At 46.7% G+C, this 126,339-nt stretch overlaps 22 protein-coding genes and 1 long non-coding RNA gene across 23 annotated transcripts; 19 read left to right on the forward strand and 4 right to left on the reverse strand.

Annotated features, from left to right (window-relative positions):
* Positions 1-5,535: 5,535 nt before the first annotated feature.
* On the reverse strand, positions 5,536-8,694 carry LOC125523339 (thioredoxin O, mitochondrial). Its single transcript, XM_048688388.2, has 7 exons — positions 8,496-8,694; positions 8,348-8,413; positions 8,169-8,219; positions 8,008-8,087; positions 6,448-6,492; positions 6,042-6,136; positions 5,536-5,768 (listed from the first exon to the last, which is right to left on the reverse strand). Exons 1-7 carry the CDS (start codon positions 8,674-8,676, stop codon positions 5,759-5,761), a joined length of 528 nt encoding a protein of 175 aa, XP_048544345.1. The 5' UTR covers positions 8,677-8,694; the 3' UTR covers positions 5,536-5,758.
* A 4,262-nt stretch (positions 8,695-12,956) lies between these two features.
* LOC125523420 (tyrosine--tRNA ligase 1, cytoplasmic-like) lies at positions 12,957-13,855 on the forward strand. Its single transcript, XM_048688454.1, has 2 exons — positions 12,957-13,141; positions 13,315-13,855. The coding sequence occupies exons 1-2, from the start codon at positions 12,957-12,959 to the stop codon at positions 13,853-13,855; spliced, it is 726 nt and encodes a 241-aa protein (XP_048544411.1).
* A 1,323-nt stretch (positions 13,856-15,178) lies between these two features.
* On the forward strand, positions 15,179-18,884 carry LOC125525470 (protein FAR1-RELATED SEQUENCE 5-like). Its single transcript, XM_048690471.2, has 7 exons — positions 15,179-15,327; positions 15,445-15,633; positions 16,056-16,320; positions 16,417-17,107; positions 17,211-17,668; positions 17,813-18,100; positions 18,195-18,884. Exons 1-7 carry the CDS (start codon positions 15,287-15,289, stop codon positions 18,849-18,851), a joined length of 2,589 nt encoding a protein of 862 aa, XP_048546428.2. The 5' UTR covers positions 15,179-15,286; the 3' UTR covers positions 18,852-18,884.
* A 6,824-nt stretch (positions 18,885-25,708) lies between these two features.
* LOC147961313 (uncharacterized) lies at positions 25,709-29,147 on the reverse strand. Its single transcript, XM_087533757.1, has 10 exons — positions 28,673-29,147; positions 28,359-28,564; positions 28,108-28,263; positions 27,819-28,010; positions 27,423-27,729; positions 26,877-27,318; positions 26,600-26,795; positions 26,410-26,508; positions 25,904-25,975; positions 25,709-25,828 (listed from the first exon to the last, which is right to left on the reverse strand). The coding sequence occupies exons 1-10, from the start codon at positions 29,145-29,147 to the stop codon at positions 25,709-25,711; spliced, it is 2,265 nt and encodes a 754-aa protein (XP_087389883.1).
* A 1,623-nt stretch (positions 29,148-30,770) lies between these two features.
* Positions 30,771-31,669, forward strand: LOC147961314 (tyrosine--tRNA ligase 1, cytoplasmic-like). Its single transcript, XM_087534960.1, has 2 exons — positions 30,771-30,955; positions 31,129-31,669. The coding sequence occupies exons 1-2, from the start codon at positions 30,771-30,773 to the stop codon at positions 31,667-31,669; spliced, it is 726 nt and encodes a 241-aa protein (XP_087391086.1).
* Positions 31,670-32,992: 1,323 nt separating this feature from the next.
* Positions 32,993-36,728, forward strand: LOC125519301 (protein FAR1-RELATED SEQUENCE 5-like). Its single transcript, XM_048684153.2, has 7 exons — positions 32,993-33,141; positions 33,259-33,447; positions 33,870-34,134; positions 34,231-34,921; positions 35,025-35,482; positions 35,627-35,914; positions 36,009-36,728. Exons 1-7 carry the CDS (start codon positions 33,101-33,103, stop codon positions 36,663-36,665), a joined length of 2,589 nt encoding a protein of 862 aa, XP_048540110.2. The 5' UTR covers positions 32,993-33,100; the 3' UTR covers positions 36,666-36,728.
* A 1,415-nt stretch (positions 36,729-38,143) lies between these two features.
* Positions 38,144-38,725, forward strand: LOC125525471 (uncharacterized). Its single transcript, XR_015610366.1, has 3 exons — positions 38,144-38,282; positions 38,364-38,429; positions 38,520-38,725. It is a non-coding gene; the product is annotated as an uncharacterized LOC125525471 (long non-coding RNA).
* A 4,797-nt stretch (positions 38,726-43,522) lies between these two features.
* LOC147961315 (uncharacterized) lies at positions 43,523-46,961 on the reverse strand. The gene is made up of 10 exons (XM_087533758.1): positions 46,487-46,961; positions 46,173-46,378; positions 45,922-46,077; positions 45,633-45,824; positions 45,237-45,543; positions 44,691-45,132; positions 44,414-44,609; positions 44,224-44,322; positions 43,718-43,789; positions 43,523-43,642 (listed from the first exon to the last, which is right to left on the reverse strand). The coding sequence occupies exons 1-10, from the start codon at positions 46,959-46,961 to the stop codon at positions 43,523-43,525; spliced, it is 2,265 nt and encodes a 754-aa protein (XP_087389884.1).
* A 1,599-nt stretch (positions 46,962-48,560) lies between these two features.
* On the forward strand, positions 48,561-49,483 carry LOC147961316 (tyrosine--tRNA ligase 1, cytoplasmic-like). The gene is made up of 2 exons (XM_087538116.1): positions 48,561-48,745; positions 48,946-49,483. The coding sequence occupies exons 1-2, from the start codon at positions 48,561-48,563 to the stop codon at positions 49,481-49,483; spliced, it is 723 nt and encodes a 240-aa protein (XP_087394242.1).
* Positions 49,484-50,790: 1,307 nt separating this feature from the next.
* LOC125546580 (protein FAR1-RELATED SEQUENCE 5) lies at positions 50,791-54,605 on the forward strand. The gene is made up of 7 exons (XM_048710790.2): positions 50,791-50,981; positions 51,101-51,289; positions 51,747-52,011; positions 52,108-52,798; positions 52,902-53,359; positions 53,504-53,791; positions 53,886-54,605. The coding sequence occupies exons 1-7, from the start codon at positions 50,806-50,808 to the stop codon at positions 54,540-54,542; spliced, it is 2,724 nt and encodes a 907-aa protein (XP_048566747.2). The 5' UTR covers positions 50,791-50,805; the 3' UTR covers positions 54,543-54,605.
* A 6,236-nt stretch (positions 54,606-60,841) lies between these two features.
* On the forward strand, positions 60,842-61,512 carry LOC147961317 (uncharacterized). Its single transcript, XM_087533759.1, has 2 exons — positions 60,842-61,057; positions 61,162-61,512. Exons 1-2 carry the CDS (start codon positions 60,842-60,844, stop codon positions 61,510-61,512), a joined length of 567 nt encoding a protein of 188 aa, XP_087389885.1.
* Positions 61,513-62,015: 503 nt separating this feature from the next.
* Positions 62,016-65,454, reverse strand: LOC147961318 (uncharacterized). The gene is made up of 10 exons (XM_087533761.1): positions 64,980-65,454; positions 64,666-64,871; positions 64,415-64,570; positions 64,126-64,317; positions 63,730-64,036; positions 63,184-63,625; positions 62,907-63,102; positions 62,717-62,815; positions 62,211-62,282; positions 62,016-62,135 (listed from the first exon to the last, which is right to left on the reverse strand). The coding sequence occupies exons 1-10, from the start codon at positions 65,452-65,454 to the stop codon at positions 62,016-62,018; spliced, it is 2,265 nt and encodes a 754-aa protein (XP_087389887.1).
* A 1,599-nt stretch (positions 65,455-67,053) lies between these two features.
* LOC147961319 (tyrosine--tRNA ligase 1, cytoplasmic-like) lies at positions 67,054-67,976 on the forward strand. Its single transcript, XM_087538115.1, has 2 exons — positions 67,054-67,239; positions 67,437-67,976. Exons 1-2 carry the CDS (start codon positions 67,054-67,056, stop codon positions 67,974-67,976), a joined length of 726 nt encoding a protein of 241 aa, XP_087394241.1.
* A 1,463-nt stretch (positions 67,977-69,439) lies between these two features.
* On the forward strand, positions 69,440-73,095 carry LOC125554586 (protein FAR1-RELATED SEQUENCE 5-like). Its single transcript, XM_087534782.1, has 7 exons — positions 69,440-69,471; positions 69,591-69,779; positions 70,237-70,501; positions 70,598-71,288; positions 71,392-71,849; positions 71,994-72,281; positions 72,376-73,095. Exons 1-7 carry the CDS (start codon positions 69,443-69,445, stop codon positions 73,030-73,032), a joined length of 2,577 nt encoding a protein of 858 aa, XP_087390908.1. The 5' UTR covers positions 69,440-69,442; the 3' UTR covers positions 73,033-73,095.
* A 6,696-nt stretch (positions 73,096-79,791) lies between these two features.
* On the forward strand, positions 79,792-80,462 carry LOC147961320 (uncharacterized). The gene is made up of 2 exons (XM_087533762.1): positions 79,792-80,007; positions 80,112-80,462. Exons 1-2 carry the CDS (start codon positions 79,792-79,794, stop codon positions 80,460-80,462), a joined length of 567 nt encoding a protein of 188 aa, XP_087389888.1.
* Positions 80,463-86,003: 5,541 nt separating this feature from the next.
* Positions 86,004-86,926, forward strand: LOC147961321 (tyrosine--tRNA ligase 1, cytoplasmic-like). Its single transcript, XM_087537989.1, has 2 exons — positions 86,004-86,188; positions 86,389-86,926. Exons 1-2 carry the CDS (start codon positions 86,004-86,006, stop codon positions 86,924-86,926), a joined length of 723 nt encoding a protein of 240 aa, XP_087394115.1.
* Positions 86,927-88,245: 1,319 nt separating this feature from the next.
* Positions 88,246-92,045, forward strand: LOC125527422 (protein FAR1-RELATED SEQUENCE 5-like). Its single transcript, XM_087533763.1, has 7 exons — positions 88,246-88,421; positions 88,541-88,729; positions 89,187-89,451; positions 89,548-90,238; positions 90,342-90,799; positions 90,944-91,231; positions 91,326-92,045. The coding sequence occupies exons 1-7, from the start codon at positions 88,246-88,248 to the stop codon at positions 91,980-91,982; spliced, it is 2,724 nt and encodes a 907-aa protein (XP_087389889.1). The 3' UTR covers positions 91,983-92,045.
* Positions 92,046-94,586: 2,541 nt separating this feature from the next.
* On the forward strand, positions 94,587-96,448 carry LOC147961322 (uncharacterized). Its single transcript, XM_087533765.1, has 5 exons — positions 94,587-95,352; positions 95,443-95,588; positions 95,673-95,828; positions 95,977-96,169; positions 96,252-96,448. The coding sequence occupies exons 1-5, from the start codon at positions 94,587-94,589 to the stop codon at positions 96,446-96,448; spliced, it is 1,458 nt and encodes a 485-aa protein (XP_087389891.1).
* Positions 96,449-96,553: 105 nt separating this feature from the next.
* On the forward strand, positions 96,554-98,409 carry LOC147961323 (uncharacterized). Its single transcript, XM_087533766.1, has 9 exons — positions 96,554-96,596; positions 96,682-96,813; positions 96,888-97,037; positions 97,120-97,273; positions 97,356-97,551; positions 97,633-97,731; positions 97,807-98,027; positions 98,139-98,214; positions 98,302-98,409. Exons 1-9 carry the CDS (start codon positions 96,554-96,556, stop codon positions 98,407-98,409), a joined length of 1,179 nt encoding a protein of 392 aa, XP_087389892.1.
* A 334-nt stretch (positions 98,410-98,743) lies between these two features.
* On the forward strand, positions 98,744-99,413 carry LOC147961324 (uncharacterized). Its single transcript, XM_087533767.1, has 2 exons — positions 98,744-98,959; positions 99,063-99,413. The coding sequence occupies exons 1-2, from the start codon at positions 98,744-98,746 to the stop codon at positions 99,411-99,413; spliced, it is 567 nt and encodes a 188-aa protein (XP_087389893.1).
* A 5,540-nt stretch (positions 99,414-104,953) lies between these two features.
* LOC147961325 (tyrosine--tRNA ligase 1, cytoplasmic-like) lies at positions 104,954-105,876 on the forward strand. The gene is made up of 2 exons (XM_087537988.1): positions 104,954-105,138; positions 105,339-105,876. Exons 1-2 carry the CDS (start codon positions 104,954-104,956, stop codon positions 105,874-105,876), a joined length of 723 nt encoding a protein of 240 aa, XP_087394114.1.
* A 1,035-nt stretch (positions 105,877-106,911) lies between these two features.
* Positions 106,912-110,995, forward strand: LOC147961326 (protein FAR1-RELATED SEQUENCE 5-like). The gene is made up of 7 exons (XM_087536677.1): positions 106,912-107,371; positions 107,491-107,679; positions 108,137-108,401; positions 108,498-109,188; positions 109,292-109,749; positions 109,894-110,181; positions 110,276-110,995. The coding sequence occupies exons 1-7, from the start codon at positions 107,196-107,198 to the stop codon at positions 110,930-110,932; spliced, it is 2,724 nt and encodes a 907-aa protein (XP_087392803.1). The 5' UTR covers positions 106,912-107,195; the 3' UTR covers positions 110,933-110,995.
* A 4,211-nt stretch (positions 110,996-115,206) lies between these two features.
* On the forward strand, positions 115,207-115,877 carry LOC147961327 (uncharacterized). Its single transcript, XM_087533768.1, has 2 exons — positions 115,207-115,422; positions 115,527-115,877. The coding sequence occupies exons 1-2, from the start codon at positions 115,207-115,209 to the stop codon at positions 115,875-115,877; spliced, it is 567 nt and encodes a 188-aa protein (XP_087389894.1).
* Positions 115,878-126,339: the final 10,462 nt, after the last annotated feature.

The raw sequence follows: 126,339 nt of genomic DNA on the forward strand, positions 1-126,339 counted from the left end.
TCCGAGAAATAAATATAACTTAACGCCGGAAACGGCAAGAGTTGGAGTACAAATTGGGAAAGTTACATCCGGGGTGTTACAGATGACTCCGGCCACATCCGGAGTACGGCTTTTGCCGGCCGTCTCACCTACACCGGTCAAGCCCAGGATCCGATCAGCCTACACATCAAGCCACTACCCCTGCCTCCACGGAAAACCGCACATCCCCGGCAAGCTTGACATGCTTCTAACTTTGCATCCGTGTCCCCCACTGGAGGAAGGATGCAACCCTGCAGCGGCGCCATTCTTCTCCCATCGAAAGGATGCAATCAAGCAGGACGCCATTCGTCTACTCGAGGATGCAACGCCTACGAGCCATTCATCTTCCGACGAAGGATGCAACGACCGTCACGACGCCATTCCTCTCCCCTCAACCACCACCATCTCGTCCTCCCACCTGCAGTAGCGGCAAGCTTTCCGAACCACTATCATGAGGATGCAACACCTATTTGAAGCCCAAAATTGGCATGTTCGTCTGTTGAAACTGTCACAGACCTAGCCCACGATAAAACACGTTTTGTTAGAATTGTGTCCAATATAGTGTACGAGATAGGTTACAGTTGGACTTGTAGTTGTATTGTGTTTAGATAGGATATGTAGCCATGTCCAAGTAGGACACTTATATCCTAGGCCTCTCATATATAGCGGGGGTAGACACACGATGTAATCTATGCCAACATAATAGCACCGGAACGCAGGGGAAGCCGACGGCATGTGCCGGTGTCCAGGGCGACCGGGTGCGGTATTGTAGCGGTGTCATGGGGAGGAGCGCTCATAGTCAGGCCCCGGGGATGTAGCCATATCGGTGAACCTCGTTAACGAATCTCGGTGTCATGCTCGTGTGATTGCTTGGTCCTCGGATGATCAACAGTATGCCTCGAATTTATTCTAACAAGTGGTATCAGAGCTAGGCTGTTCGGAGGCTGTGGATTGTTGATCTAGAAAAAGTATGAAGTTCAAGATGCAGCCGGTTGCGGTGTGGTTCTCGGCAGGATTGAAGGAGCAATCGGCAGAGTTCTTAGCCGGACTTACAGCAGCACGTACGGTAGCTGGCAAGACGTGCGGCGATCGATCAGGTGGGTCGATCGGGCGAGCGTCAAGCAGGGCACGCGAATTGCAGCAGCAGCGACGTGATCCAGCAGGCGGTGTTCTCGGTGATGGTGCAACGTATCACGTAATCAGCAGGTCAAATCGGATGGGCAATCAAAGCAACGTGGTCGGCCATGGCACTGGCAGATCCTTGGCGTGATGGCCTGGTGCGGCCTAGTCAAGCTATTTGTGTGCTGGAGGCCTATTGCGCAGTGCGCTGGGGTTGGCGAGGCCCACGTTGGGCTGCTTGTGCTAAATCCTATGGAGAAGTGCTGCTGATCGGGAGGCGTCCGTATATGTGGTGGAGCACCTCAGATTTGTTTGTGACAAAAAAAAGATTGGCACAAGGACTCGGAGTTCGATCATGATGCTTATCAAGAAAGGAATAGAGAAGTTCGTTCAAAAGCTACATACGTGTGGTGAATTAGGAGCCTTGGGTTGCTTTGTTAATCTCCTTTGGTGTTCACACGGGAAGGCTATGAAGGATTGTGCTTTGGTTTTCTTTGTTGGTACACATTTGTGTTTGGATGGCGATGGCCACGGTGACGGCTTGAGGAGTCTGGAATGTGTCTGCAGTTGGATAAGTTCGAAGACAGTGCGGGATCGGCGACAACGACATAGGAGCGTGATGTTGATGGTGACCGACTTCTGAAGCGTGGAAACACGTGGCACAGGCCCGAGGGCTTGTGTGGCTTCAACAAGACTATGGCGCGGAGTTGATTCAAGACGATGCACATGTGAGCTTGAAGTCGACGGGGCGTGTGGGTGGACTGATCATCTACCATGAAGTCATGTTGAAGGTGAAGCTGGATTGAGGGGCTACGATGTAAGGATCCGGGGAATCGAAGCCTATTCAGCAAGGGGGAAAAGCGAGTGACATGCAGTTCGGACTGGAGCCCAGTGGTCTGATGGAAGCGTGAAACTCGCCACCGGTCGGTGACGATCGGTGATACTCTGCAGTGGGGGTTGAGTGGTGTGGGTTCGCGACCCTTGAGGCTCGACCGGGACAGCAGAGGCTCGACGCGGTAATAGCGGCGAGGCATGCGGTATGCATGAGGCATGGAGACGGGCCAGGGCTCTGGTGGTCATACATGTGGTGAGACAACTGTGAATTTGACTCGGGGTGACTACAAGCAACGGTGAAATTCCTTTAAGTTTCAGACAGACGGTCAAGAAAGGAGCGGTGATGTTGAGTTCAGGTAATTCTTATGTGTGACACCCAATATGTGAGTTGTTCACTTTCACGCAGGTCAGTGATCGGTGTGTGATGGCGTTGGACTGATACTCTGGAAGTTGGGAGCGCAAACTAGAGTAATGTGGAACTTAATTTCGCTCGAATGTTGACTGTGGTCAAGAAAAGAAGGGACTACAAGTTGCAGGTGGAGTCACGTGGAGTCTTTGGAGTAGCAGTGGTACTCATGGAATAAGCTCAAGTCCAATGTACATGGAAGTTTGACGTATTGACGAATTCAAGGTGGTGGAGAATATTCGTCAAGGTGGAGTTTGTTAGAATTGTGTCGAATATAGTGTACGAGGTAGGTTACAGTTGGACTTGTAGTTGTATTGTGTTTAGATAGGATATGTAGCCATGTCCAAATAGGACACTTGTATCCTAGGCCTCTCATATATAGCGGGGGTAGACACACGATATAACCTATGCCAACATAATAGCACCGGAACGCAGGGGAAGCCGGCGGCATGTGCCGGTGTCCAGGACGACCGGGTGCGGTATTGTAGCGGTGTCATGGGGAGGAGCGCCCATAGTCAAGCTCCGGAGATGTAGCCATATCGATGAATCTCGTTAACAAATCTCGATGTCGTGCTCGTGTGATTGCTTGGTCTTTGAATGATCAACGGTATGCCTTGAATTTATTCTAACACGTTTAGGGCCGTGGGTGGGCAGGGGCGCTTAGGCACTCAGGGGCCGAGGCATGGCTGACACCTTTTTTTTTTCTAGTTAAAGAAAAGGAGAAGGCATGACGGCGACTCGCCATTAGCGAGAGACCGGACCGGAGAATGTGATTGCAGGGGCGGTCGATCGACGCCAGTCGAGGGCAGCAGCTAGCTAGCCTAGAGATGGCGAGCAGATAAGGCAAGCAACAGTGCAGCCACCCCGCGTGGCGACAGCCGCCGAGCAGCGCGGCGCTTCCTTCCACCGCCGTCCCGCTCGCTCCCTCGCTCCCTCCTTATCGTCCGTAGGACGGCGGGCCCGGCCGCCTGGCCGCCGGTCGCCGGAAGAGTGCAAGAGTCGTCGTCGTGGGTGCGGCGGGTGGTCCTGCCCGCCAAGGCAACAGCGGCAGCGGCAGCGCACGTAAATGCAGCACAGATGTAGGAGTACGTGCGTGCATCATTGGTTCCGAGCCGAGGCCGTGCGGCCGCAGGTTGCAACGGGGCCAGCCGGCCGGCCGGCCGGCGATCCCGTTGCGTCACCGTCTTCATCGCACAGTAACGAACCGGACGTACTGCGTACATGTACATCCACTGGCTGGCTCCCTCACGTGCCGCGCCTGGCGCCGACGCCCCCCACCACGGCCTCGATCGATGCCGATGCCGATGCCGATGCCGCTGTGTGCTACTGTCACTTGGACGGGAGACACGCAGGCGGGCCGTTGCCAGCCCTCTCCTCGGGGAGCAGCCTCCAGCGGGCGGGAGCGTGCCCGGCGCAGCGGCGTCACAGGCTCACAGTGGGGAGCATGTGTGGTGGCAGTGCCAGACCCGGCCGGGCCGGACCCCTCTCCTGGCCTGGTCTCGTGCGCGTCGGCAGACACGACAGGCCGGTAACGAACGGGGGCAGAGCGAGACCGGGTTTATTTGGCAATGCTATAGGTTTCGTCGTCCGTGAGCGCGCTGTCACCGCTTCGCCGCTAAAAGAAGCCAATAGTATGGTTAGATTTCTCGTTGCGAAACCAACCCGCTCAGGTTCAGGCCCCTGAACTTGCCACGGACGGATGCTCGCGTGTTTCCTAAACTATGTAACGCCCCGCGTGTTACTGCCGAATTTTTTAGCAGGTGAACTTGTTAAAAAAAATTAGAATGCATGATGATAATACCGCACCATGTTCAACCTAGAGGTAAATGGAGGGTGGATGCATGTTATATTGTCTTATGCATTTAATTATTTATATTGTTGAAAAAATTAAATTTCAAACTAAATGATGTGGATGGTTTGGATCTTCTTTGGTGATGGGGTGGGCATGCATGTGGTGGAAAGTGAATTGATTGCAATGCGTTTGATGATGTGGATGGCTTGCATGCGCATTTAAATAGGAGGGGGAGGGGATTGATTGGATTGCTTACCACATGTGTCACGTGGTGCCTCCCGGGTCTCTAAAGGTGCTTTGACCGTCCAACGCTTCTATTCTGATTTAAACAAAAATTTGTCCCTACATGACATTCCTTTCATCTTTGTGGAACCAGTCCAACGGATGTACTCAAATACCATACAGGCAGTGACGAATCTACATGTAATCAACGGGTCAGTTTACCCCACAGCTTTTAGAAAAAATAGCCTACAAATACCGTGATGTTACTGTAGATTACGAAGAAAATTATCTAAAAAATGACCAACGATCCCACAGATTGTTCCGGTTTGCTTCGCCACTGATACAGTGGTGCGTTTTTGGCCAAGCTTCGAGGGAGCTACGTGGACCCCACCTCAGAGGCAGGCAATGCTGCCTCCGAACACCATTTGTGTATGTATTCATCTGCGTTTGTATCGTGTTTCTAAAAAGGAAAACGCTTAACGATAGGCCAGCAAGCGCCGTTCGAACAATTATTCATACAGTCAAGACCGAAACCCAGGCTGTCATGCGAATCCAGCCGAACCATCGGACAGAGGCAGTGGCGCCTGGCGCTGCCAGTTAGAAAGATTTGCAAAAGCTGCGTCGATATTTCTTTCGTAGCCACCAATCATGGTTGTTTCGTCTTATGTATGTTTGTCGGGTTGACAGTGTGGTCATGAAGTTTCTTTCTTAGCGAGTAGTCCGCATATGGTCTATTGTATCAGTTTTTATCTGGTTTTTCGTTAGTTAACTGGGCAATTCTCTTCTTCTTACTTAATCGATGAGGCAAATCTTTTGTCTTCGTTTCAAAAAAAAATAACAAGAAAAACTTGACCTTCCACGTCAATGCAGATTCTGATCACAAGTATTACGACGTCTTGACTTGAATCTTCCACTGTTGTGTTATCGTAAGAGCTGTTTCGTTGCAGGGCTCAACTCATCGTCGCTAATCATGTTTTATTTTCATTTATATTCTAGTAAATGATATCAGCATAAACTACTTGTAAGGAAGACGAAGGAGAGAAGAACATGACAGTTCAAGATCATAGTTTGTGCCGAAGGCCGAGACCACACGCAATTCAGGCCCCAACCATCAGAGACGGAGAGCAGCGCCACAATATAGACAGATTCATAATCACAGATGCTCCTAAATAGACGTGCAGAAATTGCACAAAAGCTGTGCTCAAGCGTGGCATAAATCCAGATATCGATGTTTTGCGGCCAGTGTGTATCCAGATATCGAAACAAGATCGTAAGGCGGAAGTTTCCATGTCAAACACGCAAATCACAAGCATTACAGCCTCTCCAACTCTTCATGCAAAAGAACTGTCCCCCACTCCAAGTCAACTTCACTGTTGCCTGTGCAAGTACACTGTATAATGTCAAGAGAACTGCGATATAAAGTATTAATGTCACAAGCATCGCAATACAAAGTAAATGGCCAAGTGCTGGAGACATGTTTAATATAGGCCCGTAGCATAATTACGTTTGTAGTTGAGTACAAGATTCAAACTATCATGGCCAGGCTTGTTTATTTTCGTTTGCTCCACCGCAGATGAGATCATTCAAACAGCACTGTACTGTTTGTGTGAGAAGAAAAAGAAAAAAAAAGGACGAGAAGAAAGATCTTACTTGTGAAGACTTTCCATGGCAGCTTCAAGCTTCTTCACGTCAGCACCAACCACTTCGCTGCTCTTCTCGCCTTTGTGATAGAAGTGGAAAGTTGGCTGTGCCAGGTTCAGCAAGAGTCAAATATTTGGATTGCGAGTTAGGATGAAGGTTGGTATGAACACAAAGACACAAACATGCTGGTAGAAGGATATTTCTATAATCTGGCTCTCAGTTCAAGTGAACTCAACGAACATGCACGTATGCATTTAACAAAGTAAGGTTGAATCAATGCATATTCTCAGACTCCTCCAGTCACAAAAACATATGTAACGCATCATTACCATGAAACAGAATAGTACTATAATTTATATCATATTAAAATAAGAACAAAAATCTCATGAAGTACAATTTCAGGTATGCAACTTACGACAGAGAATATTTTCAGGTTACTAAGTCTGGTCCCAAGTCCCTCCTGCAGCACAAGAGGAAAAGAAATCGTGTATCAATAACGGGAGCAGGCATACTGTTGAGAACATTAAATATAGCCACAACAGCAATGACTTTTAATGTATTTGAAATACATTCCACCTTGCATGGTCAAATGCATTCCGCCTGGCATGTGCTGACAACTGTCGTGGTGTTTATTCCCAATAAGACATCCAGTTAACAAACTGAAGTAACCACTGCAACATTTGTCCCTTTTACACGCAATCACAGATTCACAATAGAGTAAAACCACTGAACTGAACAGCACCTCAACAAACAGTACTTGATTTTGAATCTTTTCTATGGAGAGCACTATGAAGGTATGCACTAACTCTCAACTCAATCTGCTTACTATAAACAAATGAGTATGCCCATACAAGGAAACCATGAACAGTAATTTTTAAATAGGATTACTAAATTGCATTGGTCTATACTGGGTACATGCCTGGTACCGCATCATCACTCTCAGGCAAGTGATACTGCATAGATCATGCGTGTCTGGAATATGTTGCCGAAGGTAACTCGTCTAGACGAATTTGCTTAACTAAGAGCAGACCAGTTACAAAGCAATTTCATGTATTCTCAAAGTTCTAAAAGAAGGCTAACTGAGAGAGAAAAAATACTGTGGCTCTGAGTTATCCCAAGCTTCAACCTTCGTAATGCTAGAAAGCTGGCAAATATAGCTATGCTGAACCAACCTACTACCAACCTAACAGAGTACAACTTGAGGCTTCCCTTTAGCATGTATGGTCTAGGAGCAATTTTTTTTAATGGTCGTAGTGCAATTCCACCAACCTAACAGAGTAATTCTGCATAAATCCTCCCAATGGGTGTTATACTGGCCTTATGACCACATCACAACTTTCGCCCAAGTGACACCACATAGATAAAAAAAATTAAACGAAGGCAAAAGCTTTGCCTCATCATATTAATTAAGGAGTTTTACAGAAAGAACAAGGGCACACATACCAAACAATCAGGACTTAGCACCAGCAAAAGCCTGCTGCTAGATTTTTGAAAAGATCAAGCATACAGAATATCCAACTAATGGTGGGACTAGTTATGAAGCAACTTTTACAATGATCCTGGACAAGTGACGGTGCTAACTTCATTCTCAAACTCCCAAGAAGAGAACCAAGTGAATAAGAAAATGTGGCTCTGAGTGAGCCCAAACTTGATTCACCAAGAAAGCTGACAGATATATTTATTTAGATCCAACTCTACGAGATCAAAACTTAAGGCTTCATTTTAACAGGCATGGTCTATCAACAATTACTTGTCATAACGGAATTTCAAACGTCGTGGTTTACGTGACACAACTTGACGGATGAACACCAGGAGTGTGATGCAATGATCTTTGATAAAATAAGGTTACAACTTAGAACAGACTCATACAGTCGTACTTGTGCAAATTTACCATTCATATCCAAACAGAGAACACATTAACATGGAATTCGCTAGCAGATGAACATTACAGCAAGAGTGAAATCTGTTGGCTTACCATGTCGATGTCGACCTTGTAGACTGGTATCTTGGGGTACTGCCTGCTCATCTTCTCGATCACAGGTGCCATCGCCCGACCTGCAACACCAAACAACAGAATTGTAGCCCCCTCTAGTCACACACCCAAATCCCAATTCATGGCGCGGAAGCGGCACTTACACGGCCCGCACCAGACCGCCGTGTAGTAGAAGACGGCGGGGAGCTTCTCCACTGCAAAAGGCAAGGGCGACCACACCAACAATGTGAGAACGAAACTCGCGCACGCATCGTACTGCCAACAACAGTGTGAAGAAACGGTGGAAAAGCTGGAGCGAGAAGGGAGGGGATCGGCGCCGCACCTTGCACCTTGGCGTGGATGTCCTCGAAGGAGTCCGCCGAGCCGACGACCACCATGCTGGAATCGCCTGCGGGAGCCGGGAAAGAAACTGTCAGCGCCGGCACAGGGACACAGGGAAGCGAAGGATCGGCGGGGAGGAGGAGGCGTACCTGCGGATGACGAGGAGAAGAGGCGGGGGAAGGCGGGGAAGGAGGGCGTCGGCGTCGGGGAGGATGAGGGACGGAGGAGAGCGGCGGGGCTAGGGTTTAGGGCGGGGAGGCGGGGCTGGGGCCTGGGGGCGGCGGCGAGGGGGAGGAGGAGGCGAGGGAGACGGCAGAGTCGGCGAGCCATGCCACGGATCGATCCCGCTGGGTAAAAGACGACTTTGTCCTTGTATAGCTTTGGGTAATGGGTACGGCAGGCCCATTAAGAATGGGAGCTATACGGGCCGAACGCGGCAGGTGGACTCTTGGGCCTCTTGTTCCAGCACAGGACGGTTAGTTTTTTTTCTCCCTCGATTTTTGTCTCAGATTTCCGCAGAGAAAAGCCCGAGGATTTCACGAGCTCAGCGTTACCCTAACCCTAGCTCGTCCTCGGCGGCGGCGGACGGCGGTGAGAGCCGATCAGATCGTCAGGTAGCGATGCTAGCGCCGGTAGGAGGTGAAGGTACCACCAGATGCCCTCTGCTATTCATTTTCTATTTTGATTGATAAAAAAAAAGTGTTTGTCTGTTCGCTCACGGCATGTCTTGTCCATAATTTGGTGCCTAGTAGAGGCATAGTAGTTCGCAATGGGATTGTTGCTAGGCCGATACATTTCAGCATCGTATATGCGTCATGCTCTTTTTTCTACGGTATTTCACTATGACAAATACCATCTTCATCTTGCTCTTGAACTGTTTCTTGAAAGTTCCAGAGAATGACCAAGATAAAAGTGACCTTATCGGATTTGTACCTTTTTGCATTAATTCTTGCTATTCTGATGTGTATTGAACCAACAGTACTAATGTTTCCAAGGTGGTAAAGCCCAAAAACTAAAGCAGATGCATAATGGTGAGTAAATCTCTATTTGCTTAGCAGTTGGGATCTCATAAATCTGCAGAAACACTAAAAGTCTGATGTCAAATTTTTAGGCATGACAAACTGATCTTTTTCATAACATTTGACTGAAGATGTTAGTTAACGCGTTATTGCTGAGCCGAAGAAGCTTAAGACGACCAAATGTTTGAGCAGTTACTCCATCAAACAAGAATAAATGTTTATGCTCACAAACTGTGATTTTTTTTTGGTAGTTTGTTGAAACAAATACAACGATGCTATTCAGATGATTCCCGTTGTGTGCTGACATTGACAAACTTGGCGATTATGATCATCTGGCATCTTGTACCGCAAACATTTGCGTGATAAACTCCGACTTCTGAACGTAAATAGTAGAAATTCGAAGAATTTGAAAGTAAACAAATCAAACAAGTGTCGTGCAACCTGGCTTCCTATGTGTTGCCATCAAAACAAATGTGGCCTGTACCGACAATTTTCAGCATTATTAATGGGTCACGAAAAATATTCAGGAAAGAGCCGCCATGATTAGACTTTTTTTTCGTCCTTAGAGAGAAAAGAGTAGAGGCTACAGGTTAGCCCACAGTGAATGAGACCACGGGCTGCAGATGATGAATGGACTCTGGGCCTATCGATCCTACACTGCATGGTTCTTTTTCCATTTTAGAAAGAAAGAAGTATAGCCCCCCATCCATATCCTCTGAACTTTAAAACTGGATTAATTGCACCTTAGCTTTGTATAAAACCATTATAAATCCAATCCTGGGTAATATTGGGGGTATACCTGGCCATCGGCAACCCGGCCCGGACGGCCCGACCCGGCCCGGTCTTACCCGCGGGCTGGGCTTGGGCCTAAAAATTGAGACCGAAGGTCAGGTTAGGCGGGCCTAGGCCTGTCATATTTGCGCTTTACTGAAGAGGTCCGAGGCTCGAGGCCCGGCGGGATTTTACATTGACCGGTCGGGCTTGGTCTGGATTTTAGGCCCGATGGTTGGGCCGGGCTTGGGCCTAGGTTTTCTTCATCGGGCTTTGTTCGGCCCAGCCCGAGGGATGGCTAGGTATAATTGGGGGGAATTCAAGGTGGGTTTCAAGTTTCCTTATGTCATAGTGGGGAGTAACTTAAAGTAGTAACATGCGTATGTTACTAGTCTAAGGTACTACCTTTAGAGCAACTCCAACACGCCGACCCAAACAAATGCACACTTTGTTTGCTTTTTGTCCGTTTGGGTCGGCTGCCCACTCGTCGTCCGCCTGTGTCAGACCGGTGCACCCAACTGGCCGACCCAATTCTCGTCCATCACGAGCTTCCATGCATCTCCGCCTCCATCTCGATCTTCTTCCTTTGCATCTCCATGTAGGGCATCATTTGCTCTTATTTGTCTTGCCGACGCTTCTCCTCCCTTGTATCATTTTGGGTGATCATGCCTTCCAAAGTTGCTTGCAAGGCAAATGACGCCGCACCACGCTTGTCCTCTTTTTGGGAGTGGTCTTTCCTCGTGGCCATGGCTTACGTCCCTCATCATGCTCCTCGGCGGCTTGCTCCCCTCCATTCTTCGTGAGGGCCGCATATTGCTCATTGAATTTCTCGTCGCCTTTTATGATCATCCAACAATTGGTGAGGGTGAACGGCTTGTTTCCATGTTGGGCCTTGAAAGCTTCCAAAGCTTGGTATGCCTACAAATGAAAACACGAATGCATATTCAAATGGGCAGTGGACATGCATGCAAGCCTGAAAACAAACGTAAACGAAGACGAAGGAATGTATACCATGTCTTTGATGCCGAGGCCACTCAAGGGATGGTCGTTGATGCTTTGAAGGGTGGCACAAAACTTGTTGCACTTTTGTTGTATGACCCTCCAATGCTTCGAGAGGGACACCCACCCACACTTGCTCTCCATCTTGTATGGCGCGAACTTCTTGCGTTCATGAAATTGGCGATAAACTCTTAGCCAAAAGGTTGATGCCTTTTGCTTAGCGCCGATCTTGGGGTCTCGTCTAATATCGCTCCGACATTCACAAAGGAGTTAATCCCCATCCTTTGTGTATGCCTTCGTCTGAATATATTGGCGCTTCTTGTTTGCATTGGCTTGGAATGTGAGCTCGTCGGCAAACAAAGCCCCCCCCTCCCCCCCTCCCCCCCCCCCCCCCCCCCCGATGTCCACTTCATCTTCTACTTCCAGGCCATAGTCGTCCAGGAACTCGTGGGCTTGCGGGGAAGTGCTACCCATGCCATCTTGGCCTTGCGTGAAGGGGTCGGCCGTGCCATCCACACCGCCCATGAAGGGGCCTCGGCCGTCTTGGCTTTGGGTCTCGTTGGGATCGTAGGCCGTGTCACCCACACCGCCCTCGAAGATGATGTTCTCCATGATGAAACGGTTGGTCATGTCATCGTTTGTGGTCGCTGGCATTGTGTCGAACAGGTTGCGGGCGTCAGGATGCATACCGGCGAGGATCTCGCGCGGGCGTTTCCTTTGGCCCCCGGTGAACGACCCGCCCGCCACAGGTGTTGCGTTGAGGTCAGTGGCCATGGGTGAGGGCTCGGTCGTGGTCGGCGCGACCACGCTCACCTCCGGCGAACAATCCCCGGGAGAGGTGGAGAAACGGGAGGTTTGTGGGTGGGGATGAAAGTCGGGCGTCTGCGGCGTGGTGGACGTGCGCGGCGACTCTGGCCATGGCGGACGAACAGCCGACGAGCCCGTGCTGGCCGGGTTGTCAAATCCTAGTTCATATTGTACGATTTCTTTCTAAAGCCTAAAATAATGGACAGTTTCCATTGGCTGTGCCAATTGGATTTCACGGTATACTTTGCTTGTTACTAAAAAACTGGCTAGCTATTGTGTTTATACCATGGCAAGCTAAAATTTGATGACGTGTATATAGAAAAAAAAACAATTGATAATATCGAAGCTTGTCAAATTGACAACTTTTTTAGAGGCCGGTCAATTTGGTATTCAACCGATAAATGGCATTTTTTTACTTGCCAGACATTGACATACGTACCAAATTTTGGTATTAAACCATGCGTGCCATCAATTTGCACGGATAAAGGCCCTTGCTACGAAACCTCACTAAACACTACAACCTATATCCCGTCCTCGCCAGGCGGCGTGTGCCGATCGTCTTTTCAGGTAGCAATGTTGGCGCGGGCGTTTGCGCTGGTGAGGGGCAAAGGTACCCAATGCCCACCGCTAAATCGCTTCGTCCAGAGCTCCGGCGCTCTTCGCCGCCGCTTCCACACGCCGCCGCAGCAGTTTTACCGTCGGTCATCACTATCTGACTGTGCCTCCCAAGAGCAGCAGCCGCCACAAAATTACAGCACGGGAACTCCCCCTGCCTGTAGTACCATGCAGAACAATTCCTCCGCTAAGGAGAATGCAGCCGATTCTTGTCTTGAACCTACTGCAAACGATGATACTGCAGAGGTGAATTTTGATCAGAGGTTTGCGATACTGAGCAGCATAGGGGAGTGCACCAACGAGGACGACCTCAGGACGCTGCTGAAGAAGAAAACTACTCCTGTCTGCTACGTCTGGTGCGATCCCTCCCCATCGATGCACATAACCCAGGGCATCACGATGGCGATCAACGTGAACAAGCTGCTCGAAGCCGGCTGCAAGGTCAAGATATTCATGGCGAACTGGTTCGCTCTCACAAGCTACAACGTCAGTCTGAGAAAAGTCATTGACGTCTGCTCGTACAACACCGAGATGTGGAGGACAGCCCGCATGCGCCTCGACGAGGGCCCTATTTGGATCATGGGGTTAGAGTTAGTTTGGGTTAGTTGGAGACTCAAATAACCCAAAAGTATCCAAACAGGGAGGATTAGAGTGGGTTAGTTTCATCTAACCCAACTATCCCGATGGAAAGGTGCTTATTTGGGTTAGTGGGTTAGAAAATAACTCTAACTCTAACTGTGTTAGAGTATCCAAACAGGGCCGAGGTGGAGCTCGTTCGCTCGTCAGACGAGATCAGCCGTGACCTGCGTCGATACTGGCCGCTCGCCTTGAAAGTCGCAAGGAGCACCAATCTAAGCGAGGTGACGAAGTGCATCCTTTCGTCCAAGGACACGAGGCCGTACTACGACGAGCCGAAGTCGCTCTTCTCCCACGAGGTCTTCACCACGTGCATGCACTCCGCCGCCATACTGTCCCGCGACGAGGCGGACGTGTGGCTGCTGGACATCGGCCAGCGCGTGAGCAACAAGGTGGCCGAGCTGTACCGCGAGCGGGAAGCAGCTATGCGCGAGGATCCGCATCGGCCGGTCATCGCCCTGTTCCACGGCGTGCTGCCCAGCCTGCTCGAGTACCCGGAGAATGAGATGTTCAGGGACCCGAGGTGGGCGATCTACATGGAGGACACGGAGTGGGAGGTCGGCCGGGCGATGCGGAAGGCGTTCCCGCCGGGGACCATGGAAGGCAACCCGTGCTTGGAGTACATCAGGCAGATAATCTTTCCTCTGTTTGGGAGGTTTTAGGTGGAGAGGAAGGAGGAGGACGGTGGTGACAGGGCGTTCTTGAGCATGGAGGAGCTTGCCGCTGACTATGAGAGCGGTGCTCTGCAGTCCGCCGACGTGAAGCGGGCGCTTAAGAAGGCCATTAACGCGGGAAGTGGATATTTCCTAACCAGTTACCCGCACAACATGTATTCTGGCCCTCCATCTAGGGTCATGTCCAATCAACCTGCCCCACTGCTTTGTCAGCCATGCAGTGTACTTCCCCGTCATATTCACATGCATGCTGCGGCTCATTTAACAAAATTACTGAATAACCAAATATGCCACCATTACTTTTAAATAAATTACGTAAATTTAAATTCATTTATGTGTTCGAGTTTGTCACACCAGCTCTACAAAACAAGTCTAATATCAATATATTTCAAATTAAATTGTGAGCCCAAGATAAAATTAAATTGTATGTGGCTCAAAAAAGTTTCATAAACATTTCATCAAAGTTCGGCCAAGCTGTTGATAAAGTTCTTTGTTTCCAGATACATTTTCTAGCAAAGTTCTTTCATATTCCTAACAAAGTGCAGACCCATTATTTAGAAAATTCTTCAGCCCTGATTCTGTTTTTTGGCACTTTAGAATAAAAATGAAAAGTTCTTCACTGTTTAAAGCAAACGTTTTTTTAAAAAGTGTTTCAAATGTATCCAAGACTGTACTTGTTTTAAAGGGCTTGGTGTCACGAGTTCAAATATGTAAAAAGTTTTGAAAATGACTTTTTGGTTCTAAAAGATATGTACCATCTAATTGTCAAAAGAAAATGAAAAAGATGGGAGTTAGAGGAGAGAGGGAAGCTAATGTAGGCCATGCATGTGTCAGGAAGAGAGAGAGAGAGAATCCACGCACATGCAAGGACGCGCATCTGCAATTCCGCATGGACTAGCAACGGCACCGATTTGTGTTGTGCGTCTAACTGGTTAGGATTCGCCATATTCGATTAACGCGGCGTTGCAGCCCGTCCGTGATCACTTCGGCTTCGCCAGCACTAGCAGCAGGCCCTTGAAACGGCGATAGGTTGCGAAGCGACTTTTCGGTGGACGGCGGCTCGTGTGGACTTAATCATGGCCGTCCAACCGTTCCTGGGGATTGGCAAACATCACTTCACTGTCTCCCCCCTGTCCGTTCCCTAGTAATAGGTATTAGGTTCATAGGCGTATCGGTGTGGAACAAATGTTTCGTTGCTGTGGAGCTGGACTCGCGAAGTGCGTGGGCTGGTACACGGTGCAGCTGGGTTTGGTACAGTTGCAAAGATCACGTGACTAGTCTCGAGTCGAGGCGCAGGGCATGTTGGCCCACATCGCGTGACCAGGGCACTGGCCGTCAGGGCACAGGCCCATACGCCTCCTGCTGCTCCTTTCTCCAGTTCGTCTTCCTCCTCTGGATCGAGACCTTGGAGCCTGCTCCATGGACCTGTCCATGGAAACGGAGGGCGATTCCGAACAGAGGTAATTCAGATGCCACTTAGCAGAGCTACTAGTTTTTGTCTCACGCAAAAGATGAAGTTAGGATTAGATCTGGTTGCCGTTTGTCCCTGAAATTCCTTGATTTGATTTTTCGCTCAGGATTAGCCGCGGGCATGCGGGCAATACTGGTGCTGCCCGGCCTATAGAGTCCCAGGCTTCTATCAGCGTCGCCGAGGCTGACATTCGCCGTGCAGGGGACCTCCGTAGCGGTGGCGGAGATGCTGGATTTCTTGGCGAGGACCCGCTCTTGCAAGTTTGTTCGGAGGCTACGAGCGGATGGACACGCAGGTAATCGCGCGTAGAACTGATTTCTTTTGTGTGCTGGTCATATATGCAAAAACGATTTCATTAGCATCTAGCTATATGTTATGTAGTTATTTAGTACAGGTCTGTACTAAATCCGCACTGTGTGTCTGACTGATTACATTAGGTTTCTGAAATTACTGGGATTATCTGCGTGCGGGCTGTTGCACAGTCTTCTTGTTCTTTGAAATTGCATATCCTGTCCTGTTTGTAGCTAGTTTAACTAAAAAGTCGAGAGGTGTCGGAGTGTGATACTAGGAAAAGATTTTGTTTGCATATCTTGTTTTTTATCTGCAGTCCTGCTTTGTCGGGTTTGCCTTTGTATAAAATTGGAAAGGTGCATTGAGGAAGAGGAATTGATTTTCTTTTCTATGCGAATTATTTAATTTGTCTCTCAAAAATAACAGGGTAAGGATCAGAAAGGCCCCCGCTGAGCGCGAGCTCAACCCGAACCGGAAAAGTGCCCTTGAATTGTCCATGAGGGCTTTCATATTGAATAGAGATGGCAATGTTGTCAACCCAGCTGTCAGGACCTCTTTTGATTCATTGGATGAAGCCTATCAATTCTACAATTTATATTCGTGGGAGCTTGGATTTGGTATAAGGTATTCGAAAAGTAGGCTAAATGTGGAGCGGGTGAAGTGCATGCAGGAGATAGTCTGTGGATGTGCGGTGCGTTTGTTTTTCTTTTTGTGCATCACTGTTTGGGGAGAAAAAGTCTGCAAGAATATGTTATAGGCTGACAAATCATGTTATGTGCATCGGCAGGGTAAACCGGAGAGGGAGAATACAAGATCAACACGGTGCGGTTGTGCTGCCCGGATCAGGCTGCTTCGGTCGGACGACAATGGATGGTATATTTCAGAGCACCGGGCGGCACACAACCACTCTTTGTCAAGCACTTGTGGTGAGAAGATGCATTGGCCGTCGCACAGGCTCATTGACCGGTATACTAAGGATCTTGTTAGGCAGCTTAGAGAGAACAATGTCAGTCTTGGAAAGGTTTATAGTATAGTTGGCAGTTTTTTTGGAACAGTTGATAATGTGCCATTTACAAAACGGTCACTGAAGACGCTGTGTTGCAGGTTGAACAAGGAGCAGTCTGATTCATATGCCTGGAAAACAATGGACATACTTGCGGAGATGAAGGCAAACGATCCAGAATTCAACTATACTGTCCAGGTTGATGACGAGAGCAGGATTAAGACACTTATGTGGGTTAACGGGCGTAGTGTGGACCAGTATAGGTGTTTCGGAGATGTTGTAACATTTGATACCACATATAGGACCAACCTATATGACATGCCATTCGGTCTGTTTGTAGGAGTGAACAATCACTTCCAGAGCATAATTTTCGGAGGTGTCATGCTGAGGGATGAGAAGGAGGACACATTCAAGTGGGTTTTCCGTGAATTCATCAGGATGGTCGGGGGTAAACACCCGCAAACAATATTAACAGGTACGACTAGATTAGGGGTAGATGTGAATCTCTCATTTTTCTTGAACCAATACTTTCCATGATGTAAGCTCCTAATGGATCTAATTTACTTTACTGGTTGCAGACCAGGCGCGGTCAATGGAATTGGCTATAGAAACAGAGATGCCCAATACAACGCATAGGTGGTGTAAATGGCATGTGCTGAAGAAAGCAAAGGAATCAATGGGGGTTTTGTGGAGCAAGAAAACTGATTTCAAAAGTGAATTTCATAAGCTGGTTCATCACATGGTCACGGAGCAAGAGTTCGAGGATGGATGGTCTGCAATGCTTGATAAATATTCACTGAGAAAGCACCCGTACCTTACTCAAATTTATGAGGTGCGGCATAAGTGGGCAAAGCCGTATTTCAGAGGTGTTTTTTGCGCAAAGATGACTAGTACTCAACGGAGTGAAAGTGCCAATCACATGCTTAAAAGTTATGTCCCCCCGGGCTGTCCAATGCATCTGTTCCTCAAACAGTACGAGAAGCTCCAGTTTGACAGAGAGTCTGAAGAGAGCTTCCAGGAGAAACGAACCGCACTGGTATGTTCTGAGAAAAGAGTCGGCCGGTCGCTTTACTAGTTAGTAAACCAGTCTCCATAGACATGTTCTTGATTGGTAGATGTATTAGACGAAGTGTACACCGATGCCTGATCTGTTCATTTTTTGTGTTTTGATATGTTTTAGAGTGGGGTTTTGTTGCGAGTAAATCTTCCAATTGAGAGGCATGCTAGCAAGATATACACAAGGGCAATGTTTGAGCAATTTGGAGGTGCTTTGTACAAGGCAGGGGCCTATGAACTGGATGTTGTTGTCCCGAAAAAGATATACATTCTTACTCACGTTGATGCTCTGGCAAGAGAGAAATGGAGCAAAGTACAGTTCAAGGTTGAAGTCGATGATGATCAGAGTTTCTTTAATTGCGAATGTGGGATTTTCGAGCACTCTGGAATGGTTTGCTGTCATTCGTTGAAGGTAAGTAAAAACATCTTCGTATGATGCTACACAACGTCATCTGCCATGCAAACAAAGTTGTGCTAGTCTGAGGTCTCATTTGCTGTGGTGGCAGGTTATGATTGAGCTCAAATTGAGCAAGATCCCAGATAAGCACATACTAAAACGCTGGACTAGGGATGCCCGCGATATATTGCCGGAGCACCTTGTTCGATACCAGAAGGACAGAGGGCCGCATGGTTTTGATACTTACAGGCACAACGCCATGTACATGAAGGCGCTTGAATGTGTTAGGCTGGGCGATAGTAATGTGAAGTGCTATGATGTTTTCATGGCCATGATGAAGGAGGTTTACACAACTCTTCTCCCCCTAAGCCATGACAAGGATGGTATGGGACTCGAAGAGCATGAGGCTTTGGAGCAGAGAGCCAAAGATGGTACCCATGGTGACAAAAATGCTGATGCATGTATTAATATTGTTGACGGGGATGCATTGTCAAACTGTTCTTGGATTGCTCCTGCAAAAGAGATGGGCCAGCCGGGGAGGCCAACCACTAGCAGAGACAAGGCTCCGTATGAAGATAAAATGAAGAGGTCAAGGTTTTGTGCGATATGCCGGGTGAAGGGGCACAAGAGCACGACATGTCCGGAAAGGGGAGATATTCCGAAAGCTCCAAGGAAGACGCCTAAGTGTGGGAAATGTGGAGTGCTCGGACATCGTCGAAACTCTTGCGGAAAGCGGGCAGAACCCTTTGTGCCTAATTTCCTGTAGTTTATGTCGTCAGCAAATTTGGTTTGTGTTTGTATTTGTAGCTTGGGTAGAAATGTATTGTTGATATCCAGTCTTACAATGAGTTCAAGCGTGCGACTGGGTTATGCTTAAATCTTTGTATATGACTTTGGTAATTTTCACTCATGTTACTGCCATATTTGTGGACTGATTTCGGGTGGGAAACTCGGAAATAATTTGCGAAGCATTCCAAATGCCCAGTTGCCGGGCAATTGGGCCGCGGTCTGATCGGAAAAATGGGCCTTGGGGGAGGCAGAGATCTCTGGGTAGGATCGTTTCCCATTGTTGGGAATGAAACCTTTTTTTTCATTGCTATGCGACACATGCGATGTGTCGATGGCACCCCGCGCGTGCTCGACTAGTCAGAGGCGTGGGAGAACTGATGTGATCGTGTGCTGATGCATGCCCAGCATTTTGATTAGACAACTCGCAGACTGGGCACGTCTCGTGAATTTTCATGAGGCATGGCCGGTGAGGTCTTTGGAACAGACTGACGAGCAGGCGCAGATGTGCTTGCACCTACCCACCGTAAGGCCAACCCTTGGGCACAGCGGCGGAGTTATGTGTGTTGTCCACTCCCGGGTAAAAAGGATTGCATTTATGATAAAGTAGATTTGGTTTGTCTGCAAATATGGCTGGGGTGTTTGTTTCATCTACATGCGCTGGGGAGTTTGTTTCATCTTCATGCTAATTGTATGGTCTTGCAAAAAAACTGTTTTAGAAAACCTTTGTCAAGCTGTATCGTGTGTGCGATCAGTGCCCGGATGTCAGAACAGCTAGTTTTTCATGGTTGATATTTGTTGGTCAACCTGTTTGTCAAGAAAACGTGGTTAGGCATGTGTAAAAAATCCTGTTGTGCTGATGGTTGACACAACGAAAAGGAACACTGGACAAAGACGTGCAGCGAGCGGCGCGGTTGTCTCCTGCTACGGCAAAGCACTGTGCTAGCGAGGTCGCCCATGTGTTCTAGGACATGGACATGTCACAGTGTAGGTTCGCTGCCCAAAAACTTTATAATCGCGATGATGGCGTGCTTGGCGTGGGATGGGGGTGTACTGGGCATGACAAGATGTGTTTCACAGACAAAGATGGAGAACACATGGGCAAGTAAATGCGTATGTACTGTTATTGTCAACTTTACCAAGCTTCACCCGTGATTTCCCCCTCCTGTATGAGCCTATGGAGTCGCTCAATCGGCCTGGCTTGCTAAGATTCAAAATTTCACCAGCCCGTAGCTTTGGAGCGCTTGGGATTCAAAATTTGAATGGATGGAGTTGGAGGGAACATGAAAATTTGGATACGCTACATATAGAGGTGGCGGGATTCCACGGAGTTCATGCTTGCAAGGATTTGATGGCGCCCACCAATAGTGCACCCATCCACTCCGCGGTAACTACCTTGGATGGCACAACTCTGGCGCCCAGCTCGCTGATTGTTAGTACTATTCCCACTAATACTTGCTTATGTTGGAAAGTTGGGCTATTTGCTTGACCTAGTTTTTTGTGATTTTCCAACGTGCAGCAGGGTGGCGCCGTGCATGGTGTGGGCAACGACATCGTGTCTCATGCATCGGCCTCTCTTTGCACCGCAGCAGACGAGGTTAGATTATGGATTGAAAAATTAGAAACTCAACTTCATTTTGTTTTCTCTTCTTGCTAGTGATGATTTGCGTGTCTACAGGCCAGCGTGTTTGGGCAAGGGCCAGTTGATCGTGCTGTGATTGAGATGGTGGAAGTGGCTGAAAATGTAACGAACTACTTTTAATTTCCTGCATTATTACACCTTTGAATTTCCTCGATGATTTGTTGTGCTTACTTGATTTGCTTGTTTTGTTAGGCTGTCGTGCTTCCTCAGATACATAACGCGGTTGAGGAGACAGGGGAGTTTGATCCATTGGACTACAATGCTCCTGCTGGTGCTAATTAGCTCGCGGATGGTGATAATGAATCGGGTACAGGCAATGTTGATCGAGCTGCTACTGATGATGACGTCGACAGCCCACCAAGCAAGCGCCTAAAGATTTAGTTTACCTCGTCCATGGGAGTTATGGTGTGGCGTGTGTTTGAAAATTAGTATGCTATGTAGAGAGTGCACGTGAGTTGAATTATCTTAGTTCGTCAGTGTAAGCTTATGGATTAGAATGACAATGATTTGCTGACGTTGCAAAAAAATGATTAAAGACTGGCCTGACTTGTGTGGCCCAATGCATGCGTTGTGTGGCTGATGTGCCTAAGTGCTGCCATGCAGAAGGGCACGCTGGTAGTCCTGTGCTAACCGGGTTCACCTAACGCTGCTCCGTTAGGACGCATGCCGAATGGATGGAGCATTTGTATATATACCCCGTCCTGGACCAACTGAGTATCCATTCCACCCCACCCCGCCACCTCTCTCCCTTGGGAGCACTGCCACATGCACCACCATTGAAGGCTGCTGAAGAAGAAGGTAATCTCTTTGCATCTCTTTGCTCTCTGTCCAACTCCATTCCTACTAGTAAGTTTCCTTTTGTTCAGTTTGCCATGCTGAATACCTCGTCCCCTCCTTTGCTTTGGATGAATCAGATCTAGCAGGCCGGCTGGTGGGGGGCATGGCGCGGGGGAGACCACCAAAGGGCGCGTCTCCGGCAGTTGCGGCAATGCCGGCAACTGGTTCTTCCTCGGCGGCGGCGAGCAGGCGTCCTCCGACAGTACATACCAGCTTCACCTCCATGGCCTTGCAATCCCTTGCTGGTGAATGGAACCCCGAGGTCAGAAGTGTTTTCAAAGATGTAGGCATGGAGCAGTTGTGCAAGATCAGGGTGTTAGGCAACACGAATAGGATCTTTTCCATGTCTTTGATCTCTAGAATAAACCCAGATAACATGATGATGGACCTGGGTGATGGGGTTTTCATAGAGATCAACATTAGGGAGGTTGCTAGATGTATCGGTCTTGAGCCGGGTGGTAGGAAGATAGACATCGCCGGTGGGCGTTGCCTTGCAGATCGTGAGGGCTTGCTTGGCCATGTGCATGGGCTACTTGGCACTGGAATGCCAAGGTCGAACAACATCCCTGTTTACAAAGTCAAGAAAATAGTTTAGGGTGCTAGTAGGGGTGCCATAGAGGGTGAGGAGCGAAAAGCCATGAAGGTGGCTGTGACACTGTTAGCCAGCTCGACTTTCCTTGTGCCTACTGGTGCCACAGCAAAGATTGCAAATGAGCTACTCCCTGTTGTGGCCGATCCAGAGAGTATAGCGGAGTTTGATTTCTGCAATTACGTTGTTGAGGGGCTGAGGGAAGCAGCACGGAAGCTAAGGCATGATCTCAGCTTTGATCCTACTTTGGTTAACCTAAGTGGGTGCCTCATCATCCCACAGGATAGTTCGATCCCACTAATCTAGCTCAAATGCAGTCGTGCCTACTATATTATGCGTTTTGTTTTTTTTCACGTGGCAAAAAATGCTAGATAATCTGGCTGGATTACCACGAGCATGGTCGCCAAGGCAGGCTACTGTTATCCATCCCGAGGCTTGCTGATTACTCTGATGTAAAGCTAAAGGAGCAAATCCGGAAGCATGCAGCTGCTCATGGCATAGAGTGCGGCCTAGAGGTAAAAATGTGTACTTGTTTATATTTCTCGAGACTGTCTGCATGCATTGCCAATTAACTCCATGTGTCTCTCTGTCGGATTCAGTTAGGAGATGTTCCCCGTTCTCCGTCGGCAAATATCATTGGTTGGTCTGGCAGTGCTACAAAGATCGGTGGTGAGAGCAGTGCGGCTGGTGGATCAGCTGGTGCTGCACCGCATGCCCCAAGCACTCCCGCTGCGACAAGTGGCTTGTCTGATGAGGTACATGGATGGAAAGCTACTTGCACAGTTTTTAAAAATCGTTTGTTGTCCTCTGTCTTGGTCAGTTGCTATTGCTAACTCCATTTTTTTGATCTGTTGTTATGAACATCAAGATCCTTGCTTCTTTCAAAGCTGCAATGGATTACAGTACCAGATACGCGAGGCTGAATTTGTGAAGGTGGTTGACACTATCAGGGACAGTGTCCTGGAGGATATCAAGAAGAAGGCCGCAGAAAACAGGCAGAAAGATCTAGAGCAGACTTTGGATTTCTTCCTGGCGCACGTGAAAAGGCATTCTTCAGTGGCGGCTATGTTTCCTCGTAACATGCCTGACGCGCCAAGTAACCCAAAATCTACAAGTATTGATGTTTTTCTTCTCCTGCGTCTATGTTTATGTGCTATCTTGTTTGACACTGATTGCAGTTTTGTCATTTATGTTGCTCCTTCCTCTGCACACAATCTGTCCGGGCCTGAGACCCCAAGTGGGCTAGTTGACACGTCTATGTACTATGTGATGACTGAAGGTATACACCTGAATGAACTACAAACGATTCAAAAACATTTGTGGTATCTAACTTGTCGTTTCGTTTGAATGCAGATTATGTGATGCAAGCGGCTATTGCACAAGCTGGTGCTGCTGATGATGGGACGCATGCCACATCAATTGCCAAGTACACGCCGATACGCAACAAAAGGCTAATTCTGCCTGGAGTTGAGGAAAGCCCTTCTGATATTCCTAATCCGCTAGGTATGATTCATTTGGTGATCACACATGAGCTTTCCTGGGCCGCGTTAGACATATTGACATGGTAATTTCTTCTTATGTGCAGCTATAGTTCATCCAGATGCATACCTCGCCCCAGAACTAGACTATGGTTACTCGCCTTTCGAGCTTGAGCTGAAGCAGGTCCACTATCCCGATCATGTTTGCCTTGGATTTTACGACGGAGTCGAGTACCTCACCTGCAGGGATACTCTTGCAAGGTGAGACTAAATGCATAAAGTTGCTGGAAATGTTTTAGTGTTTGCTTCCAATTAACTAACGATTTGTTGTTTGTCTTGTTAGTGTTTGGTATGACAGCTCGCGACCAACACCTTTGAAACTGGATGGCAACAAGATCAAGTACCAATACAGTCTGACAGGGGAGATGCACTACAATGGGATGGAGGCTTGGGTACGTGGCTTCAATGAGAGAGAGATCAAGATGGTGGACATGGTTGGATTACCAGTATGGAGGGGGTTTGCATCTCCTGACGTGCCTGTAAGTGAATATGAAACACTAAACTTCGTATAAGCAGTTCTGATGTATCCGATGCTGACAAAACTTGTTTCTTTGGTGTAGTTGCACTTTGAGAACATCATGGACCCGGAGGGGGCTGCCGTGTTGTGGAGCTTGCTTTCTACGGGAAGCATTGGCTTTCAGTTGAAATTCTGTCGCCTGGTACGTTTCCTAAATGTGTTGTCAAAGCGCTATGACTGTTGTTGCCCAAAACTGAACTTTCCCATGCTCATGCAGATAATGATGCCTGTGTCAATGATGAGAGACTGGTGCTTGTACGTGTTTGACATGCTTATGAAGAGACTGAACGTGCTGGACCCAGTTCTCACACAGATGAGTTCAAATGCATATAGAGCTAAGCACGGGAAGACAATCTTGCTTATGCTTAATGGCATGAAGCGCGGGGGTGCCTTGTTGGATGATGGATGGCAGATGAACATGTCTGAGTGGACAGTGAGGTACAACAGAAACATGCATGTTGCATGTGGCAGGTGCGTTGATTGTTCATTGTGCGATAGTATGTTTGCAGACCAATAATCTTTATCTGATGTATATGCTTGTGATTGCAGTGGTGAGTCTCCTGGCTACATAGCTTACTATGCGGATAACTTCAATGGGACTCGTCTGGAGCACGACGTGCCAGAGGTAAGAGAGCTGCTATTAATTCTCAGAAAGTCAAAAAATTCTCTGTATCCAGCAGAAAATGACTAGCTGTTGTTGTATTTGCAATAGGTTGGTCTGGCGACTAGGAGGAAGAGGATGTTGTACGAGACGATGGCGGCAAAGGGGAACACTGCACCACACCCAGGGATCATGGAGCAGCTCACTGATGAAGATTAGATTGGGCGCAGTAGAGGTGTGTGGTCGGTTTAGGACGTTGTTATCGTAGGGGCGAATCATTTTGCGATGCCGTGGACAAGCAAAGTGGCTGTCTTTTGGTCAAAACATTGTGACTGATGGTGCTTGTTTAGTTTCAACATAGCTGCTACTTGTGAGCTGACGTATGCTATTAATGTACTGCCATCCATCGTGTGTTTGATGTGATGGCTCCTTTTGCACAAGCTATGGAGCCGGCCATGGATAGCGGTGAAAAGATCATGGTGGCTGGTGTGGCTGGTGTTGCCCGCCAGCATGATGGTACTGCTCGCGTTGCCGGCAAACACCACCTGATCAAGTCTGTGTGTGTGGTTGTTGTAGCTCTGGCATTCTACATGTTGTTCATGGCTGTGTAATTCGAGTCAGTATTGCTATGATTATGAGTATCTTGTAGTAGTTTGGAGTTGTGTGATGCATCCTAATTTATTAGTTCGCCGTTGGTCGTGTACCAGAACCACTTATCAGTGTCAAATCTGTTGTAAAAAGGTGTTGTTTGCAAAAAACCAGTATGATAAAAAATGGGTATGGTGAAAAAACTTGGCTAATGGAAGGATTTCACTCCTAACAAAACAAATATATTATTTTTCCGATCATACAAACAGAAGCTTTCCCATTTAAACAGAGGGAGTCATCCCTTAGGAAAAAATGGACTGACACAATTTGAATTGAGAGCGACCAAATTTAGAAACAATGTTCCTCCCAAATTTTGTTTGATAACAACACTGCATCTAGCAAAAAACATAACTTGCTAGTGCTTAAGGGAACGCTTAAAACGTCTCGGGGATATCTAGTATTCTTATAGATAAATTGGTGGCGGCGGGTGAGTCGATCTACATGACATGAGCATCGACAAGCTGGTCACAGAGCTACGAATGATCCCTTGATAGCTTCAAGTGCATCGGAAGGCACTGGCGATTCATTTCCCTGAAGGCGCATAACCTCGTACAGCATCAGGTTCCTGTGTATCTCCAGGTTTGCCTGTGTGCATTTGTGATGCTAGTTAGTACACGTAAGGAAAGCTACGGTGGTTTTTGTAGCTAAAAAGCTGCTTACCTTGGTTAGTGGGATATGGAGTTTGTCGCCATCATAATTCCTAGCGAAGAACGAAGAGCACACACCGTAGTCCTCCCTGTTCGAAAATATATTTTGGACAACTTAGAGAGCATTCGTACCAACCAAAGTATGCAGCATATGATCTATGTTTTTTCGAAACTTACTTATCAATGTTCTCTAGCATGATAACAGGAAATGCCCGGGTCCATTCTCCAGAACTGCAATGCCAGGAATCATATAGGGATTGGATGCATCTGAAGAGGGCGGGTGAAGCAAGTCAGATACATATGTGTGCATGTTGATCCTTCGGTTGCTAAACCCAAATGGTCCAACTGCCAGGTCAAGTACTGCAATCCTTCTTCTGAGCATGTCAAATGAGTAGACGGACCAGCCGTCGGGCAGCAGTGCAGGGATATGCCACTGGCGGAAAAAATATAGTTCATGAATCATCCATGAAAAAAATGATAAAACGGGAATTGGTTTTGTGTTTTATGGTTAGAGTTTACCATCCGGCTAGAGGCTGGGTTGAAAATCTCGTTTTCTTCGGTAAATGTTGCACGGATGGACTGGGTCGTCAATGGATCCGCATTTGACAAAACCGCAGTCTGAAAAAAAGATGACATCCTTAGCAAACATAGTGATTAAAAAGGTGAGAATGAAACTAAATATTTTGCTTGGATTAGTTGTAGGACTCACAGCAAAGTCGGGCTCTAGAAACTTCCTCCAGAACATGGTCAATGTGTCCTTTGTGAAGCTCTTGTCCATCTGTGACAGTCTCCTAAATATAGCAGCACACATCTCATGGCTAAGCTGTTCTTTGCCTGATAGTTGTTGCTGGATTTCAATGCCGTCAAGTAATATGAGTCTCGGCTTCAGATGCATAATCCATTTCCTGGACGCAAAATGTAGAGTGAGAACATTGGTCTAATAGATTTGCCAAAAGAAAAATGTTCGGTGAATGGTTTGCGACTACCTTTCAAGAAGAAAAGTGGCCGACCCAGCCAACCAATCTTTTATGGCCCTGAGAACTGGAGCTGCCGGCGGCAAAGGGACTGACCCAATTGCCCATGGGTCACGAGCGATGTTGCATTTAGTAATCCGAATTCTGTCTGGCACGTTGTCGTTCGTAGTTCCCAATGTCACATATCCAGAGCTCGGGCGTTGCTCAGCATAGTATGTAACAATGCTAGCAGTCAGGTCGTCAAAGAATGCATATATACTATCGGCAACCTCACGGCGACTGTCTTGCTTTGCTGACAAGGATGAATTGTTGATAGTATCAACAGCTGAAGGGCTAATAGTTTGGAGTGGGTTATCCAATCGCACACAGACCTTCTTTGATGATTCCCCCTGGATGGACGGGCTGAACACAACTCCCCTCTTCCGCGCAATGGAGCTATTGGCAGATGAGCTACCTGTGACATCACATCAATTTTATATTAGACATTGTTAAAATTCCATAGCTAGTATATTGAGCTGGTTATCCTACGCAAAATGGTAGCATTATTCTGGAACAAACCTTCATTTTCAAGTTGTCCGGGCAGCCTGGACGCAACCTCATTGGCAAGGGGGGTGACGAACGTGTGGTCTAGTTTGTCTTGCATAAGGATGGTCGCCAAGTTGGGGCAATCGCTTTGGTTTTCACTCTTCATGATGCAATGTTTACGCCCATTGTCCTTGCAACAAGTGCAGTTCTCAGCTATGCAATTGATGAGTTTGTCCGCAAATGTGAACATTGATGACTGAAAAGCCTGCCTCATCTCCGAAATGTTGGCCAACCCACGCGCATTTTGCTCTCGGAGGAGTATCCCAAGCTTCTCGCTGGACTATTGGGAAAAAGGATTTTCATAAATTAGTATGAACTACGTTGGGATTCAGATTGGTTGACCAAAAAAAGATCGATACATGTACTTACTATTGATGGGTGGTTTGTTCGTAGATGGTTTGAGAAATCTTGGGGTCCAATTTTGGCGTAGGTAGCTCTTAAAATAGGGGCGGAGGGCATCTGGGCTCGTTTCGTCGTGGTGGATGTCCTTGGAATGTTTTCGTCTGCAGGATCAGTGGATGCGCAGACGAGGCCCTTGCTGATGTTTTGTTCAGACCGAACCTGACCAGAGAAAAAAATGGCGTTAGGTACAAGTCATTTTGTGCCTAATTGGTTTTATTCGCTGTTTTTGTTTTGGCATGGATTTTCGTAAACTGACCGATGCGCTGTGGTATGATATTTCACCTCCTCCCATGCTGACCGCTATGATCTCAATCATCTTTTTCATGGACTCATACTCGAAAAGTGCTATCCTTGGATACATTCCGCGTGGCTTGTTCATTTGACCAAGGTCTAGGCTGTCCAGGACGAACACCTGAAACAAATGAAGTTGTCATTGTCAGATTAAGGTAACAAAGATGTGAGCGAACACAAAAAGTATGGTAGTGGTCGATGTTCTCGGATTAATACCTGTAGGAACAAATGGCATCCGACAATGTGAATGGTCGGGTTTCTCTTAGAGACATCTGACTTGAATTTCCTGACAGCATGGAACAGGTGCTTCAGAAGGTAGCTGCACCAGTTCCATTTTCTGATTTTGCTAACATCATTCAGGGCAGCCCAGAAATCTATTGTTATGTAGTCATGCTTGGCTGATGGGGCAAGAACATGGCCAACTACAAAGATGACGAATGCAATTTTGAAACACTGGATATCAATCTGTCTGGACTAGGCTGTGATGTCCCGTAACAGGTATGCCTCTGCCGCCTTCAAGCTGTGTGTACCTTTGTCACTGATGCTAGCTGCAAAACGTGTATACTCAATGCAAGCTTCTGATGGTTCGACACATTCAGGTCCAATTGCTAGCTCACCGCGTGGTATTGCAAAAATAGAGTGAACTGACTTGTCTGTAAGCTCAAGCATGCCCTGGCCTTCCAGGTTGATCACGCTGCTGTCAACATCGACTCTATCCATGAGGTAAGCACTGTACTTAAGATTGATCTTTTGCCACGACTTAATCCGAAGCAAACCATCAAAACCTATTTCTCTGACTAGTTGTTTCTTGAAGTCCGAAAACTTGGAAATAACAGAGCCTAACTTCAACAACGAGAGCCTAGACGTAATTGATGGTGTCCCTGGCACACCGCTGGATCCGCCAGAACAATCGCCATCGCTATCTAACTCATCCGGGGAAAACTCGCTCATTGTATCTTGATTAATAACTCTTGCTGATCCCTCCGCAGCAAAATGATTATCCATTCCGACAAACACCATGAACTACAGAACCTAATGGCAGGCAAACTAGTGAGATTTAGGAAGAACTGCTAAATCGTTACTGAAAAGCGTGAGGCTGTTCATACCTTTTCCGGCGGCGGCTTCGTGTTGAACAGGTCGCTGATAGGCAAAAACCTAAATGCTGACCGCTAACTGGCGGGTGTATGAGCTGCTATGCGTGGCCATGGCGTTCTCCCTGCTAGATCGCCTCCTTGTTCTTCCTGGGACTCTGGTTGGTGGGTGGGTGGGGAGAACAGATTGTTGAAGAAGATGAGCTGCGCGTGTAGATGCGGTAAATGCGTGAAGTGACTAGAGCACTGGGATTGCTTTGATGGGGTGGGCCTGGAAAGGCTGCTTTTTGCACGTCGGGACGTGACAAAAACAGTGCCGCACGCTGTTGTTCCATCTTGCCCATTACGAGGGCTGTAGATGTTCACCCTAACCAACTACTTCGGTTGCTAGCTGTGTAAAAACGAATTACCAATATATTTATTATGGCAGAACCGTATGGATAATGCTTAAAAGTGGCCGGTAAAAGTAGTTAAAAAGTGTATAAAAAATTGTTGAGTGGCTAATTGTGTTTTTTTGGCTGTGAAACACGGGCGATTATATTACGTGGTAGGAATTGATATCATTTTCGCGTCAAGAAAAAAATTAATATTGTGTCTGGTGGGCGAGGTTAAAACGTACGGCTAAAAATGATCGCTAATGTTTATAGCGTGAGGATGTACCGGGGCTAGCTACAACTGTGCCGTGAGTGGCGGGATATTATTGTAATGAGTCACGTGAGAGGAAGAGACATGTGCCCAGGCTGCCCTGTATACTTTTGGCACAGCAACAGACCTCGAGTGTGCCGCGGTACATGGAACAACGCCTAGATTCTGTCACCACATCACTATCTCTGGCAGCCCAGATACATGGGGGGCAAGCCTCTACGGGGGGACAGGCCCCGTGAATACAGGGGCGAATCTGGTCAGTGTGGAAAACGAACGGCCTGGATATAGTCCACATAGTGCACCGTTGACATACGTACCAAATTTTGGTATTAAACCATGCATGCCATCAATTTGCACGGATAAAGGCCCTTGCTACAAAACCTCACTAAACACTACAACCTATATCCCGTCCTCGCCAGGCGGCGTGTGCCGATCGTCTTTTCAGGTAGCAATGTTGGCGCGGGCGTTTGCGCTGGTGAGGGGCAAAGGTACCCAATGCCCACCGCTAAATCGCTTCGTCCAGAGCTCCGGCGCTCTTCGCCGCCGCTTCCACACGCCACCGCAGCAGTTTTACCGTCGGTCATCACTATCTGACTGTGCCTCCCAAGAGCAGCAGCCGCCACAAAATTACAGCACGGGAACTCCCCCTGCCTGTAGTACCATGCAGAACAATTCCTCCGCTAAGGAGAATGCAGCCAATTCTTGTCTTGAACCTACTGCAAACGATGATACTGCAGAGGTGAATTTTGATCAGAGGTTTGCGATACTGAGCAGCATAGGGGAGTGCACCAACGAGGACGACCTCAGGACGCTGCTGAAGAAGAAAACTACTCCTGTCTGCTACGTCTGGTGCGATCCCTCCCCATCGATGCACATAACCCAGGGCATCACGATGGCGATCAACGTGAACAAGCTGCTCGAAGCCGGCTGCAAGGTCAAGATATTCATGGCGAACTGGTTCGCTCTCACAAGCTACAACGTCAGTCTGAGAAAAGTCATTGACGTCTGCTCGTACAACACCGAGATGTGGAGGACAGCCCGCATGCGCCTCGACGAGGGCCCTATTTGGATCATGGGGTTAGAGTTAGTTTGGGTTAGTTGGAGACTCAAATAACCCAAAAGTATCCAAACAGGGAGGATTAGAGTGGGTTAGTTTCATCTAACCCAACTATCCCGATGGAAAGGTGCTTATTTGGGTTAGTGGGTTAGAAAATAACTCTAACTCTAACTGTGTTAGAGTATCCAAACAGGGCCGAGGTGGAGCTCGTTCGCTCGTCAGACGAGATCAGCCGTGACCTGCGTCGATACTGGCCGCTCGCCTTGAAAGTCGCAAGGAGCACCAATCTAAGCGAGGTGACGAAGTGCATCCTTTCGTCCAAGGACACGAGGCCGTACTACGACGAGCCGAAGTCGCTCTTCTCCCACGAGGTCTTCACCACGTGCATGCACTCCGCCGCCATACTGTCCCGCGACGAGGCGGACGTGTGGCTGCTGGACATCGGCCAGCGCGTGAGCAACAAGGTGGCCGAGCTGTACCGCGAGCGGGAAGCAGCTATGCGCGAGGATCCGCATCGGCCGGTCATCGCCCTGTTCCACGGCGTGCTGCCCAGCCTGCTCGAGTACCCGGAGAATGAGATGTTCAGGGACCCGAGGTGGGCGATCTACATGGAGGACACGGAGTGGGAGGTCGGCCGGGCGATGCGGAAGGCGTTCCCGCCAGGGACCATGGAAGGCAACCCGTGCTTGGAGTACATCAGGCAGATAATCTTTCCTCTGTTTGGGAGGTTTTAGGTGGAGAGGAAGGAGGAGGACGGTGGTGACAGGGCGTTCTTGAGCATGGAGGAGCTTGCCGCTGACTATGAGAGCGGTGCTCTGCAGTCCGCCGACGTGAAGCGGGCGCTTAAGAAGGCCATTAACGCGGGAAGTGGATATTTCCTAACCAGTTACCCGCACAACATGTATTCTGGCCCTCCATCTAGGGTCATGTCCAATCAACCTGCCCCACTGCTTTGTCAGCCATGCAGTGTACTTCCCCGTCATATTCACATGCATGCTGCGGCTCATTTAACAAAATTACTGAATAACCAAATATGCCACCATTACTTTTAAATAAATTACGTAAATTTAAATTCATTTATGTGTTCGAGTTTGTCACACCAGCTCTACAAAACAAGTCTAATATCAATATATTTCAAATTAAATTGTGAGCCCAAGATAAAATTAAATTGTATGTGGCTCAAAAAAGTTTCATAAACATTTCATCAAAGTTCGGCCAAGCTGTTGATAAAGTTCTTTGTTTCCAGATACATTTTCTAGCAAAGTTCTTTCATATTCCTAACAAAGTGCAGACCCATTATTTAGAAAATTCTTCAGCCCTGATTCTGTTTTTTGGCACTTTAGAATAAAAATGAAAAGTTCTTCACTGTTTAAAGCAAACGTTTTTTTAAAAAGTGTTTCAAATGTATCCAAGACTGTACTTGTTTTAAAGGGCTTGGTGTCACGAGTTCAAATATGTAAAAAGTTTTGAAAATGACTTTTTGGTTCTAAAAGATATGTACCATCTAATTGTCAAAAGAAAATGAAAAAGATGGGAGTTAGAGGAGAGAGGGAAGCTAATGTAGGCCATGCATGTGTCAGGAAGAGAGAGAGAGAGAATCCACGCACATGCAAGGACGCGCATCTGCAATTCCGCATGGACTAGCAACGGCACCGATTTGTGTTGTGCGTCTAACTGGTTAGGATTCGCCATATTCGATTAACGCGGCGTTGCAGCCCGTCCGTGATCACTTCGGCTTCGCCAGCACTAGCAGCAGGCCCTTGAAACGGCGATAGGTTGCGAAGCGACTTTTCGGTGGACGGCGGCTCGTGTGGACTTAATCATGGCCGTCCAACCGTTCCTGGGGATTGGCAAACATCACTTCACTGTCTCCCCCCTGTCCGTTCCCTAGTAATAGGTATTAGGTTCATAGGCGTATCGGTGTGGAACAAATGTTTCGTTGCTGTGGAGCTGGACTCGCGAAGTGCGTGGGCTGGTACACGGTGCAGCTGGGTTTGGTACAGTTGCAAAGATCACGTGACTAGTCTCGAGTCGAGGCGCAGGGCATGTTGGCCCACATCGCGTGACCAGGGCACTGGCCGTCAGGGCACAGGCCCATACGCCTCCTGCTGCTCCTTTCTCCAGTTCGTCTTCCTCCTCTGGATCGAGACCTTGGAGCCTGCTCCATGGACCTGTCCATGGAAACGGAGGGCGATTCCGAACAGAGGTAATTCAGATGCCACTTAGCAGAGCTACTAGTTTTTGTCTCACGCAAAAGATGAAGTTAGGATTAGATCTGGTTGCCGTTTGTCCCTGAAATTCCTTGATTTGATTTTTCGCTCAGGATTAGCCGCGGGCATGCGGGCAATACTGGTGCTGCCCGGCCTATAGAGTCCCAGGCTTCTATCAGCGTCGCCGAGGCTGACATTCGCCGTGCAGGGGACCTCCGTAGCGGTGGCGGAGATGCTGGATTTCTTGGCGAGGACCCGCTCTTGCAAGTTTGTTCGGAGGCTACGAGCGGATGGACACGCAGGTAATCGCGCGTAGAACTGATTTCTTTTGTGTGCTGGTCATATATGCAAAAACGATTTCATTAGCATCTAGCTATATGTTATGTAGTTATTTAGTACAGGTCTGTACTAAATCCGCACTGTGTGTCTGACTGATTACATTAGGTTTCTGAAATTACTGGGATTATCTGCGTGCGGGCTGTTGCACAGTCTTCTTGTTCTTTGAAATTGCATATCCTGTCCTGTTTGTAGCTAGTTTAACTAAAAAGTCGAGAGGTGTCGGAGTGTGATACTAGGAAAAGATTTTGTTTGCATATCTTGTTTTTTATCTGCAGTCCTGCTTTGTCGGGTTTGCCTTTGTATAAAATTGGAAAGGTGCATTGAGGAAGAGGAATTGATTTTCTTTTCTATGCGAATTATTTAATTTGTCTCTCAAAAATAACAGGGTAAGGATCAGAAAGGCCCCCGCTGAGCGCGAGCTCAACCCGAACCGGAAAAGTGCCCTTGAATTGTCCATGAGGGCTTTCATATTGAATAGAGATGGCAATGTTGTCAACCCAGCTGTCAGGACCTCTTTTGATTCATTGGATGAAGCCTATCAATTCTACAATTTATATTCGTGGGAGCTTGGATTTGGTATAAGGTATTCGAAAAGTAGGCTAAATGTGGAGCGGGTGAAGTGCATGCAGGAGATAGTCTGTGGATGTGCGGTGCGTTTGTTTTTCTTTTTGTGCATCACTGTTTGGGGAGAAAAAGTCTGCAAGAATATGTTATAGGCTGACAAATCATGTTATGTGCATCGGCAGGGTAAACCGGAGAGGGAGAATACAAGATCAACACGGTGCGGTTGTGCTGCCCGGATCAGGCTGCTTCGGTCGGACGACAATGGATGGTATATTTCAGAGCATCGGGCGGCACACAACCACTCTTTGTCAAGCACTTGTGGTGAGAAGATGCATTGGCCGTCGCACAGGCTCATTGACCGGTATACTAAGGATCTTGTTAGGCAGCTTAGAGAGAACAATGTCAGTCTTGGAAAGGTTTATAGTATAGTTGGCAGTTTTTTTGGAACAGTTGATAATGTGCCATTTACAAAACGGTCACTGAAGACGCTGTGTTGCAGGTTGAACAAGGAGCAGTCTGATTCATATGCCTGGAAAACAATGGACATACTTGCGGAGATGAAGGCAAACGATCCAGAATTCAACTATACTGTCCAGGTTGATGACGAGAGCAGGATTAAGACACTTATGTGGGTTAACGGGCGTAGTGTGGACCAGTATAGGTGTTTCGGAGATGTTGTAACATTTGATACCACATATAGGACCAACCTATATGACATGCCATTCGGTCTGTTTGTAGGAGTGAACAATCACTTCCAGAGCATAATTTTCGGAGGTGTCATGCTGAGGGATGAGAAGGAGGACACATTCAAGTGGGTTTTCCGTGAATTCATCAGGATGGTCGGGGGTAAACACCCGCAAACAATATTAACAGGTACGACTAGATTAGGGGTAGATGTGAATCTCTCATTTTTCTTGAACCAATACTTTCCATGATGTAAGCTCCTAATGGATCTAATTTACTTTACTGGTTGCAGACCAGGCGCGGTCAATGGAATTGGCTATAGAAACAGAGATGCCCAATACAACGCATAGGTGGTGTAAATGGCATGTGCTGAAGAAAGCAAAGGAATCAATGGGGGTTTTGTGGAGCAAGAAAACTGATTTCAAAAGTGAATTTCATAAGCTGGTTCATCACATGGTCACGGAGCAAGAGTTCGAGGATGGATGGTCTGCAATGCTTGATAAATATTCACTGAGAAAGCACCCGTACCTTACTCAAATTTATGAGGTGCGGCATAAGTGGGCAAAGCCGTATTTCAGAGGTGTTTTTTGCGCAAAGATGACTAGTACTCAACAGAGTGAAAGTGCCAATCACATGCTTAAAAGTTATGTCCCCCCGGGCTGTCCAATGCATCTGTTCCTCAAACAGTACGAGAAGCTCCAGTTTGACAGAGAGTCTGAAGAGAGCTTCCAGGAGAAACGAACCGCACTGGTATGTTCTGAGAAAAGAGTCGGCCGGTCGCTTTACTAGTTAGTAAACCAGTCTCCATAGACATGTTCTTGATTGGTAGATGTATTAGACGAAGTGTACACCGATGCCTGATCTGTTCATTTTTTGTGTTTTGATATGTTTTAGAGTGGGGTTTTGTTGCGAGTAAATCTTCCAATTGAGAGGCATGCTAGCAAGATATACACAAGGGCAATGTTTGAGCAATTTGGAGGTGCTTTGTACAAGGCAGGGGCCTATGAACTGGATGTTGTTGTCCCGAAAAAGATATACATTCTTACTCATGTTGATGCTCTGGCAAGAGAGAAATGGAGCAAAGTACAGTTCAAGGTTGAAGTCGATGATGATCAGAGTTTCTTTAATTGCGAATGTGGGATTTTCGAGCACTCTGGAATGGTTTGCTGTCATTCGTTGAAGGTAAGTAAAAACATCTTCGTATGATGCTACACAACGTCATCTGCCATGCAAACAAAGTTGTGCTAGTCTGAGGTCTCATTTGCTGTGGTGGCAGGTTATGATTGAGCTCAAATTGAGCAAGATCCCAGATAAGCACATACTAAAACGCTGGACTAGGGATGCCCGCGATATATTGCCGGAGCACCTTGTTCGATACCAGAAGGACAGAGGGCCGCATGGTTTTGATACTTACAGGCACAACGCCATGTACATGAAGGCGCTTGAATGTGTTAGGCTGGGCGATAGTAATGTGAAGTGCTATGATGTTTTCATGGCCATGATGAAGGAGGTTTACACAACTCTTCTCCCCCTAAGCCATGACAAGGATGGTATGGGACTCGAAGAGCATGACGCTTTGGAGCAGAGAGCCAAAGATGGTACCCATGGTGACAAAAATGCTGATGCATGTATTAATATTGTTGACGGGGATGCATTGTCAAACTGTTCTTGGATTGCTCCTGCAAAAGAGATGGGCCAGCCGGGGAGGCCAACCACTAGCAGAGACAAGGCTCCGTATGAAGATAAAATGAAGAGGTCAAGGTTTTGTGCGATATGCCGGGTGAAGGGGCACAAGAGCACGACATGTCCGGAAAGGGGAGATATTCCGAAAGCTCCAAGGAAGATGCCTAAGTGTGGGAAATGTGGAGTGCTCGGACATCGTCGAAACTCTTGCGGAAAGCGGGCAGAACCCTTTGTGCCTAATTTCCTGTAGTTTATGTCGTCAGCAAATTTGGTTTGTGTTTGTATTTGTAGCTTGGGTAGAAATGTATTGTTGATATCCAGTCTTACAATGAGTTCAAGCGTGCGACTGGGTTATGCTTAAATCTTTGTATATGACTTTGGTAATTTTCACTCATGTTACTGCCATATTTGTGGACTGATTTCGGGTGGGAAACTCGGAAATAATTTGCGAAGCATTCCAAATGCCCAGTTGCCGGGCAATTGGGCCGCGGTCTGATCGGAAAAATGGGCCTTGGGGGAGGCAGAGATCTCTGGGTAGGATCGTTTCCCATTGTTGGGAATGAAACCTTTTTTTTCATTGCTATGCGACACATGCGATGTGTCGATGGCACCCCGCGCGTGCTCGACTAGTCAGAGGCGTGGGAGAACTGATGTGATCGTGTGCTGATGCATGCCCAGCATTTTGATTAGACAACTCGCAGACTGGGCACGTCTCGTGAATTTTCATGAGGCATGGCCGGTGAGGTCTTTGGAACAGACTGACGAGCAGGCGCAGATGTGCTTGCACCTACCCACCGTAAGGCCAACCCTTGGGCACAGCGGCGGAGTTATGTGTGTTGTCCACTCCCGGGTAAAAAGGATTGCATTTATGATAAAGTAGATTTGGTTTGACTGCAAATATGGCTGGGGTGTTTGTTTCATCTACATGCGCTGGGGAGTTTGTTTCATCTTCATGCTAATTGTATGGTCTTGCAAAAAAACTGTTTTAGAAAACCTTTGTCAAGCTGTATCGTGTGTGCGATCAGTGCCCGGATGTCAGAACAGCTAGTTTTTCATGGTTGATATTTGTTGGTCAACCTGTTTGTCAAGAAAACGTGGTTAGGCATGTGTAAAAAATCCTGTTGTGCTGATGGTTGACACAACGAAAAGGAACACTGGACAAAGACGTGCAGCGAGCGGCGCGGTTGTCTCCTGCTACGGCAAAGCACTGTGCTAGCGAGGTCGCCCATGTGTTCTAGGACATGGACATGTCACAGTGTAGGTTCGCTGCCCAAAAACTTTATAATCGCGATGATGGCGTGCTTGGCGTGGGATGGGGGTGTACTGGGCATGACAAGATGTGTTTCACAGACAAAGATGGAGAACACATGGGCAAGTAAATGCGTATGTACTGTTATTGTCAACTTTACCAAGCTTCACCCGTGATTTCCCCCTCCTGTATGAGCCTATGGAGTCGCTCAATCGGCCTGGCTTGCTAAGATTCAAAATTTCACCAGCCCGTAGCTTTGGAGCGCTTGGGATTCAAAATTTGAATGGATGGAGTTGGAGGGAACATGAAAATTTGGATACGCTACATATAGAGGTGGCGGGATTCCACGGAGTTCATGCTTGCAAGGATTTGATGGCGCCCACCAATAGTGCACCCATCCACTCCGCGGTAACTACCTTGGATGGCACAACTCTGGCGCCCAGCTCGCTGATTGTTAGTACTATTCCCACTAATACTTGCTTATGTTGGAAAGTTGGGCTATTTGCTTGACCTAGTTTTTTGTGATTTTCCAACGTGCAGCAGGGTGGCGCCGTGCATGGTGTGGGCAACGACATCGTGTCTCATGCATCGGCCTCTCTTTGCACCGCAGCAGACGAGGTTAGATTATGGATTGAAAAATTAGAAACTCAACTTCATTTTGTTTTCTCTTCTTGCTAGTGATGATTTGCGTGTCTACAGGCCAGCGTGTTTGGGCAAGGGCCAGTTGATCGTGCTGTGATTGAGATGGTGGAAGTGGCTGAAAATGTAACGAACTACTTTTAATTTCCTGCATTATTACACCTTTGAATTTCCTCGATGATTTGTTGTGCTTACTTGATTTGCTTGTTTTGTTAGGCTGTCGTGCTTCCTCAGATACATAACGCGGTTGAGGAGACAGGGGAGTTTGATCCATTGGACTACAATGCTCCTGCTGGTGCTAATGAGCTCGCGGATGGTGATAATGAATCGGGTACAGGCAATGTTGATCGAGCTGCTACTGATGATGACGTCGACAGCCCACCAAGCAAGCGCCTAAAGATTTAGTTTACCTCGTCCATGGGAGTTATGGTGTGGCGTGTGTTTGAAAATTAGTATGCTATGTAGAGAGTGCACGTGAGTTGAATTATCTTAGTTCGTCAGTGTAAGCTTATGGATTAGAATGACAATGATTTGCTGACGTTGCAAAAAAATGATTAAAGACTGGCCTGACTTGTGTGGCCCAATGCATGCGTTGTGTGGCTGATGTGCCTAAGTGCTGCCATGCAGAAGGGCACGCTGGTAGTCCTGTGCTAACCGGGTTCACCTAACGCTGCTCCGTTAGGACGCATGCCGAATGGATGGAGCATTTGTATATATACCCCGTCCTGGACCAACTGAGTATCCATTCCACCCCACCCCGCCACCTCTCTCCCTTGGGAGCACTGCCACATGCACCACCATTGAAGGCTGCTGAAGAAGAAGGTAATCTCTTTGCATCTCTTTGCTCTCTGTCCAACTCCATTCCTACTAGTAAGTTTCCTTTTGTTTAGTTTGCCATGCTGAATACCTCGTCCCCTCCTTTGCTTTGGATGAATCAGATCTAGCAGGCCGGCTGGTGGGGGGCATGGCGCGGGGGAGACCACCAAAGGGCGCGTCTCCGGCAGTTGCGGCAATGCCGGCAACTGGTTCTTCCTCGGCGGCGGCGAGCAGGCGTCCTCCGACAGTACATACCAGCTTCACCTCCATGGCCTTGCAATCCCTTGCTGGTGAATGGAACCCCGAGGTCAGAAGTGTTTTCAAAGATGTAGGCATGGAGCAGTTGTGCAAGATCAGGGTGTTAGGCAACACGAATAGGATCTTTTCCATGTCTTTGATCTCTAGAATAAACCCAGATAACATGATGATGGACCTGGGTGATGGGGTTTTCATAGAGATCAACATTAGGGAGGTTGCTAGATGTATCGGTCTTGAGCCGGGTGGTAGGAAGATAGACATCGCCGGTGGGCGTTGCCTTGCAGATCGTGAGGGCTTGCTTGGCCATGTGCATGGGCTACTTGGCACTGGAATGCCAAGGTCGAACAACATCCCTGTTTACAAAGTCAAGAAAATAGTTTAGGGTGCTAGTAGGGGTGCCATAGAGGGTGAGGAGCGAAAAGCCATGAAGGTGGCTGTGACACTGTTAGCCAGCTCGACTTTCCTTGTGCCTACTGGTGCCACAGCAAAGATTGCAAATGAGCTACTCCCTGTTGTGGCCGATCCAGAGAGTATAGCGGAGTTTGATTTCTGCAATTACGTTGTTGAGGGGCTGAGGGAAGCAGCACGGAAGCTAAGGCATGATCTCAGCTTTGATCCTACTTTGGTTAACCTAAGTGGGTGCCTCATCATCCCACAGGATAGTTCGATCCCACTAATCTAGCTCAAATGCAGTCGTGCCTACTATATTATGCGTTTTGTTTTTTTTCACGTGGCAAAAAATGCTAGATAATCTGGCTGGATTACCACGAGCATGGTCGCCAAGGCAGGCTACTGTTATCCATCCCGAGGCTTGCTGATTACTCTGATGTAAAGCTAAAGGAGCAAATCCGGAAGCATGCAGCTGCTCATGGCATAGAGTGCGGCCTAGAGGTAAAAATGTGTACTTGTTTATATTTCTCGAGACTGTCTGCATGCATTGCCAATTAACTCCATGTGTCTCTCTGTCGGATTCAGTTAGGAGATGTTCCCCGTTCTCCGTCGGCAAATATCATTGGTTGGTCTGGCAGTGCTACAAAGATCGGTGGTGAGAGCAGTGCGGCTGGTGGATCAGCTGGTGCTGCACCGCATGCCCCAAGCACTCCCGCTGCGACAAGTGGCTTGTCTGATGAGGTACATGGATGGAAAGCTACTTGCACAGTTTTTAAAAATCGTTTGTTGTCCTCTGTCTTGGTCAGTTGCTATTGCTAACTCCATTTTTTTGATCTGTTGTTATGAACATCAAGATCCTTGCTTCTTTCAAAGCTGCAATGGATTACAGTACCAGATACGCGAGGCTGAATTTGTGAAGGTGGTTGACACTATCAGGGACAGTGTCCTGGAGGATATCAAGAAGAAGGCCGCAGAAAACAGGCAGAAAGATCTAGAGCAGACTTTGGATTTCTTCCTGGCGCACGTGAAAAGGCATTCTTCAGTGGCGGCTATGTTTCCTCGTAACATGCCTGACGCGCCAAGTAACCCAAAATCTACAAGTATTGATGTTTTTCTTCTCCTGCGTCTATGTTTATGTGCTATCTTGTTTGACACTGATTGCAGTTTTGTCATTTATGTTGCTCCTTCCTCTGCACACAATCTGTCCGGGCCTGAGACCCCAAGTGGGCTAGTTGACACGTCTATGTACTATGTGATGACTGAAGGTATACACCTGAATGAACTACAAACGATTCAAAAACATTTGTGGTATCTAACTTGTCGTTTCGTTTGAATGCAGATTATGTGATGCAAGCGGCTATTGCACAAGCTGGTGCTGCTGATGATGGGACGCATGCCACATCAATTGCCAAGTACACGCCGATACGCAACAAAAGGCTAATTCTGCCTGGAGTTGAGGAAAGCCCTTCTGATATTCCTAATCCGCTAGGTATGATTCATTTGGTGATCACACATGAGCTTTCCTGGGCCGCGTTAGACATATTGACATGGTAATTTCTTCTTATGTGCAGCTATAGTTCATCCAGATGCATACCTCGCCCCAGAACTAGACTATGGTTACTCGCCTTTCGAGCTTGAGCTGAAGCAGGTCCACTATCCCGATCATGTTTGCCTTGGATTTTACGACGGAGTCGAGTACCTCACCTGCAGGGATACTCTTGCAAGGTGAGACTAAATGCATAAAGTTGCTGGAAATGTTTTAGTGTTTGCTTCCAATTAACTAACGATTTGTTGTTTGTCTTGTTAGTGTTTGGTATGACAGCTCGCGACCAACACCTTTGAAACTGGATGGCAACAAGATCAAGTACCAATACAGTCTGACAGGGGAGATGCACTACAATGGGATGGAGGCTTGGGTACGTGGCTTCAATGAGAGAGAGATCAAGATGGTGGACATGGTTGGATTACCAGTATGGAGGGGGTTTGCATCTCCTGACGTGCCTGTAAGTGAATATGAAACACTAAACTTCGTATAAGCAGTTCTGATGTATCCGATGCTGACAAAACTTGTTTCTTTGGTGTAGTTGCACTTTGAGAACATCATGGACCCGGAGGGGGCTGCCGTGTTGTGGAGCTTGCTTTCTACGGGAAGCATTGGCTTTCAGTTGAAATTCTGTCGCCTGGTACGTTTCCTAAATGTGTTGTCAAAGCGCTATGACTGTTGTTGCCCAAAACTGAACTTTCCCATGCTCATGCAGATAATGATGCCTGTGTCAATGATGAGAGACTGGTGCTTGTACGTGTTTGACATGCTTATGAAGAGACTGAACGTGCTGGACCCAGTTCTCACACAGATGAGTTCAAATGCATATAGAGCTAAGCACGGGAAGACAATCTTGCTTATGCTTAATGGCATGAAGCGCGGGGGTGCCTTGTTGGATGATGGATGGCAGATGAACATGTCTGAGTGGACAGTGAGGTACAACAGAAACATGCATGTTGCATGTGGCAGGTGCGTTGATTGTTCATTGTGCGATAGTATGTTTGCAGACCAATAATCTTTATCTGATGTATATGCTTGTGATTGCAGTGGTGAGTCTCCTGGCTACATAGCTTACTATGCGGATAACTTCAATGGGACTCGTCTGGAGCACGACGTGCCAGAGGTAAGAGAGCTGCTATTAATTCTCAGAAAGTCAAAAAATTCTCTGTATCCAGCAGAAAATGACTAGCTGTTGTTGTATTTGCAATAGGTTGGTCTGGCGACTAGGAGGAAGAGGATGTTGTACGAGACGATGGCGGCAAAGGGGAACACTGCACCACACCCAGGGATCATGGAGCAGCTCACTGATGAAGATTAGATTGGGCGCAGTAGAGGTGTGTGGTCGGTTTAGGACGTTGTTATCGTAGGGGCGAATCATTTTGCGATGCCGTGGACAAGCAAAGTGGCTGTCTTTTGGTCAAAACATTGTGACTGATGGTGCTTGTTTAGTTTCAACATAGCTGCTACTTGTGAGCTGACGTATGCTATTAATGTACTGCCATCCATCGTGTGTTTGATGTGATGGCTCCTTTTGCACAAGCTATGGAGCCGGCCATGGATAGCGGTGAAAAGATCATGGTGGCTGGTGTGGCTGGTGTTGCCCGCCAGCATGATGGTACTGCTCGCGTTGCCGGCAAACACCACCTGATCAAGTCTGTGTGTGTGGTTGTTGTAGCTCTGGCATTCTACATGTTGTTCATGGCTGTGTAATTCGAGTCAGTATTGCTATGATTATGAGTATCTTGTAGTAGTTTGGAGTTGTGTGATGCATCCTAATTTATTAGTTCGCCGTTGGTCGTGTACCAGAACCACTTATCAGTGTCAAATCTGTTGTAAAAAGGTGTTGTTTGCAAAAAACCAGTATGATAAAAAATGGGTATGGTGAAAAAACTTGGCTAATGGAAGGATTTCACTCCTAACAAAACAAATATATTATTTTTCCGATCATACAAACAGAAGCTTTCCCATTTAAACAGAGGGAGTCATCCCTTAGGAAAAAATGGACTGACACAATTTGAATTGAGAGCGACCAAATTTAGAAACAATGTTCCTCCCAAATTTTGTTTGATAACAACACTGCATCTAGCAAAAAACATAACTTGCTAGTGCTTAAGGGAACGCTTAAAACGTCTCGGGGATATCTAGTATTCTTATAGATAAATTGGTGGCGGCGGGTGAGTCGATCTACATGACATGAGCATCGACAAGCTGGTCACAGAGCTACGAATGATCCCTTGATAGCTTCAAGTGCATCGGAAGGCACTGGCGATTCATTTCCCTGAAGGCGCATAACCTCGTACAGCATCAGGTTCCTGTGTATCTCCAGGTTTGCCTGTGTGCATTTGTGATGCTAGTTAGTACACGTAAGGAAAGCTACGGTGGTTTTTGTAGCTAAAAAGCTGCTTACCTTGGTTAGTGGGATATGGAGTTTGTCGCCATCATAATTCCTAGCGAAGAACGAAGAGCACACACCGTAGTCCTCCCTGTTCGAAAATATATTTTGGACAACTTAGAGAGCATTCGTACCAACCAAAGTATGCAGCATATGATCTATGTTTTTTCGAAACTTACTTATCAATGTTCTCTAGCATGATAACAGGAAATGCCCGGGTCCATTCTCCAGAACTGCAATGCCAGGAATCATATAGGGATTGGATGCATCTGAAGAGGGCGGGTGAAGCAAGTCAGATACATATGTGTGCATGTTGATCCTTCGGTTGCTAAACCCAAATGGTCCAACTGCCAGGTCAAGTACTGCAATCCTTCTTCTGAGCATGTCAAATGAGTAGACGGACCAGCCGTCGGGCAGCAGTGCAGGGATATGCCACTGGCGGAAAAAATATAGTTCATGAATCATCCATGAAAAAAATGATAAAACGGGAATTGGTTTTGTGTTTTATGGTTAGAGTTTACCATCCGGCTAGAGGCTGGGTTGAAAATCTCGTTTTCTTCGGTAAATGTTGCACGGATGGACTGGGTCGTCAATGGATCCGCATTTGACAAAACCGCAGTCTGAAAAAAAGATGACATCCTTAGCAAACATAGTGATTAAAAAGGTGAGAATGAAACTAAATATTTTGCTTGGATTAGTTGTAGGACTCACAGCAAAGTCGGGCTCTAGAAACTTCCTCCAGAACATGGTCAATGTGTCCTTTGTGAAGCTCTTGTCCATCTGTGACAGTCTCCTAAATATAGCAGCGCACATCTCATGGCTAAGCTGTTCTTTGCCTGATAGTTGTTGCTGGATTTCAATGCCGTCAAGTAATATGAGTCTCGGCTTCAGATGCATAATCCATTTCCTGGACGCAAAATGTAGAGTGAGAACATTGGTCTAATAGATTTGCCAAAAGAAAAATGTTCGGTGAATGGTTTGCGACTACCTTTCAAGAAGAAAAGTGGCCGACCCAGCCAACCAATCTTTTATGGCCCTGAGAACTGGAGCTGCCGGCGGCAAAGGGACTGACCCAATTGCCCATGGGTCACGAGCGATGTTGCATTTAGTAATCCGAATTCTGTCTGGCACGTTGTCGTTCGTAGTTCCCAATGTCACATATCCAGAGCTCGGGCGTTGCTCAGCATAGTATGTAACAATGCTAGCAGTCAGGTCGTCAAAGAATGCATATATACTATCGGCAACCTCACGGCGACTGTCTTGCTTTGCTGACAAGGATGAATTGTTGATAGTATCAACAGCTGAAGGGCTAATAGTTTGGAGTGGGTTATCCAATCGCACACAGACCTTCTTTGATGATTCCCCCTGGATGGACGGGCTGAACACAACTCCCCTCTTCCGCGCAATGGAGCTATTGGCAGATGAGCTACCTGTGACATCACATCAATTTTATATTAGACATTGTTAAAATTCCATAGCTAGTATATTGAGCTGGTCATCCTACGCAAAATGGTAGCATTATTCTGGAACAAACCTTCATTTTCAAGTTGTCCGGGCAGCCTGGACGCAACCTCATTGGCAAGGGGGGTGACGAACGTGTGGTCTAGTTTGTCTTGCATAAGGATGGTCGCCAAGTTGGGGCAATCGCTTTGGTTTTCACTCTTCATGATGCAATGTTTACGCCCATTGTCCTTGCAACAAGTGCAGTTCTCAGCTATGCAATTGATGAGTTTGTCCGCAAATGTGAACATTGATGACTGAAAAGCCTGCCTCATCTCCGAAATGTTGGCCAACCCACGCGCATTTTGCTCTCGGAGGAGTATCCCAAGCTTCTCGCTGGACTATTGGGAAAAAGGATTTTCATAAATTAGTATGAACTACGTTGGGATTCAGATTGGTTGACCAAAAAAAGATCGATACATGTACTTACTATTGATGGGTGGTTTGTTCGTAGATGGTTTGAGAAATCTTGGGGTCCAATTTTGGCGTAGGTAGCTCTTAAAATAGGGGCGGAGGGCATCTGGGCTCGTTTCGTCGTGGTGGATGTCCTTGGAATGTTTTCGTCTGCAGGATCAGTGGATGCGCAAACGAGGCCCTTGCTGATGTTTTGTTCAGACCGAACCTGACCAGAGAAAAAAATGGCGTTAGGTACAAGTCATTTTGTGCCTAATTGGTTTTATTCGCTGTTTTTGTTTTGGCATGGATTTTCGTAAACTGACCGATGCGCTGTGGTATGATATTTCACCTCCTCCCATGCTGACCGCTATGATCTCAATCATCTTTTTCATGGACTCATACTCTAAAAGTGCTATCCTTGGATACATTCCGCGTGGCTTGTTCATTTGACCAAGGTCTAGGCTGTCCAGGACGAACACCTGAAACAAATGAAGTTGTCATTGTCAGATTAAGGTAACAAAGATGTGAGCGAACACAAAAAGTATGGTAGTGGTCGATGTTCTCGGATTAATACCTGTAGGAACAAATGGCATCCGACAATGTGAATGGTCGGGTTTCTCTTAGAGACATCTGACTTGAATTTCCTGACAGCATGGAACAGGTGCTTCAGAAGGTAGCTGCACCAGTTCCATTTTCTGATTTTGCTAACATCATTCAGGGCAGCCCAGAAATCTATTGTTATGTAGTCATGCTTGGCTGATGGGGCAAGAACATGGCCAACTACAAAGATGACGAATGCAATTTTGAAACACTGGATATCAATCTGTCTGGACTAGGCTGTGATGTCCCGTAACAGGTATGCCTCTGCCGCCTTCAAGCTGTGTGTACCTTTGTCACTGATGCTAGCTGCAAAACGTGTATACTCAATGCAAGCTTCTGATGGTTCGACACATTCAGGTCCAATTGCTAGCTCACCGCGTGGTATTGCAAAAATAGAGTGAACTGACTTGTCTGTAAGCTCAAGCATGCCCTGGCCTTCCAGGTTGATCACGCTGCTGTCAACATCGACTCTATCCATGAGGTAAGCACTGTACTTAAGATTGATCTTTTGCCACGACTTAATCCGAAGCAAACCATCAAAACCTATTTCTCTGACTAGTTGTTTCTTGAAGTCCGAAAACTTGGAAATAACAGAGCCTAACTTCAACAACGAGAGCCTAGACGTAATTGATGGTGTCCCTGGCACACCGCTGGATCCGCCAGAACAATCGCCATCGCTATCTAACTCATCCGGGGAAAACTCGCTCATTGTATCTTGATTAATAACTCTTGCTGATCCCTCCGCAGCAAAATGATTATCCATTCCGACAAACACCATGAACTACAGAACCTAATGGCAGGCAAACTAGTGAGATTTAGGAAGAACTGCTAAATCGTTACTGAAAAGCGTGAGGCTGTTCATACCTTTTCCGGCGGCGGCTTCGTGTTGAACAGGTCGCTGATAGGCAAAAACCTAAATGCTGACCGCTAACTGGCGGGTGTATGAGCTGCTATGCATGGCCATGGCGTTCTCCCTGCTAGATCGCCTCCTTGTTCTTCCTGGGACTCTGGTTGGTGGGTGGGTGGGGAGAACAGATTGTTGAAGAAGATGAGCTGCGCGTGTAGATGCGGTAAATGCGTGAAGTGACTAGAGCACTGGGATTGCTTTGATGGGGTGGGCCTGGAAAGGCTGCTTTTTGCACGTCGGGACGTGACAAAAACAGTGCCGCACGCTGTTGTTCCATCTTGCCCATTACGAGGGCTGTAGATGTTCACCCTAACCAACTACTTCGGTTGCTAGCTGTGTAAAAACGAATTACCAATATATTTATTATGGCAGAACCGTATGGATAATGCTTAAAAGTGGCCGGTAAAAGTAGTTAAAAAGTGTATAAAAAATTGTTGAGTGGCTAATTGTGTTTTTTTGGCTGTGAAACACGGGCGATTATATTACGTGGTAGGAATTGATATCATTTTCGCGTCAAGAAAAAAATTAATATTGTGTCTGGTGGGCGAGGTTAAAACGTACGGCTAAAAATGATCGCTAATGTTTATAGCGTGAGGATGTACCGGGGCTAGCTACAACTGTGCCGTGAGTGGCGGGATATTATTGTAATGAGTCACGTGAGAGGAAGAGACATGTGCCCAGGCTGCCCTGTATACTTTTGGCACAGCAACAGACCTCGAGTGTGCCGCGGTACATGGAACAACGCCTAGATTCTGTCACCACATCACTATCTCTGGCAGCCCAGATACATGGGGGGCAAGCCTCTACGGGGGGACAGGCCCCGTGAATACAGGGGCGAATCTGGTCAGTGTGGAAAACGAACGGCCTGGATATAGTCCACATAGTGCACCGTTGACATACGTACCAAATTTTGGTATTAAACCATGCATGCCATCAATTTGCACGGATAAAGGCCCTTGCTACAAAACCTCACTAAACACTACAACCTATATCCCGTCCTCGCCAGGCGGCGTGTGCCGATCGTCTTTTCAGGTAGCAATGTTGGCGCGGGCGTTTGCGCTGGTGAGGGGCAAAGGTACCCAATGCCCACCGCTAAATCGCTTCGTCCAGAGCTCCGGCGCTCTTCGCCGCCGCTTCCACACGCCACCGCAGCAGTTTTACCGTCGGTCATCACTATCTGACTGTGCCTCCCAAGAGCAGCAGCCGCCACAAAATTACAGCACGGGAACTCCCCCTGCCTGTAGTACCATGCAGAACAATTCCTCCGCTAAGGAGAATGCAGCCAATTCTTGTCTTGAACCTACTGCAAACGATGATACTGCAGAGGTGAATTTTGATCAGAGGTTTGCGATACTGAGCAGCATAGGGGAGTGCACCAACGAGGACGACCTCAGGACGCTGCTGAAGAAGAAAACTACTCCTGTCTGCTACGTCTGGTGCGATCCCTCCCCATCGATGCACATAACCCAGGGCATCACGATGGCGATCAACGTGAACAAGCTGCTCGAAGCCGGCTGCAAGGTCAAGATATTCATGGCGAACTGGTTCGCTCTCACAAGCTACAACGTCAGTCTGAGAAAAGTCATTGACGTCTGCTCGTACAACACCGAGATGTGGAGGACAGCCCGCATGCGCCTCGACGAGGGCCCTATTTGGATCATGGGGTTAGAGTTAGTTTGGGTTAGTTGGAGACTCAAATAACCCAAAAGTATCCAAACAGGGAGGATTAGAGTGGGTTAGTTTCATCTAACCCAACTATCCCGATGGAAAGGTGCTTATTTGGGTTAGTGGGTTAGAAAATAACTCTAACTCTAACTGTGTTAGAGTATCCAAACAAGGCCGAGGTGGAGCTCGTTCGCTCGTCAGACGAGATCAGCCGCGACCTGCGTCGATACTGGCCGCTCGCCTTGAAAGTCGCAAGGAGCACCAATCTGAGCGAGGTGACGGAGTGCATCCTTTCGTCCAAGGACACGAGGCCGTACTACGACGAGCCGAAGTCGTTCTTCTCCCACGAGGTCTTCGTCACGTGCATGCACTCCGCCGCCATACTGTCCCGCGACGAGGCGGACGTGTGGCTGCTGGACATCAGCCAGCGCGTGAGCAACAAGGTGGCCGAGCTGTACCGCGAGCGGGAAGCGGCTATGCGCGAGGATCCGCATCGTCCGGTCGTCGCCCTGTTCCACGGCGTGCTGCCCAGCCTGCTCGAGTACCCGGAGAATGAGATGTTCAGGGACCCGAGGTGGGCGATCTACATGGAGGACACGGAGTGGGAGGTCGGCCGGGCGATGCGGAAGGCATTCCCGCCGGGGACCGTGGAAGGCAACCCGTGCTTGGAGTACATCAGGCAGATAATCTTTCCTCTGTTTGGGAGGTTTTAGGTGGAGAGGAAGGAGGAGGACGGTGGTGATAGGGCGTTCTTGAGCATGGAGGAGCTTGCCGCTGACTATGAGAGCGGTGCTCTGCAGGCCGCCGACGTGAAGCGGGCGCTTAAGAAGGCCATTAACGCGGGAAGTGGATTTTTCCTAACCAGTTACCCGCACAACCTGTATTCTGGCCCTCCATCTAGGGTCATGTCCAATCAACCTGCCCCACTGCGTTGTCAGCCATGCAGTGTACTTCCCCGTCATATTCACATGCATGCTGCGGCTCATTTAACAAAATTACTGAATAACCAAATATGACACCATTACTTTTAAATAAATTACGTAAATTTAAATTCGTTTATGTGTTCGAGTTTGTCACAACCAGATCTACAAAACAAGTCTAATATCAATATATTTCAAATTAAATTGTGAGCCCAAGATAAAATTAAATTGTATGTGGCTCAAAAAAGTTTCATAAACATTTCATCAAAGTTCGGCCAAGCTGTTGATAAAGTTCTTTGTTTCCAGATACATTTTCTAGCAAAGTTCTTTCATATTCCTAACAAAGTGCAGACCCATTATTTAGAAAATTCTTCAGCCCTGATTCTGTTTTTTGGCACTTTAGAATAAAAATGAAAAGTTCTTCACTGTTTAAAGCAAACGTTTTTTTAAAAAGTGTTTCAAATGTATCCAAGACTGTACTTGTTTTAAAGGGCTTGGTGTCACGAGTTCAAATATGTAAAAAGTTTTGAAAATGACTTTTTGGTTCTAAAAGATATGTACCATCTAATTGTCAAAAGAAAATGAAAAAGATGGGAGTTAGAGGAGAGAGGGAAGCTAATGTAGGCCATGCATGTGTCAGGAAGAGAGAGAGAGAGAGAGAGAGAGAATCCACGCACATGCAAGGACGCGCATCTGCAATTCTGCATGGACTAGCAACGGCACCGATTTGTGTTGTGCGTCTAACTGGTTAGGATTCGCCATATTCGATTAACGCGGGGTTGCATCCCGTCCGTGATCACTTCGGCTTCGCCAGCACTAGCAGCAGGCCCTTGAAACGGCGATAGGTTGCGAAGCGACTTTTCGGTGGACGGCGGCTCGTGTGGACTTAATCATGGCCGTCCAACCGTTCCTGGGGATTGGCAAACATCACTTCGCTGTCTCCCCCCTGTCCGTTCCCTAGTAATAGGTATTAGGTTCATAGGCGTATCGGTGTGGAACAAATGTTTCGTTGCTGTGGAGCTGGACTCGCGGAGTGCGTGGGCTGGTACACGGTGCAGCTGGGTTTGGTACAGTTGCAAAGATCACGTGACTAGTCTCTAGTCGAGGCGCAGGGCATGTTGGCCCACATCGCGTGGCCAGCTATCCCTTTCTCAAAGCACTGGCCGTCAGGGCACAGGCCCATACGCCTCCTGCTGCTCCTTTCTCCAGTTCGTCTTCCTCCTCTGGATCAAGACCTTGGAGCCTGCTCCGTGGACCTGTCCATGGAAACGGAGGGCGATTCCGAACAGAGGTAATTCAGATGCCACTTAGCAGAGCTACTAGTTTTTGTCTCACGCAAAAGATGAAGTTAGGATTAGATCTGGTTGCCGTTTGTCCCTGAAATTCCTTGATTTGATTTTTTCCGCTCAGGATTAGCCGCGGGCATGCGGGCAATACTGGTGCTGCCCGGCCTATAGAGTCCCAGGCTTCTATCAGCGTCGCCGAGGCTGACATTCGCCATGCAGGGGACCTCCGTAGCGGTGGCGGAGATGCCGGATTTCTTGGCGAGGACCCGCTCTTGCAAGTTTGTTCGGAGGCTACGAGCGGATGGACACGCAGGTAATCGCGCGTAGAACTGATTTCTTTTGTGTGCTGGTCATATATGCAAAAACGATTTCATTAGCATCTAGCTATATGTTATGTAGTTATTTAGTACAGGTCTGTACTAAATCCGCACTATGTGTCTGACTGATTACATTAGGTTTCTGAAATTACTGGGATTATCTGCGTGCGGGCTGTTGCACAGTCTTCTTGTTCTTTGAAATTGCATATCCTGTCCTGTTTGTAGCTAGTTTAACTAAAAAGTCGAGAGGTGTCGGAGTGTGATACTAGGAAAAGATTTTGTTTGCATATCTTGTTTTTTATCTGCAGTCCTGCTTTGTCGAGTTTGCCTTTGTATAAAATTGGAAATCAGGGGGGCAATAATTGACAGTTTCGTGTAATCTGGTGCATTGAGGAAGAGGAATTGATTTTCTTTTCTATGCGAATTATTTAATTTGTCTCTCAAAAATAACAGGGTAAGGATCAGAAAGGCCCCCGCTGAGCGCGAGCTCAACCCGAACCGGAAAAGTGCCCTTGAATTGTCCATGAGGGCTTTCATATTGAAAAGAGATGGCAATGTTGTCAACCCAGCTGTCGGGACCTCTTTTGATTCATTGGATGAAGCCTATCAATTCTACAATTTATATTCGTGGGAGCTTGGATTTGGTATAAGGTATTCGAAAAGCAGGCTAAATGTGGAGCGGGTGAAGTGCATGCAGGAGATAGTCTGTGGATGTGCGGTGCGTTTGTTTTTCTTTTTGTGCATCACTGTTTGGGGAGAAAAAGTATGCAAGAATATGTTATAGGCTGACAAATCATGTTATGTGCATCGGCAGGGTAAACCGGAGAGGGAGAATACAAGATCAACACGGTGCGGTTGTGCTGCCCGGATCAGGCTGCTTCGGTCGGACGACAATGGATGGTATATTTCAGAGCACCGGGCGGCACACAACCACTCTTTGTCAAGCACTTGTGGTGAGAAGATGCATTGGCCGTCGCACAGGCTCATTGACCGGTATATTAAGGATCTTGTTAGGCAGCTTAGAGAGAACAATGTCAGTCTTGGAAAGGTTTATAGTATAGTTGGTAGTTTTTTTGGAACAGTTGATAATGTGCCATTTACAAAACGGTCACTGAAGACGCTGTGTTGCAAGTTGAACAAGGAGCAGTCTGATTCATATGCTTGGAAAACAATGGACATACTTGCGGAGATGAAGGCAAACGATCCAGAATTGAACTATACTGTCCAGGTTGATGACGAGAGCAGGATTAAGACACTTATGTGGGTTAACGGGCGTAGTGTGGACCAGTATAGGTGTTTCGGAGATGTTGTAACATTTGATACCACATATAGGACCAACCTATATGACATGCCATTCGGTCTGTTTGTAGGAGTGAACAATCACTTCCAGAGCATAATTTTCGGAGGTGTCATGCTGAGGGATGAGAAGGAGGACACATTCAAGTGGGTTTTCCGTGAATTCATCAGGATGGTCGGGGGTAAACACCCGCAAACAATATTAACAGGTACGGCTAGATTAGGGGTAGATGTGAATCTCTCATTTTTCTTGAACCAATACTTTCCATGATGTAAGCTCCTAATGAATCTAATTTACTTTACTGGTTGCAGACCAGGCGCGGTCAATGGAATTGGCTATAGAAACAGAGATGCCCAATACAACGCATAGGTGGTGTAAATGGCATGTGCTGAAGAAAGCAATGGAATCAATGGGGGTTTTGTGGAGCAAGAAAACTGATTTCAAAAGTGAATTTCATAAGCTGGTTCATCACATGGTCACGGAGCAAGAGTTCGAGGATGGATGGTCTGCAATGCTTGATAAATATTCACTGAGAAAGCACCCGTACCTTACTCAAATTTATGAGGTGCGGCATAAGTGGGCAAAGCCGTATTTCAGAGGTGTTTTTTGCGCAAAGATGACTAGTACTCAACGGAGTGAAAGTGCCAATCACATGCTTAAAAGTTATGTCCCCCCGGGCTGTCCAATGCATCTGTTCCTTAAACAGTACGAGAAGCTCCAGTTTGACAGAGAGTCTGAAGAGAGCTTCCAGGAGAAACGAACCGCACTGGTATGTTCTGAGAAAAGAGTCGGCCGGTCGCTTTACTAGTTAGTAAACCAGTCTCCATAGACATGTTCTTGATTGGTAGATGTATTAGACGAAGTGTACACCGATGCCTGATCTGTTCTTTTTTTGTGTTTTGATATGTTTCAGAGTGGGGTTTTGTTGCGAGTAAATCTTCCAATTGAGAGGCATGCTAGCAAGATATACACAAGGGCAATGTTTGAGCAATTTGGAGATGCTTTGTACAAGGCAGGGGCCTATGAACTGGATGTTGTTGTCCCGAAAAAGATATACATTCTTACTCACGTTGATGCTCTGGCAAGAGAGAAATGGAGCAAAGTACAGTTCAAGGTTGAAGTCGATGATGATCAGAGTTTCTTTAATTGCGAATGTGGGATTTTCGAGCACTCTGGAATGGTTTGCTGTCATTCGTTGAAGGTAAGTAAAAACATCTTCGTATGATGCTACACAACGTCATCTGCCATGCAAACAAAGTTGTGCTAGTCTGAGGTCTCATTTGCTGTGGTGGCAGGTTATGATTGAGCTCAAATTGAGCAAGATCCCAGATAAGCACATACTAAAACGCTGGACTAGGGATGCCCGCGATATATTGCCGGAGCACCTTGTTCGATACCAGAAGGACAGAGGGCCGCATGGTTTTGATACTTACAGGCACAACGCCATGTACATGAAGGCGCTTGAATGTGTTAGGCTGGGCGATAGTAATGTGAAGTGCTATGATGTTTTCATGGCCATGATGAAGGAGGTTTACACAACTCTTCTCCCCCTAAGCCATGACAAGGATGGTATGGGACTCGAAGAGCGTGAGGCTTTGGAGCAGAGAGCCAAAGATGGTACCCATGGTGACAAAAATGCTGATGCATGTATTAATATTGTTGACGGGGATGCATTGTCAAACTGTTCTTGGATTGCTCCTGCAAAAGAGATGGGCCAGCCGGGGAGGCCAACCACTAGCAGAGACAAGGCTCCGTATGAAGATAAAATGAAGAGGTCAAGGTTTTGTGCGATATGCCGGGTGAAGGGGCACAAGAGCACGACATGTCCGGAAAGGGGAGATATTCCGAAAGCTCCAAGGAAGATGCCTAAGTGTGGGAAATGTGGAGTGCTCGGACATCGTCGAAACTCTTGCGGAAAGCGGGCAGAACCCTTTGTGCCTAATTTCCTGTAGTTTATGTCGTCAGCAAATTTGGTTTGTGTTTGTATTTGTAGCTTGGGTAGAAATGTATTGTTGATATCCAGTCTTACAATGAGTTCAAGCGTGCGACTGGGTTATGCTTAAATCTTTGTATATGACTTTGGTAATTTTCACTCATGTTACTGCCATATTTGTGGACTGATTTCGGGTGGGAAACTCGGAAATAATTTGCGAAGCATTCCAAATGCCCAGTTACCGGGCAATTGGGCCGCGGTCTGATCGGAAAAATGGGCCTTGGGGGAGGCAGAGATCTCTGGGTAGGATCGTTTCCCATTGTTGGGAATGAAACCTTTTTTTTCATTGCTATGCGACACATGCGGTGTGTCGATGGCACCCCGCGCGTGCTCGACTAGTCAGAGGCGTGGGAGAACTGATGTGATCGTGTGCTGATGCATGCCCAGCATTTTGATTAGACAACTCGCAGCACTGGGCACGTCTCGTGAATTTTCATGAGGCATGGCCGGTGAGGTCTTTGGAACAGACTGACGAGCAGGCGCAGATGTGCTTGCACCTACCCACCGTAAGGCCAACCCTTGGGCACAGCGGCGGAGTTATGTGTGTTGTCCACTCCCGGGTAAAAAGGATTGCATTTATGATAAAGTAGATTTGGTTTGACTGCAAATATGGCTGGGGTGTTTGTTTCATCTACATGCGCTGGGGAGTTTGTTTCATCTTCATGCTAATTGTATGGTCTTGCAAAAAAACTGTTTTAGAAAACCTTTGTCAAGCTGTATCGTGTGTGCGATCAGTGCCCGGATGTCAGAACAGCTAGTTTTTCATGGTTGATATTTGTTGGTCAACCTGTTTGTCAAGAAAACGTGGTTAGGCATGTGTAAAAAACCCTGTTGTGCTGATGGTTGACACAACGAAAAGGAACACTGGACAAAGACGTGCAGCGAGCGGCGCGGTTGTCTCCTGCTACGGCAAAGCACTGTGCTAGCGAGGTCGCCCATGTGTTCTAGGACATGGACATGTCACAGTGTAGGTTCGCTGCCCAAAAACTTTATAATCGCGATGATGGCGTGCTTGGCGTGGGATGGGGGTGTACTGGGCATGACAAGATGTGTTTCACAGACAAAGATGGAGAACACATGGGCAAGTAAATGCGTATGTACTGTTATTGTCAACTTTACCAAGCTTCACCCGTGATTTCCCCCTCCTGTATGAGCCTATGGAGTCGCTCAATCGGCCTGGCTTGCTAAGATTCAAAATTTCACCAGCCCGTAGCTTTGGAGCGCTTGGGATTCAAAATTTGAATGGATGGAGTTGGAGGGAACATGAAAATTTGGATACGCTACATATAGAGGTGGCGGGATTCCACGGAGTTCATGCTTGCAAGGATTTGATGGCGCCCACCAATAGTGCACCCATCCACTCCGCGGTAACTACCTCGGATGGCACAACTCTGGCGCCCAGCTCGCTGATTGTTAGTACTATTCCCACTAATACTTGCTTATGTTGGAAAGTTGGGCTATTTGCTTGACCTAGTTTTTTTGTGATTTTCCAACGTGCAGCAGGGTGGCGCCGTGCATGGTGTGGGCAACGACATCGTGTCTCATGCATCGGCCTCTCTTTGCACCGCAGCAGACGAGGTTAGATTATGGATTGAAAAATTAGAAACTCAACTTCATTTTGTTTTCTCTTCTCGCTAGTGATGATTTGCGTGTCTACAGGCCAGCGTGTTTGGGCAAGGGCCAGTTAATCGTGCTGTGATTGAGATGGTGGAAGTGGCTGAAAATGTAACGAACTACTTTTAATTTCCTGCATTATTACAACTTTGAATTTCCTCGATGATTTGTTGTGCTTACTTGATTTGCTTGTTTTGTTAGGCTGTCGTGCTTCCTCAAATACATAACGCGGTTGAGGAGACAGGGGAGTTTGATCCATTGGACTACAATGCTCCTGCTGGTGCTAATGAGCTCGCGGATGGTGATAATGAATCGGGTACAGGCAATGTTGATCGAGCTGCTGCTGATGATGACGTCGACAGCCCACCAAGCAAGCGCCTAAAGATTTAGTTTACCTCGTCCATGGGAGTTATGGTGTGGCGTGTGTTTGAAAATTAGTATGCTATGTAGAGAGTGCACGTGAGTTGAATTATCTTAGTTCGTCAGTGTAAGCTTATGGATTAGAATGACAATGATTTGCTGACGTTGCAAAAAAATGATTAAAGACTAGCCTGACTTGTGTGGCCCAATGCATGCGTTGTGTGGCTGATGTGCCTAAGTGCTGCCATGCAGAAGGGCACGCCGGTAGTCCTGTGCTAACCGGGTTCACCTAACGCTGCTCCGTTAGGACGCATGCCGAATGGATGGAGCATTTGTATATATACCCCGTCCTGGACCAACTGAGTATCCATTCCACCCCACCCCGCCACCTCTCTCCCTTGGGAGCACCGCCACACGCACCACCATTGAAGGCTGCTGAAGAAGAAGGTAATCTCTTTGCATCTCTTTGCTCTCTGTCCAACTCCATTCCTACTAGTAAGTTTCCTTTTGTTCAGTTTGCCATGCTGAATACCTCGTCCCCTCCTTTGCTTTGGATGAATCAGATCTAGCAGGCCGGCTGGTGGGGGGCATGGCGCGGGGGAGACCACCAAAGGGCGCGTCTCCGGCAGTTGCGGCAATGCCGGCAACTGGTTCTTCCTCGGCGGCGGCGAGCAGGCGTCCTCCGACAGTACATACCAGCTTCACCTCCATGGCCTTGCAATCCCTTGCTGGTGAATGGAACCCCGAGGTCAGAAGTGTTTTCAAAGATGTAGGCATGGAGCAGTTGTGCAAGATCAGGGTGTTAGGCAACACGAATAGGATCTTTTCCATGTCTTTGATCTCTAGAATAAACCCAGATAACATGATGATGGACCTGGGTGATGGGGTTTTCATAGAGATCAACATTAGGGAGGTTGCTAGATGTATCGGTCTTGAGCCGGGTGGTAGGAAGATAGACATCGCCGGTGGGCGTTGCCTTGCAGATCGTGAGGGCTTGCTTGGCCATGTGCATGGGCTACTTGGCACTGGAATGCCAAGGTCGAACAACATCCCTGTTTACAAAGTCAAGAAAATAGTTTAGGGTGCTAGTAGGGGTGCCATAGAGGGTGAGGAGCGAAAAGCCATGAAGGTGGCTGTGACACTGTTAGCCAGCTCGACTTTCCTTGTGCCTACTGGTGCCACAGCAAAGATTGCAAATGAGCTACTCCCTGTTGTGGCCGATCCAGAGAGTATAGCGGAGTTTGATTTCTGCAATTACGTTGTTGAGGGGCTGAGGGAAGCAGCACGGAAGCTAAGGCATGATCTCAGCTTTGATCCTACTTTGGTTAACCTAAGTGGGTGCCTCATCATCCCACAGGATAGTTCGATCCCACTAATCTAGCTCAAATGCAGTCGTGCCTACTATATTATGCGTTTTGTTTTTTTTCACGTGGCAAAAAATGCTAGATAATCTGGCTGGATTACCACGAGCATGGTCGCCAAGGCAGGCTACTGTTATCCATCCCGAGGCTTGCTGATTACTCTGATGTAAAGCTAAAGGAGCAAATCCGGAAGCATGCAGCTGCTCATGGCATAGAGTGCGGCCTAGAGGTAAAAATGTGTACTTGTTTATATTTCTCGAGACTGTCTGCATGCATTGCCAATTAACTCCATGTGTCTCTCTGTCGGATTCAGTTAGGAGATGTTCCCCGTTCTCCGTCGGCAAATATCATTGGTTGGTCTGGTAGTGCTACAAAGATCGGTGGTGAGAGCAGTGCGGCTGGTGGATCAGCTGGTGCTGCACCGCATGCCCCAAGCACTCCCGCTGCGACAAGTGGCTTGTCTGATGAGGTACATGGATGGAAAGCTACTTGCACAGTTTTTAAAAATCGTTCGTTGTCCTCTGTCTTGGTCAGTTGCTATTGCTAACTCCATTTTTTTGATCTGTTGTTATGAACATCAAGATCCTTGCTTCTTTCAAAGCTGCAATGGATTACAGTACCAGATACGCGAGGCTGAATTTGTGAAGGTGGTTGACACTATCAGGGACAGTGTCCTGGAGGATATCAAGAAGAAGGCCGCAGAAAACAGGCAGAAAGATCTAGAGCAGACTTTGGATTTCTTCCTGGCGCACGTGAAAAGGCATTCTTCAGTGGCGGCTATGTTTCCTCGTAACATGCCTGACGCGCCAAGTAACCCAAAATCTACAAGTATTGATGTTTTTCTTCTCCTGCGTCTATGTTTATGTGCTATCTTGTTTGACACTGATTGCAGTTTTGTCATTTATGTTGCTCCTTCCTCTGCACACAATCTGTCCGGGCCTGAGACCCCAAGTGGGCTAGTTGACACGTCTATGTACTATGTGATGACTGAAGGTATACACCTGAATGAACTACAAACGATTCAAAAACATTTGTGGTATCTAACTTGTCGTTTCGTTTGAATGCAGATTATGTGATGCAAGCGGCTATTGCACAAGCTGGTGCTGCTGATGATGGGACGCATGCCACATCAATTGCCAAGTACACGCCGATACGCAACAAAAGGCTAATTCTGCCTGGAGTTGAGGAAAGCCCTTCTGATATTCCTAATCCGCTAGGTATGATTCATTTGGTGATCACACATGAGCTTTCCTGGGCCGCGTTAGACATATTGACATGGTAATTTCTTCTTATGTGCAGCTATAGTTCATCCAGATGCATACCTCGCCCCAGAACTAGACTATGGTTACTCGCCTTTCGAGCTTGAGCTGAAGTAGGTCCACTATCCCGATCATGTTTGCCTTGGATTTTACGACGAAGTCGAGTACCTCACCTGCAGGGATACTCTTGCAAGGTGAGACTAAATGCATAAAGTTGCTGGAAATGTTTTAGTTTTTGCTTCCAATTAACTAACGATTTGTTGTTTGTCTTGTTAGTGTTTGGTATGACAGCTCGCGACCAACACCTTTGAAACTGGATGGCAACAAGATCAAGTACCAATACAGTCTGACAGGGGAGATGCACTACAATGGGATGGAGGCTTGGGTACGTGGCTTCAATGAGAGAGAGATCAGGATGGTGGACATGGTTGGATTACCAGTATGGAGGGGGTTTGCATCTCCTGACGTGCCTGTAAGTGAATATGACACACTAAACTTCGTATAAGCAGTTCTGATGTATCCGATGCTGACAAAACTTGTTTCTTTGGTGTAGTTGCACTTTGAGAACATCATGGACCCGGAGGGGGCTGCCGTGTTGCGGAGCTTGCTTTCTACGGGAAGCATTGGCTTTCAGTTGAAATTCTGTCGCCTGGTACGTTTCCTAAATGTGTTGTCAAAGCGCTATGACTGTTGTTGCCCAAAACTGAACTTTCCCATGCTCATGCAGATAATGATGCCTGTGTCAATGATGAGAGACTGGTGCTTGTACGTGTTTGACATGCTTATGAAGAGACTGAACGTGCTGGACCCAGTTCTCACACAGATGAGTTCAAATGCATATAGAGCTAAGCACGGGAAGACAATCTTGCTTATGCTTAATGGCATGAAGCGCGAGGGTGCCTTGTTGGATGATGGATGGCAGATGAACATGTCTGAGTGGACAGTGAGGTACAACAGAAACATGCATGTTGCATGTGGCAGGTGCGTTGATTGTTCATTGTGCGATACTATGTTTGCAGACCAATAATCTTTATCTGATGTATATGCTTGTGATTGCAGTGGTGAGTCTCCTGGCTACATACCTTACTATGCAGATAACTTCAATGGGACTCGTCTGGAGCACGACGTGCCAGAGGTAAGAGAGCTGCTATTAATTCTCAGAAAGTCAAAAAATTCTCTGTATCCAGCAGAAAATGACTAGTTGTTGTTGTATTTGCAATAGGTTGGTCTGGCGACTAGGAGGAAGAGGATGCTGTACGAGACGATGGCGGCAAAGGAGAACACTGCACCACACCCAGGGATCATGGAGCAGCTCACTGATGAAGATTAGATTGGGCGCAGTAGAGGTGTGTGGTCGGTTTAGGACGTTGTTATCGTAGGGGCGGATCATTTTGCGATGCCGTGGACAAGCAAAGTGGCTGTCTTTTGGTCAAAACATTGTGACTGATGGTGCTTGTTTAGTTTCAACATAGCTGCTACTTGTGAGCTGACGTATGCTATTAATGTACTGCCATCCATCGTGTGTTTGATGTGATGGCTCCTTTTGCTCAACGTCTCTTTCCCTTTTGAATTTTGAACTAGCCGTTGCTGCATGCGTGCTCTATAAGAAGACGCCATGGTGGAGGGTGCTGTTGCCAACCAGCAAGCTCTCAGAAATACCAGCAATGGCATCCTCTGCTTCCTCTTCCTCTAGAGCTCGTTCCTCCTCTCGTAGAGTGATTTCTGGACAAGTGAGATCCCCAGTTAGGTACAGAGAAGGACCCCTGGACTATGAGCCGTTCACACCATGCGATTGTCGTGAGAAGCCAAAGGCGGCTATGTGGATCTCATGTAGTGACGAGAATCCAGGAAGGAGATACAAGACATGTTACCGCGCAAGGGTGAGTGCGTTCACGGAATCTCTTGGCATGTTTCTGGCTATTGATGTTTGTTTTTGATAGAATCAGTGGTCTTAATTTTGATTTGTGTTCTGGTCATTTGGCAGAGGGGAGGGTGCGATTTCTACCAGTGGCATGACAATCCGATCACAAATCCTTTCCTTAAGCAACTGGTAATTGATCTTAGGGACCAGGTCTGGTTACTTGAGAGGGCAAACGCTGTTCTGCAAGATGCAGCAAGGGCGGCAGAAACTGAGGCGGCCAATCTATCTCACCAGCTTGCACAAGCTATGGAGCTGGCCATGGATAGCGGTGAAAAGATCATGGTGGCTGGTGTGGCTGGTGTTGCCCGCCAGCATGATGGTACTGCTCGCGTTGCCGGCAAACACCACCTGATCAAGTCTGTGTGTGTGGTTGTTGTAGCTCTGGCATTCTACATGTTGTTCATGGCTGTGTAATTCGAGTCAGTATTGCTATGATTATGAGTATCTTGTAGTAGTTTGGAGTTGTGTGATGCATCCTAATTTATTAGTTCGCCGTTGGTCGTGTACCAGAACCACTTATCAGTGTCAAATCTGTTGTAAAAAGGTGTTGTTTGCAAAAAACCAGTATGATAAAAAATGGGTATGGTGAAAAAAACTTGGCTAATGGAAGGATTTCACTCCTAACAAAACAAATATATTATTTTTCCGATCATACAAACAGAAGCTTTCCCATTTAAACAGAGGGAGTCATCCCTTAGGAAAAAATGGACTGACACAATTTGAATTGAGAGCGACCAAATTTAGAAACAATGTTCCTCCCAAATTTTGTTTGATAACAACACTGCATCTAGAAAAAAACATAACTTGCTAGTGCTTAAGGGAACGCTTAAAACGTCTCGGGGATATCTAGTATTCTTATAGATAAATTGGTGGCGGCGGGTGAGTCGATCTACATGACATGAGCATCGACAAGCTGGTCACAGAGCTACGAATGATCCCTTGATAGCTTCAAGTGCATCGGAAGGCACTGGCGATTCATTTCCCTGAAGGCGCATAACCTCGTACAGCATCAGGTTCCTGTGTATCTCCAGGTTTGCCTGTGTGCATTTGTGATGCTAGTTAGTACACGTAAGGAAAGCTACGGTGGTTTTTGTAGCTAAAAAGCTGCTTACCTTGGTTAGTGGGATATGGAGTTTGTCGCCATCATAATTCCTAGCGAAGAACGAAGAGCACACACCGTAGTCCTCCCTGTTCGAAAATATATTTTGGACAACTTAGAGAGCATTCGTACCAACCAAAGTATGCAGCATATGATCTATGTTTTTTCGAAACTTACTTATCAATGTTCTCTAGCATGATAACAGGAAATGCCCGGGTCCATTCTCCAGAACTGCAATGCCAGGAATCATATAGGGATTGGATGCATCTGAAGAGGGCGGGTGAAGCAAGTCAGATACATATGTGTGCATGTTGATCCTTCGGTTGCTAAACCCAAATGGTCCAACTGCCAGGTCAAGTACTGCAATCCTTCTTCTGAGCATGTCAAATGAGTAGACGGACCAGCCGTCGGGCAGCAGTGCAGGGATATGCCACTGGCGGAAAAAATATAGTTCATGAATCATCCATGAAAAAAATGATAAAACGGGAATTGGTTTTGTGTTTTATGGTTAGAGTTTACCATCCGGCTAGAGGCTGGGTTGAAAATCTCGTTTTCTTCGGTAAATGTTGCACGGATGGACTGGGTCGTCAATGGATCCGCATTTGACAAAACCGCAGTCTGAAAAAAAGATGACATCCTTAGCAAACATAGTGATTAAAAAGGTGAGAATGAAACTAAATATTTTGCTTGGATTAGTTGTAGGACTCACAGCAAAGTCGGGCTCTAGAAACTTCCTCCAGAACATGGTCAATGTGTCCTTTGTGAAGCTCCTGTCCATCTGTGATAGTCTCCTAAATATAGCAGCACACATCTCATGGCTAAGCTGTTCTTTGCCTGATAGTGCTTGCTGGATTTCAATGCCGTCAAGTAATATGAGTCTCGGCTTCAGATGCATAATCCATTTCCTGGACGCAAAATGTAGAGTGAGAACATTGGTCTAATAGATTTGCCAAAAGAAAAATGTTCGGTGAATGGTTTGCGACTACCTTTCAAGAAGAAAAGTGGCCGACCCAGCCAACCAATCTTTTATGGCCCTGAGAACTGGAGCTGCCGGCGGCAAAGGGACTGACCCAATTGCCCATGGGTCACGAGCGATGTTGCATTTAGTAATCCGAATTCTGTCTGGCACGTTGTCGTTCGTAGTTCCCAATGTCACATATCCAGAGCTCGGGCGTTGCTCAGCATAGTATGTAACAATGCTAGCAGTCAGGTCGTCAAAGAATGCATATATACTATCGGCAACCTCACGGCGACTGTCTTGCTTTGCTGACAAGGATGAATTGTTGATAGTATCAACAGCTGAAGGGCTAGTAGTTTGGAGTGGGTCATCCAATCGCACACAGACCTTCTTCGATGATTCCCCCTGGATGGACGGGCTGAACACAACTCCCCTCTTCCGCGCAATGGAGCTATTGGCAGATGAGCTACCTGTGACATCACATCAATTTTATATTAGACATTGTTAAAATTCCATAGCTAGTATATTGAGCTGGTCATCCTACGCAAAATGGTAGCATTATTCTGGAACAAACCTTCATTTTCAAGTTGTCCGGGCAGCCTGGACGCAACCTCATTGGCAAGGGGGGTGACGAACGTGTGGTCTAGTTTGTCTTGCATAAGGATGGTCGCCAAGTTGGGGCAATCGCTTTGGTTTTCACTCTTCATGATGCAATGTTTACGCCCATTGGCCTTGCAACAAGTGCAGTTCTCAGCTATGCAATTGATGAGTTTGTCCGCAAATGTGAACATTGATGACTGAAAAGCCTGCCTCATCTCCGAAATGTTGGCCAACCCACGCGCATTTTGCTCTCGGAGGAGTATCCCAAGCTTCTCGCTGGACTATTGGGAAAAAGGATTTTCATAAATTAGTATGAACTACGCTGGGATTCAGATTGGTTGACCAAAAAAAGATCGATACATGTACTTACTATTGATGGGTGGTTTGTTCGTAGATGGTTTGAGAAATCTTGGGGTCCAATTTTGGCGTAGGTAGCTCTTAAAATAGGGGCGGAGGGCATCTGGGCTCGTTTTGTCGTGGTGGATGTCCTTGGAATGTTTTCGTCTGCAGGATCAGTGGATGCGCAGACGAGGCCCTTGCTGATGTTTTGTTCAGACCGAACCTGACCAGAGAAAAAAATGGCGTTAGGTACAAGTCATTTTGTGCCTAATTGGTTTTATTCGCTGTTTTTGTTTTGGCATGGATTTTCGTAAACTGACCGATGCGCTGTGGTATGATATTTCACCTCCTCCCATGCTGACCGCTATGATCTCAATCATCTTTTTCATGGACTCATACTCGAAAAGTGCTATCCTTGGATACATTCCGCGTGGCTTGTTCATTTGACCAAGGTCTAGGCTGTCCAGGACGAACACCTGAAACAAATGAAGTTGTCATTGTCAGATTAAGGTAACAAAGATGTGAGCGAACACAAAAAGTATGGTAGTGGTCGATGTTCTCGGATTAATACCTGTAGGAACAAATGGCATCCGACAATGTGAATGGTCGGGTTTCTCTTAGAGACATCTGACTTGAATTTCCTGACAGCATGGAACAGGTGCTTCAGAAGGTAGCTGCACCAGTTCCATTTTCTGATTTTGCTAACATCATGCAGGGCAGCCCAGAAATCTATTGTTATGTAGTCATGCTTGGCTGATGGGGCAAGAACATGGCCAACTACAAAGATGACGAATGCAATTTTGAAACACTGGATATCAATCTGTCTGGACTAGGCTGTGATGTCCCATAACAGGTATGCCTCTGCCGCCTTCAAGCTGTGTGTACCTTTGTCACTGATGCTAGCTGCAAAACGTGTATACTCAATGCAAGCTTCTGATGGTTCGACACATTCAGGTCCAATTGCTAGCTCACCGCGTGGTATTGCAAAAATAGAGTGAACTGACTTGTCTGTAAGCTCAAGCATGCCCTGGCCTTCCAGGTTGATCACGCTGCTGTCAACATCGACTCTATCCATGAGGTAAGCACTGTACTTAAGATTGATCTTTTGCCACGACTTAATCCGAAGCAAACCATCAAAACCTATTTCTCTGACTAGTTGTTTCTTGAAGTCCGAAAACTTGGAAATAACAGAGCCTAACTTCAACAACGAGAGCCTAGACGTAATTGATGGTGTCCCTGGCACACCGCTGGATCCGCCAGAACAATCGCCATCGCTATCTAACTCATCCGGGGAAAACTCGCTCATTGTATCTTGATTAATAACTCTTGCTGATCCCTCCGCAGCAAAATGATTATCCATTCCGACAAACACCATGAACTACAGAACCTAATGGCAGGCAAACTAGTGAGATTTAGGAAGAACTGCTAAATCGTTACTGAAAAGCGTGAGGCTGTTCATACCTTTTCCGGCGGCAGCTTCGTGTTGAACAGGTCGCTGATAGGCAAAAACCTAAATGCTGACCGCTAACTGGTGGGTGTATGAGCTGCTATGCGTGGCCATGGCGTTCTCCCTGCTAGATCGCCTCCTTGTTCTTCCTGGGACTCTGGTTGGTGGGTGGGTGGGGAGAACAGATTGTTGAAGAAGATGAGCTGTGCGTGTAGATGCGGTAAATGCGTGAAGTGACTAGAGCACTGGGATTGCTTTGATGGGGTGGGCCTGGAAAGGCTGCTTTTTGCACGTCGGGACGTGACAAAAACAGTGCCGCACGCTGTTGTTCCATCTTGCCCATTACGAGGGCTGTAGATGTTCACCCTAACCAACTACTTCGGTTGCTAGCTGTGTAAAAACGAATTACCAATATATTTATTATGGCAGAACCGTATGGATAATGCTTAAAAGTGGCCGGTAAAAGTAGTTAAAAAGTGTATAAAAAATTGTTGAGTGGCTAATTGTGTTTTTTTGGCTGTGAAACACGGGCGATTATATTACGTGGTAGGAATTGATATCATTTTCGCGTCAAGAAAAAAATTAATATTGTGTCTGGTGGGCGAGGTTAAAACGTACGGCTAAAAATGATCGCTAATGTTTATAGCGTGAGGATGTACCGGGGCTAGCTACAACTGTGCCGTGAGTGGCGGGATATTATTGTAATGAGTCACGTGAGTGGAAGAGACATGTGCCCAGGCTGCCCTGTATACTTTTGGCACAGCAACAGACCTCGAGTGTGCCGCGGTACATGGAACAACGCCTAGATTCTGTCACCACATCACTATCTCTGGCAGCCGAGATACATGGGGGGCAAGCCTCTACGGGGGGACAGGCCCCGTGAATACAGGGGCGAATCTGGTCAGTGTGGAAAACGGACGGCCTGGATATAGTCCACATAGTGCACCGTTGACATACGTACCAAATTTTGGTATTAAACCATGCATGCCATCAATTTGCACGGATAAAGGCCCTTGCTACAAAACCTCACTAAACACTACAACCTATATCCCGTCCTCGCCAGGCGGCGTGTGCCGATCGTCTTTTCAGGTAGCAATGTTGGCGCGGGCGTTTGCGCTGGTGAGGGGCAAAGGTACCCAATGCCCACCGCTAAATCTCTTCGTCCAGAGCTCCGGTGCTCTTCGCCGCCGCTTCCACACGCCACCGCAGCAGTTTTACCGTCGGTCATCACTATCTGACTGTGCCTCCCAAGAGCAGCAGCCGCCACAAAATTACAGCACGGGAACTCCCCCTGCCTGTAGTACCATGCAGAACAATTCCTCCGCTAAGGAGAATGCAGCCAATTCTTGTCTTGAACCTACTGCAAACGATGATACTACAGAGGTGAATTTTGATCAGAGGTTTGCGATACTGAGCAGCATAGGGGAGTGCACCAACGAGGACGACCTCAGGACGCTGCTGAAGAAGAAAACTACTCCTGTCTGCTACGTCTGGTGCGATCCCTCCCCATCGATGCACATAACCCAGGGCATCACGATGGCGATCAACGTGAACAAGCTGCTCGAAGCCGGCTGCAAGGTCAAGATATTCATGGCGAACTGGTTCGCTCTCACAAGCTACAACGTCAGTCTGAGAAAATTCATTGACGTCTGCTCGTACAACACCGAGATGTGGAGGACAGCCCGCATGCGCCTCGACGTGGGCCCTATTTGGATCATGGGGTTAGAGTTAGTTTGGGTTAGTTGGAGACTCAAATAACCCAAAAGTGTCCAAACAGGGAGGATTAGAGTGGGTTAGTTTCATCTAACCCAACTATCCCGATGGAAAGGTGCTTATTTGGGTTAGTGGGTTAGAAAATAACTCTAACTCTAACTGTGTTAGAGTATCCAAACAAGGCCGAGGTGGAGCTCATTCGCTCGTCAGACGAGATCAGCCGCGACCTGCGTCGATACTGGCCGCTCGCCTTGAAAGTCGCAAGGAGCACCAATCTGAGCGAGGTGACGGTGTGCATCCTTTCGTCCAAGGACAAGAGGCCGTACTACGACGAGCCGAAGTCGCTCTTCTCCCACGAGGTCTTCGTCACGTGCATGCACTCCGCCGCCATACTGTCCCGTGACGAGGCGGACGTGTGGCTGCTGGACATCGGCCAGCGTGTGAGCAACAAGGTGGCCGAGCTGTACCGCGAGCGGGAAGCGGCTATGCGCGAGGATCCGCATCGTCCGGTCGTCGCCCTGTTCCACGGCGTGCTGCCCAGCCTGCTCGAGTACCCGGAGAATGAGATGTTCAGGGACCCGAGGTGGGCGATCTACATGGAGGACACGGAGTGGGAGGTCGGTCGGGCGATGCGGAAGGCGTTCCCGCCGGGGACCGTGGAAGGCAACCCGTGCTTGGAGTACATCAGGCAGATAATCTTTCCTCTGTTTGGGAGGTTTTAGGTGGAGAGGAAGGAGGAGGACGGTGGTGACAGGGCGTTCTTGAGCATGGAGGAGCTTGCCGCTGACTATGAGAGCGGTGCTCTGCAGGCCGCCGACGTGAAGCGGGCGCTTAAGAAGGCCATTAACGCGGGAAGTGGATTTTTCCTAACCAGTTACCCGCACAACCTGTATTCTGGCCCTCCATCTAGGGTCATGTCCAATCAACCTGCCCCACTGCGTTGTCAGCCATGCAGTGTACTTCCCCGTCATATTCACATGCATGCTGCGGCTCATTTAACAAAATTACTGAATAACCAAATATGCCACCATTACTTTTAAATAAATTACGTAAATTTAAATTCGTTTATGTGTTCGAGTTTGTCACAACCAGATCTACAAAACAAGTCTAATATCAATATATTTCAAATTAAATTGTGAGCCCAAGATAAAATTAAATTGTATGTGGCTCAAAAAAGTTTCATAAACATTTCATCAAAGTTCGGCCAAGCTGTTGATAAAGTTCTTTGTTTCCAGATACATTTTCTAGCAAAGTTCTTTCATATTCCTAACAAAGTGCAGACCCATTATTTAGAAAATTCTTCAGCCCTGATTCTGTTTTTTGGCACTTCAGAATAAAAATGAAAAGTTCTTCACTGTTTAAAGCAAACGTTTTTTTTAAAAGTGTTTCAAATGTATCCAAGACTGTACTTGTTTTAAAGGGCTTGGTGTCACGAGTTCAAATATGTAAAAAGTTTTGAAAATGACTTTTTGGTTCTAAAGATATGTAGCATCTAATTGTCAAAAGAAAATGAAAAAGATGGGAGTTAGAGGAGAGAGGGAAGCTAATGTAGGCCATGCATGTGTCAGGAAGAGAGAGAGAGAGAGAGAGAGAATCCACGCACATGCAAGGACGCGCATCTGCAATTCTGCATGGACTAGCAACGGCACCGATTTGTGTTGTGCGTCTAACTGGTTAGGATTCGCCATATTCGATTAACGCGGCGTTGCATCCCGTCCGTGATCACTTCGGCTTCGCCAGCACTAGCAGCAGGCCCTTGAAACGGCGATAGGTTGCGAAGCGACTTTTCGGTGGACGGCGGCTCGTGTGGACTTAATCATGGCCGTCCAACCGTTCCTGGGGATTGGCAAACATCACTTCGCTGTCTCCCCCCTGTCCGTTCCCTAGTAATAGGTATTAGGTTCATAGGCGTATCGGTGTGGAACAAATGTTTCATTGCTGTGGAGCTGGACTCGCGGAGTGCGTGGGCTGGTACACGGTGCAGCTGGGTTTGGTACAGTTGCAAAGATCACGTGACTAGTCTCGAGTCGAGGCGCAGGGCATGTTGGCCCACATCGCGTGGCCAGCTATCCCTTTCTGAAAGCACTGGCCGTCAGGGCACAGGCCCATACGCCTCCTGCTGCTCCTTTCTCCAGTTCGTCTTCCTCCTCTGGATCGAAACCTTGGAGCCTGCTCCGTGGACCTGTCCATGGAAACGGAGGGCGATTCCGAACAGAGGTAATTTAGATGCCACTTAGCAGAGCTACTAGTTTTTGTCTCACGCAAAAGATGAAGTTAGGATTAGATCTGGTTGCCGTTTGTCCCTGAAATTCCTTGATTTGATTTTTTCCGCTCAGGATTAGCCGCGGGCATGCGGGCAATACTGGTGCTGCCCGGCCTATAGAGTCCCAGGCTTCTATCAGCGTCGCCGAGGCTGACATTCGCCATGCAGGGGACCTCCGTAGCGGTGGCGGAGATGCCGGATTTCTTGGCGAGGACCCGCTCTTGCAAGTTTGTTCGGAGGCTACGAGCGGATGGACACGCAGGTAATCGCGCGTAGAACTGATTTCTTTTGTGTGCTGGTCATATATGCAAAAACGATTTCATTAGCATCTAGCTATATGTTATGTAGTTATTTAGTACAGGTCTGTACTAAATCCGCACTGTGTGTCTGACTGATTACATTAGGTTTCTGAAATTACTGGGATTATCTGCGTGCGGGCTGTTGCACAGTCTTCTTGTTCTTTGAAATTGCATATCCTGTCCTGTTTGTAGCTAGTTTAACTAAAAAGTCGAGAGGTGTCGGAGTGTGATACTAGGAAAAGATTTTGTTTGCATATCTTGTTTTTTATCTGCAGTCCTGCTTTGTCGGGTTTGCCTTTGTATAAAATGGGAAATCAGGGGGGCAATAATTGACAGTTTCGTGTAATCTGGTGCATTGAGGAAGAGGAATTGATTTTCTTTTCTATGCGAATTATTTAATTTGTCTCTCAAAAATAACAGGGTAAGGATCAGAAAGGCCCCCGCTGAGCGCGAGCTCAACCCGAACCGGAAAAGTGCCCTTGAATTGTCCATGAGGGCTTTCATATTGAAAAGAGATGGCAATGTTGTCAACCCAGCTGTCGGGACCTCTTTTGATTCATTGGATGAAGCCTATCAATTCTACAATTTATATTTGTGGGAGCTTGGATTTGGTATAAGGTATTCGAAAAGCAGGCTAAATGTGGAGCGGGTGAAGTGCATGCAGGAGATAGTCTGTGGATGTGCGGTGCGTTTGTTTTTCTTTTTGTGCATCACTGTTTGGGGAGAAAAAGTCTGCAAGAATATGTTATAGGCTGACAAATCATGTTATGTGCATCGGCAGGGTAAACCGGAGAGGGAGAATACAAGATCAACACGGTGCGGTTGTGCTGCCCGGATCAGGCTGCTTCGGTCGGACGACAATGGATGGTATATTTCAGAGCACCGGGCGGCACACAACCACTCTTTGTCAAGCACTTGTGGTGAGAAGATGCATTGGCCGTCGCACAGGCTCATTGACCGGTATACTAAGGATCTTGTTAGGCAGCTTAGAGAGAACAATGTCAGTCTTGGAAAGGTTTATAGTATAGTTGGTAGTTTTTTTGGAACAGTTGATAATGTGCCATTTACAAAACGGTCACTGAAGACGCTGTGTAGCAAGTTGAACAAGGAGCATTCTGATTCATATGCCTGGAAAACAATGGACATACTTGCGGAGATGAAGGCAAACGATCCAGAATTCAACTATACTGTCCAGGTTGATGACGAGAGCAGGATTAAGACACTTATGTGGGTTAACAGGCGTAGTGTGGACCAGTATAGGTGTTTCGGAGATGTTGTAACATTTGATACCACATATAGGACCAACCTATATGACATGCCATTCGGTCTGTTTGTAGGAGTGAACAATCACTTCCAGAGCATAATTTTCGGAGGTGTCATGCTGAGGGATGAGAAGGAGGACACATTCAAGTGGGTTTTCCGTGAATTCATCAGGATGGTCGGGGGTAAACACCCGCAAACAATATTAACAGGTACGGCTAGATTAGGGGTAGATGTGAATCTCTCATTTTTCTTGAACCAATACTTTCCATGATGTAAGCTCATAATGGATCTAATTTACTTTACTGGTTGCAGACCAGGCGTGGTCAATGGAATTGGCTATAGAAACAGAGATGCCCAATACAACGCATAGGTGGTGTAAATGGCATGTGCTGAAGAAAGCAAAGGAATCAATGGGGGTTTTGTGGAGCAAGAAAACTGATTTCAAAAGTGAATTTCATAAGCTGGTTCATCACATGGTCACGGAGCAAGAGTTCGAGGATGGATGGTCTGCAATGCTTGATAAATATTCACTGAGAAAGCACCCGTACCTTACTCAAATTTATGAGGTGCGGCATAAGTGGGCAAAGCCGTATTTCAGAGGTGTTTTTTGCGCAAAGATGACTAGTACTCAACGGAGTGGAAGTGCCAATCACATGCTTAAAAGTTATGTCCCCCCGGGCTGTCCAATGCATCTGTTCCTCAAACAGTACGAGAAGCTCCAGTTTGACAGAGAGTCTGAAGAGAGCTTCCAGGAGAAACGAACCGCACTGGTATGTTCTGAGAAAAGAGTCGGCCGGTCGCTTTACTAGTTAGTAAACCAGTCTCCATAGACATGTTCTTGATTGGTAGATGTATTAGACGAAGTGTACACCGATGCCTGATCTGTTCATTTTTTGTGTTTTGATATGTTTCAGAGTGGGGTTTTGTTGCGAGTAAATCTTCCAATTGAGAGGCATGCTAGCAAGATATACACAAGGGCAATGTTTGAGCAATTTGGAGGTGCTTTGTACAAGGCAGGGGCCTATGAACTGGATGTTGTTGTCCCGAAAAAGATATACATTCTTACTCACGTTGATGCTCTGGCAAGAGAGAAATGGAGCAAAGTACAGTTCAAGGTTGAAGTCGATGATGATCAGAGTTTCTTTAATTGTGAATGTGGGATTTTCGAGCACTCTGGAATGGTTTGCTGTCATTCGTTGAAGGTAAGTAAAAACATCTTCGTATGATGCTACACAACGTCATCTGCCATGCAAACAAAGTTGTGCTAGTCTGAGGTCTCATTTGCTGTGGTGGCAGGTTATGATTGAGCTCAAATTGAGCAAGATCCCAGATAAGCACATACTAAAACGCTGGACTAGGGATGCCCGCGATATATTTCCGGAGCACCTTGTTCGATACCAGAAGGACAGAGGGCCGCATGGTTTTGATACTTACAGGCACAACGCCATGTACATGAAGGCGCTTGAATGTGTTAGGCTGGGCGATAGTAATGTGAAGTGCTATGATGTTTTCATGGCCATGATGAAGGAGGTTTACACAACTCTTCTCCCCCTAAGCCATGACAAGGATGGTATGGGACTCGAAGAGCGTGAGGCTTTGGAGCAGAGAGCCAAAGATGGTACCCATGGTGACAAAAATGCTGATGCATGTATTAATATTGTTGACGGGGATGCATTGTCAAACTGTTCTTGGATTGCTCCTGCAAAAGAGATGGGCCAGCCGGGGAGGCCAACCACTAGCAGAGACAAGGCTCCGTATGAAGATAAAATGAAGAGGTCAAGGTTTTGTGCGATATGCCGGGTGAAGGGGCACAAGAGCACGACATGTCCGGAAAGGGGAGATATTCCGAAAGCTCCAAGGAAGATGCCTAAGTGTGGGAAATGTGGAGTGCTCGGACATCGTCGAAACTCTTGCGGAAAGCGGGCAGAACCCTTTGTGCCTAATTTCCTGTAGTTTATGTCGTCAGCAAATTTGGTTTGTGTTTGTATTTGTAGCTTGGGTAGAAATGTATTGTTGATATCCAGTCTTACAATGAGTTCAAGCGTGCGACTGGGTTATGCTTAAATCTTTGTATATGACTTTGGTAATTTTCACTCATGTTACTGCCATATTTGTGGACTGATTTCGGGTGGGAAACTCGGAAATAATTTGCGAAGCATTCCAAATGCCCAGTTGCCGGGCAATTGGGCCGCGGTCTGATCGGAAAAATGGGCCTTGGGGGAGGCAGAGATCTCTGGGTAGGATCGTTTCCCATTGTTGGGAATGAAACCTTTTTTTTCATTGCTATGCGACACATGCGATGTGTCGATGGCACCCCGCGCGTGCTCGAGTAGTCAGAGGCGTGGGAGAACTGATGTGATCGTGTGCTGATGCATGCCCAGCATTTTGATTAGACAACTCGCAGACTGGGCACGTCTCGTGAATTTTCATGAGGCATGGCCGGTGAGGTCTTTGGAACAGACTGACGAGCAGGCGCAGATGTGCTTGCACCTACCCACCGTAAGGCCAACCCTTGGGCACAGCGGCGGAGTTATGTGTGTTGTCCACTCCCGGGTAAAAAGGATTGCATTTATGATAAAGTAGATTTGGTTTGACTGCAAATACGGCTGGGGTGTTTGTTTCATCTACATGCGCTAGGGAGTTTGTTTCATCTTCATGCTAATTGTATGGTCTTGCAAAAAAACTGTTTTAGAAAACCTTTGTCAAGCTGTATCGTGTGTGCGATCAGTGCCCGGATGTCAGAACAACTAGTTTTTCATGGTTGATATTTGTTGGTCAACCTGTTTGTCAAGAAAACGTGGTTAGGCGTGTGTAAAAAACCCTGTTGTGCTGATGGTTGACACAACGAAAAGGAACACTGGACAAAGACGTGCAGCGAGCGGCGCGGTTGTCTCCTGCTACGGCAAAGCACTGTGCTAGCGAGGTCGCCCATGTGTTCTAGGACATGGACATGTCACAGTGTAGGTTCGCTGCCCAAAAACTTTATAATCGCGATGATGGCGTGCTTGGCGTGGGATGGGGGTGTACTGGGCATGACAAGATGTGTTTCACAGACAAAGATGGAGAACACATGGGCGAGTAAATGCGTATGTACTGTTATTGTCAACTTTACCAAGCTTCACCCGTGATTTCCCCCTCCTGTATGAGCCTATGGAGTCGCTCAATCGGCCTGGCTTGCTAAGATTCAAAATTTCACCAGCCCGTAGCTTTGGAGCGCTTGGGATTCAAAATTTGAATGGATGGAGTTGGAGGGAACATGAAAATTTGGATATGCTATATATAGAGGTGGCGGGATTCCACGGAGTTCATGCTTGCAAGGATTTGATGGCGCCCACCAATAGTGCACCCATCCACTCCGCGGTAACTACCTCGGATGGCACAACTCTGGCGCCCAGCTCGCTGATTGTTAGTACTATTCCCACTAATACTTGCTTATGTTGGAAAGTTGGGCTATTTGCTTGACCTAGTTTTTTGTGATTTTCCAACGTGCAGCAGGGTGGCGTCGTGCATGGTGTGGGCAACGACATCGTGTCTCATGCATCGGCCTCTCTTTGCACCGCAGCAGACGAGGTTAGATTATGGATTGAAAAATTAGAAACTCAACTTCATTTTGTTTTCTCTTCTCGCTAGTGATGATTTGCGTGTCTACAGGCCAGCGTGTTTGGGCAAGGGCCAGTTGATCGTGCTGTGATTGAGATGGTGGAAGTGGCTGAAAATGTAACGAACTACTTTTAATTTCCTGCATTATTACAACTTTGAATTTCCTCGATGATTTGTTGTGCTTACTTGATTTGCTTGTTTTGTTAGGCTGTCGTGCTTCCTCAGATACATAACGCGGTTGAGGAGACAGGGGAGTTTGATCCATTGGACTACAATGCTCCTGCTGGTGCTAATGAGCTCGCGGATGGCGATAATGAATCGGGTACAGGCAATGTTGATCGAGCTGCTGCTGATGATGATGTCGACAGCCCACCAAGCAAGCACCTAAAGATTTAGTTTACCTCGTCCATGGGAATTATGGTGTGGCGTGTGTTTGAAAATTAGTATGCTATGTAGAGAGTGCACGTGAGTTGAATTATCTTAGTTCGTCAGTGTAAGCTTATGGATTAGAATGACAATGATTTGCTGACGTTGCAAAAAAATGATTAAAGACTGGCCTGACTTGTGTGGCCCAATGCATGCGTTGTGTGGCTGATGTGCCTAAGTGCTGCCATGCAGAAGGGCACGCTGGTAGTCCTGTGCTAACCGGGTTCACCTAACGCTGCTCCGTTAGGACGCATGCCGAATGGATGGAGCATTTGTATATATACCCCGTCCTGGACCAACTGAGTATCCATTCCACCCCACCCCTCCACCTCTCTCCCTTGGGAGCACCGCCACACGCACCACCATTGAAGGCTGCTGAAGAAGAAGGTAATCTCTTTGCATCTCTTTGCTCTCTGTCCAACTCCATTCCTACTAGTAAGTTTCCTTTTGTTCAGTTTGCCATGCTGAATACCTCGTCCCCTCCTTTGCTTTGGATGAATCAGATCTAGCAGGCCGGCTGGTGGGGGGCATGGCGCGGGGGAGACCACCAAAGGGCGCGTCTCCGGCAGTTGCGGCAATGCCGGCAACTGGTTCTTCCTCGGCGGCGGCGAGCAGGCGTCCTCCGACAGTACATACCAGCTTCACCTCCATGGCCTTGCAATCCCTTGCTGGTGAATGGAACCCCGAGGTCAGAAGTGTTTTCAAAGATGTAGGCATGGAGCAGTTGTGCAAGATCAGGGTGTTAGGCAACACGAATAGGATCTTTTCCATGTCTTTGATCTCTAGAATAAACCCAGATAACATGATGATGGACCTGGGTGATGGGGTTTTCATAGAGATCAACATTAGGGAGGTTGCTAGATGTATCGGTCTTGAGCCGGGTGGTAGGAAGATAGACATCGCCGGTGGGCGTTGCCTTGCAGATCGTGAGGGCTTGCTTGGCCATGTGCATGGGCTACTTGGCACTGGAATGCCAAGGTCGAACAACATCCCTGTTTACAAAGTCAAGAAAATAGTTCAGGGTGCTAGTAGGGGTGCCATAGAGGGTGAGGAGCGAAAAGCCATGAAGGTGGCTGTGACACTGTTAGCCAGCTCGACTTTCCTTGTGCCTACTGGTGCCACAGCAAAGATTGCAAATGAGCTACTCCCTGTTGTGGCCGATCCAGAGAGTATAGCGGAGTTTGATTTCTGCAATTACGTTGTTGAGGGGCTGAGGGAAGCAGCACGGAGGCTAAGGCATGATCTCAGCTTTGATCCTACTTTGGTTAACCTAAGTGGGTGCCTCATCATCCCACAGGATAGTTCGATCCCACTAATCTAGCTCAAATGCAGTCGTGCCTACTATATTATGCGTTTTGTTTTTTTTTCACGTGGCAAAAAATGCTAGATAATCTGGCTGGATTACCACGAGCATGGTCGCCAAGGCAGGCTACTGTTATCCATCCCGAGGCTTGCTGATTACTCTGATGTAAAGCTAAAGGAGCAAATCCGGAAGCATGCAGCTGCTCATGGCATAGAGTGCGGCCTAGAGGTAAAAATGTGTACTTGTTTATATTTCTCGAGACTGTCTGCATGCATTGCCAATTAACTCCATGTGTCTCTCTGTCGGATTCAGTTAGGAGATGTTCCCCGTTCTCCGTCGGCAAATATCATTGGTTGGTCTGGTAGTGCTACAAAGATCGGTGGTGAGAGCAGTGCGGCTGGTGGATCAGCTGGTGCTGCACCGCATGCCCCAAGCACTCCCGCTGCGACAAGTGGCTTGTCTGATGAGGTACATGGATGGAAAGCTACTTGCACAGTTTTTAAAAATCGTTTGTTGTCCTCTGTCTTGGTCAGTTGCTATTGCTAACTCCATTTTTTTGATCTGTTGTTATGAACATCAAGATCCTTGCTTCTTTCAAAGCTGCAATGGATTACAGTACCAGATACGCGAGGCTGAATTTGTGAAGGTGGTTGACACTATCAGGGACAGTGTCCTGGAGGATATCAAGAAGAAGGCCGCAGAAAACAGGCAGAAAAATCTAGAGCAGACTTTGGATTTCTTCCTGGCGCACGTGAAAAGGCATTCTTCAGTGGCGGCTATGTTTCCTTGTAACATGCTTGACGCGCCAAGTAACCCAAAATCTACAGGTATTGATGTTTTTCTTCTCCTGCGTCTATGTTTATGTGCTATCTTGTTTGACACTGATTGCAGTTTTGTCATTTGCAGTTGCAGAAGACCTTGCTGCAAGTTCTAGGAAAGCAGCTCATGAGCTGATGGCTGTGGTTGTGCAAAACCAGAACGTTGATAGTGCTAATGCAGCTCAAGTTGCGGGGAATAACGGCGACAACAATATGACTGGAGTAATTCCATCGGATGTCCTTGTGACAACAACAGGTAATTACACATGAGCGACGCGCTACCATAACCTAGATGACCCACTTACTAATTTTCTGTTCAAAGTAGCTGCTGCACCAGGGGGAACACGCGATGACAGTGAGGAAGAGATCAAACCGATGGTGGTTGTTGACCGCAAGGGGAAGGGGAGAGCAACAGATGGTATGATCACGACCATGCTCCCGCTGTGGCATTCTTATAATTACCTTGTAAGTTCTGATTCATTTTCATTTTGCATGTGTATCAGACATAGCTCCCAGGGCCACTCGTCAGAAGACCATGCATGAGGTCCTTGCTCCTTCCTCTGCACACAATCTGTCCGGGCCTGAGACCCCAAGTGGGCTAGTTGACACGTCTATGTACTATGTGATGACTGAAGGTATACACCTGAATGAACTACAAACGATTCAAAAACATTTGTGGTATCTAACTTGTCGTTTCGTTTGAATGCAGATTATGTGATGCAAGCGGCTATTGCACAAGCTGGTGCTGCTGATGATGGGACGCATGCCACATCAATTGCCAAGTACACGCCGATACGCAACAAAAGGCTAATTCTGCCTGGAGTTGAGGAAAGCCCTTCTGATATTCCTAATCCGCTAGGTATGATTCATTTGGTGATCACACATGAGCTTTCCTGGGCCGCATTAGACATATCGACATGGTAATTTCTTCTTATGTGCAGCTATAGTTCATCCAGATGCATACCTCGCCCCAGAACTAGACTATGGTTACTCGCCTTTCGAGCTTGAGCTGAAGCAGGTCCACTATCCCGATCATGTTTGCCTTGGATTTTACGACGGAGTCGAGTACCTCACCTGCAGGGATACTCTTGCAAGGTGAGACTAAATGCATAAAGTTGCTGGAAATGTTTTAGTGTTTGCTTCCAATTAACTAACGATTTGTTGTTTGTCTTGTTAGTGTTTGGTATGACAGCTCGCGACCAACACCTTTGAAACTGGATGGCAACAAGATCAAGTACCAATACAGTCTGACAGGGGAGATGCACTACAATGGGATGGAGGCTTGGGTACGTGGCTTCAATGAGAGAGAGATCAAGATGGTGGACATGGTTGGATTACCAGTATGGAGGGGGTTTGCATCTCCTGACGTGCCTGTAAGTGAATATGAAACACTAAACTTCGTATAAGCAGTTCTGATGTATCCGATGCTGACAAAACTTGTTTCTTTGGTGTAGTTGCACTTTGAGAACATCATGGACCCGGAGGGGGCTGCCGTGTTGTGGAGCTTGCTTTCTACGGGAAGCATTGGCTTTCAGTTGAAATTCTGTCGCCTGGTACGTTTCCTAAATGTGTTGTCAAAGCGCTATGACTGTTGTTGCCCAAAACTGAACTTTCCCATGCTCATGCAGATAATGATGCCTGTGTCAATGATGAGAGACTGGTGCTTGTACGTGTTTGACATGCTTATGAAGAGACTGAACGTGCTGGACCCAGTTCTCACACAGATGAGTTCAAATGCATATAGAGCTAAGCACGGGAAGACAATCTTGCTTATGCTTAATGGCATGAAGCGCGAGGGTGCCTTGTTGGATGATGGATGGCAGATGAACATGTCTGAGTGGACAGTGAGGTACAACAGAAACATGCATGTTGCATGTGGCAGGTGCGTTGATTGTTCATTATGCGATAGTATGTTTGCAGACCAATAATCTTTATCTGATGTATATGCTTGTGATTGCAGTGGTGAGTCTCCTGGCTACATAGCTTACTATGCAGATAACTTCAATGGGACTCGTCTGGAGCACGACGTGCCAGAGGTAAGAGAGCTGCTATTAATTCTCAGAAAGTCAAAAAATTCTCTGTATCCAGCAGAAAATGACTAGCTGTTGTTGTATTTGCAATAGGTTGGTCTGGCGACTAGGAGGAAGAGGATGCTGTACGAGACGATGGTGGCAAAGGGGAACACTGCACCACACCCAGGGATCATGGAGCAGCTCACTGATGAAGATTAGATTGGGCGCAGTAGAGGTGTGTGGTCGGTTTAGGACGTTGTTATCGTAGGGGCGAATCATTTTGCGATGCCGTGGACAAGCAAAGTGGCTGTCTTTTGGTCAAAACATTGTGACTGATGGTGCTTGTTTAGTTTCAACATAGCTGCTACTTGTGAGCTGACGTATGCTATTAATGTACTGCCATCCATCGTGTGTTTGATGTGATGGCTCCTTTTGCTCAACGTCTCTTTCCCTTTTGAATTTTGAACTAGCCGTTGCTGCATGCGTGCTCTATAAGAAGATGCCATGGTGGAGGGTGCTGTTGCCAACCAGCAAGCTCTCAGAAATACCAGCAATGGCATCCTCTGCTTCCTCTTCCTCTAGAGCTCGTTCCTCCTCTCGTAGAGTGATTTCTGGACAAGTGAGATCCCCAGTTAGGTACAGAGAAGGACCCCTGGACTATGAGCCATTCACACCATGCGATTGTCGTGAGAAGCCAAAGGCGGCTATGTGGATCTCATGTAGTGACGAGAATCCAGGAAGGAGATACAAGACATGTTACCGCGCAAGGGTGAGTGCGTTCACGGAATCTCTTGGCATGTTTCTGGCTATTGATGTTTGTTTTTGATAGAATCAGTGGTCTTAATTTTGATTTGTGTTCTGGTCATTTGGCAGAGGGGAGGGTGCGATTTCTACCAGTGGCATGACGATCCGATCACAAATCCTTTCCTTAAGCAACTGGTAATTGATCTTAGGGACCAGGTCTGGTTACTTGAGAGGGAAAACGCTGTTCTGCAAGATGCAGCAAGGGCGGCAGAAACTGAGGCGGCCAATCTATCTCACCAGCTTGCACAAGCTATGGAGCCGGCCATGGATAGCGGTGAAAAGATCATGGTGGCTGGTGTGGCTGGTGTTGCCCGCCAGCATGATGGTACTGCTCGCGTTGCCGGCAAACACCACCTGATCAAGTCTGTGTGTGTGGTTGTTGTAGCTCTGGCATTCTACATGTTGTTCATGGCTGTGTAATTCGAGTCAGTATTGCTATGATTATGAGTATCTTGTAGTAGTTTGGAGTTGTGTGATGCATCCTAATTTATTAGTTCGCCGTTGGTCGTGTACCAGAACCACTTATCAGTGTCAAATCTGTTGTAAAAAGGTGTTGTTTGCAAAAAACCAGTATGATAAAAAATGGGTATGGTGAAAAAACTTGGCTAATGGAAGGATTTCACTCCTAACAAAACAAATATATTATTTTTCCGATCATACAAACAGAAGCTTTCCCATTTAAACAGAGGGAGTCATCCCTTAGGAAAAAATGGACTGACACAATTTGAATTGAGAGCGACCAAATTTAGAAACAATGTTCCTCCCAAATTTTGTTTGATAACAACACTGCATCTAGAAAAAAACATAACTTGCTAGTGCTTAAGGGAACGCTTAAAACGTCTCGGGGATATCTAGTATTCTTATAGATAAATTGGTGGCGGCGGGTGAGTCGATCTACATGACATGAGCATCGACAAGCTGGTCACAGAGCTACGAATGATCCCTTGATAGCTTCAAGTGCATCGGAAGGCACTGGCGATTCATTTCCCTGAAGGCGCATAACCTCGTACAGCATCAGGTTCCTGTGTATCTCCAGGTTTGCCTGTGTGCATTTGTGATGCTAGTTAGTACACGTAAGGAAAGCTACGGTGGTTTTTGTAGCTAAAAAGATGCTTACCTTGGTTAGTGGGATATGGAGTTTGTCGCCATCATAATTCCTAGCGAAGAACGAAGAGCACACACCGTAGTCCTCCCTGTTCGAAAATATATTTTGGACAACTTAGAGAGCATTCGTACCAACCAAAGTATGCAGCATATGATCTATGTTTTTTCGAAACTTACTTATCAATGTTCTCTAGCATGATAACAGGAAATGCCCGGGTCCATTCTCCAGAACTGCAATGCCAGGAATCATATAGGGATTGGATGCATCTGAAGAGGGCGGCGTGAAGCAAGTCAGATACGTATGTGTGCATGTTGATCCTTCGGTTGCTAAACCCAAATGGTCCAACTGCCAGGTCAAGTACTGCAATCCTTCTTCTGAGCATGTCAAATGAGTAGACGGACCAGCCATCGGGCAGCAGTGCAGGGATATGCCACTGGCGGAAAAAATATAGTTCATGAATCATCCATGAAAAAAATGATAAAACGGGAATTGGTTTTGTGTTTTATGGTTAGAGTTTACCATCCGGCTAGAGGCTGGGTTGAAAATCTCGTTTTCTTCGGTAAATGTTGCACGGATGGACTGGATCGTCAATGGATCCGCATTTGACAAAACCGCAGTCTGAAAAAAAGATGACATCCTTAGCAAACATAGTGATTAAAAAGGTGAGAATGAAACTAAATATTTTGCTTGGATTAGTTGTAGGACTCACAGCAAAGTCGGGCTCTAGAAACTTCCTCTAGAACATGGTCAATGTGTCCTTTGTGAAGCTCTTGTCCATCTGTGAAAGTCTCCTAAATATAGCAGCACACATCTCATGGCTAAGCTGTTCTTTGCCTGATAGTTGTTGCTGGATTTCAATGCCGTCAAGTAATATGAGTCTCGGCTTCGGATGCATAATCCATTTCCTGGACGCAAAATGTAGAGTGAGAACATTGGTCTAATAGATTTGCCAAAAGAAAAATGTTCGGTGAATGGTTTGCGACTACCTTTCAAGAAGAAAAGTGGCCGACCCAGCCAACCAATCTTTTATGGCCCTGAGAACTGGAGCTGCCGGCGGCAAAGGGACTGACCCAATTGCCCATGGGTCACGAGCGATGTTGCATTTAGTAATCCGAATTCTGTCTGGCACGTTGTCGTCCGTAGTTCCCAATGTCACATATCCAGAGCTCGGGCGTTGCTCAGCATAGTATGTAACAATGCTAGCAGTCAGGTCGTCAAAGAATGCATATATACTATCGGCAACCTCACGGCGACTGTCTTGCTTTGCTGACAAGGATGAATTGTTGATAGTATCAACAGCTGAAGGGCTAGTAGTTTGGAGTGGGTCATCCAATCGCACACAGACCTTCTTCGATGATTCCCCCTGGATGGACGGGCTGAACACAACTCCCCTCTTCCGCGCAATGGAGCTATTGGCAGATGAGCTACCTGTGACATCACATCAATTTTATATTAGACATTGTTAAAATTCCATAGCTAGTATATTGAGCTGGTCATCCTACGCAAAATGGTAGCATTATTCTGGAACAAACCTTCATTTTCAAGTTGTCCGGGCAGCCTGGACGCAACCTCATTGGCAAGGGGGGTGACGAACGTGTGGTCTAGTTTGTCTTGCATAAGGATGGTCGCCAAGTTGGGGCAATCGCTTTGGTTTTCACTCTTCATGATGCAATGTTTACGCCCATTGGCCTTGCAACAAGTGCAGTTCTCAGCTATGCAATTGATGAGTTTGTCCGCAAATGTGAACATTGATGACTGAAAAGCCTGCCTCATCTCCGAAATGTTGGCCAACCCACGCGCATTTTGCTCTCGGAGGAGTATCCCAAGCTTCTCGCTGGACTATTGGGAAAAAGGATTTTCATAAATTAGTACAAACTACGCTGGGATTCAGATTGGTTGACCAAAAAAAGATCGATACATGTACTTACTATTGATGGGTGGTTTGTTCGTAGATGGTTTGAGAAATCTTGGGGTCCAATTTTGGCGTAGGTAGCTCTTAAAATAGGAGCGGAGGGCATCTGGGCTCGTTTCGTCGTGGTGGATGTCCTTGGAATGTTTTCGTCTGCAGGATCAGTGGATGCGCAGACGAGGCCCTTGCTGATGTTTTGTTCAGACCGAACCTGACCAGAGAAAAAAATGGTGTTAGGTACAAGTCATTTTGTGCCTAATTGGTTTTATTCGCTGTTTTTGTTTTGGCATGGATTTTCGTAAACTGACCGATGCGCTGTGGTATGATATTTCACCTCCTCCCATGCTGACCGCTATGATCTCAATCATCTTTTTCATGGACTCATACTCGAAAAGTGCTATCCTTGGATACATTCCGCGTGGCTTGTTCATTTGACCAAGGTCTAGGCTGTCCAGGACGAACACCTGAAACAAATGAAGTTGTCATTGTCAGATTAAGGTAACAAAGATGTGAGCGAACACAAAAAGTATGGTAGTGGTCGATGTTCTCGGATTAATACCTGTAGGAACAAATGGCATCCGACAATGTGAATGGTCGGGTTTCTCTTAGAGACATCTGACTTGAATTTCCTGACAGCATGGAACAGGTGCTTCAGAAGGTAGCTGCACCAGTTCCATTTTCTGATTTTGCTAACATCATTCAGGGCAGCCCAGAAATCTATTGTTATGTAGTCATGCTTGGCTGATGGGGCAAGAACATGGCCAACTACAAAGATGACGAATGCAATTTTGAAACACTGGATATCAATCTGTCTGGACTAGGCTGTGATGTCCCGTAACAGGTATGCCTCTGCCGCCTTCAAGCTGTGTGTACCTTTGTCACTGATGCTAGCTGCAAAACGTGTATACTCAATGCAAGCTTCTGATGGTTCGACACATTCAGGTCCAATTGCTAGCTCACCGCGTGGTATTGCAAAAATAGAGTGAACTGACTTGTCTGTAAGCTCAAGCATGCCCTGGCCTTCCAGGTTGATCACGCTGCTGTCAACATCGACTCTATCCATGAGGTAAGCACTGTACTTAAGATTGATCTTTTGCCACGACTTAATCCGAAGCAAACCATCAAAACCTATTTCTCTGACTAGTTGTTTCTTGAAGTCCGAAAACTTGGAAATAACAGAGCCTAACTTCAACAACGAGAGCCTAGACGTAATTGATGGTGTCCCTGGCACACCGCTGGATCCGCCAGAACAATCGCCATCGCTATCTAACTCATCCGGGGAAAACTCGCTCATTGTATCTTGATTAATAACTCTTGCTGATCCCTCCGCAGCAAAATGATTATCCATTCCGACAAACACCATGAACTACAGAACCTAATGGCAGGCAAACTAGTGAGATTTAGGAAGAACTGCTAAATCGTTACTGAAAAGCGTGAGGCTGTTCATACCTTTTCCGGCGGCGGCTTCGTGTTGAACAGGTCGCTGATAGGCAAAAACCTAAATGCTGACCGCTAACTGGCGGGTGTATGAGCTGCTATGCGTGGCCATGGCGTTCTCCCTGCTAGATCGCCTCCTTATTCTTCCTGGGACTCTGGTTGGTGGGTGGGTGGGGAGAACAGATTGTTGAAGAAGATGAGCTGCGCGTGTAGATGCGGTAAATGCGTGAAGTGACTAGAGCACTGGGATTGCTTTGATGGGGTGGGCCTGGAAAGGCTGCTTTTTGCACGTCGGGACGTGACAAAAACAGTGCCGCACGCTGTTGTTCCATCTTGCCCATTACGAGGGCTGTAGATGTTCACCCTAACCAACTACTTCGGTTGCTAGCTGTGTAAAAACGAATTACCAATATATTTATTATGGCAGAACCGTATGGATAATGCTTAAAAGTGGCCGGTAAAAGTAGTTAAAAAGTGTATAAAAAATTGTTGAGTGGCTAATTGTGTTTTTTTGGCTGTGAAACACGGGCGATTATATTACGTGGTAGGAATTGATATCATTTTCGCGTCAAGAAAAAAATTAATATTGTGTCTGGTGGGCGAGGTTAAAACGTACGGCTAAAAATGATCGCTAATGTTTATAGCGTGAGGATGTACCGGGGCTAGCTACAACTGTGCCGTGAGTGGCGGGATATTATTGTAATGAGTCACGTGAGAGGAAGAGACATGTGCCCAGGCTGCCCTATATACTTTTGGCACAGCAACAGACCTCGAGTGTGCCGCGGTACATGGAACAACGCCTAGATTCTGTCACCACATCACTATCTCTGGCAGCCGAGATACATGGGGGGCAAGCCTCTACGGGGGGACAGGCCCCGTGAATACAGGGGCGAATCTGGTCAGTGTGGAAAACGAACGGCCTGGATATAGTCCACATAGTGCACCGTTGACATACGTACCAAATTTTGGTATTAAACCATGCATGCCATCAATTTGCACGGATAAAGGCCCTTGCTACAAAACCTCACTAAACACTACAACCTATATCCCGTCCTCGCCAGGCGGCGTGTGCCGATCGTCTTTTCAGGTAGCAATGTTGGCGCGGGCGTTTGCGCTGGTGAGGGGCAAAGGTACCCAATGCCCACCGCTAAATCGCTTCGTCCAGAGCTCCGGCGCTCTTCGCCGCCGCTTCCACACGCCACCGCAGCAGTTTTACCGTCGGTCATCACTATCTGACTGTGCCTCCCAAGAGCAGCAGCCGCCACAAAATTACAGCACGGGAACTCCCCCTGCCTGTAGTACCATGCAGAACAATTCCTCCGCTAAGGAGAATGCAGCCAATTCTTGTCTTGAACCTACTGCAAACGATGATACTGCAGAGGTGAATTTTGATCAGAGGTTTGCGATACTGAGCAGCATAGGGGAGTGCACCAACGAGGACGACCTCAGGACGCTGCTGAAGAAGAAAACTACTCCTGTCTGCTACGTCTGGTGCGATCCCTCCCCATCGATGCACATAACCCAGGGCATCACGATGGCGATCAACGTGAACAAGCTGCTCGAAGCCGGCTGCAAGGTCAAGATATTCATGGCGAACTGGTTCGCTCTCACAAGCTACAACGTCAGTCTGAGAAAAGTCATTGACGTCTGCTCGTACAACACCGAGATGTGGAGGACAGCCCGCATGCGCCTCGACGAGGGCCCTATTTGGATCATGGGGTTAGAGTTAGTTTGGGTTAGTTGGAGACTCAAATAACCCAAAAGTGTCCAAACAGGGAGGATTAGAGTGGGTTAGTTTCATCTAACCCAACTATCCCGATGGAAAGGTGCTTATTTGGGTTAGTGGGTTAGAAAATAACTCTAACTCTAACTGTGTTAGAGTATCCAAACAAGGCCGAGGTGGAGCTCATTCGCTCGTCAGACGAGATCAGCCGCGACCTGCGTCGATACTGGCCGCTCGCCTTGAAAGTCGCAAGGAGCACCAATCTGAGCGAGGTGACGGTGTGCATCCTTTCGTCCAAGGACAAGAGGCCGTACTACGACGAGCCGAAGTCGCTCTTCTCCCACGAGGTCTTCGTCACGTGCATGCACTCCGCCGCCATACTGTCCCGTGACGAGGCGGACGTGTGGCTGCTGGACATCGGCCAGCGTGTGAGCAACAAGGTGGCCGAGCTGTACCGCGAGCGGGAAGCGGCTATGCGCGAGGATCCGCATCGTCCGGTCGTCGCCCTGTTCCACGGCGTGCTGCCCAGCCTGCTCGAGTACCCGGAGAATGAGATGTTCAGGGACCCGAGGTGGGCGATCTACATGGAGGACACGGAGTGGGAGGTCGGCCGGGCGATGCGGAAGGCGTTCCCGCCGGGGACCGTGGAAGGCAACCCGTGCTTGGAGTACATCAGGCAGATAATCTTTCCTCTGTTTGGGAGGTTTTAGGTGGAGAGGAAGGAGGAGGACGGTGGTGACAGGGCGTTCTTGAGCATGGAGGAGCTTGCCGCTGACTATGAGAGCGGTGCTCTGCAGGCCGCCGACGTGAAGCGGGCGCTTAAGAAGGCCATTAACGCGGGAAGTGGATTTTTCCTAACCAGTTACCCGCACAACCTGTATTCTGGCCCTCCATCTAGGGTCATGTCCAATCAACCTGCCCCACTGCGTTGTCAGCCATGCAGTGTACTTCCCCGTCATATTCACATGCATGCTGCGGCTCATTTAACAAAATTACTGAATAACCGAATATGCCACCATTACTTTTAAATAAATTACGTAAATTTAAATTCGTTTATGTGTTCGAGTTTGTCACAACCAGATCTACAAAACAAGTCTAATATCAATATATTTCAAATTAAATTGTGAGCCCAAGATAAAATTAAATTGTATGTGGCTCAAAAAAGTTTCATAAACATTTCATCAAAGTTCGGCCAAGCTGTTGATAAAGTTCTTTGTTTCCAGATACATTTTCTAGCAAAGTTCTTTCATATTCCTAACAAAGTGCAGACCCATTATTTAGAAAATTCTTCAGCCCTGATTCTGTTTTTTGGCACTTCAGAATAAAAATGAAAAGTTCTTCACTGTTTAAAGCAAACGTTTTTTTTAAAAGTGTTTCAAATGTATCCAAGACTGTACTTGTTTTAAAGGGCTTGGTGTCACGAGTTCAAATATGTAAAAAGTTTTGAAAATGACTTTTTGGTTCTAAAGATATGTAGCATCTAATTGTCAAAAGAAAATGAAAAAGATGGGAGTTAGAGGAGAGAGGGAAGCTAATGTAGGCCATGCATGTGTCAGGAAGAGAGAGAGAGAGAGAGAGAGAATCCACGCACATGCAAGGACGCGCATCTGCAATTCTGCATGGACTAGCAACGGCACCGATTTGTGTTGTGCGTCTAACTGGTTAGGATTCGCCATATTCGATTAACGCGGCGTTGCATCCCGTCCGTGATCACTTCGGCTTCGCCAGCACTAGCAGCAGGCCCTTGAAACGGCGATAGGTTGCGAAGCGACTTTTCGGTGGACGGCGGCTCGTGTGGACTTAATCATGGCCGTCCAACCGTTCCTGGGGATTGGCAAACATCACTTCGCTGTCTCCCCCCTGTCCGTTCCCTAGTAATAGGTATTAGGTTCATAGGCGTATCGGTGTGGAACAAATGTTTCATTGCTGTGGAGCTGGACTCGCGGAGTGCGTGGGCTGGTACATGGTGCAGCTGGGTTTGGTACAGTTGCAAAGATCACGTGACTAGTCTCGAGTCGAGGCGCAGGGCATGTTGGCCCACATCGCGTGGCCAGCTATCCCTTTCTCAAAGCACTGGCCGTCAGGGCACAGGCCCATACGCCTCCTGCTGCTCCTTTCTCCAGTTCGTCTTCCTCCTCTGGATCGAAACCTTGGAGCCTGCTCCGTGGACCTGTCCATGGAAACGGAGGGCGATTCCGAACAGAGGTAATTTAGATGCCACTTAGCAGAGCTACTAGTTTTTGTCTCACGCAAAAGATGAAGTTAGGATTAGATCTGGTTGCCGTTTGTCCCTGAAATTCCTTGATTTGATTTTTTCCGCTCAGGATTAGCCGCGGGCATGCGGGCAATACTGGTGCTGCCCGGCCTATAGAGTCCCAGGCTTCTATCAGCGTCGCCGAGGCTGACATTCTCCATGCAGGGGACCTCCGTAGCGGTGGCGGAGATGCCGGATTTCTTGGCGAGGACCCGCTCTTGCAAGTTTGTTCGGAGGCTACGAGCGGATGGACACGCAGGTAATCGCGCGTAGAACTGATTTCTTTTGTGTGCTGGTCATATATGCAAAAACGATTTCATTAGCATCTAGCTATATGTTATGTAGTTATTTAGTACAGGTCTGTACTAAATCCGCACTGTGTGTCTGACTGATTACATTAGGTTTCTAAAATTACTGGGATTATCTGCGTGCGGGCTGTTGCACAGTCTTCTTGTTCTTTGAAATTGCATATCCTGTCCTGTTTGTAGCTAGTTTAACTAAAAAGTCGAGAGGTGTCGGAGTGTGATACTAGGAAAAGATTTTGTTTGCATATCTTGTTTTTTATCTGCAGTCCTGCTTTGTCGGGTTTGCCTTTGTATAAAATGGGAAATCAGGGGGGCAATAATTGACAGTTTCGTGTAATCTGGTGCATTGAGGAAGAGGAATTGATTTTCTTTTCTATGCGAATTATTTAATTTGTCTCTCAAAAATAACAGGGTAAGGATCAGAAAGGCCCCCGCTGAGCGCGAGCTCAACCCGAACCGGAAAAGTGCCCTTGAATTGTCCATGAGGGCTTTCATATTGAAAAGAGATGGCAATGTTGTCAACCCAGCTGTCGGGACCTCTTTTGATTCATTGGATGAAGCCTATCAATTCTACAATTTATATTCGTGGGAGCTTGGATTTGGTATAAGGTATTCGAAAAGCAGGCTAAATGTGGAGCGGGTGAAGTGCATGCAGGAGATAGTCTGTGGATGTGCGGTGCGTTTGTTTTTCTTTTTGTGCATCACTGTTTGGGGAGAAAAAGTCTGCAAGAATATGTTATAGGCTGACAAATCATGTTATGTGCATCGGCAGGGTAAACCGGAGAGGGAGAATACAAGATCAACACGGTGCGGTTGTGCTGCCCGGATCAGGCTGCTTCGGTCGGACGACAATGGATGGTATATTTCAGAGCACCGGGCGGCACACAACCACTCTTTGTCAAGCACTTGTGGTGAGAAGATGCATTGGCCGTCGCACAGGCTCATTGACCGGTATACTAAGGATCTTGTTAGGCAGCTTAGAGAGAACAATGTCAGTCTTGGAAAGGTTTATAGTATAGTTGGTAGTTTTTTTGGAACAGTTGATAATGTGCCATTTACAAAACGGTCACTGAAGACGCTGTGTAGCAAGTTGAACAAGGAGCATTCTGATTCATATGCCTGGAAAACAATGGACATACTTGCGGAGATGAAGGCAAACGATCCAGAATTCAACTATACTGTCCAGGTTGATGACGAGAGCAGGATTAAGACACTTATGTGGGTTAACAGGCGTAGTGTGGACCAGTATAGGTGTTTCGGAGATGTTGTAACATTTGATACCACATATAGGACCAACCTATATGACATGCCATTCGGTCTGTTTGTAGGAGTGAACAATCACTTCCAGAGCATAATTTTCGGAGGTGTCATGCTGAGGGATGAGAAGGAGGACACATTCAAGTGGGTTTTCCGTGAATTCATCAGGATGGTCGGGGGTAAACACCCGCAAACAATATTAACAGGTACGGCTAGATTAGGGGTAGATGTGAATCTCTCATTTTTCTTGAACCAATACTTTCCATGATGTAAGCTCCTAATGGATCTAATTTACTTTACTGGTTGCAGACCAGGCGTGGTCAATGGAATTGGCTATAGAAACAGAGATGCCCAATACAACGCATAGGTGGTGTAAATGGCATGTGCTGAAGAAAGCAAAGGAATCAATGGGGGTTTTGTGGAGCAAGAAAACTGATTTCAAAAGTGAATTTCATAAGCTGGTTCATCACATGGTCACGGAGCAAGAGTTCGAGGATGGATGGTCTGCAATGCTTGATAAATATTCACTGAGAAAGCACCCGTACCTTACTCAAATTTATGAGGTGCGGCATAAGTGGGCAAAGCCGTATTTCAGAGGTGTTTTTTGCGCAAAGATGACTAGTACTCAACGGAGTGGAAGTGCCAATCACATGCTTAAAAGTTATGTCCCCCCGGGCTGTCCAATGCATCTGTTCCTCAAACAGTACGAGAAGCTCCAGTTTGACAGAGAGTCTGAAGAGAGCTTCCAGGAGAAACGAACCGCACTGGTATGTTCTGAGAAAAGAGTCGGCCGGTCGCTTTACTAGTTAGTAAACCAGTCTCCATAGACATGTTCTTGATTGGTAGATGTATTAGACGAAGTGTACACCGATGCCTGATCTGTTCATTTTTTGTGTTTTGATATGTTTCAGAGTGGGGTTTTGTTGCGAGTAAATCTTCCAATTGAGAGGCATGCTAGCAAGATATACACAAGGGCAATGTTTGAGCAATTTGGAGGTGCTTTGTACAAGGCAGGGGCCTATGAACTGGATGTTGTTGTCCCGAAAAAGATATACATTCTTACTCACGTTGATGCTCTGGCAAGAGAGAAATGGAGCAAAGTACAGTTCAAGGTTGAAGTCGATGATGATCAGAGTTTCTTTAATTGTGAATGTGGGATTTTCGAGCACTCTGGAATGGTTTGCTGTCATTCGTTGAAGGTAAGTAAAAACATCTTCGTATGATGCTACACAACGTCATCTGCCATGCAAACAAAGTTGTGCTAGTCTGAGGTCTCATTTGCTGTGGTGGCAGGTTATGATTGAGCTCAAATTGAGCAAGATCCCAGATAAGCACATACTAAAACGCTGGACTAGGGATGCCCGCGATATATTTCCGGAGCACCTTGTTCGATACCAGAAGGACAGAGGGCCGCATGGTTTTGATACTTACAGGCACAACGCCATGTACATGAAGGCGCTTGAATGTGTTAGGCTGGGCGATAGTAATGTGAAGTGCTATGATGTTTTCATGGCCATGATGAAGGAGGTTTACACAACTCTTCTCCCCCTAAGCCATGACAAGGATGGTATGGGACTCGAAGAGCGTGAGGCTTTGGAGCAGAGAGCCAAAGATGGTACCCATGGTGACAAAAATGCTGATGCATGTATTAATATTGTTGACGGGGATGCATTGTCAAACTGTTCTTGGATTGCTCCTGCAAAAGAGATGGGCCAGCCGGGGAGGCCAACCACTAGCAGAGACAAGGCTCCGTATGAAGATAAAATGAAGAGGTCAAGGTTTTGTGCGATATGCCGGGTGAAGGGGCACAAGAGCACGACATGTCCGGAAAGGGGAGATATTCCGAAAGCTCCAAGGAAGATGCCTAAGTGTGGGAAATGTGGAGTGCTCGGACATCGTCGAAACTCTTGCGGAAAGCGGGCAGAACCCTTTGTGCCTAATTTCCTGTAGTTTATGTCGTCAGCAAATTTGGTTTGTGTTTGTATTTGTAGCTTGGGTAGAAATGTATTGTTGATATCCAGTCTTACAATGAGTTCAAGCGTGCGACTGGGTTATGCTTAAATCTTTGTATATGACTTTGGTAATTTTCACTCATGTTACTGCCATATTTGTGGACTGATTTCGGGTGGGAAACTCGGAAATAATTTGCGAAGCATTCCAAATGCCCAGTTGCCGGGCAATTGGGCCGCGGTCTGATCGGAAAAATGGGCCTTGGGGGAGGCAGAGATCTCTGGGTAGGATCGTTTCCCATTGTTGGGAATGAAACCTTTTTTTTCATTGCTATGCGACACATGCGATGTGTCGATGGCACCCCGCGCGTGCTCGAGTAGTCAGAGGCGTGGGAGAACTGATGTGATCGTGTGCTGATGCATGCCCAGCATTTTGATTAGACAACTCGCAGACTGGGCACGTCTCGTGAATTTTCATGAGGCATGGCCGGTGAGGTCTTTGGAACAGACTGACGAGCAGGCGCAGATGTGCTTGCACCTACCCACCGTAAGGCCAACCCTTGGGCACAGCGGCGGAGTTATGTGTGTTGTCCAATCCCGGGTAAAAAGGATTGCATTTATGATAAAGTAGATTTGGTTTGACTGCAAATACGGCTGGGGTGTTTGTTTCATCTACATGCGCTAGGGAGTTTGTTTCATCTTCATGCTAATTGTATGGTCTTGCAAAAAAACTGTTTTAGAAAACCTTTGTCAAGCTGTATCGTGTGTGCGATCAGTGCCCGGATGTCAGAACAACTAGTTTTTCATGGTTGATATTTGTTGGTCAACCTGTTTGTCAAGAAAACGTGGTTAGGCGTGTGTAAAAAACCCTGTTGTGCTGATGGTTGACACAACGAAAAGGAACACTGGACAAAGACGTGCAGCGAGCGGCGCGGTTGTCTCCTGCTACGGCAAAGCACTGTGCTAGCGAGGTCGCCCATGTGTTCTAGGACATGGACATGTCACAGTGTAGGTTCGCTGCCCAAAAACTTTATAATCGCGATGATGGCGTGCTTGGCGTGGGATGGGGGTGTACTGGGCATGACAAGATGTGTTTCACAGACAAAGATGGAGAACACATGGGCGAGTAAATGCGTATGTACTGTTATTGTCAACTTTACCAAGCTTCACCCGTGATTTCCCCCTCCTGTATGAGCCTATGGAGTCGCTCAATCGGCCTGGCTTGCTAAGATTCAAAATTTCACCAGCCCGTAGCTTTGGAGCGCTTGGGATTCAAAATTTGAATGGATGGAGTTGGAGGGAACATGAAAATTTGGATACGCTATATATAGAGGTGGCGGGATTCCACGGAGTTCATGCTTGCAAGGATTTGATGGCGCCCACCAATAGTGCACCCATCCACTCCGCGGTAACTACCTCGGATGGCACAACTCTGGCGCCCAGCTCGCTGATTGTTAGTACTATTCCCACTAATACTTGCTTATGTTGGAAAGTTGGGCTATTTGCTTGACCTAGTTTTTTGTGATTTTCCAACGTGCAGCAGGGTGGCGTCGTGCATGGTGTGGGCAACGACATCGTGTCTCATGCATCGGCCTCTCTTTGCACCGCAGCAGACGAGGTTAGATTATGGATTGAAAAATTAGAAACTCAACTTCATTTTGTTTTCTCTTCTCGCTAGTGATGATTTGCGTGTCTACAGGCCAGCGTGTTTGGGCAAGGGCCAGTTGATCGTGCTGTGATTGAGATGGTGGAAGTGGCTGAAAATGTAACGAACTACTTTTAATTTCCTGCATTATTACACCTTTGAATTTCCTCGATGATTTGTTGTGCTTACTTGATTTGCTTGTTTTGTTAGGCTGTCGTGCTTCCTCAGATACATAACGCGGTTGAGGAGACAGGGGAGTTTGATCCATTGGACTACAATGCTCCTGTTGGTGCTAATGAGCTCGCGGATGGTGATAATGAATTGGGTACAGGCAATGTTGATCGAGCTGCTGCTGATGATGACGTCGACAGCCCACCAAGCAAGCGCCTGAAGATTTAGTTTACCTCGTCCATGGGAGTTATGGTGTGGCATGTGTTTGAAAATTAGTATGCTATGTAGAGAGTGCACGTGAGTTGAATTATCTTAGTTCGTCAGTGTAAGCTTATGGATTAGAATGACAATGATTTGCTGACGTTGCAAAAAAATGATTAAAGACTGGCCTGACTTGTGTGGCCCAATGCATGCGTTGTGTGGCTGATGTGCCTAAGTGCTGCCATGCAGAAGGGCACGCTGGTAGCCCTGTGCTAACCGGGTTAACCTAACGCTGCTCCGTTAGGACACATGCCGAATGGATGGAGCATTTGTATATATACCCCGTCCTGGACCAACTGAGTATCCATTCCACCCCACCCCGCCACCTCTCTCCCTTGGGAGCACCGCCACACACGCACCACCATTGAAGGCTGCTGAAGAAGAAGGTAATCTCTTTGCATCTCTTTGCTCTCTGTCCAACTCCATTCCTACTAGTAAGTTTCCTTTTGTTCAGTTTGCCATGCTGAATACCTCGTCCCCTCCTTTGCTTTGGATGAATCAGATCTAGCAGGCCGGCTGGTGGGGGGCATGGCGCGGGGGAGACCACCAAAGGGCGCGTCTCCGGCAGCTGCGGCAATGCCGGCAACTGGTTCTTCCTCGGCGGCGGCGAGCAGGCGTCCTCCGACAATACATACCAGCTTCACCTCCATGGCCTTGCAATCCCTTGCTGGTGAATGGAACCCCGAGGTCAGAAGTGTTTTCAAAGATGTAGGCATGGAGCAGTTGTGCAAGATCAGGGTGTTAGGCAACACGAATAGGATCTTTTCCATGTCTTTGATCTCTAGAATAAACCCAGATAACATGATGATGGACCTGGGTGATGGGGTTTTCATAGAGATCAACATTAGGGAGGTTGCTAGATGTATCGGTCTTGAGCCGGGTGGTAGGAAGATAGACATCGCCGGTGGGCGTTGCCTTGCAGATCGTGAGGGCTTGCTTGGCCATGTGCATGGGCTACTTGGCACTGGAATGCCAAGGTCGAACAACATCCCTGTTTACAAAGTCAAGAAAATAGTTCAGGGTGCTAGTAGGGGTGCCATAGAGGGTAAGGAGCGAAAAGCCATGAAGGTGGCTGTGACACTGTTAGCCAGCTCGACTTTCCTTGTGCCTACTGGTGCCACAGCAAAGATTGCAAATGAGCTACTCCCTGTTGTGGCCAATCCAGAGAGTATAGCGGAGTTTGATTTCTGCGATTACGTTGTTGAGGGGCTGAGGGAAGCAGCACGGAGGCTAAGGCATGATCTCAGCTTTGATCCTACTTTGGTTAACCTAAGTGGGTGCCTCATCATCCCACAGGATAGTTCGATCCCACTAATCTAGCTCAAATGCAGTCGTGCCTACTATATTATGCGTTTTGTTTTTTTTTCACGTGGCAAAAAATGCTAGATAATCTGGCTGGATTACCACGAGCATGGTCGCCAAGGCAGGCTACTGTTATCCATCCCGAGGCTTGCTGATTACTCTGATGTAAAGCTAAAGGAGCAAATCCGGAAGCATGCAGCTGCTCATGGCATAGAGTGCGGCCTAGAGGTAAAAATGTGTACTTGTTTATATTTCTCGAGACTGTCTGCATGCATTGCCAATTAACTCCATGTGTCTCTCTGTCGGATTCAGTTAGGAGATGTTCCCCGTTCTCCGTCGGCAAATATCATTGGTTGGTCTGGTAGTGCTACAAAGATCGGTGGTGAGAGCAGTGCGGCTGGTGGATCAGCTGGTGCTGCACCGCATGCCCCAAGCACTCCCGCTGCGACAAGTGGCTTGTCTGATGAGGTACATGGATGGAAAGCTACTTGCACAGTTTTTAAAAATCGTTTGTTGTCCTCTGTCTTGGTCAGTTGCTATTGCTAACTCCATTTTTTTGATCTGTTGTTATGAACATCAAGATCCTTGCTTCTTTCAAAGCTGCAATGGATTACAGTACCAGATACGCGAGGCTGAATTTGTGAAGGTGGTTGACACTATCAGGGACAGTGTCCTGGAGGATATCAAGAAGAAGGCCGCAGAAAACAGGCAGAAAAATCTAGAGCAGACTTTGGATTTCTTCCTGGCGCACGTGAAAAGGCATTCTTCAGTGGCGGCTATGTTTCCTTGTAACATGCTTGACGCGCCAAGTAACCCAAAATCTACAGGTATTGATGTTTTTCTTCTCCTGCGTCTATGTTTATGTGCTATCTTGTTTGACACTGATTGCAGTTTTGTCATTTGCAGTTGCAGAAGACCTTGCTGCAAGTTCTAGGAAAGCAGCTCATGAGCTGATGGCTGTGGTTGTGCAAAACCAGAACGTTGATAGTGCTAATGCAGCTCAAGTTGCGGGGAATAACGGCGACAACAATATGACTGGAGTAATTCCATCGGATGTCCTTGTGACAACAACAGGTAATTACACATGAGCGACGCGCTACCATAACCTAGATGACCCACTTACTAATTTTCTGTTCAAAGTAGCTGCTGCACCAGGGGGAACACGCGATGACAGTGAGGAAGAGATCAAACCGATGGTGGTTGTTGACCGCAAGGGGAAGGGGAGAGCAACAGATGGTATGATCACGACCATGCTCCCGCTGTGGCATTCTTATAATTACCTTGTAAGTTCTGATTCATTTTCATTTTGCATGTGTATCAGACATAGCTCCCAGGGCCACTCGTCAGAAGACCATGCATGAGGTCCTTGCTCCTTCCTCTGCACACAATCTGTCCGGGCCTGAGACCCCAAGTGGGCTAGTTGACACGTCTATGTACTATGTGATGACTGAAGGTATACACCTGAATGAACTACAAACGATTCAAAAACATTTGTGGTATCTAACTTGTCGTTTCGTTTGAATGCAGATTATGTGATGCAAGCGGCTATTGCACAAGCTGGTGCTGCTGATGATGGGACGCATGCCACATCAATTGCCAAGTACACGCCGATACGCAACAAAAGGCTAATTCTGCCTGGAGTTGAGGAAAGCCCTTCTGATATTCCTAATCCGCTAGGTATGATTCATTTGGTGATCACACATGAGCTTTCCTGGGCCGCGTTAGACATATCGACATGGTAATTTCTTCTTATGTGCAGCTATAGTTCATCCAGATGCATACCTCGCCCCAGAACTAGACTATGGTTACTCGCCTTTCGAGCTTGAGCTGAAGCAGGTCCACTATCCCGATCATGTTTGCCTTGGATTTTATGACGGAGTCGAGTACCTCACCTGCAGGGATACTCTTGCAAGGTGAGACTAAATGCATAAAGTTGCTGGAAATGTTTTAGTGTTTGCTTCCAATTAACTAACGATTTGTTGTTTGTCTTGTTAGTGTTTGGTATGACAGCTCGCGACCAACACCTTTGAAACTGGATGGCAACAAGATCAAGTACCAATACAGTCTGACAGGGGAGATGCACTACAATGGGATGGAGGCTTGGGTACGTGGCTTCAATGAGAGAGAGATCAAGATGGTGGACATGGTTGGATTACCAGTATGGAGGGGGTTTGCATCTCCTGACGTGCCTGTAAGTGAATATGAAACACTAAACTTCGTATAAGCAGTTCTGATGTATCCGATGCTGACAAAACTTGTTTCTTTGGTGTAGTTGCACTTTGAGAACATCATGGACCCGGAGGGGGCTGCCGTGTTGTGGAGCTTGCTTTCTACGGGAAGCATTGGCTTTCAGTTGAAATTCTGTCGCCTGGTACGTTTCCTAAATGTGTTGTCAAAGCGCTATGACTGTTGTTGCCCAAAACTGAACTTTCCCATGCTCATGCAGATAATGATGCCTGTGTCAATGATGAGAGACTGGTGCTTGTACGTGTTTGACATGCTTATGAAGAGACTGAACGTGCTGGACCCAGTTCTCACACAGATGAGTTCAAATGCATATAGAGCTAAGCACGGGAAGACAATCTTGCTTATGCTTAATGGCATGAAGCGCGAGGGTGCCTTGTTGGATGATGGATGGCAGATGAACATGTCTGAGTGGACAGTGAGGTACAACAGAAACATGCATGTTGCATGTGGCAGGTGCGTTGATTGTTCATTATGCGATAGTATGTTTGCAGACCAATAATCTTTATCTGATGTATATGCTTGTGATTGCAGTGGTGAGTCTCCTGGCTACATAGCTTACTATGCAGATAACTTCAATGGGACTCGTCTGGAGCACGACGTGCCAGAGGTAAGAGAGCTGCTATTAATTCTCAGAAAGTCAAAAAATTCTCTGTATCCAGCAGAAAATGACTAGCTGTTGTTGTATTTGCAATAGGTTGGTCTGGCGACTAGGAGGAAGAGGATGCTGTACGAGACGATGGTGGCAAAGGGGAACACTGCACCACACCCAGGGATCATGGAGCAGCTCACTGATGAAGATTAGATTGGGCGCAGTAGAGGTGTGTGGTCGGTTTAGGACGTTGTTATCGTAGGGGCGAATCATTTTGCGATGCCGTGGACAAGCAAAGTGGCTGTCTTTTGGTCAAAACATTGTGACTGATGGTGCTTGTTTAGTTTCAACATAGCTGCTACTTGTGAGCTGACGTATGCTATTAATGTACTGCCATCCATCGTGTGTTTGATGTGATGGCTCCTTTTGCTCAACGTCTCTTTCCCTTTTGAATTTTGAACTAGCCGTTGCTGCATGCGTGCTCTATAAGAAGATGCGATGGTGGAGGGTGCTGTTGCCAACCAGCAAGCTCTCAGAAATACCAGCAATGGCATCCTCTGCTTCCTCTTCCTCTAGAGCTCGTTCCTCCTCTCGTAGAGTGATTTCTGGACAAGTGAGATCCCCAGTTAGGTACAGAGAAGGACCCCTGGACTATGAGCCATTCACACCATGCGATTGTCGTGAGAAGCCAAAGGCGGCTATGTGGATCTCATGTAGTGACGAGAATCCAGGAAGGAGATACAAGACATGTTACCGCGCAAGGGTGAGTGCGTTCACGGAATCTCTTGGCATGTTTCTGGCTTTGATGTTTGTTTTTGATAGAATCAGTGGTCTTAATTTTGATTTGTGTTCTGGTCATTTGGCAGAGGGGAGGGTGCGATTTCTACCAGTGGCATGACGATCCGATCACAAATCCTTTCCTTAAGCAACTGGTAATTGATCTTAGGGACCAGGTCTGGTTACTTGAGAGGGCAAACGCTGTTCTGCAAGATGCAGCAAGGGCGGCAGAAACTGAGGCGGCCAATCTATCTCACCAGCTTGCACAAGCTATGGAGCCGGCCATGGATAGCGGTGAAAAGATCATGGTGGCTGGTGTGGCTGGTGTTGCCCGCCAGCATGATGGTACTGCTCGCGTTGCCGGCAAACACCACCTGATCAAGTCTGTGTGTGTGGTTGTTGTAGCTCTGGCATTCTACATGTTGTTCATGGCTGTGTAATTCGAGTCAGTATTGCTATGATTATGAGTATCTTGTAGTAGTTTGGAGTTGTGTGATGCATCCTAATTTATTAGTTCGCCGTTGGTCGTGTACCAGAACCACTTATCAGTGTCAAATCTGTTGTAAAAAGGTGTTGTTTGCAAAAAACCAGTATGATAAAAAATGGGTATGGTGAAAAAACTTGGCTAATGGAAGGATTTCACTCCTAACAAAACAAATATATTATTTTTCCGATCATACAAACAGAAGCTTTCCCATTTAAACAGAGGGAGTCATCCCTTAGGAAAAAATGGACTGACACAATTTGAATTGAGAGCGACCAAATTTAGAAACAATGTTCCTCCCAAATTTTGTTTGATAACAACACTGCATCTAGAAAAAAACATAACTTGCTAGTGCTTAAGGGAACGCTTAAAACGTCTCGGGGATATCTAGTATTCTTATAGATAAATTGGTGGCGGCGGGTGAGTCGATCTACATGACATGAGCATCGACAAGCTGGTCACAGAGCTACGAATGATCCCTTGATAGCTTCAAGTGCATCGGAAGGCACTGGCGATTCATTTCCCTGAAGGCGCATAACCTCGTACAGCATCAGGTTCCTGTGTATCTCCAGGTTTGCCTGTGTGCATTTGTGATGCTAGTTAGTACACGTAAGGAAAGCTACGGTGGTTTTTGTAGCTAAAAAGCTGCTTACCTTGGTTAGTGGGATATGGAGTTTGTCGCCATCATAATTCCTAGCGAAGAACGAAGAGCACACACCGTAGTCCTCCCTGTTCGAAAATATATTTTGGACAACTTAGAGAGCATTCGTACCAACCAAAGTATGCAGCATATGATCTATGTTTTTTCGAAACTTACTTATCAATGTTCTCTAGCATGATAACAGGAAATGCCCGGGTCCATTCTCCAGAACTGCAATGCCAGGAATCATATAGGGATTGGATGCATCTGAAGAGGGCGGGTGAAGCAAGTCAGATACATATGTGTGCATGTTGATCCTTCGGTTGCTAAACCCAAATGGTCCAACTGCCAGGTCAAGTACTGCAATCCTTCTTCTGAGCATGTCAAATGAGTAGACGGACCAGCCGTCGGGCAGCAGTGCAGGGATATGCCACTGGCGGAAAAAATATAGTTCATGAATCATCCATGAAAAAAATGATAAAACGGGAATTGGTTTTGTGTTTTATGGTTAGAGTTTACCATCCGGCTAGAGGCTGGGTTGAAAATCTCGTTTTCTTCGGTAAATGTTGCACGGATGGACTGGATCGTCAATGGATCCGCATTTGACAAAACCGCAGTCTGAAAAAAAGATGACATCCTTAGCAAACATAGTGATTAAAAAGGTGAGAATGAAACTAAATATTTTGCTTGGATTAGTTGTAGGACTCACAGCAAAGTCGGGCTCTAGAAACTTCCTCTAGAACATGGTCAATGTGTCCTTTGTGAAGCTCTTGTCCATCTGTGAAAGTCTCCTAAATATAGCAGCACACATCTCATGGCTAAGCTGTTCTTTGCCTGATAGTTGTTGCTGGATTTCAATGCCGTCAAGTAATATGAGTCTCGGCTTCGGATGCATAATCCATTTCCTGGACGCAAAATGTAGAGTGAGAACATTGGTCTAATAGATTTGCCAAAAGAAAAATGTTCGGTGAATGGTTTGCGACTACCTTTCAAGAAGAAAAGTGGCCGACCCAGCCAACCAATCTTTTATGGCCCTGAGAACTGGAGCTGCCGGCGGCAAAGGGACTGACCCAATTGCCCATGGGTCACGAGCGATGTTGCATTTAGTAATCCGAATTCTGTCTGGCACGTTGTCGTCCGTAGTTCCCAATGTCACATATCCAGAGCTCGGGCGTTGCTCAGCATAGTATGTAACAATGCTAGCAGTCAGGTCGTCAAAGAATGCATATATACTATCGGCAACCTCACGGCGACTGTCTTGCTTTGCTGACAAGGATGAATTGTTGATAGTATCAACAGCTGAAGGGCTAGTAGTTTGGAGTGGGTCATCCAATCGCACACAGACCTTCTTCGATGATTCCCCCTGGATGGACGGGCTGAACACAACTCCCCTCTTCCGCGCAATGGAGCTATTGGCAGATGAGCTACCTGTGACATCACATCAATTTTATATTAGACATTGTTAAAATTCCATAGCTAGTATATTGAGCTGGTCATCCTACGCAAAATGGTAGCATTATTCTGGAACAAACCTTCATTTTCAAGTTGTCCGGGCAGCCTGGACGCAACCTCATTGGCAAGGGGGGTGACGAACGTGTGGTCTAGTTTGTCTTGCATAAGGATGGTCGCCAAGTTGGGGCAATCGCTTTGGTTTTCACTCTTCATGATGCAATGTTTACGCCCATTGGCCTTGCAACAAGTGCAGTTCTCAGCTATGCAATTGATGAGTTTGTCCGCAAATGTGAACATTGATGACTGAAAAGCCTGCCTCATCTCCGAAATGTTGGCCAACCCACGCGCATTTTGCTCTCGGAGGAGTATCCCAAGCTTCTCGCTGGACTATTGGGAAAAAGGATTTTCATAAATTAGTACGAACTACGCTGGGATTCAGATTGGTTGACCAAAAAAAGATCGATACATGTACTTACTATTGATGGGTGGTTTGTTCGTAGATGGTTTGAGAAATCTTGGGGTCCAATTTTGGCGTAGGTAGCTCTTAAAATAGGAGCGGAGGGCATCTGGGCTCGTTTCGTCGTGGTGGATGTCCTTGGAATGTTTTCGTCTGCAGGATCAGTGGATGCGCAGACGAGGCCCTTGCTGATGTTTTGTTCAGACCGAACCTGACCAGAGAAAAAAATGGCGTTAGGTACAAGTCATTTTGTGCCTAATTGGTTTTATTCGCTGTTTTTGTTTTGGCATGGATTTTCGTAAACTGACCGATGCGCTGTGGTATGATATTTCACCTCCTCCCATGCTGACCGCTATGATCTCAATCATCTTTTTCATGGACTCATACTCGAAAAGTGCTATCCTTGGATACATTCCGCGTGGCTTGTTCATTTGACCAAGGTCTAGGCTGTCCAGGACGAACACCTGAAACAAATGAAGTTGTCATTGTCAGATTAAGGTAACAAAGATGTGAGCGAACACAAAAAGTATGGTAGTGGTCGATGTTCTCGGATTAATACCTGTAGGAACAAATGGCATCCGACAATGTGAATGGTCGGGTTTCTCTTAGAGACATCTGACTTGAATTTCCTGACAGCATGGAACAGGTGCTTCAGAAGGTAGCTGCACCAGTTCCATTTTCTGATTTTGCTAACATCATTCAGGGCAGCCCAGAAATCTATTGTTATGTAGTCATGCTTGGCTGATGGGGCAAGAACATGGCCAACTACAAAGATGACGAATGCAATTTTGAAACACTGGATATCAATCTGTCTGGACTAGGCTGTGATGTCCCGTAACAGGTATGCCTCTGCCGCCTTCAAGCTGTGTGTACCTTTGTCACTGATGCTAGCTGCAAAACGTGTATACTCAATGCAAGCTTCTGATGGTTCGACACATTCAGGTCCAATTGCTAGCTCACCGCGTGGTATTGCAAAAATAGAGTGAACTGACTTGTCTGTAAGCTCAAGCATGCCCTGGCCTTCCAGGTTGATCACGCTGCTGTCAACATCGACTCTATCCATGAGGTAAGCACTGTACTTAAGATTGATCTTTTGCCACGACTTAATCCGAAGCAAACCATCAAAACCTATTTCTCTGACTAGTTGTTTCTTGAAGTCCGAAAACTTGGAAATAACAGAGCCTAACTTCAACAACGAGAGCCTAGACGTAATTGATGGTGTCCCTGGCACACCGCTGGATCCGCCAGAACAATCGCCATCGCTATCTAACTCATCCGGGGAAAACTCGCTCATTGTATCTTGATTAATAACTCTTGCTGATCCCTCCGCAGCAAAATGATTATCCATTCCGACAAACACCATGAACTACAGAACCTAATGGCAGGCAAACTAGTGAGATTTAGGAAGAACTGCTAAATCGTTACTGAAAAGCGTGAGGCTGTTCATACCTTTTCCGGCGGCGGCTTCGTGTTGAACAGGTCGCTGATAGGCAAAAACCTAAATGCTGACCGCTAACTGGCGGGTGTATGAGCTGCTATGCGTGGCCATGGCGTTCTCCCTGCTAGATCGCCTCCTTATTCTTCCTGGGACTCTGGTTGGTGGGTGGGTGGGGAGAACAGATTGTTGAAGAAGATGAGCTGCGCGTGTAGATGCGGTAAATGCGTGAAGTGACTAGAGCACTGGGATTGCTTTGATGGGGTGGGCCTGGAAAGGCTGCTTTTTGCACGTCGGGACGTGACAAAAACAGTGCCGCACGCTGTTGTTCCATCTTGCCCATTACGAGGGCTGTAGATGTTCACCCTAACCAACTACTTCGGTTGCTAGCTGTGTAAAAACGAATTACCAATATATTTATTATGGCAGAACCGTATGGATAATGCTTAAAAGTGGCCGGTAAAAGTAGTTAAAAAGTGTATAAAAAATTGTTGAGTGGCTAATTGTGTTTTTTTGGCTGTGAAACACGGGCGATTATATTACGTGGTAGGAATTGATATCATTTTCGCGTCAAGAAAAAAATTAATATTGTGTCTGGTGGGCGAGGTTAAAACGTACGGCTAAAAATGATCGCTAATGTTTATAGCGTGAGGATGTACCGGGGCTAGCTACAACTGTGCCGTGAGTGGCGGGATATTATTGTAATGAGTCACGTGAGAGGAAGAGACATGTGCCCAGGCTGCCCTATATACTTTTGGCACAGCAACAGACCTCGAGTGTGCCGCGGTACATGGAACAACGCCTAGATTCTGTCACCACATCACTATCTCTGGCAGCCGAGATACATGGGGGGCAAGCCTCTACGGGGGGACAGGCCCCGTGAATACAGGGGCGAATCTGGTCAGTGTGGAAAACGAACGGCCTGGATATAGTCCACATAGTGCACCGTTGACATACGTACCAAATTTTGGTATTAAACCATGCATGCCATCAATTTGCACGGATAAAGGCCCTTGCTACAAAACCTCACTAAACACTACAACCTATATCCCGTCCTCGCCAGGCGGCGTGTGCCGATCGTCTTTTCAGGTAGCAATGTTGGCGCGGGCGTTTGCGCTGGTGAGGGGCAAAGGTACCCAATGCCCACCGCTAAATCGCTTCGTCCAGAGCTCCGGCGCTCTTCGCCGCCGCTTCCACACGCCACCGCAGCAGTTTTACCGTCGGTCATCACTATCTGACTGTGCCTCCCAAGAGCAGCAGCCGCCACAAAATTACAGCACGGGAACTCCCCCTGCCTGTAGTACCATGCAGAACAATTCCTCCGCTAAGGAGAATGCAGCCAATTCTTGTCTTGAACCTACTGCAAACGATGATACTGCAGAGGTGAATTTTGATCAGAGGTTTGCGATACTGAGCAGCATAGGGGAGTGCACCAACGAGGACGACCTCAGGACGCTGCTGAAGAAGAAAACTACTCCTGTCTGCTACGTCTGGTGCGATCCCTCCCCATCGATGCACATAACCCAGGGCATCACGATGGCGATCAACGTGAACAAGCTGCTCGAAGCCGGCTGCAAGGTCAAGATATTCATGGCGAACTGGTTCGCTCTCACAAGCTACAACGTCAGTCTGAGAAAAGTCATTGACGTCTGCTCGTACAACACCGAGATGTGGAGGACAGCCCGCATGCGCCTCGACGAGGGCCCTATTTGGATCATGGGGTTAGAGTTAGTTTGGGTTAGTTGGAGACTCAAATAACCCAAAAGTGTCCAAACAGGGAGGATTAGAGTGGGTTAGTTTCATCTAACCCAACTATCCCGATGGAAAGGTGCTTATTTGGGTTAGTGGGTTAGAAAATAACTCTAACTCTAACTGTGTTAGAGTATCCAAACAAGGCCGAGGTGGAGCTCATTCGCTCGTCAGACGAGATCAGCCGCGACCTGCGTCGATACTGGCCGCTCGCCTTGAAAGTCGCAAGGAGCACCAATCTGAGCGAGGTGACGGTGTGCATCCTTTCGTCCAAGGACAAGAGGCCGTACTACGACGAGCCGAAGTCGCTCTTCTCCCACGAGGTCTTCGTCACGTGCATGCACTCCGCCGCCATACTGTCCCGTGACGAGGCGGACGTGTGGCTGCTGGACATCGGCCAGCGTGTGAGCAACAAGGTGGCCGAGCTGTACCGCGAGCGGGAAGCGGCTATGCGCGAGGATCCGCATCGTCCGGTCGTCGCCCTGTTCCACGGCGTGCTGCCCAGCCTGCTCGAGTACCCGGAGAATGAGATGTTCAGGGACCCGAGGTGGGCGATCTACATGGAGGACACGGAGTGGGAGGTCGGCCGGGCGATGCGGAAGGCGTTCCCGCCGGGGACCGTGGAAGGCAACCCGTGCTTGGAGTACATCAGGCAGATAATCTTTCCTCTGTTTGGGAGGTTTTAGGTGGAGAGGAAGGAGGAGGACGGTGGTGACAGGGCGTTCTTGAGCATGGAGGAGCTTGCCGCTGACTATGAGAGCGGTGCTCTGCAGGCCGCCGACGTGAAGCGGGCGCTTAAGAAGGCCATTAACGCGGGAAGTGGATTTTTCCTAACCAGTTACCCGCACAACCTGTATTCTGGCCCTCCATCTAGGGTCATGTCCAATCAACCTGCCCCACTGCGTTGTCAGCCATGCAGTGTACTTCCCCGTCATATTCACATGCATGCTGCGGCTCATTTAACAAAATTACTGAATAACCGAATATGCCACCATTACTTTTAAATAAATTACGTAAATTTAAATTCGTTTATGTGTTCGAGTTTGTCACAACCAGATCTACAAAACAAGTCTAATATCAATATATTTCAAATTAAATTGTGAGCCCAAGATAAAATTAAATTGTATGTGGCTCAAAAAAGTTTCATAAACATTTCATCAAAGTTCGGCCAAGCTGTTGATAAAGTTCTTTGTTTCCAGATACATTTTCTAGCAAAGTTCTTTCATATTCCTAACAAAGTGCAGACCCATTATTTAGAAAATTCTTCAGCCCTGATTCTGTTTTTTGGCACTTCAGAATAAAAATGAAAAGTTCTTCACTGTTTAAAGCAAACGTTTTTTTTAAAAGTGTTTCAAATGTATCCAAGACTGTACTTGTTTTAAAGGGCTTGGTGTCACGAGTTCAAATATGTAAAAAGTTTTGAAAATGACTTTTTGGTTCTAAAGATATGTAGCATCTAATTGTCAAAAGAAAATGAAAAAGATGGGAGTTAGAGGAGAGAGGGAAGCTAATGTAGGCCATGCATGTGTCAGGAAGAGAGAGAGAGAGAGAGAGAGAATCCACGCACATGCAAGGACGCGCATCTGCAATTCTGCATGGACTAGCAACGGCACCGATTTGTGTTGTGCGTCTAACTGGTTAGGATTCGCCATATTCGATTAACGCGGCGTTGCATCCCGTCCGTGATCACTTCGGCTTCGCCAGCACTAGCAGCAGGCCCTTGAAACGGCGATAGGTTGCGAAGCGACTTTTCGGTGGACGGCGGCTCGTGTGGACTTAATCATGGCCGTCCAACCGTTCCTGGGGATTGGCAAACATCACTTCGCTGTCTCCCCCCTGTCCGTTCCCTAGTAATAGGTATTAGGTTCATAGGCGTATCGGTGTGGAACAAATGTTTCATTGCTGTGGAGCTGGACTCGCGGAGTGCGTGGGCTGGTACACGGTGCAGCTGGGTTTGGTACAGTTGCAAAGATCACGTGACTAGTCTCGAGTCGAGGCGCAGGGCATGTTGGCCCACATCGCGTGGCCAGCTATCCCTTTCTCAAAGCACTGGCCGTCAGGGCACAGGCCCATACGCCTCCTGCTGCTCCTTTCTCCAGTTCGTCTTCCTCCTCTGGATCGGAACCTTGGAGCCTGCTCCGTGGACCTGTCCATGGAAACGGAGGGCGATTCCGAACAGAGGTAATTTAGATGCCACTTAGCAGAGCTACTAGTTTTTGTCTCACGCAAAAGATGAAGTTAGGATTAGATCTGGTTGCCGTTTGTCCCTGAAATTCCTTGATTTGATTTTTTCCGCTCAGGATTAGCCGCGGGCATGCGGGCAATACTGGTGCTGCCCGGCCTATAGAGTCCCAGGCTTCTATCAGCGTCGCCGAGGCTGACATTCGCCATGCAGGGGACCTCCGTAGCGGTGGCGGAGATGCCGGATTTCTTGGCGAGGACCCGCTCTTGCAAGTTTGTTCGGAGGCTACGAGCGGATGGACACGCAGGTAATCGCGCGTAGAACTGATTTCTTTTGTGTGCTGGTCATATATGCAAAAACGATTTCATTAGCATCTAGCTATATGTTATGTAGTTATTTAGTACAGGTCTGTACTAAATCCGCACTGTGTGTCTGACTGATTACATTAGGTTTCTAAAATTACTGGGATTATCTGCGTGCGGGCTGTTGCACAGTCTTCTTGTTCTTTGAAATTGCATATCCTGTCCTGTTTGTAGCTAGTTTAACTAAAAAGTCGAGAGGTGTCGGAGTGTGATACTAGGAAAAGATTTTGTTTGCATATCTTGTTTTTTATCTGCAGTCCTGCTTTGTCGGGTTTGCCTTTGTATAAAATGGGAAATCAGGGGGGCAATAATTGACAGTTTCGTGTAATCTGGTGCATTGAGGAAGAGGAATTGATTTTCTTTTCTATGCGAATTATTTAATTTGTCTCTCAAAAATAACAGGGTAAGGATCAGAAAGGCCCCCGCTGAGCGCGAGCTCAACCCGAACCGGAAAAGTGCCCTTGAATTGTCCATGAGGGCTTTCATATTGAAAAGAGATGGCAATGTTGTCAACCCAGCTGTCGGGACCTCTTTTGATTCATTGGATGAAGCCTATCAATTCTACAATTTATATTCGTGGGAGCTTGGATTTGGTATAAGGTATTCGAAAAGCAGGCTAAATGTGGAGCGGGTGAAGTGCATGCAGGAGATAGTCTGTGGATGTGCGGTGCGTTTGTTTTTCTTTTTGTGCATCACTGTTTGGGGAGAAAAAGTCTGCAAGAATATGTTATAGGCTGACAAATCATGTTATGTGCATCGGCAGGGTAAACCGGAGAGGGAGAATACAAGATCAACACGGTGCGGTTGTGCTGCCCGGATCAGGCTGCTTCGGTCGGACGACAATGGATGGTATATTTCAGAGCACCGGGCGGCACACAACCACTCTTTGTCAAGCACTTGTGGTGAGAAGATGCATTGGCCGTCGCACAGGCTCATTGACCGGTATACTAAGGATCTTGTTAGGCAGCTTAGAGAGAACAATGTCAGTCTTGGAAAGGTTTATAGTATAGTTGGTAGTTTTTTTGGAACAGTTGATAATGTGCCATTTACAAAACGGTCACTGAAGACGCTGTGTAGCAAGTTGAACAAGGAGCATTCTGATTCATATGCCTGGAAAACAATGGACATACTTGCGGAGATGAAGGCAAACGATCCAGAATTCAACTATACTGTCCAGGTTGATGACGAGAGCAGGATTAAGACACTTATGTGGGTTAACAGGCGTAGTGTGGACCAGTATAGGTGTTTCGGAGATGTTGTAACATTTGATACCACATATAGGACCAACCTATATGACATGCCATTCGGTCTGTTTGTAGGAGTGAACAATCACTTCCAGAGCATAATTTTCGGAGGTGTCATGCTGAGGGATGAGAAGGAGGACACATTCAAGTGGGTTTTCCGTGAATTCATCAGGATGGTCGGGGGTAAACACCCGCAAACAATATTAACAGGTACGGCTAGATTAGGGGTAGATGTGAATCTCTCATTTTTCTTGAACCAATACTTTCCATGATGTAAGCTCCTAATGGATCTAATTTACTTTACTGGTTGCAGACCAGGCGTGGTCAATGGAATTGGCTATAGAAACAGAGATGCCCAATACAACGCATAGGTGGTGTAAATGGCATGTGCTGAAGAAAGCAAAGGAATCAATGGGGGTTTTGTGGAGCAAGAAAACTGATTTCAAAAGTGAATTTCATAAGCTGGTTCATCACATGGTCACGGAGCAAGAGTTCGAGGATGGATGGTCTGCAATGCTTGATAAATATTCACTGAGAAAGCACCCGTACCTTACTCAAATTTATGAGGTGCGGCATAAGTGGGCAAAGCCGTATTTCAGAGGTGTTTTTTGCGCAAAGATGACTAGTACTCAACGGAGTGGAAGTGCCAATCACATGCTTAAAAGTTATGTCCCCCCGGGCTGTCCAATGCATCTGTTCCTCAAACAGTACGAGAAGCTCCAGTTTGACAGAGAGTCTGAAGAGAGCTTCCAGGAGAAACGAACCGCACTGGTATGTTCTGAGAAAAGAGTCGGCCGGTCGCTTTACTAGTTAGTAAACCAGTCTCCATAGACATGTTCTTGATTGGTAGATGTATTAGACGAAGTGTACACCGATGCCTGATCTGTTCATTTTTTGTGTTTTGATATGTTTCAGAGTGGGGTTTTGTTGCGAGTAAATCTTCCAATTGAGAGGCATGCTAGCAAGATATACACAAGGGCAATGTTTGAGCAATTTGGAGGTGCTTTGTACAAGGCAGGGGCCTATGAACTGGATGTTGTTGTCCCGAAAAAGATATACATTCTTACTCACGTTGATGCTCTGGCAAGAGAGAAATGGAGCAAAGTACAGTTCAAGGTTGAAGTCGATGATGATCAGAGTTTCTTTAATTGTGAATGTGGGATTTTCGAGCACTCTGGAATGGTTTGCTGTCATTCGTTGAAGGTAAGTAAAAACATCTTCGTATGATGCTACACAACGTCATCTGCCATGCAAACAAAGTTGTGCTAGTCTGAGGTCTCATTTGCTGTGGTGGCAGGTTATGATTGAGCTCAAATTGAGCAAGATCCCAGATAAGCACATACTAAAACGCTGGACTAGGGATGCCCGCGATATATTTCCGGAGCACCTTGTTCGATACCAGAAGGACAGAGGGCCGCATGGTTTTGATACTTACAGGCACAACGCCATGTACATGAAGGCGCTTGAATGTGTTAGGCTGGGCGATAGTAATGTGAAGTGCTATGATGTTTTCATGGCCATGATGAAGGAGGTTTACACAACTCTTCTCCCCCTAAGCCATGACAAGGATGGTATGGGACTCGAAGAGCGTGAGGCTTTGGAGCAGAGAGCCAAAGATGGTACCCATGGTGACAAAAATGCTGATGCATGTATTAATATTGTTGACGGGGATGCATTGTCAAACTGTTCTTGGATTGCTCCTGCAAAAGAGATGGGCCAGCCGGGGAGGCCAACCACTAGCAGAGACAAGGCTCCGTATGAAGATAAAATGAAGAGGTCAAGGTTTTGTGCGATATGCCGGGTGAAGGGGCACAAGAGCACGACATGTCCGGAAAGGGGAGATATTCCGAAAGCTCCAAGGAAGATGCCTAAGTGTGGGAAATGTGGAGTGCTCGGACATCGTCGAAACTCTTGCGGAAAGCGGGCAGAACCCTTTGTGCCTAATTTCCTGTAGTTTATGTCGTCAGCAAATTTGGTTTGTGTTTGTATTTGTAGCTTGGGTAGAAATGTATTGTTGATATCCAGTCTTACAATGAGTTCAAGCGTGCGACTGGGTTATGCTTAAATCTTTGTATATGACTTTGGTAATTTTCACTCATGTTACTGCCATATTTGTGGACTGATTTCGGGTGGGAAACTCGGAAATAATTTGCGAAGCATTCCAAATGCCCAGTTGCCGGGCAATTGGGCCGCGGTCTGATCGGAAAAATGGGCCTTGGGGGAGGCAGAGATCTCTGGGTAGGATCGTTTCCCATTGTTGGGAATGAAACCTTTTTTTTCATTGCTATGCGACACATGCGATGTGTCGATGGCACCCCGCGCGTGCTCGAGTAGTCAGAGGCGTGGGAGAACTGATGTGATCGTGTGCTGATGCATGCCCAGCATTTTGATTAGACAACTCGCAGACTGGGCACGTCTCGTGAATTTTCATGAGGCATGGCCGGTGAGGTCTTTGGAACAGACTGACGAGCAGGCGCAGATGTGCTTGCACCTACCCACCGTAAGGCCAACCCTTGGGCACAGCGGCGGAGTTATGTGTGTTGTCCACTCCCGGGTAAAAAGGATTGCATTTATGATAAAGTAGATTTGGTTTGACTGCAAATACGGCTGGGGTGTTTGTTTCATCTACATGCGCTGGGGAGTTTGTTTCATCTTCATGCTAATTGTATGGTCTTGCAAAAAAACTGTTTTAGAAAACCTTTGTCAAGCTGTATCGTGTGTGCGATCAGTGCCCGGATGTCAGAACAACTAGTTTTTCATGGTTGATATTTGTTGGTCAACCTGTTTGTCAAGAAAACGTGGTTAGGCGTGTGTAAAAAACCCTGTTGTGCTGATGGTTGACACAACGAAAAGGAACACTGGACAAAGACGTGCAGCGAGCGGCGCGGTTGTCTCCTGCTACGGCAAAGCACTGTGCTAGCGAGGTCGCCCATGTGTTCTAGGACATGGACATGTCACAGTGTAGGTTCGCTGCCCAAAAACTTTATAATCGCGATGATGGCGTGCTTGGCGTGGGATGGGGGTGTACTGGGCATGACAAGATGTGTTTCACAGACAAAGATGGAGAACACATGGGCGAGTAAATGCGTATGTACTGTTATTGTCAACTTTACCAAGCTTCACCCGTGATTTCCCCCTCCTGTATGAGCCTATGGAGTCGCTCAATCGGCCTGGCTTGCTAAGATTCAAAATTTCACCAGCCCGTAGCTTTGGAGCGCTTGGGATTCAAAATTTGAATGGATGGAGTTGGAGGGAACATGAAAATTTGGATACGCTATATATAGAGGTGGCGGGATTCCACGGAGTTCATGCTTGCAAGGATTTGATGGCGCCCACCAATAGTGCACCCATCCACTCCGCGGTAACTACCTCGGATGGCACAACTCTGGCGCCCAGCTCGCTGATTGTTAGTACTATTCCCACTAATACTTGCTTATGTTGGAAAGTTGGGCTATTTGCTTGACCTAGTTTTTTGTGATTTTCCAACGTGCAGCAGGGTGGCGTCGTGCATGGTGTGGGCAACGACATCGTGTCTCATGCATCGGCCTCTCTTTGCACCGCAGCAGACGAGGTTAGATTATGGATTGAAAAATTAGAAACTCAACTTCATTTTGTTTTCTCTTCTCGCTAGTGATGATTTGCGTGTCTACAGGCCAGCGTGTTTGGGCAAGGGCCAGTTGATCGTGCTGTGATTGAGATGGTGGAAGTGGCTGAAAATGTAACGAACTACTTTTAATTTCCTGCATTATTACACCTTTGAATTTCCTCGATGATTTGTTGTGCTTACTTGATTTGCTTGTTTTGTTAGGCTGTCGTGCTTCCTCAGATACATAACGCGGTTGAGGAGACAGGGGAGTTTGATCCATTGGACTACAATGCTCCTGTTGGTGCTAATGAGCTCGCGGATGGTGATAATGAATTGGGTACAGGCAATGTTGATCGAGCTGCTGCTGATGATGACGTCGACAGCCCACCAAGCAAGCGCCTGAAGATTTAGTTTACCTCGTCCATGGGAGTTATGGTGTGGCATGTGTTTGAAAATTAGTATGCTATGTAGAGAGTGCACGTGAGTTGAATTATCTTAGTTCGTCAGTGTAAGCTTATGGATTAGAATGACAATGATTTGCTGACGTTGCAAAAAAATGATTAAAGACTGGCCTGACTTGTGTGGCCCAATGCATGCGTTGTGTGGCTGATGTGCCTAAGTGCTGCCATGCAGAAGGGCACGCTGGTAGCCCTGTGCTAACCGGGTTAACCTAACGCTGCTCCGTTAGGACACATGCCGAATGGATGGAGCATTTGTATATATACCCCGTCCTGGACCAACTGAGTATCCATTCCACCCCACCCCGCCACCTCTCTCCCTTGGGAGCACCGCCACACACGCACCACCATTGAAGGCTGCTGAAGAAGAAGGTAATCTCTTTGCATCTCTTTGCTCTCTGTCCAACTCCATTCCTACTAGTAAGTTTCCTTTTGTTCAGTTTGCCATGCTGAATACCTCGTCCCCTCCTTTGCTTTGGATGAATCAGATCTAGCAGGCTGGCTGGTGGGGGGCATGCCGCGTTAGACATATTGACATGGTAATTTCTTCTTATGTGCAGCTATAGTTCATCCAGATGCATACCTCGCCCCAGAACTAGACTATGGTTACTCGCCTTTCGAGCTTGAGCTGAAGCAGGTCCACTATCCCGATCATGTTTGCCTTGGATTTTATGACGGAGTCGAGTACCTCACCTGCAGGGATACTCTTGCAAGGTGAGACTAAATGCATAAAGTTGCTGGAAATGTTTTAGTGTTTGCTTCCAATTAACTAACGATTTGTTGTTTGTCTTGTTAGTGTTTGGTATGACAGCTCGCGACCAACACCTTTGAAACTGGATGGCAACAAGATCAAGTACCAATACAGTCTGACAGGGGAGATGCACTACAATGGGATGGAGGCTTGGGTACGTGGCTTCAATGAGAGAGAGATCAAGATGGTGGACATGGTTTGATTACCAGTATGGAGGGGGTTTGCATCTCCTGACGTGCCTGTAAGTGAATATGAAACACTAAACTTCGTATAAGCAGTTCTGATGTATCCGATGCTGACAAAACTTGTTTCTTTGGTGTAGTTGCACTTTGAGAACATCATGGACCCGGAGGGGGCTGCCGTGTTGTGGAGCTTGCTTTCTACGGGAAGCATTGGCTTTCAGTTGAAATTCTGTCGCCTGGTACGTTTCCTAAATGTGTTGTCAAAGCGCTATGACTGTTGTTGCCCAAAACTGAACTTTCCCATGCTCATGCAGATAATGATGCCTGTGTCAATGATGAGAGACTGGTGCTTGTACGTGTTTGACATGCTTATGAAGAGACTGAACGTGCTGGACCCAGTTCTCACACAGATGAGTTCAAATGCATATAGAGCTAAGCACGGGAAGACAATCTTGCTTATGCTTAATGGCATGAAGCGCGGGGGTGCCTTGTTGGATGATGGATGGCAGATGAACATGTCTGAGTGGACAGTGAGGTACAACAGAAACATGCATGTTGCATGTGGCAGGTGCGTTGATTGTTCATTGTGCGATAGTATGTTTGCAGACCAATAATCTTTATCTGATGTATATGCTTGTGATTGCAGTGGTGAGTCTCCTGGCTACATAGCTTACTATGCGGATAACTTCAATGGGACTCGTCTGGAGCACGACGTGCCAGAGGTAAGAGAGCTGCTATTAATTCTCAGAAAGTCAAAAAATTCTCTGTATCCAGCAGAAAATGACTAGCTGTTGTTGTATTTGCAATAGGTTGGTCTGGCAACTAGGAGGAAGAGGATGTTGTACGAGACGATGGCGGCAAAGGGGAACACTGCACCACACCCAGGGATCATAGAGCAGCTCACTGATGAAGATTAGATTGGGTGTAGTAGAGGTGTGTGGTCGGTTTAGGACGTTGTTATCGTAGGGGCGAATCATTTTGCGATGCCGTGGACAAGCAAAGTGGCTGTCTTTTGGTCAAAACATTGTGACTGATGGTGCTTGTTTAGTTTCAACATAGCTGCTACTTGTGAGCTGACGTATGCTATTAATGTACTGCCATCCATCGTGTGTTTGATGTGATGGCTCCTTTTGCTCAATGTCTCTTTCCCTTTTGAATTTTGAACTAGCCGTTGCTGCATGCGTGCTCTATAAGAAGATGCGATGGTGGAGGGTGCTGTTGCCAACCAGCAAGCTCTCAGAAATACCAGCAATGGCATCCTCTGCTTCCTCTTCCTCTAGAGCTCGTTCCTCCTCTCGTAGAGTGATTTCTGGACAAGTGAGATCCCCAGTTAGGTACAGAGAAGGACCCCTGGACTATGAGCCGTTCACACCATGCGATTGTCGTGAGAAGCCAAAGGCGGCTATGTGGATCTCATGTAGTGACGAGAATCCAGGAAGGAGATACAAGACATGTTACCGCGCAAGGGTGAGTGCGTTCACGGAATCTCTTGGCATGTTTCTGGCTATTGATGTTTGTTTTTGATAGAATCAGTGGTCTTAATTTTGATCTGTGTTCTGGTCATTTGGCAGAGGGGAGGGTGCGATTTCTACCAGTGGCATGACGATCCGATCACAAATCCTTTCCTTAAGCAACTGGTAATCGATCTTAGGGACCAGGTCTGGTTACTTGAGAGGACAAACGCTGTTCTGCAAGATGCAGCAAGGGCGGCAGAAACTGAGGCGGCCAATCTATCTCACCAGCTTGCACAAGCTATGGAGCCGGCCATGGATAGCGGTGAAAAGATCATGGTGGCTGGTGTGGCTGGTGTTGCCCGCCAGCATGATGGTACTGCTCGCGTTGCCGGCAAACACCACCTGATCAAGTCTGTGTGTGTGGTTGTTGTAGCTCTGGCATTCTACATGTTGTTCATGGCTGTGTAATTCGAGTCAGTATTGCTATGATTATGAGTATCTTGTAGTAGTTTGGAGTTGTGTGATGCATCCTAATTTATTAGTTCGCCGTTGGTCGTGTACCAGAACCACTTATCAGTGTCAAATCTGTTGTAAAAAGGTGTTGTTTGCAAAAAACCAGTATGATAAAAAATGGGTATGGTGAAAAAACTTGGCTAATGGAAGGATTTCACTCCTAACAAAACAAATATATTATTTTTCCGATCATACAAACAGAAGCTTTCCCATTTAAACAGAGGGAGTCATCCCTTAGGAAAAAATGGACTGACACAATTTGAATTGAGAGCGACCAAATTTAGAAACAATGTTCCTCCCAAATTTTGTTTGATAACAACACTGCATCTAGCAAAAAACATAACTTGCTAGTGCTTAAGGGAACGCTTAAAACGTCTCGGGGATATCTAGTATTCTTATAGATACATTGGTGGCGGCGGGTGAGTCGATCTACATGACATGTGCATCGACAAGCTGGTCACAGAGCTACGAATGATCCCTTGATAGCTTCAAGTGCATCGGAAGGCACTGGTGATTCATTTCCCTGAAGGCGCATAACCTCGTACAGCATCAGGTTCCTGTGTATCTCCAAGTTTGTATGTGTGCATTTGTGATGCTAGTTAGTACACGTAAGGAAAGCTACGGTGGTTTTTGTAGCTAAAAAGCTGCTTACCTTGGTTAGTGGGATATGGAGTTTGTCGCCATCATAATTCCTAGCGAAGAACGAAGAGCACACACCGTAGTCCTCCCTGTTCGAAAATATATTTTGGACAACTTAGAGAGCATTCGTACCAACCAAAGTATGCAGCATATGATCTATGTTTTTCCAAAACTTACTTATCAATGTTCTCTAGCATGATAACAGGAAATGCCCGGGTCCATTCTCCAGAACTGCAATGCCAGGAATCATATAGGGATTGGATGCATCTGAAGAGGGCGGCGTGAAGCAAGTCAGATACGTATATGTGCATGTTGGTCCTTCGGTTGCTAAACCCAAATGGTCCAACTGACGGGTCAAGTACTGCAATCCTTCTTCTGAGCATGTCAAATGAGTAGACGAACCAGCCGTCGGGCAACAGTGCAGGGATATGCCACTGGCGGAAAAAATATAGTTCATGAATCATCCATGAAAAAAAAATGATAAAACGGGAATTGGTTTTGTGTTTTATGGTTAGAGTTTACCATCCGGCTAGAGGCTGGGTTGAAAATCTCGTTTTCTTCGGTAAATGTTGCACGGATGGACTGGGTCGTCAATGGATCCGCATTTGACAAAACCGCAGTCTGAAAAAAAGATGACATCCTTAGCAAACATAGTGATTAAAAAGGTGAGAATGAAACTAAATATTTTGCTTGGATTAGTTGTAGGACTCACAGCAAAGTCGGGCTCTAGAAACTTCCTCCAGAACATGGTCAATGTGTCCTTTGTGAAGCTCTTGTCCATCTGTGACAGTCTCCTAAATATAGCAGCACACATCTCATGGCTAAGCTGTTCTTTGCCTGATAGTTGTTGCTGGATTTCAATGCCGTCAAGTAATATGAGTCTCGGCTTCGGATGCATAATCCATTTCCTGGACGCAAAATGTAGAGTGAGAACATTGGTCTAATAGATTTGCCAAAAGAAAAATGTTCGGTGAATGGTTTGCGACTACCTTTCAAGAAGAAAAGTGGCCAACCCAGCCAACCAATCTTTTATGGCCCTGAGAACTGGAGCTGCCGGCGGCAAAGGGACTGACCCAATTGCCCATGGGTCACGAGCGATGTTGCATTTAGTAATCCGAATTCTGTCTGGCACGTTGTCGTTCGTAGTTCCCAATGTCACATATCCAGAGCTCGGGCGTTGCTCAGCATAGTATGTAACAATGCTAGCAGTCAGGTCGTCAAAGAATGCATATATACTATCGGCAACCTCACGGCGACTGTCTTGCTTTGCTGACAAGGATGAATTGTTGATAGTATCAACAGATGAAGGGCTAATAGTTTGGAGTGGGTCATCCAATCGCACACAGACCTTCTTCGATGATTCCCCCTGGATGGACGGGCTGAACACAACTCTCCTCTTCCGCGCAATGGAGCTATTGGCAGATGAGCTACCTGTGACATCACATCAATTTTATATTAGACATTGTTAAAATTCCATAGCTGGTATATTGAGCTGGTCATCCTACGCAAAATGGTAGCATTATTCTGGAACAAACCTTCATTTTCAAGTTGTCCGGGCAGCCTGGACGCAACCTTATTGGCAAGGGGGGTGACGAACGTGTGGTCTAGTTTGTCTTGCATAGGGATGGTCGCCAAGTTGGGGCAATCGCTTTGGTTTTCACTCTTCATGATGCAATGTTTACGCCCATTGGCCTTGCAACAAGTGCAGTTCTCAGCTATGCAATTGATGAGTTTGTCCGCAAATGTGAACATTGATGACTGAAAAGCCTGCCTCATCTCCGAAATGTTGGCCAACCCACGCGCATTTGGCTCTCGGAGGAGTATCCCAAGCTTCTCGCTGGACTATTGGGAAAAAGGATTTTCATAAATTAGTATGAACTACGCTGGGATTCAGATTGGTTGACCAAAAAAAGATCGATACATGTACTTACTATTGATGGGTGGTTTGTCCGTAGATGGTTTGAGAAATCTTGGGGTCCAATTTTGGCGTAGGTAGCTCTTAAAATAGGGGCGGAGGGCATCTGGGCTCGTTTCGTCATGGTGGATGCACTAGTAGAAAAAGGGTCAAACGTGAAGCACATTAGTGCCGGTTTGAATTAGAGCCGGCACTAATGTGTACATTAGTGCCGGTTCGTGGCGGCGATCAATAGTACCGGTTCGTGGCGAACCTTTAGTACCGGTTCATGCCACGAACCGGTACTAAAGAGGCTGCATCAGCCTGCGGTCAGGCTATGGCCCCACCATCACCATTTAGTGCCGGTTCTTACCACGAACCGGTACTAATGAGGTTATGGCAAGCTGCTTTTAGTCCCACCTCGCCAAGAGAGAGGCAGTATGAGCGGTTTATAAGCCGTGAGTGCACAGACAATGACGAAGAGTTGCAATGCTCACCTACATGTTGATTAGCTTCAAGCCTTGCGGAATAGCATAGATTGCACTGAGCTATGTGCAGTGCAGTCAACACTATTCCGAATGGCTTGAAGCAAATTAACCGGCATTGCACCTCTTTTTTATTTTTAGTAACTTATTTAAACTCCGGACTTCTTTTGTGTTCAGTATGCAGCATTTAAAGCGACGTCATCAATTTCCAACATGTTCTGACATCATTTGTTGTTTTTCGGTCATTTACCTAATTGTTTAGAGAGCTAAATGACCGTGAAATTGAAAATCACTACAAAATGAATCCTGAAAATGTTGAAACTTGGCATGGTATCATCATATCACCCGCATAGCATGCGCGAAAGAGTAGAGAGGGTCACGGCAAAAATTGGACGCACTTCGTGTACAAACTGGACAAACTCTTTCCGAGTATCAGGGTTTCGGAGTCCGGAGTGGGTACTAATGTGCATCCCACCAATCAGGAAGAATCACACGGATCGTGTGTTTCTTTCTAGCTCATGTGAGTCGTTGGATCGAAACTACCACAATCACTTTGTGAGCCAGACGACCCTATATATAGCTAGCCCACCTCTCGCCTTCCCTGCATAAATCTTTCAGTTCATTGACTACATACATCTACCAGTTCATCGACTGCATACATCTACCAGTTCATCGATTGAATACAAATCATTCGGATTCGCCATCATACGTCCAACCGTGCATTTGATATGCATATATATATGCATCACGAGCCACGGTTGGGCTGTATGATGGCGATACCGATTGGTTTGTTCTAGATCCGACATAAAAGGTTTGATACAACTTCTTTTTTGTGACATAAGAGCTATCTCTCCTCCTACCTATTTTAGTTACACAACTATCTATTTGTGCCAAATTTTCACTTTTGCTGTTGCTCTTGCATCATAAGCATCCATGTTAACTGGACTTACAAGTAATGCAATTTAACCAAACTATCTTATGATCTTCGCCAAGAGAGAGGCAGTATGAGCGGTTTATAAGCCGTGAGTGCACAGACAATGACGAAGAGTTGCAATGCTCACCTACATGTTGATTAGCTTCAAGCCTTGCGGAATAGCATAGATTGCACTGAGCTATGTGCAGTGCAGTCTACACTATTCCGAATGGCTTGAAGCAAATTAACCAGCATTGCACCTTTTTTATTTTTAATAACTTATTTAAACTCCGGACTTCTTTTGTGTTCAGTATGCAGCATTTAAAGTGGCGTCATCAATTTCCAACATGTTCTGACATCATTTGTTGTTTTTCGGTCATTTACCTAATTGTTTAGAGAGCTAAATGACCGTGAAATTGAAAATCACTACAAAATGAATCCTGAAAATGTTGAAACTTGGCATGGTATCATCATATCACCCGCATAGCATGCGCGAAAGAGTAGAGAGGGTCACGGCAAAAACTGGACGCACTTCGTGTACAAATTGGACAAACTCTTTTCGAGTATCAGGGTTTCGGACTATACAAAAATAAATAATGCAGAAACTAAAAAAACTATACAAAAAAATTACTCAAAAATAAATAGAAGAAAATAAATAATGCAGAAAAGAAAAAACTATATAAAAACTACTCAAAATAAATAAAAGAAAATAAGTAATGTAGAAAAGAAAAAACTATATAACAAATTTGTTGGCACACTGCCCTGTGGGTCTACCAGACCTAGGGTGTGCAAATGCAGGCCCAGGAGGGCCAGCAGACTCACAGGACAGCGCGCCCTAATTAATTAGGCCCAGAAGCCTGCTATATAGAGGAGTTCGAAGAGGTAGCCGCGGTTGGGTTTATAAACCAGTGCGGCTGCCCTTCGCCGGGTGAGGTGGGACTAAACTTTGGGGTGGCAGCGCAAGGCCTTTAGTACCGGTTGGTGGCTCCAACCGGTACTAAAGGCCCCCCTTTAGTACCGGTTGGTGGCTCCAACCGGTACTAAAAGCCTTCGTTTCCCACCGCTTGGCCTGGCGAAAATACGCCTTTAGTACCGGTTGGAGCCATCAACCGGTACTAAAGGCCCATCCTATATATATAGCTCTTACGAAAATTTCAGTTTCATCCCCACTTCGTCTCCAACCTCCGCCGCGCGCGCCGCTCGATCCCGTCGTCGCCGCCCGTCGTCCTTCGTCATCGTCGCTGTCCCCGCCGCCGCCCGTCGTCGTCGTCGTCTCGCGCTGCCGCCCCGAACGCCGCCGCCGTCTGTCGCCATCGCCGCGGCCGTACGTCTCTCTCTCGCTCCCGCACACACATACACACACATACATACACACACATACACACACACACCGGCGCCCCCGCCCCGTACGCCGGCGCCCCCGCTCGTACGTACGGGGCGGCGGCGTACGGGGCCGCGCACACACACACACATATACCACACACACACGCATACACACACATACACACATACGTACACACATATACGTATATATACACACACATGCATACACACACATACACACACACACACTTTTTTTTTACTTATTTTCTGTTTTTTAGAAAAGTTAATTAGATGATCGAATGTTAGATTAATGTCGAATGTTAGATGAATTAGCTAGCTAGATAGAAAAATTGTCGAACTAGAGATTAGAACAAGTTGAATAATTAATATAACTAGTCTATTTTTAGTAAGAAAATTTAGGTATATGAGATTAGAACTAGTGGAATAATTAATATAACTAGTTTATTTTTAGTAAGAAAATTTAGGTATATGAGATTAGAACTAGTTGAATAATTAATATAACTAGTTTATTTTAGTAAGAAAATTTAGGTATATGAGATTTGATGATCTAATTAAAATATTATTTGTTAATGAGTTTTTCTGTTTATTTAATTTTTTATATATTTTGAGTTTATATAAATGTTAGATTAATGTCGAATGTTAGATGAATTAGATAGAAAAGTTAAATATATAGTAATGTCAATTGAATATATAGTTAGATATATTGATGTCAAATGTTAGATGAATATATATTTGGCTAGATATAGGTGTTTAATGTTTCACCTATATGAACATAGGAAATGTCATCTGACGACGAAAAAGATTTTATTTTGTGCGAACACTGTGAAGACCAGCGCGGCCTGTGCGACCAAAATTTCCTTGTTGATGGTAGGCGCTTCAGCATCAAGCTGGATGAGACATTCGAAGTTGATACAGTAAGTCACTTTATCAATTATTATTTGAATGCAAAACTTATGCTTCATTTGCTTCAACTTATAATTTTAAATTTTCACTATTCTACTAGCGCATCCCCTGCCATGCAAGAATTTTTGTCTTGGATAAGATAGGTTTTAGTGCTATAGATGATATGGAGGTAAAGAGAGTTTACTTGAAGACGGAGCATGGGTATACTTTCAACGTCAAATTATATAATGGAGACACATACACCCATTTTGAATGCAAAACTTGGCAAGAACTATGCAAGGCTTATGCATTTGAGCCTGATATGGTTATCACCTTTGATATTCGTCCGGAAGATGATATTGAAGGTAATATAGACATCTGGGTCGATGTGCAAACGCCTCCAGTTCTACCATTTGGTGAGTTTTTCTCAACCATGCATGCATATGTTTATGTCTTTCATACAGTTTATTCAAAAATAGTTGACAACTAATTTGTATTGTCAGCTTATTTCGGTTCAAGCAAACATGTCTGGCGCTTGGTAGACAGGACCTACTACTGCCCCGGGGCTCAACTAAACTGCGAGGAGATAAGTCATTATGTTTCATGGCTTGAGGATCTTAATACTGTCAAGACAAAATTTTTTCCTAAACTTAGAAATGTTAGTACTCAAAACGTGCGACCAATGGTGATCGTATTGAACTACGGTCACATCTATAATCAAAAGATGGTAAGATTTTAAATATTTGTCCTTAATTAGTGCATCTTTTGCATACATTATTTTTGAAGCTAAACTTTCATTGCTTAGTATATTAATTACTATACGATGTTGTTCAACAGGGACTTCCGATGACAGTTGTGCCTCAGTGGATCGAGACAAAAGGTCGCATGTCAATGGTTAGCTTACGACCAAGATTTCCTACATTGCACATGAGTGCATTCAGGATTTCTGAAAGCGAAGAATGCTTAATAGTGAAAGATTGGAGCAAAATTGTTAACGATCGCAGAGAAGTACTAGGGGGCAGTAAGGTGAAGCGCAACCCAAGATTAGGAGATAGATTCATCTGCATGCTCCAGTATGATGAATCAGGAGAGCTATACATGTTCTATGCTATTCTACCTGAGAGGGAGCAGCAGGATCAGTAGCTACTAGTTCATGCTCTTAATTAGTACTTGTCTCATGTCCGTGTCCTGAACTTCGATCTTGGTGACGATTATGTTGAACTTGATGATATCTTTGCTTCTGTTACAAAGTGAATGTTTCCTCTTTAAGCTAGCCAGCGTTGATGATGATTAGATAGCTAGCGCGGTAATGACTATGATGATTAAATAGTGGTAATTAGACGACTACGATGATTTTTAGCTAGCTAGAGTTTATTTATTTATTAATATGCGATGATGATGATGATGACGACTACAACTCATTATAACGTAAAACAATCCTAAATTAAATTGATAACACAAATTTAATTGAAAAATACAAAATAAAACAAAAACCCACAACCATTTAGTACCGGTTGGTGTTACCAACCGGTACTAAAGGGCTCCCGGCCCCCGGAGCTGGCTCGTGCCACGTGGTTCCCCTTTAGCACCGGTTCGTGCTGAACCGGTACTAAAGGGGGGGCCTTTAGTGCCGAAATGTTAGTGCCGGTTCCATAACCGGCACTAAAGGCCCTTACAAACCGGTACTAATGGCCCGTTTTCTACTAGTGATGTCCTTGGAATGTTTTCGTCTGCAGGATCAGTGGATGCGCAGACGAGGCCCTTGCTGATGTTTTGTTCAGACCGAACCTGACCAGAGAAAAAAATGGCGTTAGGTACAAGTCATTTTGTGCCTAATTGGTTTTATTCGCTGTTTTTGTTTTGGCATGGATTTTCGTAAACTGACCGATGCGCCGTGGTATGATATTTCACCTCCTCCCATGCTGACCGCTATGATCTCAATCATCTTTTTCATGGACTCATACTCGAAAAGTGCTATCCTTGGATACATTCCGCGTGGCTTGTTCATTTGACCAAGGTCTAGGCTGTCCAGGACGAACACCTGAAACAAATGAAGTTGTCATTGTCAGATTAAGGTAACAAAGATGTGAGCAAACACAAAAAGTACAGTAGTGGTCGATGTTCTCGGATTAATACCTGTAGGAACAAATGGCATCCGACAATGTGAATGGTCGGGTTTCGCTTAGAGACATCTGACTTGAATTTCCCGACAGCATGGAACAGGTGCTTCAGAAGGTAGCTGCACCAGTTTCATTTTCTGATTTTGCTAACATCATTCAGGGCAGCCCAGAAATCTATTGTTATGTAGTCATGCTTGGCTGATGGGGCAAGAACATGGCCAACTACAAAGATGACGAATGCAATTTTGAAACACTGGATATCAATCTATCTGGACTGGGCTGTGATGTCCCGTAACAGGTATGCCTCTGCCGCCTTCAAGCTGTGTGTACCTTTGTCACTGATGCTAGCTGCAAAACGTGTATACTCAATGCAAGCTTCTGATGGTTCGACACGTTCAGGTCCAATTGCTAGCTCACCACGTGGTATTGCAAAAATAGAGTGAACTGACTTGTCTGTAAGCTCAAGAATGCCCTGGCCTTCCAGGTTGATCACACTGCTGTCAACATCGACTCTATCCATGAGGTAAGCACTGTACTTAAGATTGATCTTTTGCCACGACTTAATCCGAAGCAAACCATCAAAACCTATTTCTCTGACTAGTTGTTTCTTGAAGTCCGAAAACTTAGAAATAACAGAGCCTAACTTCAACAACGAGAGCCTAGACGTAATTGATGGTGTCCCTGGCACACCGCTGGATCCGCCAGAACAATCGCCATCGCTATCTAACTCATCCGGGGAAAACTCGCTCATTGTATCTTGATTAATAACTCTTGCTGATCCCTCCGCAGCAAAATGATTATCCATTCCGACAAACACCATGAACTACAGAACCTAATGGCAGGCAAACTAGTGAGATTTAGGAAGAACTGCTAAATCGTTACTGAAAAGCGTGAGGCTGTTCATACCTTTTCCGGCGGCGGCTTCGTGCTGAACAGGTCGCTGATAGGCAAAAACCTAAATGCTGACCGCTAACTGGCGGGTGTATGAGCTGCTATGCGCGGCCATTGCGTTCTCCCTGCTAGATCGCCTCCTTGTTCTTCTTGGGACTCTGGTTGGTGGGTGGGTGGGGAGAACGGATTGTTGAAGAAGATGAGCTGCGCGTGTAGATGCGGTAAATGCGTGAAGTGACTAGAGCACTGGGATTGCTTTGATGGGGGTGGGCCTGGAAAGGCAGCTTTTTGCACGTCGGGACGTGACAAAAACAGTGCCGCACGCTGTTGTTCCATCTTGCCCATTACGAGGGCTGTAGATGTTCACCCTAACCAACTACTTCGGTTGCTAGCTGTGTAAAAACGAATTACCAATATATTTATTATGGCAGAACCGTATGGATAATGCTTAAAAGCGGCCGGTAAAAGTAGTTAAAAAGTGTATAAAAAATTGTTGACTGGCTAATTGTGTTTTTTTGGCTGTGAAACACGGGCGATTATATTACGTGGTAGGAATTGATATCATTTTCGCGTCAAGAAAAAAATTAATATTGTGTCTGGTGGGCGAGGTTAAAACGTACGGCTAAAAATGATCGCTAATGTTTATAGCGTGAGGATGTACCGGGGCTAGCTACAACTGTGCTGTGAGTGGCGGGATATTATTGTAATGAGTCACGTGAGAGGAAGAGACATGTGCCCAAGCTGCCATGTATACTTTTGGCACAGCAACAAACCTCGAGTGTGCCGCGGTACATGGAACAACGCCTAGATTCTGTCACCACATCACTATCTCTGGCAGCCCAGATACATGGGGGGCAAGCGTCTACGGGGGGACAGGCCCCGTGAATACAGGGGCGAATCTGGTCAGTGTGGAAAACGGACGGCCTGGATATAGTCCACATAGTGCACCGTTGACATACGTACCAAATTTTGGTATTAAACCATGCATGCCATCAATTTGCACGGATAAAGGCCCTTGCTACGAAACCTCACTAAACACTACAACCTATATCTCGTCCTCGCCAGGCGGCGTGTGCCGATCGTCTTTTCAGGTAGCAATGTTGGCGCGGGCGTTTGCGCTGGTGAGGGGCAAAGGTACCCAATGCCCACCGCTAAATCGCTTCGTCCAGAGCTCCGGCGCTCTTCGCCGCCGCTTCCACACGCCGCCGCAGCAGTTTTACCGTCGGTCATCACTATCTGACTGTGCCTC

This window comes from Triticum urartu, chromosome 7A (genome assembly GCF_056163025.1).
Source record: "Triticum urartu cultivar PI428250 chromosome 7A, HENAU_Tu73, whole genome shotgun sequence".
Classification (NCBI taxonomy): Eukaryota; Viridiplantae; Streptophyta; class Magnoliopsida; order Poales; family Poaceae; genus Triticum; species Triticum urartu.

Bases quoted from the DNA above. Each gene is read 5' to 3' on its own strand.
- LOC147961315 (XM_087533758.1), bottom strand. From the start codon at position 46,961: ATGGATAATCATTTTGCTGCGGAGGGATCAGCAAGAGTTATTAATCAA. The intron at 44,610-44,690 runs GTAGTCGCAAAC...TTTTGCGTCCAG, and splicing joins GCCACTTTTCTTCTTGAAAG to GAAATGGATTATGCATCTGA. The intron at 43,643-43,717 runs GTAAGCAGCTTT...AAATGCACACAG, and splicing joins TCCATATCCCACTAACCAAG to GCAAACCTGGAGATACACAG.
- LOC125519301 (XM_048684153.2), top strand. From the start codon at position 33,101: ATGGACCTGTCCATGGAAACGGAGGGCGATTCCGAACAGAG. The intron at 35,483-35,626 runs GTATGTTCTGAG...GATATGTTTTAG, and splicing joins AGGAGAAACGAACCGCACTG to AGTGGGGTTTTGTTGCGAGT. The intron at 35,915-36,008 runs GTAAGTAAAAAC...CTGTGGTGGCAG, and splicing joins TTTGCTGTCATTCGTTGAAG to GTTATGATTGAGCTCAAATT.
- LOC147961323 (XM_087533766.1), top strand. From the start codon at position 96,554: ATGGTGGTTGTTGACCGCAAGGGGAAGGGGAGAGCAACAGATG. The intron at 98,028-98,138 runs GTACAACAGAAA...TTGTGATTGCAG, and splicing joins ATGTCTGAGTGGACAGTGAG to TGGTGAGTCTCCTGGCTACA. The intron at 98,215-98,301 runs GTAAGAGAGCTG...TATTTGCAATAG, and splicing joins TGGAGCACGACGTGCCAGAG to GTTGGTCTGGCGACTAGGAG.
- LOC125525470 (XM_048690471.2), top strand. From the start codon at position 15,287: ATGGACCTGTCCATGGAAACGGAGGGCGATTCCGAACAGAG. The intron at 17,669-17,812 runs GTATGTTCTGAG...GATATGTTTTAG, and splicing joins AGGAGAAACGAACCGCACTG to AGTGGGGTTTTGTTGCGAGT. The intron at 18,101-18,194 runs GTAAGTAAAAAC...CTGTGGTGGCAG, and splicing joins TTTGCTGTCATTCGTTGAAG to GTTATGATTGAGCTCAAATT.
- LOC147961324 (XM_087533767.1), top strand. From the start codon at position 98,744: ATGGCATCCTCTGCTTCCTCTTCCTCTAGAGCTCGTTCCTCCTCTCGT. The intron at 98,960-99,062 runs GTGAGTGCGTTC...GTCATTTGGCAG, and splicing joins AGACATGTTACCGCGCAAGG to AGGGGAGGGTGCGATTTCTA.
- LOC147961322 (XM_087533765.1), top strand. From the start codon at position 94,587: ATGGCGCGGGGGAGACCACCAAAGGGCGCGTCTCCGGCAGCTGCGGCA. The intron at 95,353-95,442 runs AGGATAGTTCGA...GCAAAAAATGCT, and splicing joins TGGGTGCCTCATCATCCCAC to AGATAATCTGGCTGGATTAC. The intron at 95,589-95,672 runs GTAAAAATGTGT...TGTCGGATTCAG, and splicing joins GCATAGAGTGCGGCCTAGAG to TTAGGAGATGTTCCCCGTTC.
- LOC125554586 (XM_087534782.1), top strand. From the start codon at position 69,443: ATGGAAACGGAGGGCGATTCCGAACAGAG. The intron at 71,289-71,391 runs GTACGGCTAGAT...TACTGGTTGCAG, and splicing joins CCCGCAAACAATATTAACAG to ACCAGGCGTGGTCAATGGAA. The intron at 72,282-72,375 runs GTAAGTAAAAAC...CTGTGGTGGCAG, and splicing joins TTTGCTGTCATTCGTTGAAG to GTTATGATTGAGCTCAAATT.
- LOC147961325 (XM_087537988.1), top strand. From the start codon at position 104,954: ATGCACATAACCCAGGGCATCACGATGGCGATCAACGTGAACAAGCTG. The intron at 105,139-105,338 runs CGAGGGCCCTAT...TCCAAACAAGGC, and splicing joins ACAGCCCGCATGCGCCTCGA to CGAGGTGGAGCTCATTCGCT.
- LOC125546580 (XM_048710790.2), top strand. From the start codon at position 50,806: ATGTTGGCCCACATCGCGTGGCCAGCTATCCCTTTCTCAAAGCACTGG. The intron at 52,012-52,107 runs GTGCGTTTGTTT...GTGCATCGGCAG, and splicing joins AGATAGTCTGTGGATGTGCG to GGTAAACCGGAGAGGGAGAA. The intron at 53,792-53,885 runs GTAAGTAAAAAC...CTGTGGTGGCAG, and splicing joins TTTGCTGTCATTCGTTGAAG to GTTATGATTGAGCTCAAATT.
- LOC147961314 (XM_087534960.1), top strand. From the start codon at position 30,771: ATGGCGATCAACGTGAACAAGCTGCTCGAAGCCGGCTGCAAGGTCAAG. The intron at 30,956-31,128 runs GTTAGAGTTAGT...GTATCCAAACAG, and splicing joins GGCCCTATTTGGATCATGGG to GGCCGAGGTGGAGCTCGTTC.
- LOC125523339 (XM_048688388.2), bottom strand. From the start codon at position 8,676: ATGGCTCGCCGACTCTGCCGTCTCCCTCGCCTCCTCCTCCCCCTCGCC. The intron at 8,220-8,347 runs GTGCGGCGCCGA...TGCCTTTTGCAG, and splicing joins CATCCACGCCAAGGTGCAAG to TGGAGAAGCTCCCCGCCGTC. The intron at 8,088-8,168 runs GTAAGTGCCGCT...TTGGTGTTGCAG, and splicing joins GGCGGTCTGGTGCGGGCCGT to GTCGGGCGATGGCACCTGTG.
- LOC125527422 (XM_087533763.1), top strand. From the start codon at position 88,246: ATGTTGGCCCACATCGCGTGGCCAGCTATCCCTTTCTCAAAGCACTGG. The intron at 90,239-90,341 runs GTACGGCTAGAT...TACTGGTTGCAG, and splicing joins CCCGCAAACAATATTAACAG to ACCAGGCGTGGTCAATGGAA. The intron at 91,232-91,325 runs GTAAGTAAAAAC...CTGTGGTGGCAG, and splicing joins TTTGCTGTCATTCGTTGAAG to GTTATGATTGAGCTCAAATT.
- LOC147961316 (XM_087538116.1), top strand. From the start codon at position 48,561: ATGCACATAACCCAGGGCATCACGATGGCGATCAACGTGAACAAGCTG. The intron at 48,746-48,945 runs CGAGGGCCCTAT...TCCAAACAAGGC, and splicing joins ACAGCCCGCATGCGCCTCGA to CGAGGTGGAGCTCGTTCGCT.
- LOC147961317 (XM_087533759.1), top strand. From the start codon at position 60,842: ATGGCATCCTCTGCTTCCTCTTCCTCTAGAGCTCGTTCCTCCTCTCGT. The intron at 61,058-61,161 runs GTGAGTGCGTTC...GTCATTTGGCAG, and splicing joins AGACATGTTACCGCGCAAGG to AGGGGAGGGTGCGATTTCTA.
- LOC147961320 (XM_087533762.1), top strand. From the start codon at position 79,792: ATGGCATCCTCTGCTTCCTCTTCCTCTAGAGCTCGTTCCTCCTCTCGT. The intron at 80,008-80,111 runs GTGAGTGCGTTC...GTCATTTGGCAG, and splicing joins AGACATGTTACCGCGCAAGG to AGGGGAGGGTGCGATTTCTA.
- LOC147961318 (XM_087533761.1), bottom strand. From the start codon at position 65,454: ATGGATAATCATTTTGCTGCGGAGGGATCAGCAAGAGTTATTAATCAA. The intron at 64,571-64,665 runs GTATTAATCCGA...CATTTGTTTCAG, and splicing joins GATGCCATTTGTTCCTACAG to GTGTTCGTCCTGGACAGCCT. The intron at 62,283-62,716 runs GTAAACTCTAAC...TCGAACAGGGAG, and splicing joins ACCCAGCCTCTAGCCGGATG to GACTACGGTGTGTGCTCTTC.
- LOC125523420 (XM_048688454.1), top strand. From the start codon at position 12,957: ATGGCGATCAACGTGAACAAGCTGCTCGAAGCCGGCTGCAAGGTCAAG. The intron at 13,142-13,314 runs GTTAGAGTTAGT...GTATCCAAACAG, and splicing joins GGCCCTATTTGGATCATGGG to GGCCGAGGTGGAGCTCGTTC.
- LOC147961327 (XM_087533768.1), top strand. From the start codon at position 115,207: ATGGCATCCTCTGCTTCCTCTTCCTCTAGAGCTCGTTCCTCCTCTCGT. The intron at 115,423-115,526 runs GTGAGTGCGTTC...GTCATTTGGCAG, and splicing joins AGACATGTTACCGCGCAAGG to AGGGGAGGGTGCGATTTCTA.
- LOC147961326 (XM_087536677.1), top strand. From the start codon at position 107,196: ATGTTGGCCCACATCGCGTGGCCAGCTATCCCTTTCTCAAAGCACTGG. The intron at 107,680-108,136 runs GTAATCGCGCGT...CAAAAATAACAG, and splicing joins ACGAGCGGATGGACACGCAG to GGTAAGGATCAGAAAGGCCC. The intron at 110,182-110,275 runs GTAAGTAAAAAC...CTGTGGTGGCAG, and splicing joins TTTGCTGTCATTCGTTGAAG to GTTATGATTGAGCTCAAATT.
- LOC147961313 (XM_087533757.1), bottom strand. From the start codon at position 29,147: ATGGATAATCATTTTGCTGCGGAGGGATCAGCAAGAGTTATTAATCAA. The intron at 25,976-26,409 runs GTAAACTCTAAC...TCGAACAGGGAG, and splicing joins ACCCAGCCTCTAGCCGGATG to GACTACGGTGTGTGCTCTTC. The intron at 25,829-25,903 runs GTAAGCAGCTTT...AAATGCACACAG, and splicing joins TCCATATCCCACTAACCAAG to GCAAACCTGGAGATACACAG.
- LOC147961321 (XM_087537989.1), top strand. From the start codon at position 86,004: ATGCACATAACCCAGGGCATCACGATGGCGATCAACGTGAACAAGCTG. The intron at 86,189-86,388 runs CGAGGGCCCTAT...TCCAAACAAGGC, and splicing joins ACAGCCCGCATGCGCCTCGA to CGAGGTGGAGCTCATTCGCT.
- LOC147961319 (XM_087538115.1), top strand. From the start codon at position 67,054: ATGCACATAACCCAGGGCATCACGATGGCGATCAACGTGAACAAGCTG. The intron at 67,240-67,436 runs GTGGGCCCTATT...TATCCAAACAAG, and splicing joins CAGCCCGCATGCGCCTCGAC to GCCGAGGTGGAGCTCATTCG.